Source organism: Lynx canadensis, chromosome A2 (genome assembly GCF_007474595.2).
Source record: "Lynx canadensis isolate LIC74 chromosome A2, mLynCan4.pri.v2, whole genome shotgun sequence".
In the NCBI taxonomy this organism is placed as follows: domain Eukaryota; kingdom Metazoa; phylum Chordata; class Mammalia; order Carnivora; family Felidae; genus Lynx; species Lynx canadensis.
In genome coordinates, this window is record NC_044304.2 from 99,526,990 (window position 1) to 99,671,168 (window position 144,179).

Consider the following 144,179-nt stretch of genomic DNA (forward strand, 5'->3'; position numbering starts at 1 on the left):
CCCTTTTCATAAACTGTTTCACATTATTAAAAACATTCTAGTCTGTTCTTGGCATATTCAAATATTCATGTTCACATCAGTGTCTGTTTACCCTGTGCTAGAGTCTCATCCACCTAATCTATACACACTTTTTAAAAAAGGAATAAAATTTTGTATCTCTTTGGTTCTCTTACAATAGCTAAAGTAGAACACTGTGTATATTGTTGCTCAATAATTGTAGGTCAGTCATTTGATTCTGTGTTGTTCCTGCTAACATAATCATGACAGAACTTTTCTGAGGAAAATGCCTGAATCCAATGTTTCTCAACCTGTTTTTCATGATTATACCCTACTCTCTCCAGGAGCCTTTACAGACATGTTTTCCTAATCTCCTTCCCCCTGATATTTTAACACCAGAGATAAACAGTATGTCCCTTTATGAAATATCTGTGTATCCATACATAAAGAATAAGATAGTTTTCTCCTTCTTGGGGGTGATATCCTACCACTGAGAATGTATGCCTTAGCCCAAGAGGACATGGACTCTTAATGTTCTGCAGCAAGGCAGTGTGGGTGGCTAAGCAAGTATTTCAGATTCTTCAAAGCAGAGCATCATGGAGAAGTTCTCCTCCTCCAGTCCCAGAGTTCCTAAACAGCTCAGCTCTTTTTTGCCTATGTGATTATTACCTTGGTGTTTGTTTCCTGCATTTACAGGTGAGGACAGAGACTGAAAATACTTCTTCAAAATGTGCTGATTTCTCTAAATCTCATTGTTGTTCACTTATTAACTTATTAACGCGTTTTCAAGGGAAATGAGCCCTTGACACAAAGAAATATACAAGGTTGCCTCTTCTCTTAAAATGTGTGAGGCCAGTTAGGAAGTTGACAGCCCTGCAGTGCCTTGTGTGAATTAAAGCCTGGGGACCTTCCTTCAGGTCCTGTAGCCCTGGCCAGTGCTCAGCCTTTTCTCAGCTGAGCACCCTTGTCTTTCTGGAGGGAGCTAACCGCACACCCTGAAGCAGCAACACCTGAAAGGATAAATGGATGTAAATGCAGAAATTAAAATATATAAATATATTTTAAATGCTCTGAAACAGTTTATGAAATGCCTTGTGTAGCCACAAACTCCTCCTTCTCTCTTACTGACTGTGCAGGGTTTGGGATTGGGAAAGCCAAGCCAAACTCTTGATTTCACATCCCTTCTCTTTGCTTGGATGTGGTGTGCAACTGGCACAGGTCCAGCCCTGGAGTGTGGGAGCATCCGGAGTGAAAGCATTTCCAAAGAGAGCTCCAGACAAGTCACCATGTAGAACACATCTCTCCTGGGACACTTTGCCCAGAGTTTTAATTACATTCCGCCGCTCCCCCCGCCCCTCTGTTCTGGGCTTTCCATCTAAACTATTAAATTTTAATTCAGATTAAAACATTCCATCAATGTCACTACTGATAACAGATTGTTAATTTGCAAAGACATTTTAACATAACCAAACACAAACTTATTTTTCAAGTTACCAGTGATGAAAAAGTTTTTCTGTTTCTTTAAGCTTAAACCTACTATTTCTGCCAAATGTCTGATTTTCTATTGTTACCACAGTTGACCTCAAATGGAAATAACCAACTATGTTGCAAATGTTATTGCATCATATAAATTAGGAAAAATTTTCATGGCTTCTGGTGGAATAGAGGAATACCAGTAGTTTCCCTTCCGTTGCTTCAAGTGGCCTACAAATGAATTAACATACTCCCCAAAGTATTATTACCATGATTCCTAATGGAAAATATGTAAACTTATTTTTTGGGTAAATATTTTACCTTATAAAATATAGATTCCACAATATACGTTTTTTTTTTCCAGATTGATTAAGATTTCTGGATTATTGCTACAGAAAATTTAATGAAGGTAACTGAGCTTAATTTGAGGTTTACAAATCTCTGATTTATATATACTTCATGATAAACAGAACAATCCTATTTTTCCTTCAGTATCAAAAGATTTTTTTAAAAAAGTTATCCATATTGTTTCAATGCTTCATTTTATTTGAAATGTTTCTTTTATTTTATATCTCAATTTTTGCCTGCAAAAAGAATATGTGTTAACCAATGTGTGAAAATCTGAATATAGCAACACAAGAACTCATCACAGTTTATAGTGTTTTAAAGAAGTATGTTTCTAGGGCGCTTGGGTGGTTCAGTCGGTTAAGCGTCCAAGTACAGCTCAGGTCATGATCTCGTGGTTTGTGGGTTCGAGCCCTGCATTGGGCTCCATGTTGACAGCTTGGAGCCTGCTTCCAGTTCTGTGTCTCCCTCTCTCTCCGCCCCTCTCCCTCTTGCGCTCTGTCTCTCTCTCTCTCAAAGATGAATAAACATTAAAAAAAAAGTATGTTTCTGTGGGGCATTTAACATAGGGATTGATGTACTTTTTCACATTTTCTTGGTACATAAAGAGAGGTAGTTTTCTTGTTATTCAATTCCGCATTGCATAGATGCTGCCCAAGGAATTTGTCAGCCCAAATCTGTCTTTTGTGGTGAGTTAGATTAAGTGGAAAGAGAAGAAAGTTTTCTTTGGAAGGGGTGGGGGAGGAGAAAGAACATCTTCCTTTGTAAATGCAGCACCCTGGGAAAGCTGGCTGCTTGCACACTGCTGGACCAGCACATCCCACATCGTGGGATGTGCTGGGACCTTGAAGGGCTTTGCTACCAGAACGTTCAGAATTCTCTACATTGCCCTGAATCTGGAATGTCTGGTGGGCTGAAATCATCGTGCGAGATGAAGTAGAATGCATTGTAAGATGAGTCTCTTTGATTTTGTTCTCCTGGGGGTCCAGCTGTGGAAGTGACCAAGCAGTTCTCCAGAGATGGAGAGGCCTGGGAGAGAGGGGGCAGATAAAAGGTAATTTTTTCCTACAAGTCATAGAGATCCGACTGCCTATGCCTCCAAAAATTCCTGAAAAAGATTCAGGTTTGGAAGCATCAAAAATGTAAAAAAACACAAAACTTTCCAATTAAAAAAAAAATCTATATTCACTCTCATGAATTTGAAGAACAATTATGCATTTTTGTTTTTAATAACCTTAATCCAACAAAATGACATTTTGTGATAACCCTATCTTCAACCCTTTTATGGAGTAATTATCAGAGATAGAAACAGGAGCTAGAATCACATGCTTTTGTTATGCCCAAGAAAATGAGGTGGGAAAAAAGTCCAGATGCTTAACGTGTCAGGCGTATGAAATCTTTGCTTCCACTTTAGTGCATGTCTGGCTTCCCATCACCTTAATTTAAATAGTATTCTGGGGGAGCAAGAAAAAAAACCCAAGAATTTGAGTTAAATACAAGTCAGTTACCATAGGAAATGGTCATTAAATATTTCAGAAGTCATTTTATGTAGTACCTATTTACAAAAAGTACAAACATAGCTACTTAAAAGCCTTTGTTGGGAACACAAAGGATATTGTTATAGGATGCTCTGTTCAGAACATAAGCTATAGCTAAACATCTTGAATAATTAGAATATCTAAAATATCTTCATTGGCTCAGTAATGAGGACTGTGTTTACACATGAGACAGTGTACTTTGAGCTTCCAAATTGTCACTGTATTAAAAACTCCATTATGACACAAGGAACTCTGGAGTTCTGCTGTAGCAATAGACCTCTGACCCATGTGAGTAAGTTGAACACTCCAAGTCAGATATTGGGTGAATAAAATGTTTTAAAATCACTTGAAAAAGAACTAAACCACTAAGTCAATCTGGCCGGTACACTGCTTAAGAAGTAACGGCCGGCCCTACATGCAGCACTCCTGAATGCCCAGTGCTAAAGAAGGGAGCTGTATTAAAAATAAGAATGCAAGAATTGGAGCCAGTTTATTTTAGAAATTATAATCCGCTCTCAGACAGGTAGTCAGAATTTGCCTCTTGGGAAGAGATTGGATGTGAGGGAGAGCTAAGTTAGGAAACATTTTGGCTGTAAATATTATGGATTTAAAATTTTTTCTCTTGCCTTGAAAACTTAGTTTATTTTAAGCCCACTGAATACTGTACTTCTAACCTTGAGGTAGGCTGGCAACAGTGACATCTAGTGGTCATATTGATTCCTCTTCTCTCTCCCTCTCTGTCTCTTCTCTTTATCTCTGTCTCCATCTCATGCGCCCCCACCCCCCAAAAGAAAGTGTTCAGCACTTCAAGTTGAATTCTCTATTAATATCCACACTTAAATGGTCTTTCTGGGTCTCTAAGGTGCTTCAAATACATGTGTTGATGGATTAAGACTGAAATGTTTCACTTTGACTGTTTCTTTGACTTGTATGAAAGTCACCTAGCAGTATAGCAAAGGGAGAATAATTGGGCTCAAATATTTAAAAGGACAAGTTTGACAGCCCAAAGCGCTTAATGATGGATAGAACGCTCACAGGTGCTGCATTTGCTTTAGCACTGTCCCGCCCACTTCGTCCCATCCACACAGAAGGCTGCCACCAGACTAATCTTCCCAAATAGTAACTTTCATCAATCCTCAGTTGCCCACCACATTGAATTCATACGTGCCTGCTTGACTTTCAAACGGCCCGTAAGAACAGTCCACTTTAATAGTTTCTCACTGTTCCTCTGCTCATTCCTCCATCCCAGTCAAGTGAGTTTCTTCTCTGTCCTCTGAACCCATCATGGTAATTTCTCCTTTCCTGCCTTTGCTTCTCCTCTCTCCCTTTCTTCTCTGCTGCCTATTTTTCAAGGCTCATTGTAAGCCCATCTCTTCCCTGAAGCCATTCCATTCTTTATTCTTTAAATCTATGCTGATCTCTCCATCCTCCAAATTATCATTTTACTTATACTCAGTACCACACAGTGAAGCATTAAACTGCTTTTTGAGTGTTTCATGCTTCTTTGTCTTGTCTCATCTTTTAGAGTTTAAACCACACAAAAGCAAGGTTTGCCATTTACTCACTGTTTTCTTGTATGTGTTTTTTATATTTTCCTTAGGGTCTTTGTGGGTAGGGAGGAGGGTAGCAAATTATTTGAATGACAGTACAGATGAAAGAACTTAAGCTGATGTTTTGGTACAATCTTAGTTCTTTAATGCTATAAAACATGCAAAGCACATCTTCTTCTTTTTTTAATGTTTATTTATGTATTTTTGAAAAAGAGGAGAGAGAGCATGAGTGGGGGAGGGGCAGAGAGAGAGAGGGAGACAGAGGATCTGAAGCAGGCTTGGTGCCCTCAGTGCAGAGCCCAATGTAGGGCTTGAACTCACAAACTGTAAGACCATGACCTGAACCTAAGTTGGACACTTAACCAACTGAGACACCCAGGTGCCCCAAAGCGCATCTTCTTCTAAACCATTCCTTATTTTTTTTCTCACATTTCAGTGGAAGAACTCTGTTTCCTTTTGTCCAATAAGCTCATGGATTATAGTTTTTGGTAACTACTAGTATAACATTAAGCTGTGATGCAAATCAATAAAATAAGCCTTAGATCAACTTGAATTGTTGTGAAAGTTTATTCCTAGGAGATTCTCAAGGCAACATAAACATAGAATAAATTCTTTTGCAAGTATCAGATCCTATACAACAGAGAAAAAAAACTTAGAATATTGTGGAAATCTTTCTCACTGTTTAAAAGCTCTATTTTCCTTTAGGAAGCTCATCTACTCTAAAAATGTTATCTTGTATCTCCAACTCAAGCTCTGTTCACTATTGTTTGACGTCTTGCTACTTTTCAAATACCTGTGATATACTATCATGTGGACTATTAAAGAACTTTGAATGTCAAATGAAGATCCCTAGTTTCTATTATTTTTTAAATAAAAGAACATTCCATACCAGAATCTGGATAAATAATATTTAAGATTCTATTACACATCTACTAAGCATTGGCCAGGTTAATACCATATTGGTTAAGATTCAACTGAAGGATTGAATTCTCTCCTGGGCACCACGTTTTGAAAGAGACAGACAAATTGGAGAGAGTTCAGAGGGGAAGAACAAAAATGATCAAAGGTTTGGAAAATCAGCCCTGTGAGGAAAGGTTAAGAGAATCAGGCCTGTTCTGCCTAGAGAAGAGAGGGCTGAAAAGGGCCATAATAACTCTCCAAAATACATAAAAGGATGTTTTCAGGAGGAAAGGGACCAATTATCCTCATTAGTCAACAAGAACAGGACCAGGAGTAATGGGACTTAAGCTACAGCAAAAGAAGAAAAAAAGATTAAATATTATGAAAACCTTCATTTCAAGGCTGGGCCTAATGCTTTTTCTGAGTTAGGGATAAAGAAATCAGTCCTGCTGTGACAGTAGGGAAATATCAGAAAATTACCAGAGAAAACCTTGACAACTCAATTCTAAGAGAAAAAAAAAAAAGAGGGAATTTTGATATTACATTTCAGATTTACATTAATGTCCACCGCACCAGCCCAATGAAGGAATGGTTTTCACCAAAAGTCTTACAAAGATGCACAGAAACATAAATACAAAGGAGGAAAGATAATTACCCATTTCTATACCATCTTGGCTCATTCTTTCACAGCATTCTTTCACAGCAAAAATAAGTTTTCTTTTAAAATAATAAAACTAAAACTGTCAATGCCCTTTTTTCCTGGGTTAAATATGATAATTGTATTAAGTGACAACAGGACTGATAGACCTTTAGGTACAGATAAGTCCAGCGTGAATGCAATGATGACAGATTGGAAGAAAATATAATATATATGAAAATAATCAAAATTGGTATGTGATTTATTTTTATTGCTTGCTATTTACTCACTATTTTCTTAACCTCCTGCTTCACTTAGAAGGTCAGAGTTATCAAACTTGAGTGCTTTCTGTGCATTTTATTCTATGCCATTTGCGTCTAGATCCATTTCCTTTCTGCACAATTCTAGTTCTAAACCTCCATTTCTCCATTCCTTCCTTTTCTCAACATGTATGTATTGTTACCCACTGTTTGACCAGGAACTAGGTTAGTGCTTTTAGCCAGTTTCACTCAATCACTCTCTCAATTGTTTATTTAACAAATATTTGTTAAATGCCTTCCATATCCTGGGCACTATGATAAACACTCTGGCTACAGCTGAAGACAGGACATAGTTTGTTCCTGCCTTCACGGAGCACACAGTGTTGACACAGACACACACACTGAATGTGTGATGTGTGTTGAGAAGGGAAGTAGAGAGTACTGTGGGGCAAATAGCTGGGGAATCTAAGCTAGTGTAGGGAAAACTGCCTTCCAAAGGAAGTGACATCTGAAATACAAATAAAAGTTAGCAGGTACATGTGGGGGGAGGAGATGAGGCAGATATTCCAGGTAGAGGGAATAACGTGTGCCAAATTTCAGAGAGGAGAATGAGAGAGCAGTTGTGTTTATGAATTTACATGTTTTAGGAAACTACCTTAACAGGCCTTTTTTTAAAAAGCAGGATTTGGGGCACCTGGGTGATTCATTCAGTTAAGTGTCCAACTATTGATTTCAGCTCAGGTCATGATCTCATGGTTTGTAAGTTCAAGCCCCTCATCAGGCTCTGTGCTGACTGTGGATCCTGCTTGGTATTCTCTCCCTCTCCCCCTCTCCCCCTCTCTGTGACCCTCCCCTGCTTGTGTGCTCACTTTCACACACGTGCTCTCTCTCTCTCAAAAATAAACACTGAAAAAAATTTTTGAAGTGGGATTGGACAGGGGTGCCTGGGGGCTCAGTTGGTTAAGTGTGTTTGATCTTGATTTCTGCTCAAGTCACGATCTTATGGTTCGGGAGATCAAGCCCTGCCTTGGGCTCTGAGTTGACCATGTGGATCCTGTTTAGGATTCTCTGTCTCCCTCTCTCTCTCTGCCCCTCCCCTTTCCCCAGCCACCCCATGTGTTCTCCCTCTCTCTCAAAATAAATAAATAAACTTAAAAACATAAAATGAAAATAAAAAATGGGATTGGACAGTGTTTCCACACAGCCCCTTACCATTTGTAACACTTGCCCCACAGACACAGACTTCCACAGGAGAGAGATCTACATCTACAGAAAAAAACCTATTCATAGCTACATGCACCCCATAAGTGTTATCTACTTGTTTTTTTTACAAGCTTTTTATTATTATATTACATCGATACATGTAGAAAGATTGCTGTTATGAATTCATCACCTAGTTTCAGTGAGTATCAACATGTCTAATCTGTTTTATCTATGCACCCCAGTCCCCCTAGCCCCCACCATGTCATAATTATTTGGAAGTAAATAAGTGGCTTTGTTTTTTTTAATTTGAAATAGTATTTTGTGAGCCTGTTCTGGAGTAGATGTTAAGAGATTATTCTGCATAATATATATTAGAAATATTGAGTTTAGGTTACAGATAAGAACTTGGGAGAGAGGATCTGCCCTCTTAGGCCTGAAAGAGGAAGAAATTGGAAAAAGATGTATGCATCAAAGAGAAATACTCCAAAATATGGTGGAGTGTGGAGCCCAGGAAGAAAAAACTAACTTTGGGAAATTCCCTGAGTCCGGGTTGGGGAAGAATATTTAAATTTTATAAAATTCCATTGAATGTTATTTATTATTTGGTGCTGATCTGTAATTTGTTTCCATTTTCCTCAAATTCTAGTAAAAATGTGAAGGTTCATAGAGTAAGTATGCAAGTAGCAAACAAAAACCTACTCTGGATAATTTAAACAGAAAAGGAAATTAGTAAAAGGATGTTGATGCCAGAACTAAAAAGCCATGGCCTCCAAAAGGATGGGAGTTGGAATATATGTAGCAAGGATCAGTGGACAGTTCTCAAGGTCTCTGCCATAGGGTGAATAACTTGAATTTATTTTTGTCTTTGTGATTTGCTCAGGATTCAGATTCCAGCAAGAGAGTTTCAGATTGGGCTAGCTTGGATCACATGCTCATTGTTTTGATGTAAGTCCTGTCAAGACATATCCAATGGATGAGGCTTGGTATCCCAAAGAAGAACAGCTAGTGGCTGCTGAGCTGGCAAAAACCACAGATGTGTGCTTCTCAAAAGCATTTTCTTTTACAAAAATATAAAATGCCACATAAGTAGCATTTCCGTTGTACCGTACACAGTGATTCTTGAGCTTGAAATTTTGATTAAGATTCATGAACGTGAAGCTATGATCTTTGTGGCTTTCCTTTTTAATGCATCAGAACCTAGTTCTAGATTCTAATTAATATGGCCTAGAATGCAGACACCAAAGACAAAGGCACTTCTATATCAAACAATAGTCTTATATACATGCAAGTCATATGCCTACCTTGAAAACCAAAATAAGTCAACAGTTTCTAGAGTCACATGCTAAAATCTTTTTTAAAAGATAAATCCCAGTTGTAGTCAAGTTACATATAGGGCTAAAAGAGGAAACAATCATCTTTTTGGAACTTGGGGTCAGCCTTCAGAAGAAAGGAGGGGAGGGCGGAGGCAGTCTTGATATGAGATCATGTCTTTTTAGATTACGGTAACGATGATGGAAATGAAGACAAATATGTCGACTCAAGAGATACTTTGGAAGTCGATTTGTATGATTCTACATCGTAAGTACTTTTAGAAGTGAGAGTCTGAAATGACTGTAATACTACTGCTGTTTGCTTTTCAAGTCCTCTTCCCTGGTAACCACAAAACGTCCCTCGGAAAGTGACATTATTATCATTCCAACTCTACAAATACAAAAAGAAGACCTGCACATGTTTAGTGATTTATCCAAGATGAAAAACGAATCCTGTCACTTTGTTGATTCCCAACTTGTTTTATATCACATTATGGCATATGTGGCATCTCATTTTTCTTAACTCTAGGTTTTCAAGGCACTTCCAGGTACCTCGATATCTTCCAAATCAAGATATCTTCTATCTGTCTAAAAGGCCCCATTTTTTAATGTTGTTCATTTTGGAATGGATGACAACTGTGTGTGTGTTTTGAATAAGGAAACGGACAACATATCACAGAAATCAGGACCTTTTCAAAAACCTACTTGGAAATTCTACTCCTTTTATATCTATTTTGTCATATTTTGTTCACTCTGACAGTAGTTAAGATGATGACAATTTCCATGAAGAATGTTTGTTAGGGAAGAAACCAATCATGATTTCTTTTTACCACATCTACTATGTGGAGACTGTACAATTGCAAAAAGACAGATGGCAAAAACCATGTCTGCTCCACTGAAAACATGAGGTTTCTTAGCATTTGTTTAATTAAATACGGCTGCTTCCACAGCTTCTGAACTGATGTTTTGAAGAAATAAACTCTCTAAGAAGAAAAACTTATTCATTTCATTTTATTTGCGCAGTTCATGCCAAGTTTTCCAACCAACTCACTTTGCAGAGCTATAATAATATCCAGGAGAGCTCAGGAGAATATGTGAAAAACGGATTGACTCCAGAGTGTTTAGAGTAGGGATTTGGGGTCAGCTCTGGGTGCTCACTAGTTCATATTTAGCACTTACTGGCTGCATTTACAGTTTGCTTGGTTTCTAGCCATTGGAATGTACACCCAGAAAAATCCAGTTGCTGAGGTTATGATGCTTGTTGGAAGGATTTAGGGATTAGACTGGAGGAAACAGGATTCTGGTTTCTGGCTCTGCTCGTGATTGTCTCTGTGTGACTTCAGACCAGCTCCTCAGCTTCTTTGTGCATCCTGCCTCCCGTGCCCTGCACCTTCCACTCCCCACCCCCCCAGCAATGAAAGGAGCAGTGAAACATAGAGGTGAAGACACTTCAGGGCCAACATAAGTAAATCTGAACTCATGCTTTATGATACTTGGTCTCTTTGTGATCAAAATGTGAGTGGAAAAGAGTATGATTAAGAAGATCTAGGGCACCTGGTTGGCCCAGTCGGTTAAGTATTTGATTCTTGATATCAGCTCAAGTCATGATCTCACGGTTGGTGAGATCGAGCCCCACATCAGACTCCGCACTGACAGCGTGGAGCTTGCTTGGGAGTCTCTCTCCTCTCTCTCTGCCCCTCCCCCTGCTCTCTCGTGCTCTCTTTCTCTCTCAAAATAAATAAATAAACTTAAAAAAAAGACCAAATAAGTAAGAAGTAATCGTATGTAATAGGGTTCTTTTGTTTACACTTTCAGAGAATCTGTTTTGTTTTTATTTTGACACACAATATTAAAGGTTCAGGTGTACAACATAGTGACTTGACATTATATACCTTGGGAAAAATGGTCACCACAATAAGTCTCGTTACCATCTGTTTCCATACAAAGTTGATACAATGCTAGTGACTACATCCCCATGACTTATTTCTTTTATAACTTAAAGTTTGTACTTCTTGATCCCTTCACCATTTTGCTCCCTCCCTCAACCCCCCCTCCACTCTGGCAACCACCAATCTGTTCTCTGTGTCTATGAGTCTGGATTTTGTTTTGTACTGTTCTTCTAGATTCCACATATAAGTGAAATCATTCACTTTCTATGTCTTTCTCTGTCAGACTTATTTCATTTAGCATAATACCCCCAAGGTCCATCTATGTTGGTGCAAAAGGCAAGATTTTTTATGGCTGAGTAGTATTCCTTTGTCTATAGTGTGTGTGTGTGTGTGTGTGTGTGTGTGTGTGTGTGTGTGTATCACATCTTCTTTATACATTCATCCACGGATGGACACTGTGGTTGTTTCTATCTCTTGGGTATTGTAAATAATGCTGTAATGAAAATAGGGGTGCGTATATCTTTTCACATTAGTATTTTTGTTTTCTTCAGATAGATACTCAAAAGTGGAGTTACTGGATCCTCTGATAGCTCTGTTATTAATTTTTTGAGGAACTTCCATGCTCTTTCCCAGAGTGGCTGCACCAAAGTACATTCCCACCAACAGTGCAGTAGGGTTCTCTTTTCTCCATATCCTTACCAACATTTGTTATTTCTTGCCGTTTTGATAATTGCCATTCTGACAGGTTTAAGGTGATATCTCACTGTAGTTTTGATTTGCATTTTCCTGTTGATGAGTGATGTTGAGCATCCTTTCATATGCCTGTTGGCCACCTGTATGTCTTCTTTGGGAAAATGTCTATTCAAAACCACTGCCCATTTTTTAAATTGGATTGTTTGTTTCCTGGTTGTTTAATTGTATGAGTTCTTGAATATTTTTTATATTCCTCTTATAGGATATATGATTTGCCCTCTGTCATTCAGTAGATTGCCTTTTCCTTTTGTTGATGGTTTCACTCATTTTTCAGAAACTTTTAATTTTGGTGTAGTCCCAATAGTTTATTTTTGCTTTTGTTTCCCTTGCCTTTGGAGTCAGATCCAAAAAAATATCACTAAGACTAATAAGGAGCTTATCGCCTATGTTTTCTTCTAGGATTTTTATAGTTTCAGGTCTCACATTTAGGTCTTTAATCAATTTTGAGTTGATTTTTGTGTACAGTGTAAGAAACTGGTTTAGTTTTATTTTTTAAAGTTTATTTATTTATTTATTTTAATTATTATTAATAATTTTTACACCCAACTTGGGTGGGGCTTGACCTCACTAGCCTGAGATCAAGAGTCACGTGATGACTGAGCCAGCCAGGTGCTCTGGTCCAGTTCCATTCTTTTGCATGTAGCTGTTCAGTGTTCCCAGCACATTTATTGAAGAGACAGTCCTTTCTCTATTGTATATCCTTGCATCCTTTGTTGTAAATTAATGGACCATATACACTTGGGTTTATTTCTGGTCTCTCTATTCTGTCCCATTGATTTATGTGTCTCTTTTTATACCAATACCATACTGTTTTGATTACTATATATTTGTAGATAGTGTGAAACCAGGGAGTATGATACCATAGCTTTGTTCTGTCTTTCTCAGAATTATTTTTGCTATTTGGAATCTTTTGTGGTTCCATATAAATTTTAGAATTATTTGTTCTAATTTTATGAAAAATGCCATTGGAATTTTGATAGGGATTGCATTAAATCTGTAGATTACTTTGGGTAGTATGGACATTTTAACAATATTAATTCTTCCAATCCATGAATATCTTTTTTTTTTAACTTGGGTCTTCTTCAGTTTTTTTCACCAATGTCTTACAGTTTTCAGAGTACAGGTCTTTAACCTTCTTGGTTAGTTAACTTTATTCCTAGGTATTTTGTATTCAAAGAAGTCTTTCATTGTATACTTCCCTGCATCGTTGAAATTCTAGATTTCAAAATCATTTCAATCAGCTTCTCATGTTTTGTATCTATCTGAACCTGACAAGCTGAAAATGTATCTCTAAAAAGATATACTTTTCCATTATTATTTTTTACAAAGGTTTTTATTGTTCTATTTCACTCTAGACAGATTTCACTCAGAGGAAAAGATAATAATGACTGATGTGTCAAGGGAAGGTTTGTTTAGATGTGCATTAAGGATACAACTTGATGTTTTCATAATATACTGTGTACAGTAGATCTAGCCCAATTCTTGCTTTTAGCAGATGCCTAGTTCTAAAAGGGAGCATTAGTTTTGTCTGTGGGAAGTTAAGTACTTGATAATTGATTACCTGCAAGTACATTCTGCCTTTTACAAATGATCACTTTGTGATTATTTATTCTTCAATTCACTTTAGCCCAGGAGAATTTACACCCAGTTGAAGCATAGCGATACACTAACACCATATGCCGTGATATGTCTAAAGTTAGGGACTGTGTAGTTTTCCTTGGTCTGACTCGGGGGCTTGTGCTGGGCAGTGGTATCTGTTGCTCCCAGCTCAACTGGGCTGGCTCCATCCCCTGGCGTCGTGGTTGGCACATGACCTGGGCCTCACAAATGAAAGTCCTACTCTATCCCTTGCCTACAGTGACAGGTTCAGGATCATATGTCTTATCCTGTCCAGGCCAGTGATAATTTGGGAAAGAGAAGTTATTTTGGCACTGCTATGCTGGTAGGATGTAAACCCAGAGCTATCTGGCCATCGTTGCCATCATAGCTTCTTCATTCTCATAGGAAGACTTTTTATAAAGACAATTTGCTAAAAAGGTAGTAAAGGTGAGTAATATTGGTCTTATTAGTAATCAAAGCAATGGAAATTAAAACAACGATTAGGCATGATTTACTTTTTGAATTGGAGGGTGATTCATTGACTAATTAGATGATAAATCAAAGTGTAAGAAGGGATGCTGTGAATGCTAAAGGTTGTAGGGGTAGAAATTTCTGTGATGTTTTTTAGAAGCAATTTGAATGTGTATCAATATGAAGCCACTTAATATCTAAAGGTAGGAAAATGGTAAGTAAATTATAGCAGATATACTTGGGGTATTTTAAGGTCAAGTGAATCAAACAGAGTACAAAATTGTAGGTTCATAGTCTTTTAACACCATCTATAATATAATTATAATTGATTTGTTATATATAATATGTTTTGTCTCTATGATATTTCCCTTTAAAATATGTATATTAACCAATCATTATTGAGCACTTTTTTTTTTAATTTTTTTTTTTCCAACGTTTATTTATTTTTGGGACAGAGAGAGACAGAGCATGAACGGGGGAGGGGCCGAGAGAGAGGGAGACACAGAATCGGAAACAGGCTCCAGGCTCTGAGCCATCAGCCCAGAGCCTGACGCGGGGCTCGAACTCCCGGACCGCGAGATCGTGACCTGGCTGAAGTCGGACGCTTAACCGACTGTGCCACCCAGGCGCCCCTATTGAGCACTTTTAATATCTTTCCCCCTCTGCTCCAAGTACTATTGTATTCTCTCAGCTGGTAAGACCTAGTGAAGTCTCTTAGGCCAAATGCCACTAACCTCACCTCTTCCACACTGAGTGTATCATGCTGTGGGTGCTATTTATTCTTCTAGGGTTTCTCTTCATATACTTTGTACTTCGTGAATAGTTTTGCCTCAAAACGGTTGACACAATGCATGCAAGTAGTAGTGGAATAACCATTTCCCAGCATCAGATATTAAAACTCAACATTACTGGAAGTTTGAGGAGTCTTCAAGGAAATGGCAGAGGAAATAAAACAAATAAATAAAGTAAAATGAAATAAAGTAAATAAAGAGGATCAGGAGATTAGCGATTGGTGGAAATCCTTCAACTTTCTGAAAACGTATGAACATCACTGCCAATCAGCAAACTTTTTCAGGACAGAATTCCTCTTTTTCTTTGTGGGAAAACAATTCTTTCTTACTACAAAATTTACAACACATGAGAAAAACATAATAAAAACTCTACATAATACATACATAATACTCAACATAATAAAAACTCTTTCTGCCTATGTAATTTGTAAGTCTCAGTGCAAAATAAAAATGTGGAGCCTTTGCCTAAAAGGCAGGGGAAAAATGAATAAAAAACAAGGGGAAAAGTGCTATTAAAGGTACACATAAAGCTTTTCCCTTTTTGCTGGGGTCTCTGTCTCGGCCTGATTATCAATGTTTTTTTCTTTGTTATTTAATGTCATTCTAAGTAAAGAAAATTTTGAAATTTCCCATTTATTTTTATATGATGCAATGCCAATTTTTTTTTTAATTTTTTTTTTCAACGTTTATTTATTTTTGGGACAGAGAGAGACAGAGCATGAACGGGGGAGGGGCAGAGAGAGAGGGAGACACAGAATCAGAAACAGGCTCCAGGCTCCGAGCCATCAGCCCAGAGCCAGACGCGGGGCTCGAACTCACGGACCGCGAGATCGTGACCTGGCTGAAGTCGGACGCTTAACCGACTGCGCCACCCAGGCGCCCCTGCAATGCCAATTTTAAATGAAAATATCAGAACACAATATAGAAATGAAAGGGAAATGTTCTGCCTCCAGGGATCCAGTAGAGAAATATAAGCCCTAATCAGGCAGGGTGGAAGAAGTAAGAGAGGATCCCCCCACCCCAGGCAGGAGCAGGACATGCTTTTGGGGTGAGTGCAGACCCTCACAACTGTCCAAGGGCATGGGTGCTCATGTGCATGGGCCTGATGGTTACCAACTTCTGCTCCTGCCAATACTGAACCCAGGCAAGGAACCTCAGCATTGGGGCACCGGGGGAGATCTAGGTAAGTCCACAGTAGATGGCTGATCCCCAAGGTTCTTTAAACCTCAGGGCCAGATATGCTGACAATCTGGATGGGAAAAGGGAAGAGGCATGCCTCTGCCCAGACGCAGCCTCTTGGCTGGCTGCCCAGCAGATGTGTGTTGGTGCTTTCAGCCCAGGCTGGGTGCTGACCACCACTCATCCCTTCCCTCTGCTTACACCCATGCTTCCGCCAGCAGTGGAAGATGGAAGCTGTCATGGGGCAAAGGAGAGGGAGAATGGCTTGTGTGCTGTGCCTAGGAGTAGAGAAGCAAGCCACTGAGAGCCCATGCATCCTGTGGGGAGATGGGAGGAGGCGGGATCTCACCAAGCTGAGGCTCCAAGATCCTGGTGCATGCTCCATTGTCCCATTGGACTTCACTCACAAAATTGAAATCCAAACATAATATTATTAAGAACTTCAGGACAGTGACCACAGAGCACAAAACCCCAGTATGGGGCCCTTCTGAGCACCTGGCCCCACGTGACTGCCCTGGTTTCACCTCACAGCCCTATATGAAGGACACACCTAGACTTGCTGTCGTCTCCCAGTTTCAGGATATGTGACTCCAGTCTAGGTCACATTTCTTTCTCTGTGTGTGCTTATTGAGCTTAAGATTATGTAACTGAATTCAGTGCTTATTTAAAAAAAATTACCCAAATAAAACCACTGGACACTAATTAATCCCTTAGTGTGACAAGACTGATGTGAACCTTACTTACTTTCTTACATGAGGGTTCTGTCTCCCCAGATGATTTGTGAAAACCCTAGAGGGCAGAGACCCTGTTTGTACCTCTTGAATCCCTTTGCCCACCATCATCACCCCCTCATTGCCTAACATGCAACTTGAGTCTTCTATTTATGATGGTGATAACTTGGCGTGTTAAGTTTGCTCTTTCCAAATGAAGTAATTACCTTGTTTAGAACAATAAACACGTGCCTAGTCCTAGGTACTGTGCTATAAGTGTTTGCAAATTCGTTAAGAAAGCATATTGAATCATCTGATCTTAAAGCTGGAAGGAAGAAGGCGTTCACCAGTGGGCTTGCACTCCTGGTCTAAAGTCACACAGCTCATTACTGACATACCTGGGACTAGAAACCACGTCACCAAATTTTCAGTTCAAATGCTTTTTGTAATACATGGTACTCCTGCTAAAATTTTAATTAGCAACATACATTTTTTAAATGTTTGTTTTATTTTTGAGACAGAGAGAGCACAAGTGATCACAAACCATGAAATCATGACTTAAGCCGAAGTCAGAGGCTCAACCAATGGAGCCACCCAGGCGCCCCGTAAGCAACATATTTGAATACTGATGGGGTGCCTGGGTGGCTCCATTGGTTAAGCCTCTGATCTTAACCAATGACCGGTTCAGGTCATGATCTCACGGTCGTGAGTTTGAGCCCCACGTCGGACTCTGTGCTGACAGCTCGGAGCCTGGAGCCTGCTTTGGAATCTGGGTCTCCCTCTGTTTCCCTTCCCCTCCCTCACTCATTCTCTCTCTCTCTCTGAAAAATAAATAAACATTAAAAAAATTTGAATACTGGGAGCCCATTGCATTACACACAATGGAGAGATGGCTTGTATCTGACAATAAGAACAAATTGTGAGAATTGTGAGAATAATTCTCATTCTCAACTTGAGAAGAATGATGAGAAAAAAGGAATGGCTTATTCACATGATTTAAAAAATTCTACTGTTTGTATTTTCCTGTTAGGTCTCTATTGCCTCCACGTAGTTTATTTATTCTCTACCACCATCTTTGTGGTGGAGAAATGGAAAATACAAACTCCAGACCAGCTCCCCAATCATTCTGCACTTGGCTCACAGCCTTTCTTCACTGTACACAGCACCAATATTAACCTTAATCTGCTGTTCCTCAAAAGACACATCAGTTGATTTCCTGCAGTTATTCAGTGCATTTAACTCAACACATTTTTGCTGAAAGTCTATGCTGTGTTAGAGAACTGCAGAGGTTATAAAGGTAATTAAATAAACAATAAAACAAACCGATCCTATTTTCAAGGAGCTCAGAAACAAGGAAAGGAGACACCAGTTTTCTTTGCTATTTTGTTTAATCCAAGTCACTGCTACCTGTTATTATGACTAATCAAAAGTTGAGGTGTATTAGAAAAAACAAACACCAGATGGGGAAGCTGGAGGCCTTGAATCTAGTTCTTACTCAGCTTTTAATTAGCTGTGTGACTTTGGGCAGGTCACTTAATCACACTGGATCTCCATTTTTGTTTTTTCATCTCTAAAATGAGAGGTTTAGATGGGAAATAATTTCAAAGCTCCCTTCGAAGTCTAAAATCCCAATTTATGATTACAATATATTTATGTGAACTAGCAATCACCTAATTTATTCCAGATTATGCCAAAATTAACTTATAATTAACTGATGTTACCCTCACTTTAATTCAGAGTACTGAATAAAACTGAAGTTACAAATTGAAATCAAAATGAAACAAAGCTTTTTAGTGTTGGTGATGTTGGCAAGGAAGGCAGTAGTGAATTTTTAAATGTCTATATTCTTTTTGTTTAGCTTTTGCCTAATTCAGAGTTGCTGGTGGGAAAGCCCTACTGTGTCTTGTCTTTTTATTTTAAGGTTCAAAGCGTGCGTGTGCGCACACACACACACATACACACACACATCTTATTGAAGTGCAAAGGAAGGTGAAAGAAGGTATTTTGGCTCAGGGCTTACAATTCACCTATTCTTTGCGCCAAAGGGGGGTTTCCTCTTTCAGCTGTGGTTAGTCTTGATTTCTGTGTGAAGCATTGGGCAGACTGGTACATACGCATATACAACTTTGCCACAGATCATGCCCAGAAGTCCTGACATTTAAAAACTGTACATTGGTGGTCCTGACCCCTAAGACCCTAGTTTGACAGGGTGCAGTATAGAACTCACATTCTTGTAAGTGTCCTCAAGGTTGGCTTTTTTTTTTCTTAACATTTCAGCATATCTTTGCTTTCCTTTGATTCTTCTGAGGTTTAAGGGTGGTCACTGGCAGAATTACACAAATAGAGTGTTCACAGCTCAGCAGCCCTTGGATCCACATTTGGAGTTCTACGTGGGTGGCATAGGAATAAATGCCAATAAGAATCCAGGACAGATCTTTTAACAGAAATTAAATCACTCAGGACACAGCTCTGAAAGCTTCCACTAAAAGGCCTGCAACACTTAAAAATTATAACAGTAGAAAAAAAGCCAAATTAAAAATTGCTAATAGTGTGAATTTACTGACCTTTTACAAATATCTCTTTTCATATGTCTACCAATTAGTAGTTTTAATAGTTTTAAAATTAAGAGGCCAGGTAGCCTTTAGAATTGAGTTTAGCTTCACATTAGATTCTTAAAAATTGAAGCTAGCAACAAAATTTCTTTGTGTTTCTACTCTGGCAAAAAATAGGGTTGTGGAAACAGATTGGAAGATGAGGAAAATATCACCTAAAGTATAGCCTATTTTTCTACATTTATATCTCCTATAGGATGTCATCAGTTATTCTGATGCAATCAAAATCAATTTCACTGAATTCAACATTAACTAATTATACTTCCAAAATTCTAATAACTGTAATATCAATGATATGTGCTCATCTTTCTTTTTTAAGATTAATGATCTTATTACTATTAATGACTAGCATGCTCAAGATTTTCGCTCAAAAATTACTATGATTGAGCAATTCATATTGCATATATGTAAAAGTATAGACGTATTTTTTTTTCCAGAAAACAATCTCAATTTTAGCTTTTAGGGTAGCAGCTATTTCAGGTTCTGGTTTTGTTTGTTTAGAGGCGGGACCAATATCTGAATACACAGTGAAATAATTAACTTTCATTATTTTCCTTTAACTATTGAACATTAGAAGTAACCTAGGTTAAGAACTGTCCCTGTAATTCCTTCCTGCCTGGTTGTTGGGCCACCCATGCTGAGCAGCCGCGGAGCCTGATTTTTGCATCAGAGCAATATTTTCCTCCAGTAGTCACTATACTGTGCTAGGACTGGCATTAAATAATGGCCTCAGACAAGGCTTTCCTGGGACACAGTTATATGTTCTTCCCTGCCTCATTGCCAGGGTGGTTATTCTCAGGGAAAAGGTATTTCCAAAGAAGATTATGAAAGACTGCTGGCTGCCAAGCGAGGAATTTTGAAAAGAGCTGTGGGGTTGGAAGAAATGATTGTGATTGCATATGTTCCCTGGGATCTCACAGAGAGCAAAAGCTTGTAAAAGGAGAAGACTACTGCTTCTACCAACCTGAAAAGCAAAGGGGCCTGCCCCTGTGGAGTTGTAAAATACAGATATAGGATTGGAAGCAGCATTCCCCTCTACCGTTACGGAAGGGCTAGTGCCTTTATTCTGTAATATAACAAGCCAGAAGGTAACTGACATTTAATTGGAGCCAGTTGACACTATTGAGTCTGTTAGAGTTGCAGAGGAGGAAAGTCTATCCACCAAATTGTTGCCAATTTCATCCAGCTTTGGCTTCTTATAAGACTTTCATGAAGATGAATGGGCAGGAGGAAATCAAACCCCAGGTAACATTTCTTGAATGCTTTCCTTGGGAGGATTGTTCCTATGGTCTCCTGTTGACCCTTATACTCTTCCTAAGAGCCACATAGGCTCTTGGTAGATGTGGAATCTGAAAAACTCAAGCGAATTACTTAGTTATTGTTTATAAGCAAGTGGGAGCAAAGAATAAAGACCAAGACTCTTGAATCCAAACTCTGTGGTCTCTATGCGAAAAATCTCAGGCTGCAAGGGTTCTGGTCAGCAATACTGTTTTTTCCTCACAGCTGCAGAAAAATTGGGTCGTGAGTTCTATACTTTTGGTGACTATTGTAGTTACTGTGTAACAAACTATCCCAAAATTAGTGGCTTAAAACACCGACATATTTTATAATAGTCATGTTTTTTATGGGATAGCAATTTAAGAAGGGCTCAGCTGGGTAGTTCTGGCTCAGAATTGCTCATCTGATTGTTGTCAGACAGTAGTTGGAGCTGGAATAGCAGATGGCCAGAACATCTGAAAGCTAGCCAGTCATCTCTCTCTTAATATCGTATCTGAGATCGTATCGTATCTCTCCCCATGGACTCTCTGTGTAGCTTTAGTTTGGGCTTCCTCACAGCATGGCAGCCTCAGAGTAGGACTTCTTAACATGGGATCTCAGGGCTCTAGCACAAGTGCTTCAGCAAACTGGGTGGAATTATATCTGCGATTGAGAGTGAAGAGATAAGCAGCTATGCATATGCAGATATGCTGGTTTCTGTGATTGGAACTCTCCTTCTTGGACCCAGATTTTTTTTCATTTTTTAAAATTTTTATTTAATTCATTTTTTAAATTTACATCCAAGTTAGTTAGCATATAGTACAACAATGATTTCAGGAGTAGATTCTCTAATGCCCCTTACCCATTTAGCCCATCCCCCCTTCCACAAACCCTCCAGTAACCCTTTATTTGTTCTCCATATTTGAGTCTCTTATGTTTTTGTCCCCCTCCATGCTGTTATATTATTTTTGCTTTCCTTCCCTTATGTTCATCTGTTTTGTATCGTAAAGTCCTCACATGAGTGAAGTCATATGATATTTGTCTTTCTTTGGCTGACTAATTTTGCTTAGCATAATACCCTGTAGTTCTATCCAGGTAGTTGCAGATGGCAAGATTTCATTCTTCTTGATTGCCGAGTAATACTCCGTTGTGTGTGTGTGTGTATATATATATATATATATATATATATATATATATACCACATCTTCTTTATCCATTCATCCATCGATGGACATTTGGGCTCTTTCCATAATTTGGCTATTGTTGATAGTGCTGCTACAAATTGGACCCCAGTTTTTAAGACATTATGTGTTACTAGAGAATATGCTATATGGTAGAGTTCTTCCTTGAACTACTAGGGCATTAGTGAAAAAATCAAATGTGTGCATTCATGTAGCAAAAAGCGATACTTAAGTCCGTGTTTGGCAAAAGAAAGACAAAATGAGAAAAGGCCAAAATTTGGTGGACTCATCCTATAGAAACCACACTCTGTAACTCAAATAAAGCAATAGCTGGTGAAGGTGATGCGTCATGTCTATATTATTATGACATCCTTAAATGGCTTTGTATATTGAAATAAATCCAGACAGAAGCATGGAGCCTGTGCATAAGCTTCTGGAAAGTAAAGTATATGGCATAATCAAGGGACAGAGGTTGATCTTAACAAGCCTAATTTATCTGGAAAATATCCATATTAATTAGGGTAAAGGCTAAGTGATTCTCATAAAGAGATTTGAAAATGCCATGGTTCAAATGAGATAGAATGTTCTATTTCCTTTATATATCAGTCCAGAATTAATTGGCAACTTAGGGTATGTAGGTGGTTCTGTTTCATGAAGCAATTCAGGGACTCAGGGTTCCTTCTCTCTTATTGTTATGCCATCCTTTAGGTGTTGTTATCTTCAAACTTGGCTCATTAGCTTTATGCTGTGCACTTGAGCCTGGACAAGGGGAAGGAGTGATAAATTAGATAGAAAAGAATTCACACATTACTTTTGTTCACACCCCGCCAGGTGGCATTTAGTCCTATGCCTTTGCCTAGACACAAGGAAGACTGGACAATATGATGTCAGCTTGGCAGCCATGTGTTCAGTTAAAATGTGAGCTTTCTGTCTTGAGAAGGGAGTAGTAAGGATAGTAACAGGGGGCAGTGAACAGTCTTTGCCACAAAATTCTCATGGAATTACAGAGCCTGCATGGAAATGCTGGTAGAAAAGATAATTATGCTGAAGACATTATTCTCTCTTTATTCTCACTTTACTCATCTGAGCCACTGCAACCATATCTAGTTTGAGTACTGCTGGAGAATACTCAGTCTGTAAGAGGGATCTGGCTGAGGGTCCAAAAGGAATGGAGCCAGAGAACTGATCAGCTCCAGATTACAAAGCAAGTTTTTTACTTGTGGCACCTCTATGGAGCCACTTTGTCACTGATAGTGTGGAATAAGAAATCAAGAAACAGATATCTGTGGAGCACCTACTATGTGCAAACTGTTGTTTTGGGAGCTCTGTTAGATAAAAGGAGTATGAGATGATCCTTGCCTCTACAGAGCACAACGTCTACTTGGGTAGACACAGTCTTGAAAAGTTGAAGAGCAATGAGATCATAAAATAATGGTTTAATATTTATTTGATTACTCATTGTGTGTTCTATAACCCAAAAGGACCATATGGCCCATTGAAGATCCACCTAGCTTCTCTATTAGGTAGGCTGTCTTATGAAGGCAGGAGACAAGCAAAGCAAAAACAACAACAGTACTGAATTGTAAGGAGCTATAGAGAGAAGATACTCTAAGAGTGTGTGGACTGGGGACTGACAGTCCCACTCAGTCCAAACCACCTAGCCCCTTATGTCCACTCATGGCCTAGTGAGTTCTATAGAGAGAAGCACAATGGAGTCCAAGGATAAAGGGCATTCTGGGGGTTAAAGTCCTCTTAGGGAATTTCCTGAAGAAGTAAATGTCATCTTTCATTGGGAATGGATAAAATGGAGAAAAGAAAGGGAGGTTTGGGGATAAAGAGACAAAAATTAAAAAGTGTGAGGCATGTTCTGGAACTATCTAGTTGTGCCAATTCCACTCTAGTGGAAGGTACAGAAACAGATTGGGGAGGAACCGGAGCTGGGATCAGTTTATGAAGGACTTTAAATGCCTAGGCAAGAAATCTTTTTAATGTGCTGTCTTTTGTGGAAAGCAACAGGGTGGGCTTGGCAGCAGATGTTTTTAAATAACACGCTACACCTAGACAGTGAAGGAACATGACTTAGCTACATTAGAATTTAAATGTTAGCTGGAAGTTGCTAATCACAGTGGTTTCTTCTGGAACCTGGGGCAAACACAAAAGTTCCATTTTGGAGATCTATATTTAACTAGCTAAGCATCTTTTACAGACTTTGGTCTTCGGGTGTTTAATCAGTTTTTGTTTATTGTGTTTAATGAGCCTGGTCTCAGACAGCCTCCTTTGGGGCTTCCTAAATATGAGTGTCTTCAGGAGGGAGAGGAGCAGGGGTTCACTGAGGCCTCTCCAGGTTTGCCTGTCCCTCAGAGGAGTATGAAGTCTTCAGTATCATTACTGGTTCTTGGCACACAGCCATGAAAAGATGGACGTGAGACTATATATTTGTGCTTTCATGGCTGAAGGCAGGTACTCCTGTAACATCAGGTGACATCACTGTAAAGATCAAAACAAAGTGATAAAAAAGCTTGCTTGGAGTAATTCTATTCTCACTGACAATAAGGAAATGAAAATAAAGAGAAATTTAGTAGAGGAGCCTGCATTTCTAGCACCCTTCCATAGGACAATGGAGAGCATTTGGTTAGATATTTGTTTGATGAAAACACGTACTGTACGTATATTAGCACATTCCCCATGCCAAGCACAGTGCCTGGTACCTAGGAGATTTTTAATCAGTTATGTTGAATGATGGAATTAAGTAATCATGTAAAATAGTTGTGGAACAAGTACCAACAAGAAAAATTGTTAATTATGCATCTGCTTGTAGGATAGCCTTTTCGTTTGTTTTGTTTTAAAAGGTTCAGAAATTATGGGGGAAGGAGAAGTAAAGCACAAAGAAAATAATGAAAAATCACTTCTTGTTTCACTTTACCAAGATAATCACTTTAACATTTAGGTGTATTTCTTACAATCTTCTTTCTTTGTATGTCTTTGTTCATATATAAAATTTAGTTTATTTAAACCAAGTACATAACCTGGAAAACAGAAGCATAGATTAAAGAATACTGTGTGTACTTAGGTTTTTTTCTCTGCTGTTGTAAGACATGAAAAAGATATGCAGATATATACCTATATCTTATATGAGTCATCATTAGTTTTTTTGTGAAACAAATCTTACTTAACATATCAGAAAATCACTTAAACATTAATTAATATTAAAACAATGATTGAGATCCTTATACCCTTTTTAATTTTATTGTGTTAAATCTTGGCTATCTGATGTGTACAGCTGACCCCTGAACAACATGGGTTTGAACTGTGTGGATCCACTTAAACACAGATTCTTTTTGATGAACACAGTCCAGTACTGTAAACATGTTTTCTCTTCCTTATGATTTTCTTTAGAACATTTTCTTTTCTCTAGCTTTACTTTACTGTAAGAATACAGATACAATACATATAACATGCAGAATAGGTGTTAACCAACTGTTTATTTTATTGGGATGGTCAACAGTAGGCTACAACTTTGTGGGGGGCAAAATTATACATGAATTTTTGACTGTGCAGGGGTATGCTCCTTTTTGCTCTAGATTTTTAGCAGCATTCAACTGAGGTCTAATTAATATTAAACTAAAAGAAAACAAAATTTAAAAAATAGACCAAAATTTGAAAGGTTTTGAAGCCATTCAGCTGTGTGTGTCCATTACTCAGAACTTACCTTCTTCGCTGAGGCTTTAACAAAAGGAAAAGAGAAGTTAGAGGCATATTTATGATTGCCCCCATATTGGTTATTTTGCCAAGACATGATTGCAGCCTCTAAAACTGGCTTCTAGAGGAGCCTCCAGTCAAGAGATCTATGGTGAAGATAGCACTTAGGCCAGGGAAATATTTTAATATATTGGTATTATATAATTGGATACTATCCTTGTTTTCCATAAGCCCTGAAAGTCTATCCACATACTTGAAGTTTAATGTTTTGAGTATCCTCTACTGTATCAGTATGCCAGGAAAATAATGGGCTTTTCTTAAGTAGAGTAGAAGGGGGCTTCTATGGAAGGCATTTATTGTGCAGTTGGGATGTTTTCCCCTCCTTTTTTCTTCTGCTTTCGTATTTAGCTGCACAGGAGGTATGATTAGGCGCCTGGGAGGGGCAAGGAGAAGCTGGTATGTGCTCTCCCAAACCTTTACCACAAACCCGGCTGCCTAAGCTGAAGCAGCCACACAGAGAGCTAAGGAAACTTTAAAAAGTTAATTAAGGGAAAAAAAGCAAACAAAATAATACTATAGTGGATTTACTGAGTGCTGTAGCCTTGCCAGGGAAACCGCAGAGCCTGCATTTATATGTTTCTTATATAAGACATATCTAATTAAAACAGGAGACGAGACAACAAGCTTTCTTCTAAGTTCATTTAAATACATGTTTATGTTTGTGTTTAAATTCCCTGTGGGTTAATGTAACACTGATCCAAAGGCATAAAAGCAATTTGATTAGGCAACTGTAGGCCTTCGTGAATACTTTTAGCCTTGAGTACTTAAGACTTAATCCCTCCCATACCCCATACAAAAGCTATCTACTGAGGCTGGGCAAGCCCCAAACCTGAAGATACTACTTCCCCGTTTGGACTGATTCACCTTCACCTTCATAGTATCCTTTCTCTCCTGCCATGGCCTTATTAATTCAAAGATTATTATACTTGAGCCTTATTTTTGCTCTTCTCTGTTCTTGATTATTTATGCTATCCTTTCAGATGATATTTGACTCTTTTTGCATATCATACCACTTATTTTTTTAAGCAATGAAAATACTTTAGATTGGACTTCAATTTGGAAAAATTGTAGACAGTTGCAAGTTATCCAAAATATCCACATATACATATCTGAGTAAGAAGATGCAGTTTGGGGAAGTAAAATGTCATTCTCTATTAGCTGATGATACAGATTATGTGTTAGCACCTCATTTCTTCAAGTGTGGCTCATGGTCCAGCAACATCAACATCACCTGGGAGCTTGTTAGAGCTACAGAATCTCAGGGCCCTCACCAGACCAACTGGATCAGAATCTGCTTCTCAGCAAGATACCCAGATGATTAGGGGCGCCTGGGTGGCGCAGTCAGTTAAACGTCCGACTTCAGCCAGGTCACGATCTCGTGGTCCGTGAGTTCGAGCCCCGTGTCAGGCTCTGGGCTGATGGCTCGGAGCCTGGAGCCTGTTTCCGATTCTGTGTCTCCCTCTCTCTCTGCCCTTCCCCCGTCCATGCTCTGTCTCTCTCTGTCCCAAAAATAAATAAAAAAACGTTGAAAAAAAATTTTTTTTTAAATAAAAAAAAAAAATAAAAAAGATACCCAGATGATTAGTGAGAAGCGCCAGTGTAGGATAAATGTTCTTTCTGGACAATTCATTCTTCCCTCAGGCTCATCTTCTTGAGACATTAGTTTTCTCCAGTAGGAGGACTTTGGAAAACGTTGTGTGTGCTCAGGTCAGAGTCATCCTTAGGCCATCTTGAATGGCCTTTTATGGACCCATGAGGAGTCTGTTAAGTAGAGTAAAAATGAAAAATTACTGCATAAGATTTCAAGCCTCCCCTTTAATTATGTGTGAATTTAACTTTTAATGGTGCTGGACTATAATTATTTTAAAAACTGATTTGTTTTACATTTGTGAACACATTTAAATTGGGTACTTTTGAGCAAAAATTTTTCTTTATTTTTAAATTTTTCTTTATTTTTTTAAATTTCTTTTCAAAGATTGTAGTTTTAAGTAATCTCTACACCCAGTGTGGGACTTGAACGTACAGTCCCGAGATCAAGAGTTCTATACTCTACTGACTGAATCAGCCAGGCGCCCTCCCCAAATTTTCTTTAATATCATGCACCTATACATGGCAAAATAAGTTCTCTGTAAAATGTTTCTTCTCTGCTTGAGAAAGTCTGTAATTCCATCATATATCCATAAAGGAAGATTGGACTTATGTTCTTTTAAAAAATTTTGTTAATAATGACCCTATTTGATCTAACTTTGAAATGTGTGTTTCATAACCGGTCGCATATGTTGTGACATTCTTGAGAAAGGCTATAATTCCATGATATATCTATCTTAAAATAATCTCCTCTGCTTAAGAATATTATTGTACTATCCAAAAGGCCAGTTGAGGCCCAATTAAATAAAGCAATAAAACAAATTATGATTTGTTCTACAGTTGAGCCTAATTCTTAGACATCTGTGATATTTGCTATTATATTTTTAAAGAAATCCTGTAAACATTCACTGCCAAAGTCTTATTTTATGAAGGAAGAACAAATGTTACTTTGCTTAAGCACTCTTAATGAAACCTTGAAAAGAATTTCTAAGAAGTTACTGGTTCAGAATAATGTAGTGTCCAGAATTATCCAGCCCCTACTCTTCATCCGTAGATAAATGATCCTACATCATCATCATGACTATAGAATGGTAGGTAGAGACTAACCACTAATTTTCACCTAATTTGTCATTCTCAGCCAGCATGATTAGTAGCAATTCAAGTGAATTCACAACACAAGTCCAAGACTAAAACGTTCTGTTCCTATCATTGATGCTGAGAGTCTGTCAGATATTGCAGTATTTATCTTGAATCAGTAAACTCAGTGCAGATTTATAAGAGATTATCTCTTCAAGAGCAACCATCCTTGTTTCTCAATGGAAGGTCATTGGGAAATAACCTTGCGTATGGTAGGCGCTCACGTGTAAACTCTGGTTTAAGAATTTAGGTCGTCACCTACATTGCATTATCTTATTTCAGTTAATTTAAGTTTCATACATCTAAGATGTTATGTCTAAAGTGGGAAAAGTTAAAAAAGACTTCTTAAAATAAGAAGTGCAGCTTCTATTGGCTATCAATTTACATCACCATCATCATTGCTAACACTAATCAGCGCTTCCTATGTGCTGAGATCCTTTTTACATATTAAATCATTAAAACATGCAAGAGGCTTTGAGGTACAAAATATCACTATCATCTTTAGAGGAGAAAACTGAGACCCAGAGAGCTTCAACGTTAGTCCAGGATCATGTAATCAACAAATGGCAGAGCAGGAATCTAAGCTAAATATAAACATGATTTAGTCACCTTGAATTTGTGAGGATGAAGAACACATATTGTGAACTTACTCTAACGTGGTGGTTGAGGGAAAAGAAATGACTTCCCTTTTCAGACAATTATTTTTTGCATTTGTTTATGTACTTAATTACTTTTGCTTTCTGTAGGTTAAAAGCATAATGGCATTATGAAATGGAAATATTTGAATTTATCATTTAGAATTTTCCCCTTCTGGGGCGCCTGGGTGGCGCAGTCGGTTGAGCGTCCGACTTCAGCCAGGTCACGATCTCGCGGTCCGGGAGTTCGAGCCCCGCGTCAGGCTCTGGGCTGATGGCTCAGAGCCTGGAGCCTGTTTCCGATTCTGTGTCTCCCTCTCTCTCTGCCCCTCCCCCGTTCATGCTCTGTCTCTCTCTGTCCCAAAAATAAATAAATGTTGAAAAAAAAATTTGTTTTTAGAATTTTCCCCTTCAATTTTAAGAAAATTGTACAATATATAATTGTACATTATAATGTTTAATATAATAAAAATATATTTTATATTATCATAAAAATACTTTTATACATATATAATGAGAAAGTAGATTAATAATAGCTCAGCTGCAAGTTTGCCTTTGGTTTCAGTGTGATTTAAAATTTTTTTTAATGTTTATTTATTTTTGAGAGAGTGAGAGAGACAGAGTGCAAGCAGGGAAGGGGCAGAGAGAGAGGGAGACACAGAATCCAAAGTAGGCTCCAGGTTTTGAGCTGTCAGCACAGAGCCCGACTTAGGGCTTGAACTCACAAACCGTGAGATCATGACCGGAGCTGAAGTAGGACCCTTAAATGACTGAGCCACCCAGGTGCCCCTCAGTGTGATTTTTTTAATCTACTTTTATATTCTGCAGGCACAGACTTTTACCTTGAAGACAATGGGAAAGGTTTGAAGGCTTTGAAGGAAGGAAATCCAGTTAGATCCAATTGTGTAATCATTTAAATGAGGGTAAGAGTCTAGGCAGGTGGGTCAATAATGTAGGGGAAAAGTGACTGATTTACAAAAGAAGTCTCAACAAAAATTCCTCAATTACAAGATAGATGAGGAGAGTGAAAGACGTTACGGGTGTCTCTTGAGTCTAGGTAAACTGAAGAATGGTAGAGAAAGAGGTCTTTGGAGAAAAATGTTGAGTTTAGTTTGGGACACAGACTCTAAGGAGATGAAGGGACATCTAATTTGAACTTAACCCATGGTTAGATAGGAGGGCGGAAGCTGTAGAGAGGTCACAGGTGTGTGTGATTTGATAAGGTATCCTGGCACTTTTCCAGGTAAGGGTACAGAGAGAGCTTCCAGAGTGGTTACAATGGGCTTGGCCAGGTGGGGGCAGCAGAGCATCACCAATTGCTGGAGACAGCTGGACATAACAAGGGCACTCAAGTAAAGGTGATGTTTGACTGAGCCTTTGGATGTGTTCACATTTGGGGATGGGAAGAACTGCAGGTAGTTAAGGACGCACAGGAAATAGGGCCCTAGAGGTGGGATCACCTGGACGGTACAAATGTATGGCAGTCAAAAGATTTGATTTTGAGAAAGATTTCTAGAAGGTCAAGAGAGAGTAGGTATAAAAACTGAAGGCAAATGACTAGTGACTTTGAAGAAAGTGATCTTAGAAGAGCAATGGAGCCAGGAATAGATTAAAAGGGATTAAGTGGGGGATAGGAATGGAGACAGAGAAATATGTAATTTTTTTCAAGTTTGCCAATGAAGGAAGCAGAGTGATAGGATGGTAGTTTGAGGGTGAGGTAGAATAGATGGAGAGGTTTATTTTCTTCTTCTTCTTCTTTTTTTTTTTAATGTGAAGTATTCTTGTAAATGTTTATGAGCTGAATGGGACAATCTCATGAAGAGAATAATTGAAGATGTCAGTGAGAGAAAGAATGAGTGGATAATTATGAAGCCACATCTCAGAAGGATTAGGATATAATCAAGAATACCGGTGGAAGTCTTGGGTTGGAGGAGAGTAGGAAGGAAGAAGATACAGTCAATGGAGATTTTGTGGATCTTTATTAACAGTGCCAACTTTGTATAAGTAAGCTGTGTTCTTTTTCTTTCTTTTTTTAAGTTTATTTATTTATTTGTTTATTTACTTATAGCACACCTGCACATGTGGGAACAGGAGAAGCCAGAGAAAGGGAGAGACAGAATCCCAAGCAGACTCTAGGCTGCCAGCATAGAGCCTGACTCTGGGCTTGAACTCACAAACTCTGAGATCATGACCTGAGCCGACATCAAGAGTCAGACGTTTAACTGACTGAGCCATGGTGCCCCAAGTAAGTTGTGTTCTGAATGTTCACTAGTTACTTGGAAAGCTTACACCATGTCCTGAGAGAAACACTCTGGTATCGTGGATGTGGCAAATGGGAAGTGGGACATTCTGGAGTGAGCTCTTTGGGCAGCCCTGAGGTTATAAATCACCTCCTGCTGTATAATTGTGGATGCAACCTAGAGTTATATCACTCTCCTTTCACTCTTACATCCTCTTCCTCAAAGACAATTTTTGCTTTCATGGTTTAGAATATTGTTAGCTATATAAAGTCTCTATTCCCATGATTGCAGAAACTCCTTAGTATTGAAGTACAGGATATTTAGTGACCAGTTTTTAACAGTGTCTTAATATCTTAGGCACTTTTCCCAGAACCTAAGTGTCTCCAAGTTGGAAATTTAGACCATTGGTTCTTAAGCCTGCCTGCACATTAGAATCAATGGAGGAGTTTTTAAGCAATGTCAATGCCTCATCCCACTCTCAGAGATTCTGATTCAGGTGGTTTGGAGTGGGCTTGATTATTAGTATCTTTTTTATACTGGTTTCCCAAGTAATTGTAATATACAGCCAAAGCTGAGAACCATTGACACAGACCAGTAGTAAATTCTACTGATACTATTAGCATCTTTTCAGTGCATCCTGTAGCATAGGCTGTCCCTTCAAACTCAACGTGACTAAAGTACAGTGTATTTCCAAAAGTAGTTTTCCCTCCTGACTTTTCTGTCTTTATCAGTTGTATTACCGAAGGGAAACCAGGGATACTCTTTCATTCAGGCAATTGTCCCATTTCCCCCATCTGGTTTGCCCCTAAATTAAGTGTCATTCAGAGTCCCATGACTACTCCTACTCCTACCTCAGGCCATCAACTCCTGGCAATCTCAAGCACAGACTCATGTGTAGACAGTTGAGTTCATCATATTCTTCTGTAAGTGGCACATTGTAGTCATGGGTTCAATACAAGGCCTTTTTTTTTTTTTTCATCTGAATGAAACTATCCTTCCTTCTTTCCTTCCTTCCTTCCTTTTTCTTTCTTTCTTTCTTTCTTTCTTTCTTTCTTTCTTTCTTTCTTTCTTTCTTTCTTTCTTTCTTTCTTTTTTTCTTTCTAGGCATTTGCTTATTTTGAGAGAAAGAGAGCAAGCATGCATGAGCAGAGGAAGAACAGAGAGAGAGAGTCCCAAGAAGGCTCCCTGCTATCAGCACAGACCCTGACGCAGGGCTCCATCCCATGAACTGTGAGATCATGACCTGGGCTGAAATGAAGAGTCAGACGCTTAACCGACTGAGCCACCTGGGCACCCCTCATTTATTCTTTTAGCAGACTATTTTGCACATGGCTGCCAGCTTTTCCTTTTTTAAGCACTGCTCTCACCATATCCTCCTGGCTCAAAATTTCTAGTAACTTTTTATTTCTTACCCTCTAAATGGTGAACTGTGGGGGCAACTGGCTGGCTCAGTTGGTAGAGCACTTGACTCTTGATCTCAGGTTTGGGGTTCAAGCCCCACTTTGGACACTGAGCTTACTTTTAAAAAATGGTGCATGTGTTGTATGCCTTTTAAGGCTATCCATATTCTAATCATTTTATTTTTTTTAACTTTACTTATTTTTGAAGGAGAGAGAGACAGAGCATGAGTGGGGGAGGGGCAGAGAGAGAGGGAGACACAGAATCCGAGGCAGGCTCCAGGCTCTGAGCTGTCAGCACAGAGCCCGATGTGGGGCTCCAGGTCACAGCCATGAGATCATGACCTAAGCTGAAGTTGGATGCTCAATCAATGAGCCAGGTGTCCCTCTCTATATTCTAAATCTATTCAATTCCAAAGTCCCTTCTTTGGTCCCAGTTTCACCAATTGTTTAAAATGAGACATTAAGAAATACATATGTATAACTATATATATAATTATAATTATGTATAAAATATATGTATAAAATACAGGTATTATAGGTATATATTAAAACATATGGATATTCTTTAAGCTCCACATGTTTTTGTTTTTTTTTTAATTTTTTTTTTAATGTGTATTTATTTTTGAGACAGAGAGAGACAGCATGAACGGGGGAGGGTCAGAGAGAGAGAGGGAGACACAGAATCTGAAACAGGCTCCAGGCTCTGAGCCATCAGCACAGAGCCTGACGCGGGGCTTGAACTCACGAACTGTGAGATCATGACCTGAGCCGAAGTCGGACGCTTAACCGACTGAGCCACCCAGGCGCCCCTACATGTTTTATTTTTTAAGACAATTTTCTTCTACCATCCAGATAATTCACAATTCTAATCAGCTTGGTTTCTTCACTGTTTTTATGACACAAGTTCAGTGCTGCTTCTCATGTTGTTTTTCTCTTTCAAAGAGCACTCCATCTTTCCTTAACCCTTCCATATTGTATCTGTCATTCCAGGCCCAGCTTAAATTCCTGTCATCTATAATTTCTTCTTAGAAGAGCAACTGAGTATATGCATCATGAAAATGATACATGCAAAATGAAATGCATGTTGTTTCATGTCCTTCCCAGTCCTTCAGTGCCTCTTCTTGATATTTTTTAAATACTCTGTTATGTTCCTTTTCTTTGCTCTAACATTTACATGAGAGAATATTTTTAAACTTACAAATGGTTGTATTTTTCTCATGTAAACTTTTGTTATGATTTTCTAATTTCATGTGTGGTGTGGTCAGAGAATAAGGTCTGTGAATTTCCTGCTGTTTAAAAAATTCTTTGGAGATTTTCTTTATGATATGATCTAGTTTTTGATCAGTTTTTGTAGAGATTTCATGCAGACTTGAAAATAATATAAACTCTCTTTTCAACTGCTTTTATTATTTATTATTATTTTTTAAAGTTTAGCAGAGTGAGAGAGTGAGTGCACTCACGGGGGAGGGGGCAGAGAGGCAGAAAGGGAGAAACAGAATCCCAAGCAGAGTCTGCACTGTCAGTGTAGAGCCTGATGTGGGGCTCTATTCCACAACCACGAGATCAAACCACCTGAGCCAAAATCAAGAGTCAGACGTTCAACTGACCAAGCCACTCAGGTGCCTCTCAACAGCTTTTAAAACAGTAATGTAAAATGTATTTTTTATATAAAAGAGATAGAGCTTGTTCAAAATTGGAAAGTACGTCAATAATCCTACCAGAAACAACAGCACTGTTAATATTTTAAATATTAATTTCTAGGTTTCCTTTTAGTTAAAAAAAATTACTATCTTATCTATGTATCTACCCATCAATCTAATCTCCTGCTTTTGATGCCTAACAACAATTAAGATGTACTTTCTCACACTAAATATCAACATGGGCACTGTTTTTAAAAGCATATTAAACATTCCGTTGTGTAAATATATCGTAATTTACTTAATCAGTTTCCTGATGTCGGACATTTAGATTTGATTCCGTTTTTTTACAATTATAAGCAATGCTTTGTACTTCAAATGTTAAGATAAAGACCAGAAAAACAGTATAGTCATTTGTTCCTGTTAATCCTTAGAAATGTGATAAAAGATATATTTTAAAAAGCTTCGAGGGGAGGGTGGGTGATGGGCATTGAGGAGGGCACCTGTTGGAATGAGCACTGGGTGTTGTATGGAAACCAATTTGACAATAAATTTCATATTTTTTTAAAAAAGCTGCAACTGGATTAGAAAAATAAAGGGATGCATGATGTTCTAGAAACTGTGAGGAATCCCTGAGAAAAGGAGAGTAGCTGGAATCTCCTTTAAAAAGAAAATTCAGCCCAAAAGGTATGCAGAAGAGTAGTGCCAGCAACAGATGAGAGTGATTCCAAGAACGGCCACTCCTGGGGAGATACAAGGCATGCAGGGAGGGTCCCGGCAGCTAAGAGGGTGATTAGTTAGGGTGCTACAGCAGGAACAGCCAGGTGTCTATCTGCAGGTGAGGGCAGTGAGTATGAGAGCTTGGATCACAGAGAGAGGTGAGTGCCCTTCTGTGGCTTGACAAGGACCCAAGGAGAAAGGAATTTCTACAAGTTGAAGACTGCCCACTGAGATACACAAACTGGCATGACAGCCTAGTGGCACATCCTTTCCACGCGCCTACTCCTACCGAAAATAGGTGGGCATTCAGTACTTAGTAGATTATCTGGCTTTTCCCTTGAATAAAGCAGAAGGAATAGAAACACTAATAAGGCATCTGAATATGAAAGTAAATCCCCAGTCAGAATCAGCCACATTTGAGGAGAACCAACATCAGGAAAGATAATGAACTTTAACTGAAGGACCTACACCTCAGGAAACAGTTAACAGACAAGCAGAACAGAGCTTTAGAATAAGTAGACTTTTGGATAGGAGTATTCAAGAAGAGAAGAGAGGATAGTGCATCATTAACCAAGAATAGTGAATGGGACAAAAAACTTAATGAATGAGCTGAAGGAAGATGAACACATCTGGAAAGTCAAGAAATTCTTCTAGAACAGAGAACCAGGGGCTATAAATATGGAAAGTAGAGATAAGTAACATTTTGGCATCCATCCAGTATAAATTCCAGAAGGCAATAGTGGAGATAAGAGAGGGGAGGTAAATTTTAAAGAAAAACAATAGTGTAGACTGTCCCAGAGTTTAAAAAAGTCATGTGCCCTCATTTTGAAATGAATCAAAATTAAACCAAAGCAAATCAAATAAACCCAAACTACCAAAAGCTTATTCCCAGATCCTGAAAGGAACTGAGGAAGAAGAAATGAAGTACAAAAGTGGTGGTGAGGCAAGAAACTAATAAAAATTAATGTTAAATTTAAATATGTATTGATTGTTAAGAACAAGTACTTTTAAGAGTACTTTTAATTGAACCCACAATTCCAGCTGATAACAACAGAGGACTTTGCAGAAGGTAGGCAGGGAGAGAAATAGAATCATGCCAATGTTCTGATCTTATTTAGAGGAGGACATAGCTACTGATTAACTTTACATGTTGTTGGAACAATGTAACATTATGGGTATGGGTTAAAAATGCAAGAGTCATAACCAGAAACACAGATATAGAATAAATCTTTCCAGTTAGTAGTTCAATAAAAGGAAACACAGTAGAAATAATCTGGAAATTGTGGTAAGTAGAAAAAAAATATGACAGCAGGGACTAGTTCAAAAAGGATCATTAAACACAATCAATATGAATAGGCTAAACTCATCTACTGAGAGTGGATTATAAACGTAAAATCTAGCTACAAATAATGAAGAGGGGACAAAAGAAAATGACAGATGATGGTTGACAATAAAAAGGTACCTGAAGCAAATGGTAACAAAAGGAAAGCAATTGTAACTATACATTAATATCAGACAAAATAGAATTAAGACAAAAATATTTAAAGGGTCCAGAGGAACTCATTTCTAAAAGGTACAAGAAGATATAACAATCATAAATCTTAGTATGTCAGACATAACTGACTTTAAAACTAACTTTTTTTTTAAAATTTTTTTTTTCAACGTTTTTTATTTATTTTTGGGACAGAGAGAGACAGAGCATGAACGGGGGAGGGGCAGAGAGAGAGGGAGACACAGAATCGGAAACAGGCTCCAGGCTCTGAGCCATCAGCCCAGAGCCTGACGCGGGGCTTGAACTCCCGGACCGCGAGATCGTGACCTGGCTGAAGTCGGACGCTTAACCGACTGCGCCACCCAGGCGCCCCAAAAACTAACTTTTTTTAAAAGTTTATTTGTTTATTTTGAGAGAGAGCAAGGGCAGGGGAGTGGCAGAGAGAGAGAGGGAGAGAGTGAATCCCAAGCAGGCTCTGTGCTGCCAGTGCAGAGTCCAACACGGGGCACGATCCCATGAACCCTGAGATGGTGACCTGAGCCGAAATCAAGAGGTGGACAGTTAATCAACTGAGCCACCCAGGTGCCCCTCAAACTAACTGTTATATGTAATCTATCATTTAAAATATAGAAAGCAAAAACAGATATAACCAGATAGACAAACCAACAAATCCACAATCATACTGGGCAACTCCGATGCTCTGCTTTTTGAAACTGAAAGATAAAGTAGGCAAAAACTTAAAAAATAGAGAATTCAAATAATGTAATTAAGCTTGTTCTGAAATATATTTCACATATACATTTTGTACCTACAAAATAGAAACAACATATTCTTTTTTCAATTTACTTTTTTTTTTTTTTTAAGTTTTTAATTTTACTTCCAGTATAGTTAACATACAGTGTTATATCAGGTTCAGGAGTACAATATAGTGATTCAGCGATTCTGTATATTTCTCAGTGCTCATCATGATAAGTGTACTCTTTAGATCTCTTCACCTATTTCACTCATCCCGCACTCCCCTCCCACTTCTGGTAACCACCCGTTTATTCTCTTTAGTTAAGAGTCTGTCTCTTGGTTTGTTTCTCTCTTCTTTTCCTTTGCTCATTTTTTTTTCTTAAATTCCACATATGAGTGAAATCATATGGTATTTGTCTTTCTCTGATTGTCTTATTTTGCTTAGAATTTTACTCTCCAGGTTCATCTGTGTTGTTGCAAAGTTTCATTCTTTTTTTTTTTAAGTTAATTTATTTATTTTGAGAGTGAAAGAGAGAGAATCCACTGTCAGTGCAGAACCTGATGCCAGGCTTGAACTCACGAACTGTGAGATCATGACTTGAACAAAACCAAGAGCTGGACATTCAATTGACTGAGCCATCCGGGTGCCCCAAGATTTCATTCTTTTTTAATGGCTAGGTAATATTCCATTGTGTGTGTGTGTGTGTGTGTGTGTGTGTACCACATCTTCTTTATTAATCTATTGATAGACACTGGGGCTGCTTTCATAATTTGGCTCTTGTTAAACAAGACTGCAATAAACAGGGCTGTGCATATCCCTTTGAATTAGTGTTTTTGTATTCTTTGGGTAGATACCCAGTTGTGGGACTACTGAATTATAGGGTAGATCGATTTTTAACTTTTTGAGGAACCTCCATACTGTTTTCCACAGTGGCTGCATCAGTTTGCATTCCCACCAACAGTGCATGAGAGTTCTTTATCTCCACATCCTCCCCAACACTTATTATTTCTTGTGAAAACAACATATTGTTTTAAGCATACTCAGAACCTCAAAAAATTGTGTGGAAGGCCCCCAGGAAATTTGAAGAAATTCCTTTTCTCTATAAGTTGATAAATTACAACTGATTCATTGACTATAATGCAGTAAAATTAGACAACAGTTATGAAAGAGAGGCAAAAATCAATTTTTACATCAACTAAATAGCTTTTGGGAAAGGAAGAAATATGTGTAAGTGATGAACTATTGCATATGAAACTCACAGTGTATGGCCAAAGCAGCAATCATTCTTAATGTTTGCTTTCTATATTAGTATTAGCTTTTAAAAAATTTCATGTGGGGCACCTGGGTGGCTTAGTCGGTTAAGCGTCCAACTTCGGCTGAGGTCATGGTCTCACAGTTTGTGGGTTCAAGCCCTGCATCAGGCTCTGTGCTGGCAGCTCAGAGCCTGGGGCCTGCTTTGGATTCTGTGTTTCCCTCTCTCTCTGCCCCTTCCTTGCTCATGCTCTGTGTCTCTCTCAAAAGTAAATAAACTCAAAAGTTTACTCAAAAGTAAATAAACATTAAAAAAAATAAAATAAAAAGTTTATTATTATTTTTTTTCTGTGTAAGATATTTTCACTGCTCAAAACGATAGCAAAGTATCAACTTAGGAACATGTCACTTCCATTCCTATCTCTCTGCCTGATCCTCACCCAAACTCATCCCTGTAGGTAACTTAAAAAAAAAAAAATCAGTCTTTGGTTTATCTTTTTGCACAATGAGGGAAATATTATATATGTTCTTTTTCCATTCTCTTTTATGCAAGAATCTTGCCTACTGTATCAGATGTTTTCCTATTAGCTAAGGTATTGGATTTTGTGTTCAGAAATCCATTGATTTTTTTTTTATTATTATTTTAAAATCAGAAATGGGTGTTGAATTTGTCAAATATTTTCCAGCTTTTTCCAGCTTCTATGGCAATGGTCAGTTTTTTTCTCCTTAGAAAAAATTAGTATCGTTAGTACCTTAAATTATTATACATGACAATTTATCTCAACTTTGGTTGATTTTCCATCCTTATTTATCAATAATTGTAAACATTTAAAACATTCCTTATAGTTAGATCTTTCTCTCCAGGTATAAACACATTTAGTTCCTCTTTGATATTTCTTGTGTAACATGTTTCAGAAACTTAGAAATATACCAAATGAAGACTAATATGTTTTCCAAAGTGACTTTCAAAGAATAGACTTTCCATGAATTTATTTGCTTCTCTCATTCCTGAACTGTTATGTTTAAGTTTGAAAGTTTGGCTTTCAAGATGATCTGCTTTGTTACCATTGCATTTCAGTAGTTAGAGATACTCAGCTACCAAGTAAAAATGTTTAAAGAAGTCTTTCCTCTTACATTTTCTCCTCCACGTAGTGATGTTCCTATTAGGGACTCGAAGGTAAAGCAGAAAATGAGAGAACATTTCTGATGTTGTTTGGGGGACTACAGGTAATTACCACTGTTAAATCTAGCTTGTTCATCTCTCCAGGCCTCTAAGCATATGAAAGTTGTTTGGACCAAAGATATATCTTGTTCCAGGCATTTAACTTTTCATTATTTTTGAAGATTGAAAATTTGGCATTTAGTAGCCATAAATTAAAAACTGAGCCACATGTGCAACCAAATCCAAGCCTGAGGTCATGTTTCCGCAACTAATGGCACAAAGCAGTTTCCAAATCTTTTCTCACTAGCCTCTCCGATTCACCAACCCTTTCTCATTCTGCTGTAGAGGAAAAGGGTTTAACATTATTTGCAAGTAAGAATTATTTTCAACATGTCAAGGTAAAGACTGGGGCACACTACAAAGTAATAATGCAGTATGCTCCTCACAGGTGTTTTCTTTCTCCTTCTTTCAGTTAATTTTTTCTTATTCATTGATTTTTCCCTACCTCCTTTGTCCTCACAGTTGTCTGTTTGTCAAAAAACTTCTCTAGCAGCTTCTTCTATCTTTTTTTGTGTGGGAGTTCTGTACAAATTCCACACTGCATACTTCAATTGCTGGGTATACTGTGGTTGTTATAGTTTGTGTACCCTGGAAGGCTTAGGGGATGTGTTCCACATAGAGTTTTGAGGAGTTTCCCCTTTCTCTTAAAAGTCTTTTCAAAGCAATTATTCCAGAATGGATTATGTGTCTGCTTCTACCTGCACAAAAAAATTTTGAAGGGAATCCGGGAGAAATCATGATTAGGTCATAGATTTGGAAAGTACTGAAAATTGCCTAACCCAGCATTTGACATGTAAGAAAATCCAGGCACAGAGTGGTTGTGTGACTTGCTTAAAAACACACAGGAAATGGGGCGCCTGGGTGGCTCAGTCAGTTGAGCGGCCGACTTCGGCTCAGGTCACAATCTCGCGGTCCGTGAGTTCGAGCCCCGTGTCGGGCTCTGTGCTGACAGTCTGGAGCCTGTTTCGGATTCTGTGTCTCCCTCTCTCTGACCCTCCCCCGTTCATGCTCTGTCTCTCTCTGTCTCAAAAATAAATAAACGTTAAAAAAAAATAAACAAAAAACACACAGGAAAAAGGAACACATGGAGAAAGGATAAAGGAAAGGCCTGCATGTGTTCTGATCTGGATTAGTGACCAGGAATACAACTCAGATCTTACTTTCAATTCATGGCTGTTTTGACCACAAGAGGAAAACTGGTCAGCCTAAATTGGAAGGTCAAGGAAACAGAGAAAGTTTTGTCCTCAAAACATACCTCACTGTCCAGCTCTTTGTAGAAAAATAATAATAATAAAAAAAAGGTCCTCTATCATTATAGATGTTATTGCTTGATTCCGCTTCCCAAGGCCTAACCACTATGTCTTGGCTTCTTTTTCACCCATCATTTGCCATTTCTGAGTATTGATTGCCCAATGTTCTGTGGACCTTTTCCACTCCCTTTAGGCTGAATTAAATCTTTTATTGTTATTTTTTATTAATTCATTGGCAGAATGCTTTTTCCACACTCTAATAAGAGCTTTGGCTCTGAAAGAAGTATTTATTATACATGTAATTTAGCCCCAAAGGAAACCAGAAAAAAAGCAAACTGGAACAAGAAATTAATTTTCAATTTATAGGGATATTAACAGATGAAGTATGGTTAAAAAAAATTCCTGAAGTAAAATAACCACACTGCCATTCAATCCTTGCCATTAATGTGGTTTGTCATAATACCAAATTAAATCCATTTTTTAAAAATGTTCTGTGCTCTTTTAAACAAATATTTTTTTCTAAATTTTAAGCAGAAGGAAAACGTCCATTCAAGGTAATCAATATTAGAGTACTTACTATTCGTCAGGCACTGTGGTCGGCCCTGAAAAGGATTCTAAAATGAATAAGTCCTTGCCCTTGTTAGCCTGTGCATGTCTTCTTTGTCTTTCAAAACGTCTTTGCACAGAAAAAAGTCTGTGAGGGAATCACACAAATTCCTACACTGCCCCTTCATCACTAGGTCATATGAGTCCCTTGACACCCTCAAAATCAGAAAATGCCTGCCCTCATGGAATTTGTATTCTGGGGTATGTGTAGGGGGGAAAAGACAATAAGCAAATAAGCAAAATTTGTGTTTTAGAGAAAAACAGAGAGGGGCTCAGGGAGTTCTTGGCATGGTAATGTTGCAATTTCAAATACAGACGCCAGGGAGGGTCTTAGAAGGGGACCTGAAGTAATGAGCTGAGTGAAATGAAGATGTTAGACAAGAAGACATCTACAGGGGAGAGCATTTTTGGCACAGGAAACACCAAGTGCCAAGGCCCTCAGTTAGGCGTGTGCCTGGCCTGTTCAAAGATGAACTAGGAGGTAAATGACCAGTATGGCTGGAACTGGCCAACTAGGGAGAGAGCAGTAGGAGAAAATTTAGAGAGCTAAGAAGTGGAGAGACTTTGGGTTTTTCTGGAGTATTTTGTTGAGCAGAGGAGTAACATGATCTAATTTACAGTTTAGGTGGATCATGACCAAAGTTGATAATGGCCAGAAGCAGGAATACAAGAAGCTACCACAATATTAGGAGGTATTGACTGGAGAGAGAGACGGTTGTAATGGAGAGTATTGTGAGAAATGGTCGAATTTGGCACACATTTTGTTGGTGGAGTTACCAGGATTTGCTGAAGAATCAAAGGTGTGATGGGTCTGAATGAGGCCAAGTTGCTGCCAGCTTTGGAAACCAGTCACATTCTCAGTATCATCTTTGCAAAAGGTGGAGATTTTTAAACGTCCTGATTTTACGTTTTCATCTCAGACTATCTATTCAGCATCTCCAGGATCGTGGCCCTGGAAATAATACACTTAAATGTTTTTCTGTGATTTTTCAGCCAATTTGACTGGAGCTAATGAAACCTGGTGGTTTAGGGCTCACTTGAAAGAGGCTACATTCAGGGCACAAATTGCGAGCACATTGCTGTGCAAAGTATGTGGGTAGGTGGTCTCGTGAATGTACATATTAATCCTAGTCCCTCTCTGATCCCTCTCGGAGAAGAGAAACACTGAAGACACCTGAAGTGGGTCGATCCAACCACGGAAGGCTTCCTGGAGGGGCCCGACTTTGAAAAAAGCTTTCCCAGGCCTGTATCCGAGGGTAAGAAGAATAGAAAGGAGAGTGTGGCGTGACTGAGGGGTAACAAAAGGCCCACGCCAGAACTCCGTTTGGCTGCCATTCTCCCGGGAACAAATTGGGCTTCAGTAACCGCGCCAAAGGTGTATCTCCACTAAGGCCACGCCTCCTCCAGGCAAGGACCCGCCCATTTCCCCGTCCGCCACTGCGGCTCAGGTTTCCGGAAGGTCCTGATTTTAGAGCGGACCAAACCGGATGAAGGTCGCGCGCCCTCTTCCGCTTGTGTGCCGGTTCACAAAGACCCCTCTTCTAAGTGGGGTGGGTACGCGTCGTCCTTTTGCGCAGGCGCGCGGTGTGAGGTCCACGCTCACCTCTATGCCGGCAGGGCACGTCTTGCGGGTCCGCGCCTTGTATCGGCGCATCTTGCTGCTGCACCGGGGTCTGCCCCCAGACCTTAAAGCCCTTGGTGACCAGTACGTGAAGGACGAGTTTAGGAGGCATAAGACCGTTGGTTCTGACGAGGCCCAGCGTTTCTTGCAGGAATGGGAGGCAAGTGAATGCCACCTTTTCTTTGCCCCAGACCCTCAAAGGTGTCCCGGTTTGTCCCCGTGAGAGACCTCCTGTCCCTGCTGGTTTCCCGCGGGCTCCACGCAGGATCGAACAGCGGCAGCCTGTTGCGTTTGAATTAAACAGCGCAAAGCTGTTCAAACAGTACTTCCCAAAGTTACATCACCTGCGGGTCTATTTCTGCCACCGGTTCCTGGCAGGAGCAGATCCCGTTATATCAGCGTCTCCAAAACAATTCGTCTTGAGCTCATTCCCATGCCAGGCTCTGGAGGAATGAGGATGGGAGGTTACAAAATTGAATAAATCACCGTCAAGCAGCTTGTTGCCTCTCCAGTACCTTGCACGTAGCAAGCGCCTATTAATAAATTAATGGTTTTCTCGTAACGTAGTTTTCAGACTTAGAGGCTTGTTTCCATACTGTTTTCTAAATGTCCGTGCCCTTTCTCGGGTCTTAATAATGTTCTCAGTTGACTGTAACATACCGGATACAACTGCAAGCAGTGGAGGAGAAAAATGCTCAGAGTTAGGTGAAAGTTGATTTCTCGGGAATTTCAAGTTTCGTTACTTTGTTGCATGCTGTACTGTACCATTGCATTAAATCTCAGACACGTGCATTGGGGATTAGCCCTTTGACTTCCCATCCCTTTTTTAGAGTAAGGCTATTTAGAATATTTCGTGGGGTTAGGGGCCTAGCATAATTGCCTTAGTTATGATTTGCAAATATCAATAAATGAATGGATTGGGAGTTAGAATGTCATCTCAGGTATTTGAAAGCATGAAACAGTGTTAGTAAAAGAACAGAGGTAAATGATTCTTTGAAAGCTTAAAAAGTTGATGGCCAAATTGATGTCGGGGTTTTTTTTTTTAATTATAAAGATTATGGTTTGAGTGAACACAGAACGTTTTCACTGAATCTCAGAATTCTTGATTGTAGTTTGCAAGATGGTTATTTAGACAATGGTGAAATTTAGAACTTTTATAAAAATCATGTGTGTTGGAGGTAATTAGACTGCATGGAGCCAGGGAAGTTGAATCTTAAATGCAAATTGCTTTCTTTTAATATGGTAACTTGGTCTTGGAGCCAGAACTGGATTCAGATTCAGGTTCTGGAATTTATTAAATTTCACATCGCTTAATTTTTCCTAGTCTTATTTTCTTATCTGTAAAATAATAACAGTGTTATGCACCTCTAAATTAATGTCTGTAAATTTATTTATAAGCACTTTTTAAATTGCTAATTGCAGTGAATCTGTAAGAAATTAGGGTGTTTAAGTGACATTTTTAAAGCTAAGTCAGTTTGTGACAGGACAGAAAGGAGAATCTAGCACTGTGCTGAGAATATATAAGGGCACTTTGAGAGGTCCTACAGTGTAAGAACTTGGAAGTTTTTTAGCAAGAGTAAAAATCAGAATAAATTGATAATAGGCTGGAGGAGAGAGGCATAAAAAATAGAAACACCAGGTAAATAAAAAATGTGTTGATCAACCTAGGAGGCTTGGTATCAGGAATTCAGCCTTTTTAAAAAAAAAAAAACCTGTCGAAATAATCTTAGGCTTACAGAAGAGTTTCAGAGACAGTACTGAGTTCCCATATATTCTATATCCAGCTTCCCCTTACATTAAATTAACATTGTACATAACCATGGTGCAGTTATCAAAATAAGAATGTAACATTAAAAAAATAAGGAAATTAACATTGCCACAGTGATGTTAACTACAGGCCTTATTCACATTTTGCCAGTATATCTCCTAATGCTCTTGTTCTGTTGCAGGATCCAATCCAGGATCCCACATTGCATTTAGTCATCCTGTCTCCTTAATTTTCTCTCGTCTGTGACAGTTCTTCAATCTTTTATCTTTCATGTGTTTGACACTTTTTTGAAAAATGTTGGTAAGTTGTTTTGTAGAATATCTCTCAGTCTGGGTTTGCCTGATTTTTTTCCCCTCATGATTAGATTGATGTTGTGCGTTAGTGGGAGGGTGATACCGTAACAGTGATGAGTTTTCCTCAACACATCATATCAGAGGGCACGTCATATCAACATGACTTATTGTTTGTGATGTTAACTGTGGTCGCTTGGTTAAAGTGATTATCTGCCAAGTTTCTCCACTGTAAAGTTATTATTTTCCCTTTTGAAATTACTGTATCTATTGGGGGATACTCTGAAGATATACAAATATTTTGTTTCTCCTTAAAGTTTGCCAGTTACTTTAGCATTCATCGATGGATCTTGCCATTGAGTTCTCATTGTGATTTTTCTATTGCCCTCATTCCCTCTGAATTTATTTCTTGGAATGTTTCTGTGGGTAAGCCTTGTCCCTTCTTCCCCATTATTGATCTAGCATTTTCATTTATTTTTTTGGAATGAAGAAAAGTGTATTTTAATGTGGCTAGGGCCCTGTAATTAATGAGTTCGCAGCTGGGTAAAGATTAGTTTAAACCTAGTGATCTAACTATTTGGGTAAAGTAATAATTCTCACAGTTTCAAGGCAGCTCAGTCTTTCTCAAGTCTGGGAGTTAGAAGGGGGGTAGGGTGGATTCTGCCAAGAGAGGTAGTTTTTCTTTTCCAAGGATGAAGACTAGAGAAGATTCTAATGACTTGGAGGGGAATAGAACTTGGCTAGCACAGTGATACCAACAAGTGATATCCTTCAGCCTTCTGGGCTTTTTTTCTCTCCTATGTGTTCTTCAAAATATCTGATTTATGATTATGTTATATATGATGCTACTATTTATGGCATGGGTTTCTGTTGTTTTGGTTAATGATGATTACATATTTGGCACGCATAAGTATTACTAGCTTGATGCTTATGTTTATGCCAAGCTAATTAAGAGTAACACAGTTGTAGACTTACTGTTCTTTGTGGACTTTGGATTTTGATATTCTCTCATATATTTCTAAAATTACTTAAGAACTTGAATGTATTCTGAATTTGCTTTACTTTAAAGGGTAAACTTGGGTATGGGTACCACTGGGGAAAAGAGAAAGGAAGGATCAGGCATATTAGAGGTCCCAGCATTAGGAGGAAAGTTCTCTGTTCCTTTCGTTTGTAATCATGGAAAACTGGCAAATGATAGAGCGAATTCAGCTGGGGAACTTTCTGTTCAAGGACCACTTAGGGGAAGGTAGGAGGAAAGTATTTCATGTTTTCTAAGGATAAAAATGTATATGCTTACATACAGAGAAAATAGTGAATTTATATAATATCTTACCATAAGAGAAAAAAAAATGTAGGTTCAGGAAGAGTTGTTGGGAATCTGTTAGGGAGAATGTGTGTTGTAATCTTACCTCAGATCTTTTAGGAGGCAACTCTTAGCAGTGGAATTGGGGCTGGGTAGATGAGGGGTCTTACTTATTATTGCATTTTTAAAGTTCTAACTGCTCAGTTTTGAAGATTAACTGATTTAGGTAATACTTTCCTTTTTTTCCCCCTCTCTGTCTGCCCTGTTGTTGTGGCGAGAAGGACTATTCACCACTTATTTTCTGGGAAATCAGAATAAACGTTGAAGATTAAATAGCAAGTAAAACATGGTTGTTATAGAATGTGAGATGAAGAGTGATAAACTGCTGTCAGGACTCACTCTGAACAGACTCTGTGTGTTTAATTTTTCCTTTTCTGCCCCATTTGTTTATGTACATTGTTTTCTTGTCAGGTTTCTTTGTTTTTCCTAAGTAGCTGTTTTGCTCTGAGTCTGTTGGAATATGTTTATAGTAGAGGTTATTTCTGGAAAGAAGTTGTTTCTTTTTGCTTACACATTCTATAAGTAGTTATCGATCACATTATCGATCACAATATCGATCTTATTATTGCCAGGCAAAGTGCTAGGCATTGTGGCACACAAAAATGAATAATAATTGTATTTTATTTTCATGGTGTCCAAAATTTAGTAGCGTATATTAGACAATTGTAATACAGTAGAGAGGCGCCTCAGTGGCTCAGTCGGTTGAGCATCTGACTTTAGCTCAGGTCACGATCTCATGGTTTGGTTCATGGGTTCGAGCCCTGCATCAGGCTCACTGCTGTAAGCACAGAGTGCGCTTCAGATCCTCTGTCTCCCCCTTCTCTGCCCCTCCCCTGCTCACTCTGTCTCTCAAAAATAAATAAACATTAAAAAAATTCTAATACAGTATGAAAGTGTCTGTTAAATGCGATGGGAGCAAGTAGGGAGTGGAGACGGTTGAGGGCCACATATAATGTCTAGTTGAGTCTTGAGCAAGTCAAAGTTACCATGTCAAGAAAAAGACTTTCTCAAAAGTGGGAATAACATATACAGAGGTATTGAGGTCAGAAACAGTATGACTTTTTCTAGGATTTGCAGCGATGTATTTAGAATTTAGTGTCATATATGAGAGATTAGGAAGAGATAAAGTTAGAGAGGTAGCAAGAGCCAGGATATTCTCCTAAGGATTTTAGGAGTCCCTGAATTTTAGGATTATTTGGAATTCCTGAAAGATTTTAAGCAGTGGTGAAATGATTGGAATTATATTCTAGAAAGATCACTTTAGCAGCAATATAAAGGAATGATGAAGGATGAGTCAGATTGAAGGTAGGGAGTATTATTAGGAGAGATGTTGTAATCCCAAATATATATGTGCCCGAACAAAGACAGGTGTTGAGAATGGGGAGTATGGATTTAAGTGTTATCCTTTATAATGTAGAATGGGACTTGACTTGGTGACTGATGGAAGATTAATGAAAGAAGAGGAAATAGAATGGATAACTCTCAGGTTTTCGAACATGATACCAGTAACCAGAGTAGGTCTGTAGAAAGGGCAGATGAAGAATGAGTACAGTATGGTACGTTTTGTGTTAAGCATTTTGGTGGGACAGTCAGGTGGAAATGTTCTGAGGTATAAGTCTCATACTTAGGAGACAGGTTGTGGCTGGAGATAGAGAATTGGAATTCATTATCTGTAGTTAGCTGGTCGTTCAAAGGTATGGTTGAAAGTGCCCAGGTTGGGTAAAACCTGGGCGAAGGTAGGCAGAAATAGACCACTAACATTTAGGAGTTAAGAGAAAGAAGGTAGTAGTATAGTGCTGGAACTGTTTAGTTCTTTTCTTCTGCAGTTGGTTGGTTCTGGCCTCTTCTGCACAGGAATGTACTTTTGTCCTTATGTTTAATTGTGTAGATTTGTATGATGGTCTAGATATTATCTAACATTTGCTTTTTTGTTTTATTTTGTTGTATTTGAGAAGAGGATGTGCTTCAGAGTTCATGTAACCATCCATTTGTAACTCACAATATCCTTGTCTTAAAACTTTGAAGTAGATCATCAGATAAAAAATGTATGATTAAGTTGCATGTCACCTATATTTAGAGTTTCCCTAACTTAGGATAATTAGGCTTGAATGGTATTTTGCAGTTTTTATAATTGTATGCCTTTCTTACCTGATTTGGGGACCTCATTTTGTCGCTTATTAACATCCCGATTTGTGGTTTGTGTTTGAGCTTGCAGAAGAAAAGGAATCCTCTGTTCCATAGATGGATCGTAGATGTTGGGGGATACATCTACGAAGTAAGAGAGAGTCATTTGTGAACTTCTCAGTTGTGCTGTTCATTCAGCAAGTTCCTCAATATAGTGTTTTTGTGATGGTTTATTGGATGGTGATGGTTTATTGAACGGTGATGTATGTTTTCTTCATTAAGCTTTACCTTTTAAAAATTTTTAGCCATATTGCGATCCTTATCTAATGTGGAACAGGGGATAAAGGAGAGGATATGAAACTGTCTATCTTTGGAACATAAAATTTTTTCCCCTTTCTGAGGTATTTGGCTTTGTAGTGATGCTTTTAAGATGTTGTTTTTATTTAGGAATATTTAACTTTTATTGATGTCACGAGATGTGTTATAACAATGCTTGTGTTATAAATAGCTAAAGGTATTTTAAAAATCCCAATTTGATCAATATTGCATGTATTGACATTACTGAAACATAGAGGTGTATTTCTTTTATTTAAATGATTTAAAATTTATTTGATTTTTCAGGCTTAAAATAATGGTAGTATAATAATATTAATATGCTAGTGGTTATGGTTCTAAAATACATCTCTACACCCAATGTGGAGCTTGAGCTCACGACCCCAAGATCAAGAGTCAGGTGTTTTACTGTGTGAGCCAGTCAGGCACCCTAAAAAAATAAAGAAAAGAAAATAGATCTGTATGTGTGTGTGTATACATAACACACAGTCTTAAAAATTTAAAATAAATGTTTGCACAGAATTTAAGAAGATAAAGGATTGTATATGCATAGGTTTACTGGTTTAACATACTATTTTTTTTTGAAATATATTTTACAGTTGCTTAAGAAGAATAAATGTCTGAAATTTTACATAGAGAGTATTAGAATTGACTGAAAGGGAGCTTCGGATTGCTAAAATAAATTCATTTTTTATTTTCAGTTAATGCACTTAAAAAAAGTCAAGGTAATGTACGCACATAGTTAAAAATTAGTATAGTACGGTTATAATAAAAAGCAATATTTTTTATTACTTATTTATCTCTGTAATTGAACGTTTTTCATTTTATTTCATTATTATGTCTCAAATACCTTGTGAATTTTGGTCATCTGTCCTTATTTACAAATAAAGCAGTAAGAAACAGAATTCTGCATACAGATAGGCTTGTTGATTGGAAACTTACTTTCAGGGTTAGACTTTCAATTAATCTCCCTTAGATTTGCTTCTCACTCCTAGTTTCTTTACCTACCTGTATTTGTGTTCAGTTGGTTCTGGTGGTTTGGCTTCATCTTCAGCTATATTCTCTGTTCTGTATTCTAAGCTTTGGCTCCCTGTATCTGCACTGTTTTATGAGCTATACTCTGCTACCTGCTTTCTGTCATGAGAAATGTATTGAATTCTCTTGGCTGGTAATGGCTCCATTGTTCTTTAGTCATTATGGATTACTCCTTCTAGAAATTCTTTACTATCAGGTTAAGGAGGTTTTGAAGGGGAGGAAATAAGAAATACGCTGCTGCTGCTGCTGCTGCTAGGATTTCTCCAGTCTGCCATCTTAAACTGGAACCTCCATTCTTTCATTTTTAAAGATAAAGTAACTAAGGCTTACATAAGTAAAATAACCTATTTGGTATCACACAGCTAGATAGGACAAAAATCTTGTGCTCTTACCTCATGAAATTAATGTTTCGAAAAAATATTAAACTTTTGCAACATAAAATGTTTATTGGTGTTTTTCCTTTGAATTTTGCTTGTTTGCTTGCAACAGTTTATTTGTATATTTGATTCTTCCTCCAGTTTTTGTATTTTTCCTAAGGGAAAGAGAAGCTTCTTAATCATATTTTTATCTTCTACACCTCTAGCATAATAAATAAAAGTTTAATTATTGTTACATAATGATTTATTTTTAAGTTTATTAGCCCAAGATGCTAGTTGCCACACATTTCTTTCTCAAAATTTTTTTCAGTAATGAAATGAGAATGGAAGTTGCTACGATACATCTGTTAAACTGTTGTTAAAGTTGGGCACATACATTTTTCTGTAATTTTTGGAAGGTTTATTTAGGCCTCAGTGGTCTCAGTAAGAATAGTATTTTATCCTTGAAGATAGGGATGGACCAATACATTTTTTTACCTCTAAGATATGCTTATATTAGATGAGTTAAAACTGTATCAAATTGGCTTAACTTATTTACACTTTTATGGTAACACTGATTTTCTGTCTAATCTTTTCTGTTGGTTTTAGGGTAATATGTTTTTATAGTAATAGAATGGGTAAGAAAAAAACAAAACAAAAACATTGTATTTGTTTTTTTTAAGATTTAATGTTTTTAATTTTTTTAAATTATTTTTTAATTTACATCCAAGTTAGTTAACATATAGTGCAACAGTGATTTCAGGAGTAGATTCCTTAATGCTCCTTACCCATTTAGCCCATCCCCACTCCTCCAACCCCTCCAGCAATCTTCTGTTTGTTCCCTATATTTAAGAGTCTCTTATGTTTTGTCCTCCTCCCTGTTTTTATATTATTTTTGCTTCCCTTCCCTTATGTTCATCTGTTTTGTATCTTAAATTCCTCAGATGAGTGAAGTCATATGATACTTGTCTTTCTCTGACTAATTTTGTTTAGCATAATACCCTCTAGTTCCATCCATGTAGTTGCAAATGGTACATTTTGTTTTTGTAATACAGTTAAAATTAATATAAAATTAAGAACTTCTTAATTTTAGAAAGTTAAAAAGGCAAATGGAATATATTTGGAATTAATGTGATATATGATTAACAGCATTAATATAAAACACTTATTAGCTTGGATAGTGAAAACACTAACAGCTTTAATAAAATAATGGGTAAAAGGGACTCTAATATGAGATCATTCTATGATTTATATACAAGGATGTTTTTTTTTTTGTTTTTTTTTTTTTGTTTTTATTTTTGGGACAGAGAGAGACAGAGCATGAACGGGCGAGGGGCAGAGAGAGAGGGAGACACAGAATCGGAAACAGGCTCCAGGCTCTGAGCCATCAGCCCAGAGCCCGACGCGGGGCTCGAACTCACAGACCGCGAGATCGTGACCTGGCTGAAGTCGGACGCTTAACCGACTGCGCCACCCAGGCGCCCCTATACAAGGATGTTAATTGTGCTGCATGTATATGGTAATAATGAAAAATCTAAAGCAGTGTAGATATTCAATGATGGAGGAAGAATGAAATGATAGCATAGCCATATGATGGATGGGTTAGTATGCAGCTAGCAATAGCATTTCAGAAGCATTAACGGCATGGAAATCTGTTCATGATATAATTAAACAGAAACAGTGTTTATCTTTTGGTGTCATGGTTAAGGATGATTATACTTTTCTTCCTTGAACCTCATATTTTCCAGATTCCAGATCCAGTTTTGTAAATGCAATGAAAAAAACTATTCAACATTGTAAATGGCCAATGAAATAAGATAGAAGAAATAAAAGGTATCTGGATTGGAAAAAAGGAAGAAAACTGTATTCACAGACAATATGATTATGTAGAAAGTCTGATGGAATCTACAAAAAAATCTGGAATTAGTAAGTCAGTTTAACAAGGTTGTATGATAACATGATCAATACACAAAAATTAACTGTATTTTTATATACTAGCAATGCAAACTTGGAAATTAAGATTTAAAAATACTGCTTACCATAAAAAATATTAAATACTCAGAGATAATTCAGACAAAGGATATACAAACCTGTACACTGAAAACTATCAAGTATTGTAAAAAAAAAAAAATATGTAGGCTCAAAATTAAACCTTATCTAGTTACTAACCACTAGAAGACCTATTTTAGAATTGTTAGTGCTCTAAACTGAAATCAGAAAAGAATCATCAGGGCCATTTTCTGGCATAAAGTTTTTTTTTTTTTTTTAAACAACATGAAGAATCTTCTCCTGCTTAATTTCCTAGAGATCATACTTAACTATTCATTGATTCTCCAGTAACTTAATTTGATCAAAATTCAGTTGCTACTTAATAACTGTTAAAAATCTATTGTATTTTAATTTTTCACATTTTCTTTTTTCCAAGTATTGTAGAAGTTGTACCAGGCTGACAGGACTGAGAGGAGAGATTGGTTAACTGTTGGTTTGTCTGCTAGTAGGTCAGTCAGAGAGGATGAAGACTGGTGAGTGGGCTAACTTGGTGGCTTGGAAGCCAGTAGGTTTAGGACAGAGATTCCAGGTAGGAATGTGCTCCCCAAGATTGTGATTATAATTCCTGGTGATTGATCTTGTAGGTCTGGAATTGGACTTTGTGTACCAACATACCAATATACCCAGAGACGATCAGAGATGTTGGCATCAGACTCATACTAACTAAATTTATAAATATTGAAGTATGAATCAGAATGATGATTGAAGTATAAACCAGAATATTCATTTCTGTGGGTGGGGGAATGGGGACTGGTGAAGGGGGCTCTTCTTTTCCAGGAGTCAGAATATTTATATTTAGACCCAGGGATCTCTCTCTTTTTTTTTTTTTTTAATTTTTTTTAACGTTTATTTATTTTTGAGACAGAGAGAGACAGAGCATGAACGGGGGAGGGTCAGAGAGAGAGGGAGACACAGAATCTGAAACAGGCTCCAGGCTCTGAGCTGTCACCACAAGCACAGAGCCTGATGCGGGGCTGGAACCCACGGACAGCGAGATCACGACCTGAGCCGAAGTCGGCCCCTTAACCGACTGAGCCACCCAGGTGCCCCGACCCAGGGATCTCTTTTACAGAGATCTCAGAATTCAGAATTTTTTAGATTTTTTAGAAAGGTAATAAGGAGTATGACTGAATTTTATGAAATACTCCAGTGGAATCTGGGATCGTACCTGTAATCAAATATGTTAATATTTCTATAGTAAAATATTTGACAGTTAATATTAAATAGAATAAATAAAGGGCTCATGTCCATTTAGGTTAAGATTTGTTGCCTGATAAGTTCTGAAAAAGCTTTTGTTTTTTTGAAACTTTTTTGACATCAGAATTGTAAGTGCAGGATTGTGGACCTCTATTAAGCTTTCTGGGAAACTGAATTAGTATTTAGAAGGTTGCCTGGTAAACATGGAATTAAAATAATGGGAAGTGGGTAGGCATGAGAAATTTTTCATCAGGCCTCACTGTATCTGCAGCAGAAAACATCGTGGGTTCTATTGCTTCACTGCTTTTTTTTTCCTGGGTAGTGCTGAACGCATATCAGCAAGTTTGCCCCCTCTGAATAGTTTATTATTTTATTATTTTCATTGTAAGCACTTTATTTCTGTCAAAGCTTTATTATTATTATTGCTATTAATGTGCTAATAGATTCAGCTACCTAATTTGTCATCTGGGCCTGAGAGAATTCAGATATTTCCCATTGTGTGTTGATTTAATTAGCTTGATTCCCAAGGGAGGATCATATTTATCTTATTTACAAGTTTTTGCTCTTCTCAACTTGTAAATCACTAGAGCTTGGAAGCATTTCCAAAATAAACTGCATTCTGACTTCTGTGCTCTCAAAAAATAAGTATTTATGCTTTATTTGAATAGAACTTAAATACACACATAAATGTTTTATTTTCCTTCAAAAAGATTTCATTATTATAAACAAATAAAAATAGAATATTATATACTGTATGTTTAAGTAACAAAGGTTTCTGGACTTTGATGCAGTGACTCTTCATTTTGCTGAAGGTGAGGAGACCTACAGCTTGTTTAAAAACTATCCCACTGAATAAAAAATACATGCACTTCTCATAGAGACTTTCCCCCTTCCAAACTAAGACTGGCAGTAGATGGCATGGCAAATACATATATACATTTACCCCAAAACAACCACAACAACGTCAGCATGTAGCATCAGTGGGCCTAGTTTCATAGCACACATTCTAAACCATGACTCCTCCAAAAGGCATCTTGTTCGCTGCCTCACACTTCCCAGCATGGGCCGTGATAGTTTGTGTATGTTACTTAGCCATTTCATAAGCAATGGGTACACACATTGATAGCTCAGGATTCCTAGCCAATGACCCCAGTTAATACTGCTTATAAAAAATACCATGAACATCTTTAAATGCCTTTACAAAGCTAAGAGCAAGATGTGCAGAGTGAGAAAAACTTATTTAAAAAAAATTGGAAACATGTATAACTTTGATAATAGTGTCTGAGTGCTCTAAAACCCTTGGCTACTTCATTCATGTAAATCAGTTAATACTTCCAGGATGCTTTTAGAAAGTGCAGTATGATTCTGTTCTAATTTTGTAATTAAATCTAATGAGGGTAGAGACAGAGAGGTCTATACCATGTTTTCTTCACTCTGGAATTCATGTGGAGATACTCAGTTTTCTCTATCCTCCGCTCATCCTCGTTTTCTCTATCCTCCGCTCATCCTCAAACCCCTCCATCTCCCCCTCCTCCTGTCATCCTCTTCACTTTCTTCCTCTTCCTCTTTTTTTCTTTTTTAGGCAACAAGCTATCTCCTTTGTACCATCAAGTTTTCCCTACTGGCTAAATTCTTTTTCTTTTTTTTAGCCTCACTACCTTATTGTGAGGCTTTTTTTTTTTTTTTTTTTCTTTTTTTTTTTTTTTTGCTGTCAGATTACTCAACATCTGTTTGGTCTTCAGTGGAGATGCTAGGGCTTTTGGCTTTGATCTTAGGGTGCACTCTGAACAGAACAGAAGAAATTAGCCAGTAATGGCCATTTGGGGGTGTTAGGATCTTTCCTGCTTCCCCAAATGGTCCAAAATGCTCCATTTTTGGATCATCAAATTTGGATTTCCTTTCCCTACATATTGTCTTCTATATCTCAGGGCACTTAGAACACTGCAAAGGAAAACAAAGCAAAAACTACGATGCTTATTGGGACCTCTGGATTTTTCTTCTTTTGTACAGATGCTGCTTTACCTGCATAAAGAAGGCAGCTGGACTGTTTGCTCTGGGCCACCTTTAGCCATATTAACTATGCCAGCCTCTGCGTATAGTTTTAAAGAAGAATTTGGTAGTTTAATGATTATTATTAGGATAGTTACAAAAGTATATAATTAAGAACTATTTAAAAATATATATTTCTATGCCATTTTCAGCTATTGTATTTAATCTATCAGTTTCATCTTCTAGATTTGTCAAGCTTTGGGGACAAAGATTGTAGTGATAGAAGTTTCTGAAGCTTGATACTTTTGTAACTACTTTTATACTATATTTTTGAAAAGTTGTTTATAAATCGATTTTTTTTTTAATGTAACTATACTTTAAATATACTGGCAAACTTACTATTAAGTGAGGGAATTCTTTGTGAATCCTTTTGTGGTGAATAATCAGCCCATAATTTGTTTCTTTGTGTAAACCTGCATTTGCATACATCAAATTTGTTTTAAATAGGGTGTGTCTACACATGTCGATGGCGTGTGTCTAAAAAGAATAAAATTTAATTTCTGTTTGATGTGAAGAACAAATTCAGATTTGGCACTTTTGATGAGTGAGACACACCAGATTATTTTAGTTCTATTCTTTTCAACTAAATGCTATCAAAATGTGCTCTACACCCTAAATTAAGGAGGTGGCAGTGTTCATATAGTAAGATTGAACTACAGTATATTTTTAAACTATATTTTCTTAAATATTCACTGGGCTAGTGTGAAGTTATCCAAAGTTTAAAAAGTTTTTTAGTTTTTTTCTATCTTAAAAGCAAACTGTATCCCAAATCCTAATATTTTGTTTTTCTTTTTGTTTTATCTTTGTAGTCATAGTAGTAGATGTATACGTTGCTTTTTAGTTATGTTTGTTAGCTTTCTACTCTCTGTAGTTTGATTCCCAGTAGTTTATTGCTCTGCTTAATACTTGGAAGATACTAATGATAATGTGTCCTCCTTTTGTGGATTTTAAAATGGTGTTAACCAGAATTAGCCGTAAACATCTCTTTAGTCCATAATATAGCATAAACATGGTATATTTATAGTGAAAACATAAAATGTATTTGCTGTTGTGTAATATTCTAACTGCTCTGTGGTTAAATAGACTTTTTCTGCAAGGCTGTCTGGGGAGCGTAACTATTTGTTACATTGTTTCTCTGGGAAAGTTATACACAAATCAAAGCTGAGAGCATTGGGAACTTGGCTGCATCTTTTAGATCCTTTGCACAGCCTACTGGATAGTCAGTCAAAGGAAAATCCTCTCTCGATTGAACATGGGTACTGTTGGGTCCCTTGGAAAGTAAAGCCTTTCCTTGACAACTGGAGGAGTAGTCAGTGGGTTAGGGAACCTTTGGAAATGTCCTGGGATTTAGGAGAAAAGCCTTTTGTGCAAAAATAGAGCCAAACATTTGTTTTGCTATGGTCTTTACAAATTGAGTGTATTGAGGGATAGTCCAGAGGACATTATTAAGGTCAAAAACTGGAAGGGAAGTAAAGAATCAGAAATTGTTCCAAATATGGGCCTTGAATTGCGTGAGGATGTTGGTCACACGATGTCAGGGAGGACTAGATGGAAGCAGCCCATCTGAGTTTATTGGTTCACTCATTCATTCAATGCCTACTCATTTTCAGGGGATTCAGAGATTAATACATGGTCAGTATCTTTAGGGAGTTTATTAAGTTGGCTACAAGACTGTGTAAGATAGTATGAGACACATTGTACCTTAAAGAATAGCAGCTGGAAATGTTGGTCTTTGGGCAGTAGGGCAAAAACCTGTATGAGTACAGGAGGAAAACTCCTTTAGCCAATTGCATCAATGATTAGGCAGTTTTCTACTCAGTGTATCTACCTTGTCTCTTGATGTTCCTTCATAGGGATCCATTCTGTTGTATTCTAAAGATCTTTTTATCTTTGAGTTTCTTTTACCCCGGGGCACCTGGGTGGCTCAGTAGGTTAAGTGTCCGACTTTGCTCAGGTCACAATCTGGTGGTCTGTGAGTTGGAGCCCTGTGTTGGTCTCTGTGCTGACAGTTCAGAGCCTGGTGTCTGTTTTGGGTTCTGTGTCTCCCTCTCTCTGCCCTTCCCCTGCTCGCTCTGTCTCTCTCTCACAAACATTAAAAATCTCCCTGTGGGAGATTCCATTGTAAACTGTTATCAGTAACACTTTAATGATTATCTGACATGGACTAGTCCAGTCACATACCCTGTGACCTCGGATAATTTGATTAACCACTCCAAGCCTGTTTCCTCATCAGTAAAATGGGAATACCAGCAGTAGTTACCTCTGAGGTTAAGGAGTCAGTAAGATAATGTATTCACAACGGTTGCCTTGAGCCATAATTAGTTCTCAATAAATGCTAGCTACTTAACCTCTGGTGTGGGGTAGGAAGGAGGCAAGATTTGTTGACGGTGCTAAAAACAAATTTTGTGATTTCATTTTTCTTAATTCTTTCTCTCTTATCTTCTATATCCAATTAGTTGCTAAATTCTGTTGATTTTGTTTCCTATTACCATATCAGAACCCTTACCTATTTGCATTCTCATTATCTCTAGATGTTTATAGCAATATCATAAATAATCTTGCCTCATCTCTTTTAATTGTCAGCTTATAAAACACAACTTTGACCGTATCATTGCTTTTGTCAAAAATCATCATTGTTTTCCCATTGGCCTTTCTTTAACCTAGAGTTTGAAACTCTGCAAAATCTGGCTTGAATATATTTTTCCTTCCATCTCAATATTCTCTACCATGTAGCCTACGATCCAGTCACATTTGACTGAGTGCTGTTCTCTAAATGTGACTTGAAGTTGTTTTGACTTTCACTATTCATTTGGTCTAAATGTTTTCCTTTTTCCGTATGGCCAAATCCTAAAATATCTTTTACAACAGCTTCAGTACTTTCATATCTACTCTTTCTTAATTAATTCTTCAGTATATAGCAAAACTCTATCTTCTAATTTCCTAAAACATTCTTTTTTTGGCATTTTTGTTTTGATAATGTTTCAACATTGTAGTATAGTTATTTATGCACGTTCTTTTGGCACTAGTAGATGGTAAATCCCTTGAGGACAAAAATTCTGTTTTACCTATATCTTTGTGTACTTTTTAAAGCTCCTGGGACAGTGTTTTGCTTATAAAAAATGTTCAGTGAATCTTGTCTTTTTTTTCCCAAAAGAAAATTTGTGTGATTATATTTCAGATGAAGACCAAACATACTAATAGCCATAGTTAGATTAAAAAATTAATCAGTTGAATGTGTGTAGCCTTTATAAAGATTAAGAGTTATGCAAAGTTTTTTACCCTGATACGAGAATTCTTAAATTGTATTTCATAAATACATAAGAATTCAGTGTTAAATTTCATAGGGTACTAGGCTTAGTCCAAGCAGTTTAATTCATGTTTTTGTCTAGATATATTGATCAGTCATTAGGCATATGAATGTAGGTACAGTTTATAATTGTGTTGTTGTTGTTGCTGTGTAGCTGTTACTAAGCTTTTGGTCTTTATAAAATTTATAACCAACATATGTGGTTCTTAATTACTCAGGACAAGTTAAAGTAGTTTTATATTCCTGTTTCCTTTTCCATTGAAGATAGTTTTTAAAGTGCCTAAAGTGGGGAAGAGGTGAGGAACAAATATTTAAGGAATTTAAGATCATGAACTGCAAGAGACCTAGGATAGCCATAATTGCTAAGAATCTTGGAAACAAAAAAGAGGTTGAGTGTCGGTCATGCAGTTTCCTTAAGCCGCAGTCAACACCATCTTCTCTCAGGAAGAAGAGAGGAGCTAAGAGCAACTGTGCATAATCATTTTCACTAAATTCTTCTAAGAATATGTATCTTGTTTATAACTGGATTCTAATATTGGGAAACAAATCCTCTACCGAGAGACTGGAATTTTCCAGTATCAGAAGAGATACTGGTATTTTTTGTGAAGTGTAATTTCAGAAGTTTCCACATGATGGCAGAAGATCCTTATATCTGGAAAGGCTGTTGAATGAATTTCAGAAAAGTTTGTTTCAATTTTATCAAAAATAGGGGCGCCTGGGTGGCTCAGTCAGTTAAGCATCCGACTTCGGCTCGGGTCATGATCTCATGGCTCCTGAGTTCAAGCTCCGTGTCGGTGTGTCGGGTGGCCGTGTCGGGCCGTGTCGGGCCGTGTCGGGCCGTGTCGGGCCGTGTCGGGTTCTGTTCTGACAGCTCAGAGCTGGGAGCCTGCTTCGGATTCTGTGTCTCCCTCTCTCTCTGCCCCTGCCCTGCTCACACACTGTCTCTGTCTCTCAAAAAGTGAATAAACGTTAAAAAAATATATATTAAAAAAACTAAAAAAAATTTTTTATCTGAAATAGTGTTTTGTCTTTTCATGTTGCAGCTAGTAATTTTCCTGTTTGTATTGTCTCATATAAATATGTATATCTATATCAAATGTTCTTGCCATTTAAAGGATTTTAAATGTTTTCACTAATTTTAAAGTAGAACTTTTTTTTCTATTTTCTTGTATACAGGTTTAATCCATTTTTGAAGGTTTTATGGGTTTCCCCTCAATAGTGTTTAAAATAATTTTTTTGGTAAGTGTATTTTTTCTTGATTAGTCAGTTTAGGGGAAATTTCGCTTGGTTGTTTACTATTTATAAATGTATCAAACCCAGTATGTGGACTTTTATTTGACTTTATTTTAGAAATTAAGGAATTGATGCAACATACATTCTTTTATGTTAACTTGCTTAGAATTTTGAATGGTTGTCTCAGGCTTACTGTTTTCACTATCATTGTCAGATCTTCTGTGCAAGTGCCCTTGTCTTAATTTAAGAAATTCATTTCATTCTGTAAATATTAATGCTTGCCATGTTTCATATACCACTGTAGACACTGATAATTCATAATCATAAAAAATTTCACCAGGTATAATCTTTGTTTTCTGGAGTTGACAATCTTTCAAGGCAGATAGCTACCAAAATACATTATTGTTTTTGAGTTAATATTTGTGATTCTTACTAAAACAGTGTACTTTTAATAAAAATTTAAAGGTCATCCTTTGACCTGAAAAAGATCAAAGTAAAAATTTGGAAATTTTGTGGAAATTTTGTTTTGAACATTAGATGATTATCTAGTTTGAAAAAAGGGAATGGCATGGCATTTTTTACCTGTGGCTAGAAACATTATGGCCTTTTTCAATGTGCAAGTGTTTTTTTTGTATTGTATAATTTGTCAAAAGTGGGACACCTGGGTGTAAAGCATTAAAGTAAAATTGTACAACACACATACACATATATAAAAGGTATATTTATTGACCTACAAATTTGGCTTTTATTGATAGACCTATACAATAGTTCTTTATGAAAACTTTCCAAAAATAAATTTTCAAAATATAAAAATTATATGTATCTGTTTACTTTAAGGCACCTCCCCCCCTTTATAGTGATTATATGAACAATACAAAAAGAACATAAGTAGGATAATAACTCTTGGGATATAGTAATATCCTTTCTTTTTAGCTGTTTCTGTCTATAATACTGTGTCACTTTTTTCCTGAAGAACACAATTTTGGCAATATTGTTTTGTTATTTAAAATTTTTCCTTAAAATTGCCTGCAAGCCTTTTCAAAGTTACATTTTATCATTAACAGCTTTGAATTGTTGACTTCTTTGAGAAAAACATCTTTCTGTAGGTACTGAGATATCAAAGGAGCTAAAGGTAATTCTGCTCAATGGAGGATTTCTCAAATTAACCTTTTTTTTTTTTTTTTTGTACTTTAAGGTACCACTATTTAAGTCCAAATATTTTAACAAGTACTATCTTTTAATCTCCATTTAGAGTAACTTTCTTTGACAAATCTTTTTACAAGACAGACCTTGTCAGATAAGTTGTCTTTATGATCATTTTGAATGTTTTGCCAAATTTAGATGCTCGAAAATCATAGGCCTTTTCAATTTTTATCCATTTTAGTGTGAGTATAAATATATCCATTTATAAATAGCTCCTTTAAAAGATGGCTGTCAAAAGTTGTAATAGATATGTAATGATGGAATTTCAGAATTAAATCTTATATGCTGTTTGTGCTTTTAAAATTTAATGTTTCTTTTAGTAGCAACAAATTTCAATCTTCTTGTTCACAAACTTTGTTTTTTAAAAATGCCATTTGTTGTAAGTTAAAAGCTTAAACTTTTTGCTTCTTTGTCTCATAAAGAATTCCTACTGATTTGAACAAAATGCAACCAGAATTTAAAAACTTGTTTACAAAAATGTTCAATATTATTGTAGAACTCTTAGGTTGATGTACAAGTTAGTTTTTTTAAAGCTCCAATATTTTTTAAATTTTTAATGTTTATCTCTGAGAGAGACAGAGTGTGAGCAGGGGAGGGGCAGAGAGAGAGGGAGACAGAATCCAAAGCACACTCCAGGCTCTGAGTTGTCAGCACAGAGCCCGACGCGGGGCTCAAACTCAGGGACCCCAAGATCATGACCGAGCTGAAGTCGGACGCTTAACCGACTGTGCCACCCAGGCACGCCTTTACATCTGTAGATAATAGGCAGCACAAACAGAAAGTTGATACAACTGTGCTGAAGCATTGCATTCAGTGTCAGCCTTGTTACAGAATTTTGTGGATTACTTTTACTGTGAAACTACAGATTCGTAAGAAGTGTTAGTTTTAACAACAGGTACTGTTCTGATTAGAATATCACAGTTTGGGCACAGTTATAAATTACATACGCACCACAACTAATTACAAATACCGTACATTCCTTCTCTAAGAGTCTCTAAATTTAATAATCTCTGTTTCTTTGGCACTACACCAAAACATATTTGTATTATCACTGTAAAAATGATGTTGAGCTTTTTAACAGAATTTGAGTAGCACTGACAATAATGTCAGATATTTTACCTCCAAGAGAGTGAATTTCGGTCTACTCTGGACCAGGAAGTTATGAATCTGGAGCGTTTGTGTCTGAGTGCACTTGCTTATCAGTCAGGCCTTGCATGCTGTCTTCAAAAAGAATATGTTACTTATACTGCATCAGGAAAGGGTTAGGCAAGAGTTGTGAATTATTAATAGTCATCTTCCAGATTTAACCACTTAAACTGAGAGCTTGTCTTTGTTGCATCTCTGTCACTACTAGACTCGACTGGCTGAAGTCGGAAGTACAAAATGGAGGTATGCCAATACCACCCCAGCTGTCTTAATGCAACTGCTAATATTTTGGTAAAAAGTGACAAAATTCAGGACACATTTTAAACTGGATGAAATGTGAGAACAGTGGTAATGAACCAGGATGATCCTCTAACCAACCAGAATGTGTGGTTGTTATACTTTTATCCACTTAAAGTTTATCAGGTGATGGTTTTGGTAGAGAAGTGGTATACTGTAGTTTTATGAATAAAGTACTGAATTTAGTCAAGATTTTTTTAGTTTTGGACTCTGTCCACTGATTTGCTCTATCACCTTTGTTATGTTTCATAGTTTATTCTTTACTTTCTCCATCTTCCAAATAAAAAGAATATTTGCTTTAGACCCATTTTGCTAGAAAGTACAAATTAGACCTGGCAAGATATTTGGATCTTATAGAAATCTAAACCTAAAAGAATTATTGGCCACATAACGTGAAAAGTTAGGGCTGCCAACAGCACTCCTAAGAAATACCCATGAAAATGTTCCACTAAGCTTAAGTAAGAGCTTAGATCCAGACCTTGCTGGAGGGGGCACAGCTATAACTCACTGGATGACAGAGAAGTTGCCGTGGTGCCGTGCTGGCAGACCTTGCTAGAAATCCGTCATTTCGAACTTGCCGGAAATTAGCACCCAAGCTGTATACAGGGAGATGCCTCACTGAAGAGGGGAGCTGTTGGTTACTGGTGGTTTGGCCACCAGGCACTGTGTGAGCTGAGAGTTCTGGAGGCGCCCTGCTAGATCAAGCGCCAGGAGGCAGAGCCCTTTACCCAGGCAGTGTCTCCCCTGTGCCCTCTACTGACAAAGTGTAGCACTGCGCCAGCAGGCAGAAGGAAAGTATTTAAAGGGCCCAGGTCCATTTCACAAAGTAGGCTTTTGGTGAATTTGGAGCAGAGCGGCTATAAATTAATAATTGGCACAAAACCAAACAGCTTTCTCATTTTGCTCTGCTCTAGTAAATTACATTTTCCATTCATCATAAAATTTGTAATAGCTTCTTCCAGTTCTTCTGGCTTTTGGATCTATTCAATTCTGTATAATTCTGCATTAATATGTCTTTCTTTTAAATTTAAAGTTGTCCATACTAGAGTTTTAAGCTGAAACAAATGTAATTATATATAATTTTTAAAAGAGGTATTTTGACTTAATTACCAATCGATAGTTATACTGTAAGTCATGCTGTCTTGCATCAAGTATTCTAATGTGCATGACATTAGAGATCACTTGAACTGAATAGGTCTGTAGACACTAACTAGATTAGCTGTGTGCCTGTGTGTAGTGCTACAAGTAATGCTTGCACTTTCCTCCCCTAGTACAACACAGTAATATCTTACACAATACACTTGTTAAAGTAAAATGTTTCCTATCAAAACAAGAAGTTTGTGTTTACTGGGAAAATATTTTATGCTGGTTCAGGTTTTTTTTTTTTTTTTAACTTTATTTTGAATTCGTTATAGATTTATAAGAAGTTGCAATGATACGTACGGGGGGGGGGGGCGGTGTTAAGTTACCTTTGCCCAGTGTTAACATTTGTATAACTGTAGTACATTATCAGATCTAATTGACATTGTTTATACCCCAGATGGTTTATTTTTATTTCTGCAGTTATAAATGCACTTGTGGCTGTGTATGTTGATCTATGCAATTTTATATGGGAAGTTTGTGTAAGCACCACCACAATGATGATACAGATCTGTACTATCGTCACAAGTCTTGGGCCACCCCTTTATAGCCACACTCGCCCCATCCCTTCCCCATCCCTTCCCCATCCCTAATCCCTGGGGACTACTAATCTCTTCTCCACCTGTGTAATTTTGCTATTCAGGAATGTTGTATAAATAATCATAAAGTGTGGAACTTTTTGAGATTTGCTTTTTCACATAGCATAATTCCCTTGAGGTTCATCCAAATTGCTTTGTGTATCAATAATTTGTTCTTTTTAATTGCTGAGTAGTATTCTGTGGTACACATGGTTCCACAGATGGCTTAACCATTGTGAAACCATTGTCCATTGAAGGACATTTGCATAATTTGCATTTCTTGGCTATTATGAATAAAACTGTTGTGAACATTTGCATATAAGCTCCTGTATGAAAATGTTGTAATTTTTCTGGGAGGAATCCCCAAGAGACCAGTTGCTGGACTAGCAGTGCAAACCCATTCGAAAGCAATTGTCAAACTATATTCCAGAGTGACTGTACCATTTTATATACCTACCTGTAATGTATAATTGGCTAGTTTGTGTGTGTGTGTGTGTGTGTGTGTGTGTGTGTGTGGCCATTTTGATAGTTGTGTAGTGATCTCTCACTGTGTTTTAATTTGCATTTTTCTAGTGGCTTACGATGGTGAACATCTTTTCATGTGCTTATTTGCCACCTGTATATTGTCCTTGAAATGTCTGTGCATGCCTTTTGACCATTTTCTAATCGGATTTTTTTTGTGTTGTGTTTTGAGAATTCTTTATATGTATTGTAGATACCAGTCTTTTGTCAGATATGTGGTTTGCAAAAATTTCCTCTAGTCTATAATTTGTTGTTCATTCTTGTAACAGTCTTTTTCAGAGCAGAGATTGTTTTTTGTTTTTTAATTTTTTATAACATTTATTTTTGAGAGAGAGAGAGAGACAGTATGCGTGCGTGTGAGTTAGGGAGGGGAGGAGAGAGGGAGACAGACTATCTGAAGCAGGCCCTGGAGCTGTAAGCACAGAGCCGGATGTGGGGCTCAAACTCACAAACCTGTGAGATCATGACCTCAGCCGAAGTCAAGAGTTGGCCGCTTAACTAACTGAGCCATCCAGGTGCCCCCAGAGCAGAGGTTTTAAATTTTGAAGTCTAGTTTATCATTTTTTCCTTTTATGGACTATATTTTTCGAGTCAAGTCAAAAAGTCTTCACCTACTCCTAGGTCCTGAAGATTTGCTCCTATGTTTGTTTGTTTGTTTGTTTTCTGGAAGTTTTATAGTTATGTTTAACATTTAAGCCAGTGATCCATCTTGAATTATACATGCACTGTAAAGCTCAGGGTTCATATTTTTTTGGCCTATGGATGTGCAATTGCTTCAGCACCATTTGTTGAAAAGACTATTTCTCTTCCATTGAATTGCTTTTGCACCTTGTTAAAAAATCATTTAGGCATGTTTGGGTGAGTCTGTTCCTTGGTTCTCTAATTTGTTCCATTGATCTGTATGGCTGTCCCTCTATCACACTGTCTTGTTTGCTGTAGCGATATAGTAAGTCTTAACATCAAGAAGGGTGACTCCTCCCATTTTATTTTTCTTTTCCAAAATTGTTTTAACTATTCTAAGACCCTTTTTTCCATATATACATTTTAGGATAAGCTTGTCTATGCCTACAAAAAGCATTTCTGGGATTTTGATAGGAATTGTGTTAAACTTGGAGAATTGATCTCTTTACTATGTTGAACTGCTTCAGTCTTAAATGAAATAAAATTAAGAATTCAGGTTCTCAGTAGTCCTATTTCAAGCATTCAATACTCATGTTGGCTTATGGCTATACTCTTGGACAACATAGCTCTAGACTTCTGTACATGCTCGTCCCTCTTTCTGGGACAACTTCCTCCTATTTAGCTGACCACCTTCTTATCCCTTGAGTGTCAGCTTAGATGGCACCTTGTTCCAGGCACATTCTCTGCCTCATGTCTCATTTCTCAGCCCAAGTGCTCCCATTGAACTCTGTATTCATTTCTATTTTTGGCAGGTGTTTTCTTACTGTTTTTTATTATTACATTGTGTGCTAATTACCTTTTCACTTGTCTGTTTGATCACTAAATTATAAGCTGCTTTGAATCAAATTGTATGATTATCCTTGTATCTCTAGCACCTGATGTTTAATGTGTATCACATCTAATTAATCTACTCATAATTTTCTAGAATTGTGGTTTTTATGCTTTTGGGGCATAGATTTATATATACTTACTGTTTTATAAATTCTGAGTATGTCTTACCATTAGCTAACATTTAAATCACAATATGCATTTAGGGCAAAGTGTTCATCATTAACAGTTGTGAATGTAAATTTGTATTTCAAGTCTTGTTGCTTTTGAAAATTTTGGGCTGAGTTTTTTAGACTTGATTATATTGCCATTTTTCAAAACGTATGACATATTTGTCACAACCAATGAACCAGTATTGTTACACTGTTACTAACAAAGTTCATCCTTTATTCATATTTGCCTGATTTTTACCTAATGACCTTTTTCTGTTTCAAGATTCCACCTAGGAGACCACATTGCATTTAGTTATCATGTTTCCTTAGCCTCTTCTAGACTAGGAAAGTTTCTCCAATTTTCTCAGTTTTTGATGACCTTAACAGTTTTGAGGGGTGCAACTTGGATATTTTGTAGAATGTCTTCCAACTTGGACTTGTCTGATGTTTTCCTCATGAATAAACTGGGGTTATCAGTTTTGGGGAGGAAGGCCACAGAAGCAAATTCGATTCTCATCACATATCAAGGGTACATTTTTACCATTATTTTTACTTCATTAATCTGGTCGAGATACTAGTAGTACATGTACTATTAGCATGATGTACTGGCATGGTTACAGCAAGGCAATCCCCCAGGGTAAGGCAAGAAGATAGTCAGAATTTCTATAAGGTTCTCATTGAAAAAATAAGGGACATTTTGTTCTATTGGTATTTAAATTACAGGTTGTCACTGGCATCCTCCTAACTGTGTGACAGGATCTTGTAGGATTCACTCAGTAAATGAGGTTAGTTCTCCAGTACTTCCAGGCCACCCAAACTGACAGAGACCTCTCCCTATAACCTCTACATCTGTTTCTGGTGTATGGTGTTCGGAGTATATGTTTGGTATATGGTATAGCAGTAGGAAAAGTGTCTCTTCTCTGTTATTTTCTTTGCTGGTGCATGTGTTACTAATACTGTGTTCAACCAGAAGATTCTTTATAGGCATCTTTTAAAGCCACCTGTCCATTTTATGGATGAGTTTAATTAAACTTGATAATATAAATGGAAAACCTATTTAATTGGCTTACCAAGCCAACACATCCAAATACCAAATAAGATATTTTCCAAATAAGGAAAAGAAATTCATGATACTTTTAAATATGGCATATGGCAACATGCTCAAGGAAGTTAGTATTTTATGTGTATATGATATTTTTTGAGATGCAGTTTCTGAAATTTTTTCTGTGTATTTTTGGAGCATTTTATAAAACTATTGTTATTTTTTTGTTAAAAATATGAATTCAAGATGAATACAGGTTTGGGGCTTTGGTCATTCCAGGTAAACCGTGCACAATTGCTTGTTTTTCATTTGTTTCTTTGCCGTCCACAGCTTCAAGTGATTCTCTTATTATTCACAGCTATTCTTTGTCATATATTTCTCATCTGAAGCATTATTATTCAGAAGAATAATTGCATTGATTTGAATACAATTTGAATAGATTTGTATTGACTCTATTACTTTTCATTTTTAGCTTGAAAGTAGTTCGTAGTTGTTATTTTCAGTTCTTGGTCCCAGGTGTTAATGCTAAAATTCTCTGAATGTGGTGAAACTCACCTTATAAGATAGATGTATTCTAGCAAAGTTAAATTTGAGTGTATGTAATTCCATTTACATAACAATATGTTTTATGTAATTTAAGATATGGTGGGGGGTAGCTGCCATGTGCTTATAGAAGAATACGCCTATATACACATAGGAAAGCAGCCTATTTTTACGTTTTTCTTGTTAATGTTTTTGTTAGTAATTCAGCAATATAAAGAAAATATATTTGTTGATAGCCAAAGTGAACAGAACGTAGTATAAAAAGTCACTTTTCTTTAAGCAAATTCTTCACTTTACAGCAAAATAACACACGTCTTCTAGGTTCCTTAGATTCTAGGTCTGTATTATTCATATAATTAATGCCAATTTCTGTAACAAATAATCCCAAAGTCTCAGTGGCTTACGATAAAAATTTATGTCTTGCTCTTGAAAAGTGTGTGTGGATGTACCTGTTCAGGCAGCCCTCCCCAAGGGCTCTCCTCTAAGCAGTGGCACAGAGTCTAAACTTCTTCAACATTTTAGATATATGGCCCTGCATGTGACCTTTTAAATTCCCAGAAATATGTGGGTGCTTTTTAAAACCTTTACTTTGCAAAGCATCTCATTCATTAGCCTTTATTCCAAGTTTTTTGGTTAGTCTGTTGTTTGTCTTAACTGTTATCTCTTGCCCCAGGCATCAATAACCTGCCTTACAGGTTTTTGACAAATGTCCCTGGGTGGTCCCCTAGCACTGGGGGCGTTCTGAGAGGAGGAATTGAAGCAAGGCCTTTGAGCTGCTCCTGTAAGGAGTCACCAAACAGATCTCAACAACAACAAAAAAAATCCCAATTGTTACAGAATAAGGTCTGTTCTGTTCCCTCTGATACTGGATACCTGTATTGGGAACATGAACTTTTGTCCTCAACCACTGCCCAGTTGGAGAACATGGGACGGGACCAGAATGAGTTAAAATACCACAGAGCTCTCTGACCAAGATTTGACTGTTTTTCTTGGCTAACCATTTACTTGATTGCTACAAGCTTTCCATTAATTTCCAGAGTTCTGAAAAAGTTGGTTTTGACCATTTTTGCTAGGAAATTTATTGCTTTTGTGGGGGGATGAACTGTTGGAGTTTCCTACTCTGCCATGTTTGGTGACATTTCTTTGTATGATTTTTTTTTTTTAAATTTTTTTTTTTCAACGTTTATTTATTTTGGGACAGAGAGAGACAGAGCATGAACGGGGGAGGGGCAGAGAGAGAGGGAGACACAGAATCGGAAACAGGCTCCAGGCTCTGAGCCATCAGCCCAGAGCCCGACGCGGGGCTCGAACTCACAGACCGCGAGATCGTGACCTGGCTGAAGTCGGACGCTTAACCGACTGCGCCACCCAGGCGCCCCTCTTTGTATGATTTATAATGTTTGTGAATGGTTCGATTCTGAGGACGTTGGGAAAGACAAGGACATGTTACCCACTGAATGCTGATGGAAAAGTATCAAATGGAGATGAGCTCTAGGCAGTTGTAAATACAGGATTATAGTGAAAGGCAGAGGTGTCAAGGTTTGATATTAGATTTTGGATTTGGTAATGTTGAACCTCTGGAATTTAGATGTGAATTTGTAAAAAAAATAGCCAAGGGCTGCTGAGGCTTTTGTTTTGGAGAACTGTACACAGTCTTTGTGTAAAAGAAAACCTGTGTAACTGGTATAGTAGAACTTTTTTTTGAATGGGAAAATTATTTTTGGAATTTGGTATAAACTAACACCGTTTGTCATCTTTATTATTTATTTTTGAAATTTATTTATTTATTGAAATATCATTTATTCATTATCCTATTAGTTTCAGTTTTAACATCCCAATGATTCAATATTTTTTATACATTATGAAATCCCCACAATAAGTATAGTTACCATCTGTCACCATACATAGTTATTACAATATCATTGACTGTATTTCCTATGCTTTACATTACATCCCCATGACTTATTTATTTTATAACTGGAAGTTTATCTCTTTAACCCCCTTCAACTGATTTCACCCTCCCAACCTCTCCCTGCTCTGGTAACCAATAGTTTGTCTCCTGGATCTTCGAGTATGTTTCTATTTTGTTTGGTTGGTTTTTTTTAGATTCCACATCGAAGTGAAATCACATAACGTGTTTTTGTCTGACTTATTTCACTTAGCACGGTACTCTCTAGGTGGATTCATGTTGTCATAAATGGCAGGATTTCATTATTTTTTAATGGCTGAGTAATATTTCATTATCATCCTCCCTCCCCCCACTTCTTTATCCATTCGTCTGTCATTGGACACTTAAGCTGCTTCTACCTCTTGGCTACTGTAAACAATGCTGCAGTGAATGTAGGGCCTTTGTCATCTCTTAAAAGAATAACTAGAGTGTGGTCTCCAGTTAATAATTAGCTGCTGTTGGTTGGGATTGGAAGAAGAAATGATTACAATAGCAGTGTTTCTCTGCTTAGTTTTTAATCAGAAGATCACTAATTTGTACTAAATAAGAAAGACCTAAATAGTGCCTTTATTTTTGTTACCTTTTTTTCACTTTGCCAAATTCCTTCTTCCTTCCAAAATTCAGGTAGCTTATTTCTAGTTACTATTGATACAAGGGCTTTTAAATCTCTGCTGAATCTACTTTGAACAACCAATTTAACAAATACTTTCTACCATCCTGTCTTTCAAGTAATCAAACTGATCTTATCCTGTTTTATTCTTCTCCCTCCCCTTTTCTCATATTTAACACTGTTACAAGCCTGCAGGCATTTAAGAAAAGGCAATGAGACGAAATCTGTCAAAAATTCCAATATACTTTGCCAATTTCCAGGGTGGAATAAATACCAGAGGTTTTAATTATTTGGAGCTGCCAAAAAAAACCCATTAAATTTCAAAAGTGTAGTTCATAAATATAATATTGACTGAATCATAGCCTCTTGGGAATTTCAAAATAATTTCTCTCTAGTGACTTGTAGGTTATTTGTCTTTTAAAAATCAATCCATAATTAGACTGGAAAGGGAAGAATCTATCATGAAAGTTTTAATTGCTCCCTTAGTGTATTTTACCAAAGTAGTAACATTTTTTTTTTTTTTTTTATTGGGAAAGGAGGACAGTATACTATAGACTGTGTTATTGAAAGTAGAAGCATCGGGGCGCTTGGGTGGCTCAGTCGGTTAAGCGGCCAACTTGAGCTCAGGTCATGATCTCGCAGTCTGTGAGTTCGAGCCCCGTGTTGGGCTCTGTGCTGACAGCTCAGAGCCTGGAGCCTGCTTCAGATTCTGTGTCTTCCTCTCTCTGACCCTCCCCTGTTCATGCTCTGTCTCTCTCTGTCTCAAAAGTAAACGTTAAAAAAAAAAAATTAAAAAAAAAAAGAAAGTAGAAACATCAAAAGCATTTTCCCTGGCATAATGGTTTAGATAACAATTTGTGTATCTACCATTGAAATGTAGAGATTTTAAGGAGATTCTGTTTAGGGTTGAATATTCAATTTTGTGAAAATATATTCTTTAAAATGTTCTTGTTCTATCATTGTATGAATTTAGCATAAAAACTTATTTTTGTACATTGGAGATTATGTACACGCTTTGGAAGCTGGTCTCATTGTAAGGCCAGGGCCTAGCTCTGTGAAATGAGGAAACTTGTTAAGAGAGATAGGAGCATAAATCCCACGGAGTGCAGCATCTCCATTTCTTTGCATTTTCTGACTGTTTGAATATGACCTTACCAGACTGGGAATCGAGAAAGGTGAGAAGTAGAGCATGCTGGCCGAGTTCCCCTTTACTCAGTAGGCAGTGTGGGAGAAGGGTCCAATGTACTCAGTCACTGTCTCATTCCTGGAAACCTGCAGTGATTAAGGTTCTTAGTAACTGCAGTGTCTGATACCCGCTTGTTTAAAACTATAGTCAGGCAGGTCACAGTGTTTTTGGAAAAATTGTCTAAAGTCCAGTTCAGCTGAGTGGAGTATACATCAAATTTAACCATGCATGACTTGTATTATCTTCATTATTTTATCTCTTCACTCTTATGACTGTTAAGACTATTTGTTATGGAAATTAATAATTTTTTTCATTTTATTGATTTTGTGGTTGTATTTAAGAGCCTTTTAAAAATTGACTCCTATTTCTGTTTGAGGAGTTATTTTATTTAAAAGAGTGGGTAAGATTGTATTTGAAATGATAATTTTGTTTTGTAAAAGAGAATTATTTTTCTTAAGGTGATTCTACTATGGTGTAACATTGAGAAATAAACCAGAGTTTACAGTTGGACTTACTACAATAGGTATAATATATAAGAGAAATATGCCAGAGCTTAGAGTTGGACATACTATGTAGCCAGATGCATTATAAGTGACCAGAAATTATATCTTCATAGTTTGCATTTTGAGTCATTTTAGGGATTGGCCATCATAGAAATGTGTCTAAGTTTTCTTTATTTTGATTAAAGTCTAGAATTCTTACTTAAGGTGAAATTATTTGCCATATGTAACACAATATGGATCTCTTGTCTCTGGTAAATACAGGATTAACATGTTTAGGTAGATGAAATTTCCCAGAAACTTTACTTTGCTAACTATGTGATATGTATAAAACTTTTTTTTTTTTTTTTGCATAATATTTTTCTTAAGTTAATCAGTTGTAGGTCTGTTATTTTCATCCTGAGATCAAATTGAATACAGTAAATTTCCATTTTAATATAATGAATAAAGGTTTTATTGAGGAAAGTAACCCTCCTCCAGGCTCATACAACCTGAATATATTATTTGTGTTTATTTAAAAGTGCTTGAAGTTTAAGATATACCAAAGTAGAATAAAATAACAAAAAATCTTGCTAAGACTCTGACCTTTATAGTCACTTTAATTTTAATACTGATTAATTTTTACAGAAACTAAAACTAGCTACAAATTATGATTGCTTCCATTGAAATTTACTTTGGTACTAAGCTAAGCTCCATTTAGCCATATTACTTTCTTCTCTAACAGACATTCAGTTGATTTCAGTTTTGTTCTAGGGTCCATGTTAGCTTTTCATCATTAGAATCACAATAACAATTGCAATTTATATATTGCTATGAAGAATTGAACACACTATATAACATTAAAAAATACTAGTACTTTTATTTGAATCCTTTATTAAATCTTAAGCTGTCTTCCTGGCTACTAAAAATTGTTTAAAATTTAATTTAAAAATAGTCCTTAGAAGCTTTGTTTGGTTTATTAGCATTTATGGACATGTGCTATAGAACACATTCTGTGGTTTTGATTAAGAATTAAGAGAGGACGGGGCACCTGGGTGGCGCAGTCGGTTAAGCGTCCGACTTCAGCTCAGGTCACGATCTTGCGGTCTGTGAGTTCGAGCCCCGCGTCAGGCTCTGGGCTGATGGCTCAGAGCCTGGAGCCTGCTTCCGATTCTGTGTCTCCTTCTCTCTCTGCCCCTCCCCCCTTCATGCTCTGTCTCTCTCTGTCTCAAAAATAAATAAACGTTAAAAAAAAAAAAAGAGAGGATGAGTCAAAGTGGTAAAAAGTGTGATATTGTAAAGTACTTTTTTTTTTAAAGTTACTTATTTTGAGAGGGAGGAAGGGAGAGAGAGAGGGAGAGCATGAGTGGGGAAGGGGTAGAGATGGAGAGAGAGAATCCCAAGCCGGCTCCATGCTGTCAGTGCAGAGCCCCACTGGGGCTTGATGTTATCAACTGTGAGATCATGACCTGAGCTGAAGTCAAGAGTCAGATGTTCAGCTGACTGAGCCACCCAGTACATCTTTCTCTTTTTAATGTTATAGTATTTATTTTGTTGTAATTTATAGTTAAGAAAGAGACTTTTATTTGGTGAAAAGGTCTTCAGGGCATCTCTTCCATACTATTTCCTTTCATTAACACTTAAAACATTTCAAATTTGTTATATTAAACATCTATCATATCAGCTTCTGGATATTAGAGGGCTGAATAAAAAGCAGTGTTTATGATAATTGTCCCCTATTCCCCGGATGTTTATGTTAAGTAGAACCAATTTTTTGCATGGGCTGTGTGTGTGTGTGTGTGTGTGTATACATATACATATACATATACATATACATATACATATACATATATATATGTATACACACATATATATGTATATATATTTGTATGGAAATTGTTAGGATGCAGCCTTTGTTAAGGAAGGAGTCAGGAAAAGAGAATGTTAAACCATTAATAGTAGTGGTTCTCAAACTTCAGGGTACATAAGAATCATCTGGAGGGCTTCTTAAAACACAGATTGTTGGATCCTACTTGAAGTTTCTGATTCTGTAGATCTAGGATGAGACTAGAAATTTACATATTTAACAAGTTTCAGATGATGCTAATGCTGACTCTTTCTGTCTTAGAGATTTAAGACAAATGAGGCTGACCGAAAAATCAGAAGAAAGACTTCGCTTTAGGAAATGAAGGCAGGTTGGAAATCTAAGAAGCAATTAGGGTATAGGGTCATGGAAAAACTGGATCTAGTTAAGCAACACCTACATCACCTGCCAAAAGAACATAATCATCATTCTTTTTATTTTTTCAAAGCTGTAAGTTTACACAGTTTCAAAATCCAAGTGGCACCAAAACATTTATAATAAAAACATTACTGCCCTATCCCATTTCTCCCCATTCTTGCTTTTTTTTTTTTTTTTTTTTTGCTTCCTACAGGTAATCGCTTTTTTTTTTTTTGGAGGGGGAGGGTAGGGGCAGAGAAAGAGGGAGAGAGAATCCCAAGCAGGCTCCATGCTGTCAGCGTGGAGCCCAGAGCTGATGTGGGGCTTGATCTCACTATCCTGAGATCGTGATCTGAGCCAAAATCAAGAGTTGGATGCTTAATGGACTGAGCCACCCAGGTGCCCCAGGGCAATCACTTATTCTTAAGTCACGTGATTTGATGTGCACCTGATCTCACACAAACATGCCTTTTTAGTGTATGCATTTTACCTATACAAAACAAATTTATATGCATCTACTTGAAGTACAGGAAAGGGAAAACATAAACATTTCTAATGTGCAAATAAGTAGAATTGAGTAAATTATATTGATATGTAAAATATCATTGATACTGACTTTACTCAGTCTGTTGTAATTTTTTTTATGCAAATCTTAAGCTATAAAGAGCTTCTATAGCTATAGTTTCAATGTTGGTTTTAGACTGATAAATGAGAAAAGGGAGGGCATTTCAAATGGTAAGAATAGCTGGAGTAGAAGTTTAGAAGCAGGAAAAAGTGGACTTAGAAATGGATCTAATGAGAAAGGTGATTTGATATTTATTTTCTTAATTCATCTCTCATTGTCTATTATAGAATAAAACATCTTCGTTCCAAATAGCTTTAGATCTAGTGGCTGTGATAGATATATAAATAAGAAATTTAAAAAACTGGTACATGCCGGTGTAGAGTTGGAGATACATATATGTGTGTATAGATAGATAGGCACATATACATACACAGTAGGATATATCTACTAGGAGTAGGGAATACCTATTTAAGTTGAAAATAATTTGGTTGGTTGATAGAATTTAAATTTGATCCAGTGAGAAATAGGACACCGATGTGGTTTCTAATGTAAGAGAATGACTGTATTTAATGTCATTGTTTCTGAATGTATAGTGGCAAGGTGATAATTATCCCCAAACTAAACTTAAGGTGTGCTGATTCATGGTTCTTTTATATAGCTGTGACAGTTATGCTGGTAGTCCTTTTGATGAATTGTTTGAATTAATTAAGAGTGAAGTTTTGGAGTAAAACCAGTCTACCAATTTGGGGATGGAGGGAGGACAGACTAACATAATTTCTCATAATTTTCTGCACACTGAAGCCATATACTATTGTCATATAAAGCAATTGTGTAGTGAACTTAAACTACGATAAGAGTGGCAAAATAAATATATTAGGAACATAGTTGAAATGTTACCATGGCTATGAGGAAACTCTAATGGAAAACAGTAGCTTGGAGTTCTTTGATCAGTGAAGGAGTAACTCACTTTTTAAAAGATTAAGCTGTAGCTGGTTGAAAAGCAAAGAGATGGTATCTCAATGAGAATCATCCTCTGAAAACTGTTTTTTGTTAAGCAGGTTTAAAATCTATCATCATTTGAGAAAGTTTATACATATATAATGGCTACATTTTAGCCTTTAAATAAAAATTAAAAGCTAAAGGAAACTGATGTGAGTATTTACTGAGACTATTATGTTTAGTGATGCAGGTTTTACATAGAGAGAGGAGGGAAGAGAGGAAGGCATGGACATCCTTGGAACTGCTTTGAAGTTTAGTTTTAAGAAACCAGGGTATAGTTGTATTTATATACTGGTAAAATAAATTTCTTGACTTAAGATTAGCATATCTGAAATAAATTTTCCTGTTTCTGTTTTGTTGCTTTTCTTCATTTTTGTTACTATTTAGTATTTCTTTATATGGTTTTTAAAGTATTTTGTTTATTTAAAAATTAACATTTGACTCAAATATAGGATTAAAGAGACTTTCCTGCCTTTTACTATTTTTTTTAATTAAAAAAACTACAAAAAAATCTTAGAGGAGATTTTGTGAAACACAATAAAGGAGAAATGAAAACCACCCCCAGATAATCACATTTTTATTAATACAGAGTATCTTCATTTCATTGGGACAAATCAAGATCTGAATTCTGGTACTTAGATTTGCAAGTTCATCCATTCAAATTTGTCAAGTTGTGTGTTTTGTGAAATGTAAGAGGTAATATACAGACTGTAATGCTAAATTAGTGATTTCCCTTGTGAGACAAAATTTGTCAGGTGAATTGAGAACGTGGGTTTTAGTTGGCCAGCACATTTTATTCCTTTTCCCTGCTTGTTTTCTTTTCTTTTTTTTTTTTAATGTTTATTTATTTTTGAGACAGAGAGAGACAGAGTTAAAGTGGGGGAGGGGCAGAGAGAGAGGGAGACACAGAATCTGAAACAGGCTCCAGGCTCTGAGGGGTCAGCACAGAGCCCGACGTGGGGCTTGAACCCACGGACTGTGAGATCATGACCTGAGCCGAAGTCGGACGCTCAACTGACTGAGCCACCCAGGCGCCCCTCCCTGCTTGTTTTCTTTAATAAACATATATTAAAACTTTGTAATGCTGGACTCTGGAGGCGTGAGTGTCTAGGCCTGCTCCTTTGCCTCCAGGTCTTTGCCTTCGAAGTCTTACATGAAGAACATAACATAAATAACCTGCTGTAAGATGTGTGCTCTAAAGAATGTATGCAGAGTGTCAGGGGAGCACCAGAGGCAAATGGGGTATGGGTACGGATGTAATGGAGAAGAAAGTGACACATGAGCTGAATCTTGAAGTCTTATGCCAAATGAGTAAGGACATTCCAAATAGAGGCAATATATGCCTGCTGTTGATGCAGGAATGAGAATGGGATGTATTTGGGAACTGTAGGGAGTTTGTAATGAGGCTGGTGACATAAGCAGGGGCCAGATGATGAAGGATCTTGTAGAATAGTAGAAATAATAGTCACCATCCTTGGAATTTGAAGAAATGGCAAGTCCAAAAATAATTACACATACTGAGTGACGTATATGGGCTTTTATAACTAAGTTTTTGTAATGGTAGTACTTTCTCCACCATAACGTCACACTTAGGGGATCAAAATACTCATTTGATCCAGTTACTCTGTCACTTGAAAATGCTTGATAACATTTTATAAAATGTAGTGCTGTTTTTCATGCCAAGGCATTTAAAGAGGAGTGTTAAGGATGGTTATACACTTCAGCTTTGTGTTTTCCTCATGCCTTTTAGTTTTTTATTGTGTTGTTTTATAAACAAATTTTTGTTTTCTCTTCCTGTTATTTCTTTTTGAACCTACCAGTAAATATCCTAAGTTCATTATTTTTTTATTTTTTTTTTTAACGTTTATTTAGTTTTGAGACAGAGAGAGACAGAGCATGAACGGGGGAGGGTCAGAGAAAGAGAGGGAGACACAGAATCTGAAACAGGCTCCAGGCTCTGAGCTGTCAGCACAGAGCCCGATGCGGGGCTTGAACTCACGAACCACGAGATCATGACCTGAGCCAAAGTCGGATGCTCAACCGACTGAGCCACCCAGGCGCCCCCTAAGTTCATTTTTTATACGCTTAATCATACAGTCTCTTTTAGTGATTATTTGTTTTTTTTTTTGGTTATAGATAAGTGGTTTCTGGGTAGTTCATATAATATCATTGTGACAATGATAATGCTACACTTTCTTACTTGGTTCATTAGAATAATGTTTAGGGGTGCTTGGGTGGTTCGGTTGAGTATCTGACTTCAGCTCAGGTCATGATCTCATGGTTCATGAGTTTGAGCCCCACATCGGACTCTGTGCTGACAGCTCAGAGCCTGGAACCTGCTTCAGATTCTGTGTATCCCTCTCTCTCTGCCCCTCTCCTGCTCACCCTCTGTCCCTCTCTCTTTCAAAAATAAATAAACATTAGAAAAAATTAAAAAAATAAAAGTGCAGCTAATGGTTCAGAACTAGTGATGGGTAAAATTAATGGCACTTGGGCACAAATTGAGGCCAAGGCACAGGTAAAATTGTATTCCTTACTGCTTTGCACTTGCAGTTTTCTTTTCCTCACTTAAAAAAAAAAAATTATTCTGAGAGAGAGAGCAAGCAAGCAAGCAAGCAGGGGAGGGACAGAGAGGGAGGGAAAGAGAGAGAGAATCCCAAACAGTCTCTGCACTGTCAAAGAAGAGCCTGACACAGGGCTTGAGCTCAAGAACCAAACAATGAGATCATGACCTGAGCTGAAATCAAGAGTGGGACACTTAACCCACTAAGCCACCCAGGCGCCCCTGCAGGGTTTTTTTTTTTAATTTTTAAAAAATGTTTATTTATTTTTCAGAGAGAGAGAGAGCATAGTGAGGGAGGAGCAGAGAGAGAGGGAGACACAAAGCAGCGTCCAGGCTCTGAGCTGTCAGCACAGATCCTGATGCAGGGCTCGAACCCATGAACCGTGACATCATGACCTTAGCCAAGGTCGGACGCTTAACCGACTGAGCCACACAGGGTCCCCTGCAGTTTTCTTTTTTTATTGAAGTATATAGTTAATAATGTCATATTGGTTTCCGGTGTACAGCACTGATTTGACAGTTCTATACATTACTTAGTGCTTACCACAATAGTGTAGTCACCATCTGTCACCAGGCAACATTATTACAATATTATTGACTATATTCCCTATGCTGTACTTTTAATCTCCATGACTTACTTATTTCATAACTAAGTTTGTACCTCTTAATCCCCTTGATCAGTTCACCCATTTCTATCCCTCCCCACCCTACCCCCATCTCCCATTTGGCAACTATAAGTTCTTTGTATTTAAGAAGTTTCTTTTTTTCCTTTGTTCGTTTTGTTCTCTAGATTCCAAATAAAAGTGAAATCATATGGGATTTGTCTTTCCCTATATGACTTATTTCACTTAGCGTAATACCCCCTCTGTCCATTCATGTAGTTGAAAATGGCAAGATCTCATTCTTTTTCGTGGCCCAGAAATATTACATTGTGTGTGTGTATATGTGTGTGTGTGTTTGCATTTGCGTGTGTGTATGTGTATCCTGTCTCCATTCTTTCATCTATCAGTGGACACTTGAGTTGCCTTTGTATCTTGGCTGTTGTAAATATGGGGTTATGTATGTTTTTGAATTAGAGTTTTTGTTTTCTTTGCATAAATACCCAGTAGTGGAATTACTGTATCACATGGTATTTCTATTTTTAATTTTTTTAGGAACCTCCATACTGTTTTCCACACTGGTTGCACCAGTTTACATTCCCACCAACAGTGCATAAGTATTCCCTTTCTCCACGTCTTTACCAACACTTTTTTTTTTTTTTTGATACTAGCCATTCTGACTGATGTGAGGTGATATTTCACTGTGATTTTGGTTTGCATTTCCCTGATGATTAGTGATGTTGAGCAGTTTTTCATGTGCCTGATGGCCATCTGTATGTCTTCTTTGGAGAAATGTCTGTTCAGGTCCTCTGCCCATTTTTGAATTGGATTGTTTGTTTATTTGTTTGGTGTTGAGTTGTAGGGGTTTTTTAATATATTTTGGATATTAGACCCTAATCAGGTATATCATTTGCAAATATGACTTCTTCCATTCACTGGATTGCTTTTTTGCTTTGTTGATGGTTTCCTTTCCTGTGCAAAAGCATTTTATTGTGGTGTAGTTCCAGTGGCTTATTTTTTGCTTTGTTTCCCTTGCCCAAGGAGACCTCTCCATAAATACATTGTTAGGGGTAATGTCCAAGAGATTACTGCCTATGTTTTCTTTAGGAGTTTTAGGATTTCAGGTTGCACATTTAGGTTTTTAATCAATTTTGAGTTTATTTTTGTATATGGTATAAGAAAGGGGTTTGGTTTCATTTTTTTTCCCATAGAGCTGTCCTGTTTTCCCACCACCATTTATTGAAAATACTATTGGGGCGCATGGGTGGTTCAGTCAGTTAAGCGTCCGACTTCGGCTCGGGTCATGATCTCACAGTCCATAGGTTTGAGCCCCGTGTCAGTCTCTGTACTGTCAGTTCAAAGCCTGGAGCCTGCTTCAGATTCTGTGTCTCCCTCTCTCTCTGCCCCTCCCCCGCTTGTGCTCTCTCCCTCTCTCTCAAAAAATGAATAAATGTTAAAAAAAATATATCTTTTTTCCACTGTATAGTCTTGACTCTTTTGTCATAGATTAATTGATGATATAGCCATGGATTTATTTCTGGGCTCTCTCTACTGCTCTGTTGACCTATATGTCTTTTTTTTTTTTGTCAGTAACATACTGTTTTGATTACTGTAGTTTGTAGTATATCATGAAATCTAGCGTTGTTATATCCCCAGTTTTGTTTTTCTCTTTCAAAATTACTGTGGCTATTCAGGGTCTTCTGTGGTTCCACACAAGTTTTAGTATTATTTGATCCAGTTCTGTGAAGAACATTGGTATTTTGAAAACACTGGTATTTTTATAGGGATTACATTGAATGTGTAGATTGCTTTGGGTAGTTTGGACATTTTAACAATATTCCTCCAGTCTATGAACATGGTATACATTTCCTTTTGTCATCTTCAATTTCTTTTATAAATGTCTTGCAAATTTCAGAGTGTAGGTCTTTAACCTCCTCAGTTAAATTTATTTCTAGTTATGTTCTTTTTGGTGCAGTTGTAATTAGGATTGTTTTTTTTTTTTTTTATCTTCTCTTTCTGCTACTTCATTATTACTTTATAGAAATGCAACTGGTTTCTGTAAGTTAATTTTGTATCTTGCAACTTTACTGAATTCATTCATTCTAATAACGATATAGTATGTCATCTGCAAATAGCGACAGTTTTGCTTCTTCCTAACCAATTTGGATGCCTTTTATTTCTTTTTCTTATTTGCTGATTGCTATAGCCAGGACTTCCAGTACTATGTTAAATAGAAGTGGTGAGAATGGACATCCTTGCCTTGTTTCTGATCTTAGAGGGAAAGCTTTCTGTTTTTCACCATTGAGTATGATGTTAGCTGTGAGTTATTCATATATGACTTTTATTATGTTGAGGTATGTTCCCTTTAAATCCACTTTGCTCGGGGCGCCTGGGTGGCGCAGTCGGTTAAGCGGCCGACTTCAGCCAGGTCACGATCTCGCGGTCCGGGAGTTCGAGCCCCGCGTCAGACTCTGGGCTGATGGCTCAGAGCCTGGAGCCTGTTTCCGATTCTGTGTCTCCCTCTCTCTCTGCCCCTCCCTCATTCATGCTCTGTCTCTCTCTGTCCCAAAAATAAATAAACGTTGAAAAAAAAATTTTAAAAAAAATCCACTTTGCTCAGGGCTTTTATCATGAATGGATGGTTGTGCTTTTTCTGTTGTCACATGCGTTTTCTGCATCTATTGAGATGATCGTATGGTTTTATACTTGTGATTTTGGTGTATCACACTGATTGTGAATATTAAACCACCCTTGCCTCCCTGGAATAAATCCTACTTGATCATAGTGAATGGTATTTTAAATGTATTTTTGAATTTGGTTTGTTTAGTTGAGGATTTCTGCATCTACACACACCACGGGTATTGGCCTACGGTTTTCTTTTTTTATAGTGTCTTTGTTGGGTTTTGGTACAGGGTAATGCTGGTCTTGTAGAAGTTTTCCTTTCCCTTTTTCTTTTTTTATTTTTCTATTTAAAAAATTTTTAATGTTTTTATTTATTTTTGAGAGAGAGAGAGAGAGAGATTGTAAGCAGGAGGGGGAAGAGAGAGAGGGAACACAGTATCTGAAGTGGGCTCCAGGCTCTGAGCTGTCAGTGCAGAGCCTGTCGCAGGGCTCAAACTCACGAACTGTGAGATCATGACCTGAACCAAAGTTGGACACTTAACTGACTGAGCTACCCAGGTGCCCCTTTTTATTTTTTGGAATAGTTTGAGAAGAGTAGGTATTAACTCTTCTTTAAATATTTGGTAGAATTCATCTGTGAAGTCATCTGGTCCTGGACTTTTGTTTGGAGTTTCGTGATTTGTGATTCAGTTTTGTTACTAGCAATTGATTTGTTCAGATTTTATTTTTTTCCTCATTTAGTTTTTGAAGGATGTATATTTCTAGGAATTTACCCATTTCTCCTAAATTGGCATATTAGTTGGCATATTCATTTTCATAATATTTTCTTATAGTTCTTTGTATTTCTATGGTGTCAATTATTATTTCTCTTTCTTCATTTCTGATTTTGAGTCCTTTTTCTTGATGAGTCTGGCTAAAGGTTTATCAATTTTATCTTTTCAGAGAACCAGCTCTTGGTTTCATTAATCTTTTCATGTGTGTGTGTGTGTGTGTTGTATTAGTCTCTTTCATTTATTTATGCTTTAATCTCTATTATAATTTCCTTTCTTCTACTAGTTTAGGCTTTGTTTTATTCTTTAAGATTTTTTATTTTGTTGAGGTGGTCTGTATTGCTATGAACTGTTTTTGCTGTGTCCCAAAAATTTTGGATTGTGTGTTTTCATTTTTACTTGTCTCCATGTATTTTTTTATTTCTTCCTTGCTTTCTTGGTTAACCCATTCATTATTTAGTAGCATGTTGCTTACCCTCTATGCATTTGTGTCCTTTCTAGATTTTTTTAAACTTCTAATTTTATATCATTGTGGTTGGAAAAGATGCATGACATTTCAATCTTCTTAACTCTACTTTCCCCTCTACGTTTTATGTATATGACTTCGTATTTTATATCTTTTTGTGTCTCTTGAGTAATTTATTGAGAATTATTTTGTGGCCTAACATATGATCTATCCTGGAGAATAGTCCATTTGCACTTGAAAATAATGTATATTCTGCTGTTTTGGGATGGAATGTTCTATATATCTGGTTCATCTAGTCTGTTGTGTTGTTCAGAGCCATTGTTTCCTTTTGACTTTCTGTCTGATCTATTTATTGATGTAAGTGGATGTTAAAATTCCCTACTATTGTTATATTGTTGCCAATTTCTCCCTCTATGTTAATGGTTGCTTTATCTATCTACATGTTGCAATGTTGGGTGCTTAGATTTTGACACTTGTTATGTCTTTTTGTTTGATAGTTCCCTCTATTGCATAGTACACTTTCTTGACTTTTTATACTCTTTGTTTTAAAATCTGTTTTGTCTGGGGTGCCTGGGTGGCTCAGTTGGTTAAGCGTCTGACTTCAGCTCAGGTCATGATCTCGTGGTTCATGAGTTTGAGCCCCACGTTGGGCTCTGTGCTGACAGCTCGGAGCCTGGAGCCTGCTTCAGATTCTGTGTCTCCCTCTTTGCCCCTTCCCCACTTGAGCTCTCTCTCTCTCTCAAAAATAAAAAAACACTAAAAAAAATAATAAAATAAAATGTATTTTGTCTGATATAATTATTGCTACCAAGTTTGTTTTTTTTTTTCTTCATTTGCATGATCTATGTTTTCCATTCTTTTCCCCCTTTTAACCTGTATGTATCTTCAGGTCTGAAGCAAGTCTCTTATAGACAGCATATAGATGGAGCTTTTTTTTTTTTTTTTAAATCTATTCAGTCGCATATGTCTTATTAGTGGAGCATTTAGTCCATTTACACTTAAAGTAATTTTTGATAGGTATGTACTTATTGCCATTTTGTTAGCTGTTTTCTGGTTGTTTTTATAGTTCTTTTGGTTCCTCTTTTTTTGCTCTCTTTGCCTTGTGTTTGATGGCTTTGTTTGTGTGTATAATAGGTTTTTTATTTGTTGTTACACTGGAGTGATATACATGTGTATATCTGTCTATATTAAGTTGATGGTCACTTAAGTTCAAATACATTCTAAAAGTGCTCCATTTTTACCTCCCCTCCATATTTTGTGTATATGATTGCATATTTTACATCTTTTTATTTAGTGTCTCTTGACTAATTTTATCAACATAATTCATTTTACTACTTTTGTATTTTAATCTCCATACCAGCTTTATAAGTGATTAATCTACTACATTTCCTTTACTATATATTTGCTTTTATAATTTCCTTTTGGTTATAGACTTTTCACTTTAAGCCCCTCTAACATTTCTTAGGCTGGTTTAGTGGTGATGAACTCCTTTAACTCTTGTTTGTCTGGGAAACTCTTTATTTTTCATTCTATTCTTAGTGATAACTTTGCTGAGTAGAGTATTCTTTGTTGCAGGTTTTTTTCCTCTTAGGAATTTGAATATACCAGCGAAGTTTCTGCTGATAAATCAGCTGACAGTCTTATGATAATCTTATGAAGTTTCTTTGTAACTCTTCTATATACCTCTTTTATTTTCTCTTGCTGCTTTTAGAATTTTTTATCATTATTTTTTGCCATCTCAATTATTATATGTCTTGGTGTGGACCTCCTGGGGTTAATCTTGGTTTAGGGGATTTCTGTGCTTCCTGAATCTGGTTGTCTGTTTTCTTCCCCAAATTGGGGAAGTTTTCAGCTATTATTTCTTCAAACACATTTCTGTCCCCTTCTCTCTCACTTCTCTTTTAGGAATCCCTATAATACAAATATTATTACACTTGATAGTGGCACTGAATTCCCTTAACCTATTCTTATTTTTTATTACTATTTTTTTCTTTTTGCTGTTCATCTTAGTTGCTTTCCATTATCCTATCTTCCAAATTGCTGATCCATTCTTCTGCATCCTCCAATCTGTGGATTCCCTCTAGTGTATTTTTTTCATTTCTTGAATTCTTCAGCTCTATGGATTTTTTATATTCTCTGAGTTCTCAGTTCTTAACACTCCTTTCTCAAGTCCAGTGGGTATCTATGATTATTACTTTGCATTATTTATCAGACATTTTGCTTGTCTCCATTTTATTTCATCCATTTTTTTTTTTTTTTTTGTCATTTTGTCCTCTTTTTTCATTTAGGACATATTCCTCTGTCTCCTGATTTTGTCTAACTCTTGTGTTTGTTCCTATGTATTAGAGAAGTCGGTTCCATCTCCTGGTCTTGACAGTAGAGGCTTTGTGTACAGAAGATCCTGTGGTGCCCTGGAGCCCAGTCCCCTTTGGTCATCAGAACCAGGTGCTCCAGGGTATCTTCTGTGTGGACTGCATGCATCCTACTGTTGTGACTGTGTTTGGTTTCAGCCCAGCCAGCTGCAATGACCTGCTTAGCTTGCTGTGGGTGTACCTGGCAAGGTTTGGTCCCTGTGCTATTGAGAGGCTTCTCTGGGCCACCACAAGCCTGCAGGTGGGTGGGGCCAGCAGTCAGACTAAGTACCTGCAGTTAACCCCTCAGCCACACTTGAAGGTGCATTGAAAGGCAGGGCTTTCTCCCTGTGCAACCAGACCAGCTGAGAGGCCCAGCTACAGAAGAACTGTGGGCATGCTGGTGTGTATGGTTACCTACCCCTCTCCTCAGAGCAGTAGTCACTTTGGAGTGATGGTCCCTGCTGAGGCTGCTTGCAGGGTGTGGTGGGGCTGAGCTGCTTTGGACAGAAGTCAGCCAAGGCAGGCAGGCTGGATGGGCGGGTCCTCAGGGAAATGTAGGGGCCACGCATATGGTACTAGCAAGGTAGATACAGTTAGTGCTGGCTTCCACAAATGTCTGGCTATCTAGGTTGGGACCTGCTACCACTTTGTTTTTGGAGAAACTTCCTGAAGATCCCTGCCCTTTCAGCACAGGTTCTGAGATTAGTAAATAAACTTCATTCACATATTTCCTAGGCACTTTTCAAAGTGCTGTTTCTGTGCTGTGTCTCCAGCCCAGTTTATTATCATGCTGAGTCTTTAAGGTCAGGGACTCAGTTCCCTATCAGTGTTGACTTTCCGTGGTATTAAGCCCAATGAATTCTAAAGTGCTTGGAATTAAGTCCCACTTATTTGAAAAGCTCCTGAAGTTAAGACTCACTTGTTTTCAAAGCCAGGTGTTATGGGGACTGATCTTCTCAATGTGGGTCACCATTGCCAGTGTGTGTCTGATTTTCTGACTTTTCTGTGCTTGGGTGTCCTCCCATTTATATTTAGTCTTGCTGGAGTCTCCACCCCTCCTATCTTTTCAGTGTGGGCTCCTATCTCTGATTACTTGCAGAAGGTCTCTTCTGCTAGTCTTCAGGTCATTTTCAGAGCTAGCTGTATACATGTAGCTGTTATCTTGTTGTGTCTGGGATGAAGGGAGCTCAGGATCCTCTTCTGGATCTTCCCTGAAATCCTTTGCATTTTTTTAAAAGCGAATTTTGTTTAAGAATGTGCCTAACGAAACAGTAAATGTTACTTTATTAAACCTTTACCTTTGAGTACATGTCCTTTAATATTCTGTGTGAAGAAACAGGAAGTACTCATGAAACAGTTTGGCTTCATGCCAAAGTATAATGATTGTCTTGAGTCAAAGCACTGATAAAGATATTTGAGTTGCAAGTTAAATTACTCATTTTTTAAATTGTATACAATTTTTACCTAAAAGAACTGGCAGGTAATCATTATTTGGACTTGGGTATTTGCAGACATTTTTTCAAAAGTGAGTGGAGTGAGCCTATTACTTCATGGAAAATTACTGATATTGATTGCCAAAGATAAAATTTGACCTTTTAGGTAAAAAATTAGGATTTTGGAAAACTTGTATCTACCACTGTAAGCTTGACAGTTCCCAAGACAAAGATTTTTCTCATTTTATCAGTGGTGACATTAATAAATGTAATTTAAAAATATTGTGTGGTAAAATGTCAGCATTTGGGAGATTGGCATAACTTAGCACTATTTTACAAATGACCAGTGCATGGTATTACAGAATCACGTTGGGATAAAAACTTCATTCAAAGGGTGAAATGGAATGATGAATTTCAATGTAATAGAGTAGGAAAAATTCATTGATATATGGTATATTACAACCTTTCAGAAACTACCATTTGTTTAGTTTTGGGGTAGTCTCAATATTATCCACAATTATCAGAAAAAGTACTAAAAATGGATCCCTTTTCCAACTCTTAATCAATGTGAGGTTAGATTTTCTTCAAATACTTCAATCCAAATTACATAGTACAACAGAAAAGAGTCTGTAGCTGCCTTTTGAGTAAACCAGTCATCAGATTTGCAGAAGTATAAAACAGCATCACTCTTCTAAGAGGTTTTGTTTTTGAAAAGTTATTTTTCATAAAAATGTGCTGTTACATTGAGTTTATTGATAATACATTTTAATGAATAATTTAAAAATGTTTTAATTTCTAATATGGTTAATATTGGTAGATATAATCTACATAAGCAAAAACTTTTACCTTGTATTTAAGAGTATAAAGTTCTGAGACCAAAATGTTTAACAACCGTTGAGCAAAGATAACCTTTGAAAATGTCATCATTGAGAAATAAGATATTGGGGTGTGTATGGATGTTTCCATACACTGAAGATATCAAATCTTAAGTTATGAATCTTTAAAAAAAACTAGCTAAAGTAGGTGTATTTGAAGACTAGGCATTAACTTTGTATCTCTAATACCCTGAAAGAGCAGTTTCTGGTAGATATTTGGACAACATTCATTATTTATCATTAATATGGTAATGACTGAGCACTTTCTTTGATATAGGCACCGTGTTAGATGAAGGGAATATAGTGAAAAAGATAAGTGTGTCCCTATTTTCATGGACTTCTCATTCTAGTGGGGGAAATGAAAAGATCAGATTCGGATCAGTACTGAGCAGGAAATGTAGGGTACCGAGGAAAAGAGTGCCAGGGTTATATAGGAAGGGGTAAGGAAGGCCTTTCTGAGGAAGAGACATTTATGATGTGACTTGAGGGTAAGAAGCTGGCTGTGAGAACATTCTAGGCAAGAGTGTTCACAAAGACACATAACCAACAAAGAGAATTCTGCAGTATTTTATACACTGAATACAAATGTCTTTTAAAAATACTAACTGTTAATCATTTAATTCTCACAATAATCCTGTACTATACATATTTGGTACTTCTGATTAATAAAGATGTCCAGTTTATTAGCTTGATAATAGTTTTTATCATTTTAAAATTTCCTGTGTTAATGGATCATAGTATTATACATTTAATTCTATATCTAGAACATAATAAAGTATTATAAAACTTACCAAAGCAAATCATGGTATGAAAGAATAAAGTTCCTAAATAAAGCATAAAAGGTACAAACAATACATTTACCTTCATATTTTTCCTTAAATTTTCTTTTAACATGGAGCTTGATCTCACAAACCGTGAGATCATAACCTGAGCTTGAGTCCAGAGTTAGATGCTCAATCAACTGAGCCCCTTACCTTCATAGTTTTAAAAAATGATGAGGGTAATGTATTTTTTGAAATATTATTTATATGTTTTTAGGCGGTAAAGAGTTGCCTTTTAAGTAAGGTACCTTGTGTAAAAATATTCATCTTAAGTACGATGCTAGTATTAAGCTTCCAGGAACTTTTGAATGAAACATAAACAGAAATGTATTTAGTTTTTACTGACTTCTCATTTCTGCTATTGTGAAATACTTGATTTGTATGTGTCTAATGTCAAAGACATACAGAATTCATCGTAAACAAGTATAAAGAACATTTGTGAACCAGACCTTCTCTAAGTTTCCTTACTACATCCTTAGCCAGGAAGGAACCTTCCATGTTAATGTGTTTAGTGTCTCTCTCTCTCTCTCTCTCTCTCTCTCTCTCTCTCTCTCGCTTTTTGCTGTGCTGTGAGTAGCAGCTACCACCTTTTTTTTTTTTTTTTTGCTAATCCCTGGAGTGACAAGTGAATCCTGAGTTTATTTCCCTTCACTGGGCAGAGGAACCTGGGGAACTTGATTCCAGAGGGGCCCGGCTTCATGGCCACCTGAGAAATAGTTATTCATGACACTGATGCTACTTTCTTTTCTTGTTGTTTGTATTCCGTGAATCAGTGTGATGATTATAACTATTTGGGTGTTAGGAAATAACACAGGTGGTATTTGATATGTTTTGTGACATAAAAATGATCTGTCATCACTGACATGAAAATAATAAAATCTGTCAGAGAACCAAAAAATCAAATTTATTACTGACAACATAGATTCCTTTTTTCTGTAATATTAAATAGTCTGTATTAAATGACTTGGGCAGCTGTGCTTCAAATCTCTAAGGTGTCTTTGAATTATTGTAATTCAGGTAACTTTCAGGTTTCTTATGGGGAGGGGGTGTTTTTGTTGTTTTTGTTCCTTCAGGAGGCATGGCATTTTTAATCAGTTCTCCGGGGAAAGCTTGACTAAATGTTCTAAACTTTTTTGGTTTGATGTTGCTGAATAAAGCTTTACAGTAATTAAATAATTTTTGGGAGGGATCTAGTAGGTGTCTTTCTCTTTTGGAGTTTACATTGAAGGAGTACAAATAATTTAATTTAGCAAAACTCTGAAAAATTACTTATTTTAGTTTTCCAGGAAATTGTGGGCATGGCAACACTATATATGCCTACCTTATAAGGGGAATTAAAAATACATATAATATGTAGTTCAAAAGAAAGATAGGCTTCTTAAACCACTTGTTATCACTTTTAGAAGGGGCCTATGAAAAATGCTTTTCTAAATTTAGCTTTTCTAAAACTGTTCTGTGAAACAGTTATTTTTTTTTAATTTAGAGTTTGACAATGTGGATTATCATATTATGATTTCTTACAGAATTAAAACATTTCTGACTGTCTTTTGGGTTGTTCAGTTGCAATTTTGTTTTAAACAACAAGGGCCAAATAGTAAATCTGTGATTAAACAAAATGTGAGAATTTGAGTTTTCGTTAATGTTTATGGCAAATTGATTTGGTTTCTGCTGTTAGGGCAAATCGTGAAAAACCAGAGCTGTAACTTCCTCCACTCCAGAATGTCTCCTATAAAGCTTCTCTTTGTTTTGTTTTCCTTCCATTTAATTGTTTTATAATATATATTAAATAATAATATTTAAAGATCAAAACATTACAAAGGTGAAATGTTCAGAACAAAATATGAAAGACCACCCCTCAAACTTTTGTGGGCATCCTTTCAGTTTCATTTTCATGTATAAATATATAAATATTCTATTACATATATATATTTGTACATATTTAAAAACATACACAAATGACATATAATATTCTGCAAGTTGCTTTTTTCACATGTCTTGGGGAGCTTTTTTGTTGAGTTAGAGAGAGAGAGAGAGAGAGAGCGCGTGTGCAGGGGAGGAACAGAGAGGAGAGAGAGAATCCCAAGTGGGCTCCATGCTGTCAGCATAGAGCCCAGCGTGGGGCTCAGTCCCAGGAACAGTGAGATCATGATCTTAACTGATACCAAGAGTCAGACTCCTAACCAGCTGAGCCACCCAGGTGCTCCTTGGGGGGCTTTTTTTAAACTGTTGCATGCTATAGTACAGGTGTAGCATATTTAATTTGACCAACCCTTATATCTCTTTCTATATACATATAAGACTTTTTAAAGATATGAATGGGTCTAATAGCTCTTCTGTCCTGGTATTCCTATCACTCACAATAGTCTCTGCTGTCAACAGTCCATAGATTTTTGTACTTGATTCCTGGCTTTCTGTGACTCTATCACTGTCCTGTGTTCAAATGTTACTCTCTAACAGTGTTTGTTATTGGCATCTTAAAAAATTGTGGCCCAGATTTGTTCATAAGAACCAACCAGTCATAATTTTTTTATGCCAGGTGTAAAAGGAATCGTATTCCACTTTGATGCTAGTTTGTGGGGCAGGTGGTGCAAATCCAGTGATTCACATTATGAATACAAGTCGTAATTTAATGGTACACTAAGTGAATTTAATCAGGGTTCACAAGCATATGCTAAAGTATCAGGTTGAAATCCTATTCTTTTGGTAAGGAAACTGTGAAACCTATTTAAAAATTATTTTGGTATGTTATGCTTAGATTTAAAAAAATATGTATGGCTTAGAAATTATTGTAATGGTAAGGTATTTAAGAAATATTTCCAGAAACAGAAGAAAAACTGATAAATGTAGGCTTTTTTTTTTTTTTCCATTAAAGAACCTTAGTGTGTTCTCTAATGAACACTTACTAGTGAGGAAGGAGAAACTTAAAGAAATGGTTAATTGGCAGTAGGAGAGAGTGAAGATAAAACAACATGAATTAACAATAGGAACTAAAAGGGAGAAAACTTTGTTACCTAGGCAATCATCATGACCTCATTAGAAATAAAGATCTCAGGATTAAGAAAGGACAGTGTCAAAGCAAACTAGTTTTCTTCTTTGAACGCTGATGACTCTTATGAGAAAAAAAAAAAAGTTTATTTTAGAAGTTGACATGGCAAAGAACAGATAATATTGAAATTAATTTAAATTTGGCATTAAAGACACCATGTCCCTCATTCATTGAAAGAAAAAGAATTGTGAGCTATGGTTTTTGGTTAGAGAAGTTAAAGCAATATGAGAGGAGACTCTAGAGTCACAGGCTTGTGCTTAGATTAGGCTGAAGGTAGCTTTCCAGTGCTTGGGAAGCTTTGTAGCCAAGTTGAACTTCAAATGCATAATTGAAATTTAGGAGTGATTGAAATAGTTTTAGTTGAATGGTATTTATACATGGCTAATTCTGTTTATTTAAATTTGCCTCTGATTTTATTCTTTTAAGTTACATGTATATATGTATGTATATATACACACATTTTTTTAGTTAATGGAAAAAATTTCAAACATACACATGTAGAGAGGATATAACAAACTACCATGTGTCTTTCAGCATTTATCAACTATGGCCAATCTTGTTTAATTTGTACCTTCATCGACTTTCTTCCCTCACCCTCAGATTATTTTAAAGCAAATCACAAGCATATAATTTTATTCACAAGTATTTTAACATTTATCTCTAAAAGAAACTCTAAAATTGTGATAATACCATTATTATACCTCCAAAATTAGCAGTAATTCTTAGTATCCTCAAACATCCAATCAGGTGTTAAAATTTCCTAGTCATCTCTGTTAGTGTTTTTATTTGAATAAGAATCCAAATAAATTGATACATTGTAATTGATATATCTGTTAAATCTCCCTTTTTTTGAAATTAAAAAAAAAACTTAACTTTTGGAGTTAACTTGGGAGACTTGGGAGTGGCAAAAATAGTACAGCTTCCCTACATGTTAACATCTGGCATAATTATAGTGTAATTATAAGAACTAAGAAATTAATATTGGTACAATATCATTAACTACTTCTGCTTCACCAGTTTTTATACTAATGTTTTTTTTCTATTCCTGGGCCTAATCCAGTACTCCACAGTGCATTTGGCTATCATGTTGCCATGGTTTCCTCTGGTCTATGACAGTTCTTTAGTCTTTGCCTTCATGACATTAAAACGTTTGAAAACTACCGGTATTTTGTGACGAGTCCTTTAATTGTGCTTTGTCTGATGCTTTCTTACGGTTATATTGAGGTTGTACGTTAATAGGAGAAATACTACAGAGGTGGTATACCCTTCTCATGGCAGTATTATCAGGTGGTACCAAGCTGTCAATATCACACGTTACTGGTGATGTTAACCTTGATCATTTGATTAAGGTGGTGTCTTCTTGGTTTCTCTCTTTAAAATTAATTTTCCTTTATTAGCTCTTAGATTGGGGTGCGTTTTGTAGTTTTTTGTTGTTTGGATTTTGCTGATTGAATTTCCATAGTGATGTTTAACACATTATTCTGTAAGTTGGGTTAGATGTATAGGCTTATTAGGTATAGGTTGATTTTTGGTATAGGTGATAAGTATTTTCATTAAGGGGTACATCTTGTGGTTTCTCTTCTTAGGTTATCCTTTTAGTTTTATTAATTTCCAAAGCTGATAAAAAATCTCATACATTTCACTTTTATTCTTTAAAACAAAAAACCCTGTGCAATAGAAGTCAGTTTACTAATACTTTAGAGGTAATTTTATTAAACTGACAATGTATTTTTATCTTTTATGTACATTAAAGTCATAATCTAACAGATTCTCTTCACTTTGTTGCCAGTATTTAGTGGTATAAGCTGGATTCATGTTTAATACACAGAGAAGTAGAAAGTATAGTGAAAGCAGAACTAGTCTCAGAAAATTTTGTTTTATCACTGATAAACTGGTACTGTAGGTCCTTTGCTTTTTCAGAAACTCTAGTGAGAAATGGAATTAGCAAACTGCACCGAATTTTCCTTTTGGTTATACCCTAAGCTGTTATCATAGCATGAAGGGTAGTTTTTTTCGTAGAAGACTTTTCCCAACGTGTTTCAGTAGTTTACTGCTGTATTAGTTTCCTGGGGCTGCTGTAACAGCACAACATGATGGTTTAACACCCTGAGGAAACACAGTGCCTTTCTTTTCTTTCCTTTTTCTTTTCTTTTCATTCCTTTTCCTCTTTCTTTTCCTTTTCCTCTTTTCTTTCATCGACAGACCATAAGTCTTCTAATTTAAGGAAAATTCTGGGATAGCTTTATTTTTAGAGGCTAGTATGACCAAACTTGAAACCAAGGAATGCTGTAGCTCATGTGGTGTATTTTTCTATTGAGTTTCTTCCCTCCCTGGAGGTAGATTTCCTTGGCAGGGGACCTAGTTAGAAAATTCTTATTTTATTGCTGCTTCTTCCTGTATCTGGATACCCCATATTATGGTCCCAAAGTTGATATGTCTATATCTGTATATTTTTTACTTTCTTCTTGTATCCTGCCAGTAAAGGAATGTTGAAAATACATGGGGCAGACTAGTAAGCAATGCTGGGAGAAGGGGTGTTCTTTTTTCTGTTTGTGATAGTCTTTCCACCCAAAATGTGTATTGATCATTCCTCAGGTTTTTTTTTTTTTTTTTCATTTCACTAAACAAACATGACTTTGAGTCATCAGATTTTTTTAAAAAGGAGATATTGACATATAATATTGTGTTAGTTTCATATGTACAACAGATTTGAATACGTAGTACTTTTTCTTTATCCATTGACAAATAGGTTATTTCCATGTCTTGACTACTGTAAATAGTGTTTCTTTTTTTTTCTTTTTTTTTTAATATATGAAATTTATTGTCAAATTGGTTTCCATACAACACCCAGTGCTCATCCCAAAAGGTGCCCTCCTCAATACCCATCACCCACCCTCCTTCCCTCCCACCCCCCATCAACCCTCAGTTTGTTCTCAGTTTTTAACAGTCTCTTATGCTTTGGCTCTCTCCCACTCTAACCTCTTTTTTTTTTTTTTCCTTCCCCTCCCCTATGGGTTCCTGTTAAGTTTCTCAGGATCCACATAAGAGTGAAACCATATGGTATCTGTCTTTCTCTGTATGGCTTATTTCACTTAGCATGACACTCTCCAGTTCCATCCATGTTGCTACAAAAGGCCATATTTCATTTTTTCTCATTGCCACGTAGTATTCCATTCTGTATATAAACCACAATTTCTTTATCCATTCATCAGTTGATGGACATTTAGGCTCTTTCCATAATTTAGCTATTGTTGAGAGTGCTGCTATGAACATTGGGGTACAAGTGCCCCTATGCATCAGTACTACTGTATCCCTTGGATAAATTCCTAGCAGTGCTATTGCTGGGTCATAGGGTAGGTCTATTTTTAATTTTCTGAGGAACCTCCACACTGCTTTCCAGAGCGGCTGCACCAATTTGCATTCCCACCAACAGTGCAAGAGGGTTCCCGTTTCTCCACATCCTCTCCAGCATCTATAGTCTCCTGATTTGTTCATTTTGGCCACTCTGACTGGCGTGAGGTGATACCTGAGTGTGGTTTTGATTTGTATTTCCCTGATAAGGAGCGACGCTGAACATCTTTTCATGTGCCTGTTGGCCATCTGGATGTCTTCTTTAGAGAAGTGTCTATTCATGTTTTCTGCCCATTTCTTCACTGGGTTATTTGTTTTTCGGGTGTGGAGTTTGGTGAGCTCTTTATAGATTTTGGATACTAATCCTTTGTCCGATATGTCATTTGCAAATATCTTTTCCCATTCCGTTGGTTGCCTTTTAGTTTTGTTGGTTGTTTCCTTTGCTGTGCAGAAGCTTTTTATCTTCATAAGGTCCCAGTAGTTCACTTTTGCTTTTAATTCCCTTGCCTTTGGGGATGTGTCGAGTAAGAGATTGCTACGGCTGAGGTCAGAGAGGTCTTTTCCTGCTTTCTCCTCTAAGGTTTTGATGGTTTCCTGCCTCACATTCAGGTCCTTTATCCATTTTGAGTTTATTTTTGTGAATGGTGTGAGAAAGTGGTCTAGTTTCAACCTTCTGCATGTTGCTGTCCAGTTCTCCCAGCACCATTTGTTAAAGAGACTGTCTTTTTTCCATTGGATGTTCTTTCCTGCTTTGTCAAAGATGAGTTGGCCATATGTTTGTGGGTCTAGTTCTGGGGTTTCTATTCTATTCCATTGGTCTGTGTGTCTGTTTTTGTGCCAATACCATGCTGTCTTGATGATTACAGCTTTGTAGTAGAGGCTAAAGTCTGGGATTGTGATGCCTCCTGCTTTGGTCTTCTTCAAAATTCCTTTGGCTATTCGGGGCCTTTTGTGGTTCCATATGAATTTTAGGATTGCTTGTTCTAGTTTCGAGAAGAATGCTGGTGCAATTTTGATTGGGATTGCATTGAATGTGTATTTAGCTTTGGGTAGTATTGACATTTTGACAATATTTATTCTTCCAATCCATGAGCAGGGAATGTCTTTCCATTTCTTTAAATCTTCTTCAATTACCTTCATAAGCTTTCTATAGTTTTCAGCATACAGATCCTTTACATCTTTGGTTAGATTTATTCCTGGGTATTTTATGCTTCTTGGTGCAATTGTGAATGGGATCAGTTTCTTTATTTGTCTTTCTGTTGCTTCATTGTTAGTGTATAAGAATGCAACTGATTTCTGTACATTGATTTTGTATCCTGCAACTTTGCTGAATTCATGTATCAGTTCTAGCAGACTTTTGGTGGAGTCTATCGTATTTTCCATGTATAATATCGTGTCATCTGCAAAAAGTGAAAGCTTGACTTCATCTTTGCCAATTTTGATGCCTTTGATTTCCTTTTGTTGTCTGATTGCTGATGCTAGAACTTCCAGCACTATGTTAAACAACAGTGGTGAGAGTGGGCATCCCTGTCGTGTTCCTGATCTCAGGGAAAAAGCTCTCAGTTTTTCCCTGTTGAGGATGATGTTAGCTGTAGGCTTTTCATAAATGGCTTTTATGATCTTTAAGTATGTTCCTTCTATCCCGACTTTCTCAAGGGTTTTTATTAAGAAAGGTGCTGGATTTTGTCAAAGGCCTTTTCTGCATCGATTGACAGGATCATATGGTTCTTCTCTTTTTTTTTGTTAATGTGATGTATCACGTTGATTGATTTGCGAATGTTGAACCAGCCCTGCATCCCAGGAATGAATCCCACTTGATCATGGTGAATAATTCTTTTTATATGCCGTTGAATTCGATTTGCTAGTATCTATTGAGAATTTTTGCATCCATATTCATCAGGGATATTGGCCTGTAGTTCTCTTTTTTTACTGGGTCTCTGTCTGGTTTAGGAATCAAAGTAATACTGGCTTCATAGAATGAGTCTGGAAGTTTTCCTTCCCTTTCTATTTCTTGGAGTAGCTTGAGAAGGATAGGTATTATCTCTGCTTTAAACGTCTGGTAGAACTCCCCTGGGAAGCCATCTGGTCCTGGACTCTTATTTGTTGGGAGATTTTTGATAACCGATTCAATTTCTTCGCTGGTTATGGGTCTGTTCAAGCTTTCTATTTCCTCCTGATTGAGTTTTGGAAGAGTGTGGGTGTTCAGGAATTTGTCCATTTCTTCCAGGTTGTCCAATTTGTTGGCATATAATTTTTCATAGTATTCCCTGATAATTGTTTGTATCTCTGAGGGATTGGTTGTAATCATTCCATTTTCATTCATGATTTTATCTATTTGGGTCATCTCCCTTTTCTTTTTGAGAAGCCTGGCTAGAGGTTTGTCAATTTTGTTTATTTTTTCAAAAAACCAACTCTTGGTTTTGTTGATCTGCTCTACAGTTTTTTTAGATTCTATATTGTTTATTTCTGCTCTGATCTTTATTATTTCTCTTCTTCTGCTGGGTTTAGGCTGCCTTTGCTGTTCTGCTTCTATTTCCTTTAGGTGTGCTGTTAGATTTTGTATTTGGGATTTTTCTTGTTTCTTGAGATAGGCCTGGATTGCAATGTATTTTCCTCTCAGGACTGCCTTCGCTGCGTCCCAAAGCATTTGGATTGTTGTATTTTCATTTTCGTTTGTTTCCATATATTTTTTAATTTCTTCTCTAAATGCCTGGTTGACCCACTCATTCGTTAGTAGGGTGTTCTTTAACCTCCATGCTTTTGGAGGTTTTCCAGACTTTTTCCTGTGGTTGATTTCAAGCTTCATAGCATTGTGGTCTGAAAGTATGCATGGTATAATTTCAATTCTTGTAAACTTATGAAGGGCTGTTTTGTGACCCAGTATATGATCTGTCTTGGAGAATGTTCCATGTGCACTCGAGAAGACAGTATATTCTGTTGCTTTGGGATGCAGAGTTCTAAATATATCTGTCAAGTCCATCTGATCCAATGTATCATTCAGGGCCCTTGTTTTTTATTGATTCTCTGTCTAGATGATCTATCCATTTCTGTAAGTGGAGTGTTAAAGTCCCCTGCAATTACCACATTCTTATCAATAAGGTTGCTTATGTTTGTGAGTAATTGTTTTATGTATTTGGGGGCTCCTGTATTCGGCACATAGACATTTATAATTGTTAGCTCTTCCTGATGGATAGACCCTGTGATTATTATACAATGCCCTTCTTCATCTCTTGTTACAGCCTTTAATTTAAAGTCTAGTTTGTCTGATACAAGTATGGCTACTCCAGCTTTCTTTTGACTTCCAGTGGCATGATAAATAGTTCTCCATCCTCTCACTCTCAATCTGAAGGTGTCCTCAGGTCTAAAATGAGTCTCTTGTAGACAGCAAATAGATGGGTCTTGTTTCTTTATCCATTCTGATACCCTATGTCTTTTGGTTGGCGCATTTAGTCCATTTACATTCAGTGTTATTATAGAAAGATATGGGTTTAGAGTCATTGTGATGTCCGTAGGTTTCATGCTTGTAGCAATGTCTCTGGTACTTTGTCTCACAGGATCCCCCTTAGGATCTCTTGTAGGGCTGGTTTAGTGGTGACGAATTCCTTCAGTTTTTGTTTGTTTGGGAAGACCTTTATCTCTCCTTCTATTCTAAATGACAGACTTGCTGGATAAAGGATTCTCGGCTGCATATTTTTTCTGTCTAGCACTCTGAAAATCTTGTGCCAATTCTTTCTGGCCTGCCAAGTTTCAAAAGAGAGATCAGTCATGAGTCTTATAGGTCTCCCTTTATATGTGAGGGCACGTTTACCCCTTGCTGCTTTCAGAATTTTCTCTTTATCCTTGTATTTTGCCAGTTTCACTATGCTATGTGGTGCAGAAGATCGATTCAAGTTACGTCTGAAGGGAGTTCTCTGTGCCTCTTGGATTTCAATGCCTTTTTCCTTCCCCAGTTCAGGGAAGTTCTCAGCTATTATTTCTTCAAGTACCCCTTCAGCACCTTTCCCTCTCTCTTCCTCCTCTGGGATACCAATTATGCATATATTATTTCTTTTTAGTGTATCACTTAGTTCTCTAATTTTCCCCTCATACTCCTGGATTTTTTTATCTCTCTTTTTCTCAGCTTCCTCTTTTTCCATAACTTTATCTTCTAGTTCACCTATTCTCTCCTCTGCCTCTTCTATCCGAGCCGTGGTGGTTTCCATTTTGTTTTGCATTTCGTTTAAAGCGTTTTTCAGCTCCTCGTGACTGTTCCTTAGTCCCTTGATCTCTGTAGCAAGAGATTCTCTGCTGTCCTGTATACTGTTTTCAAGCCCAGCGATTAATATTATGACTATTATTCTAAATTCACTTTCTGTTATATTATTTAAATCCTTTTTGATCAGCTCATTAGCTGTTGTTATTTCCTGGAGATTCTTCTGAGGGGAATTCTTCCGCTTGGTCATTTTGGATAGTTCCTGGCGTGGTGAGGACCTGCAGGGCACTTCCCCTGTGCTGTGGTGTATAACTGGAGTTGGTGGGCGGGGCCGCAGTCCGACCTGATGTCTGCCCCCAGCCCACCGCTGGGGCCACAGTCAGACTGGTGTGTGCCTTCTCTTCCCCTCACCTAGGGGCGGGATTCACTGTGGGGTGGCGTGGCCCGTCTGGGCTACTTGCACACTGCCAGGCTTGTGATGCTGGGGATCTGGCATATTAGCTGGGGTGGTAGGCAAGGTGCACAGGGGCAGGAGGGGCAGGCTTAGCTCGCTTCTCCTTAGGTGATCCACTTCGGGAGGGGCCCTGTGGCAGTGGGAGGGAGTCAGATCCGCTGCCGGAGGTTTGGCTCCGCAGAAGCACAGAGTTGGGTGTTTGCGCTGAGGGAGCAAGTTCCCTGGCAGGAACTGGTTCTCTTTGGGATTTTGGCTGGGGGATGGGCAGGGGAGATGGCGCTGGCGAGCGCCTTTGTTCCCCACCAAACTGAGCTCTGTCGTCTGGGGGCTCAGCAGCTCTCCCTCCCTTTGACCTCCAGCCTTCCCGCTTTCCGAGCAGAGCTGTTAACTTATGACCTCCCAGACGCTAAGTCGCGCTTGCTGTTGGAACACAGTCCGTCAGGCCCCTCGGCTTTTGCCAGCCAGACTTGGGGGCTCTGCTTGGCCGCTGAGCCGCCCCTCCGCCCCGGCTCCCTCCCGCCAGTCCGTGGAGCGCGCACCGCCTCGCCGCCCTTCCTACCCTCTTCCGTGGGCCTCTCGTCTGCGCTTGGCTCCGGTGACTCTGTTCTGCTATTCCTCTGGCGGTTTTCTGGGTTATTTAGGCAGGTGTAGGTGGAATCTAAGTGATCAGCAGGACGTGCGGTGAGCCCAGCGTCCTCCTACGCCGCCATCTTCCCTCCCTACCTCTGTAAATAGTGTTTCAATGCACTTGGGAGTACAGATATCTTTTCAGGTTAATGTTTTCTTGACCTTTGAATAAACATCTAGTAGTGAAATTGCTGGATCATATGGTAGTTCTATTTTTAATTTTTTGAAGAAACTTGATACTGTTTTCCACAGTGGCCGCACCACTTTACATTCCCACCAACAGTGCAGTAGAGTTCCCTTTTCTGTCTACATCCTCCCTGACACTGATCTTTTCATTGTCAGCTGTTCTATCAGGTATGAGGTGAATATCTCACTGTAGTTTTGTTTTGCATTTCCCTGATGATTAGTGATGCTGAGTACCTTTTCATGAACCAGTTGATCACTTGTATGTCTTATTTGGAACAATGTCTGTTTAGGCCCTCTGCCCATTTTTAATCAGATTTTTTTTTTTTTATTGAGTTGTATTCCTTTATATTGGATAAAGGATTTTGGATATTAACCCCTGAGCAGATATGATTTGTAAATATTTTCTTTTTCCATAGGTGGCCTTTTCGTTTGGTTGATGGTTCCCTTTACTATGCAGAAGATTCTTGTTTTGCTACAGTCCCACTTGTGTATTTTTGCTTTTGTTGCCTTTGCTTTTGGTATCAAATTCAAAAAATCATTGCCATGACTGATGTCAAGGAGTTATCCCCTGTTTTCTTCTAGGAGTTTTATGGTTTCTGATCTTACATTCAAGTCTTTAATCCATTTTGAGTTGATTTTTATGTGTATGGAGTAAGGTAGGGGTACGGTTTTTTCAGCGCCACTTATTGAAGAGACTGTCCTTGCTCCATTGTATGGTCTTGGCTCCCTTGTTGTAAGTTGACCATAAAGGCATGGTTTTATTTCTGGGCTCTCTATTTTGTTCTTTTGATCTATGTGTCTTTTTTTTTTTTTTTAAACACTGTACTGTTTTGATTACTGTAGCTCTGCAGTATAGTTTGAAATCAGGAAGTGTAATGCCTCCTGCTTTGTTTTTTCTCAAGTTTATTTGAGCTATTTGGGATACTTTGTGGTTCTATACACATCTTCTCTGAAAGTACCACAGAAATTTTGATAGGGATTGCATTGAAAATGTAGATTTCTTTGGGTAGTATGAACATATTAGCAATATTAATTCTTGTCCATGAGCATGGAATACCTTTCCATTTATTTGTGTCTTTGGTTTCTATCATCAGGGTCTTATTGTCAGTATACAGGTCTTTCACATCTTTGGTTAAATTTATTCCTGAGAATTTTATTCCTTTTGATGCATTTGTAAATAGGATTGTCTTCTTACTTTCTCTGATAGTTCATTATTAGTGTATAGAAATACAACTAATTTTTGTATATTGATTTTGTATCCTGCAATTTTACTGTATTAGTACTAACAGTTTCTGCTGGAGTCTTCATTATATTTATTATAATGTTATGTTACCTGCCAGAAGAGACAGTTTTACTTCTTTTTTTCCTATTTAGATGCCTTTTTTTTTTCCTGCCTGATTGCTCTGTCTAGGACTGTCAGTAGTGTTGAATAAGTGGTGAGAATGGGCATCCTTGTTTTGTTTCTTGTTCTTAGTGGAAAAGATTTCAGGTTTTTATCAATGAGTCTGATGTTAGCTGTGGCTTTGTTCTTTATGGGCTTTATTAGGGTGAGGTACATTCCTTCTATGCTCAGTTTGAGAGTTTTTATCATAAATGGATATTGAATTTTGTCACATGCTTTTTCTGTATCTACTGAGATGATATGATTTTTATCCCTTGTTAATGTGATTTATCACACTGATTTGTGGATATTGAACCATACTATGTCCCAGGGATAAATCCCACTTGATTATGGTGTATGATCCTTTTAATGTATTGTTGAATTGAGCTTTGTAATATTTTGTTGAGGATTTTTGCAGCTGTGTTCATCATCGATATTGACCTCTAATTTTCTGGTGGTTCAGTGTCTTTGTCTGGTTTTGGTATCAGGGTAATGCTGTTTTGTAAAATAAGTAAAACAGGAAATATTCTCTCTTCTATTTTTTAGAAGAGTTTGAATTAGATTGGTGTTTTTAAATGTTTGGTTGAATTTACCAGTGAGGCCATTGGGTCCTGGACTTTACTGATTCTGTTTCTTACTAGTAATTGGTCTGTTCACATTTTCTATTCATGATTCAGTCTTCATAAGTTGTATGTTTCTAAAAAATTATCCATATCTTGTAGGTTGTCCCAATTTGTTGGCATATAAGTGTTCATAGCAGTCTCTTTTATCTTTTGTATTTTCTGTGGTATTGGTTGTAATGTATTTTTTTTTCTTGGCAAATCTAGCTAAATGTTTTGTTTTGTTTATCTTTAAAAAAATGCAGCTCTTAGTTATGTTGAACTTTTCTATTGTCTTTTTTTGGTCTCTAGTTCATTCATTTCTGCTCTGATCTTTATTTCCCTCTTTCTATGAACTTTGGGCCTAGTATTTTCTTTGGTTCCTTCAGGTGTAAAGTTAGGTTTATTTTTTTTTTTTATTTGAGGTGTTTCTTAATATAGTTGCTTATCACTGTGAACTTCCCTCTTAAAACTGGCCTTTCTGCATCCCGTAAGTTTTGGTGTGTTGTATTTCCTTTCTCTCAAGAGATTTTTTGAATTTATATTTTGATTTTTTTTAATGTTTTTTTTATTTTTGAGAGAGAAAATGCAAGCAGGGAAGGGACAGAGAGAGAAGGAGATAACAGAATCTGAAGCAGGCTCTGAGCTGTCAGCACAGAGCCTTTTGTGGGGCTCGAACCCACGGACTGTGAGATAGAGACCTGAGCCGAAGTCAGATGCTCAACCAACTGAGCCACCCAGGCGTGCCTAAATATGTAAAGTTTTGACATTATCCCACATAACATTGATCTTAAATTTATTTAATGTTTTTTTTTTCTTTCAGATTGGATAACTTCTGATGTTTTTACGTTCATTGAATCTTTCTTCTTTCAACTCCAATATGGAAAACCTTATGCTATTAAGCCCATTCAGTGAGGTTTTTGACATTTCAAATACTGCATTTTTGAGTTCTAGAGCTTTCATTTGGTTCTACTCATTCCTCTTTTTGTTTTGAGATTTCTCATCTATGCATTTGTTATGACAAAATTTTTACTTACTTGCACATAGTCATAATAGCTGCTTTAAAATCCTTTTCCACTGGGTGTACCTGGCTGGCTCAGTCAGGAGAGCATGCAACTCTTGATGTTAGTGTTGTGAGTTGGAGCCCCACATTGGGTGTGGAGAAAAAAAAATCCTTTTCCAATAATGTCTGAATCATTTCAGACATTGTCTTTTCTCTCAATTATGGATCACATTTTTCTGTTTCTTCATGGTTCTAGTAATCTTGGATTTTTTTTTTTTTTTGGACACTGAATGACAGATACATTGTAGAGACATTATTCCACTATTTTTTTAAAAAGCGTATTGATTTTATTAAGCAGTTACCTGGCAGAACTCAGATTCTAAGTTCTGTGTCTTCTTTGACAAGAAGCTGCTGAAATTTCTATTCCTTTCTTTTTATGCCTTAACTGGGCTGTTTGAGTCTTGTCTTGAGCATTCATAGTTAAGGGATTAGCCAGAGATTTTGGCAGTTTATTTACAGGGTTCCCTTTTAGTAGCTCTTTTTTCCTGAGATTTCCCCTTATAATTTTCCAATTGCTGTGCTTATCCCACAGTGTCCTCTGATTGTTCAGTTACCTCTCAGTACCAACTGGGATCTTAGACAAAAAAGTCATAAAAATGGGAGCCTAATCCAGTATTCTCTGTCATTTTCTGGAGTCAACTCTTTCTTATTTTCTGTGTGGCTTTGGTTGTTCTCCAGTGTCTTGGGTTTGTTGTTTGATTATATCTGTCCAGAGTTTACGAGTTTATCTTGTGGAGTTGTTCTGATAGACGCTACCTTGCCATTTATTGAAGCAGAACTTCTTGCATAACCTTTTTTTTAAATGTGATAAAAATATAGAACATAAAATTTCCCATTTCAACCTTTTTTGCACATATAATTCATGAACATTAATTGCATTTACAGTGTTGTGCATCGTTTACCACTATCTGTACCCAAAACCTTTTTTACCCAAGCAGAAACACTATCATGTTAAGCAATAAATCCCATTTTCCCAACCCATGGTAACCTCTATTCTGTTTTCTGTCTCTCTATTTGCTTATACTACATATTTCGTGTAAGTGGAATCCTATAATATTCTTTTGTGTCTTGCTTATTTCACTTACTGTAATGTTTTCAAGGTTTGTCCATGTTATAGAATTACCACAACTTCATTCCTTTTTAAGGATAAATATTATTTCATTGTATATCTAGACCAGGTTTTGTTTATCCATTCATCTCATAATGGACACTTGGGTTGTTTCCACATATTACCTATTGTGAATAATGCTACTATCAACAGAGGTGTAGAAGTATCTGAATTCATGCTTTTATTTATTTTGAGTATATATGTATGAGTTGAATTGCTGGATCATGTGGTAATTCTTTAACCTTCTGAGGATCTGTCATATTGTTTTCCACAGTGGCTATACCATTTTGTGTTCCCATTAGCAATGTCCAAGGGTTCCATTTTCTTTAGGTTCTTGCCAACACAACAGGGCTTTGATTTGCATTTCCCTAATGATGTTTAGTATCTTTGTGCTTGTTGACATTTATATATCATCATTGGAGAAATGTCTGCTTAAGTCTTTGCCCACTTTTTAAATTGGGTTGTTGTCTTTTTGTTGTTGAGTTGTATGAATTTTTTATATAGTCTTGACATTTTTATCAACTATATAGTTTGTGAATATTTTTTCCTATTCTGTAGTTTTTCACTTTCTTAATATTTTCTGGTGCACAGAAGCTTTTAATTTTGTAGAAGCCCAGTTTATTTTTTCTTTTGTTGCTTATGTTTAGGGGTCATATTTAAAAGTCCATTTCCAGGGCACCTGGGTGGCTCAGTTGGTTAAGCTTCCAACTTCGGCTCAGGTCATGATCCCACTTTGTGGGTTCGGGCCCCACGTCGGGCTCTGTGCTGACAGCTCAGAGCCTAGAGCCTGCTTCAGATTCTGTGTGTCTCTCTCTGTCCTCGCCTGCTCATGGTCTATCTCAAAAATAAAAATAAAAAAATTTTATTTTTAGGTCTGAAATTTCATGGATTTTGTGTTAATTTTTGTATATGATTGAAGGGTACAAATCTAGTTTTCCCAGAAGTATCTTTTTTTTTTTTAATGTTTTATTTCTTTTTGAGACAGAGAGAGACAGCGCAAACAGGGTAGGGTCAGAGAGAGAGTGAGATACAGAATCCAAAGCAGGGTCCAGGCTCTGAGCTGTCAGCACAGAGCCTGACGTAGGGCTCGAACTCATGGACTGTGAAATCATTACCTGAACTGAAGTTAGACACTTAACTGAGCCACCCAGGTGCCCCCAGAAGTATCTCTTAAAAAGACTATTGTTTCCCCCCATTGAACTTGACACCCTTGTTGAAAATCAGTTGGCCATATGTGTAAGGCTTATTCCTGCATTCTCACTTCTCTTCTTTTGGTTTATATGTTTATCCTAAACCCAGTACCACATTGTTTTGATTATTTAATGTAGCTTTGTCAGTTTTGAAGCTGAATGCTGTGAATGCTCCAAATTTATTTTTTTTTATGATTGTTTTGGCTGTTCATGGCCTCTGACATTTCCATGTGAATTTGAGTGTCAGTTTTCCTATTTCTACAAATGAATAACTTTCTAAAATCCACTTTTAAGATTCTGTTGTGGACATCCATTCATGCTGATACATACACATTTAGTTCATTTACTGTTAATGGGTTATAAAGTAGTATCTGAAATTCCAGTCCAAGATGGTGAGACACTAAGACCTTGCTTCCAACATAGACATACCAAATCTACAACTATTTATAGACCAATTCCTCCTGGAAAAAAAAAAAAAAGAAAGAGGGATGACTGAACAGTTTCTGTACAATTTCCATCTCTCTTGCTCTTCTCTATGTGGTAGCAAAGGGAACCCCTGCCTCCAGCCACTGCAAACTATACTGGGGAGGTATAGTACTGAGGGACAGTAAGCAGATATGCTTTCTCTAGGCCCCAGAAAAAAAAAGTTGTGGTTTAAAAGGGAAACTAGAGGGGTGGTTCAGTCAGTTGAGCGTCTGGCTTCTACTCAGTTCATGATCTTGCAGTTCACGAGTTCGAGCCCCTCATTGGGTTCTGTGCTGACAGCTCAGAGCCTGGAGTCTGCTTCAGATTCTGTCTCCCTCTCTCTCAGAAATAAACATTAAGATGATTAAAAATAAATAAAAGGGCAACTAGAATGTAAAGGAATGAGCTCTAGAACTCTGCCAAATGGCAGCAGAGTTGTTGGTGAGCACCAGACTTTATGCTTCCTCTACATTTTGAAAGTACAGATCAGAGGCTGGGTACCCTGACAGGACTGCTGCCTCAAGGGGCTGCAAGCCATCTAGCATACACCAGTGCCAGCTGCCCTGAGGCACAGTAAAAAAGGCTGCCATTTAAAAGAGCAACTAGAAGAAAACCAAAACTGGAGATATTACAATTCCAGACTTCAAATTATATTATAAAGTGGGAGTAATTAAAACAATATGGTATGGACATAAAAATAGAAACATAGATCAATGGAACAGGAAACCCAGAAATGAACTCATGATTATATGGTTAATTGTTGACACAGGAGGAATGAGTATGCGATAGGAAAATTTCTTCAACACATGGCGTCAGGAAAACTGGATAGCCACATGGAAAAGAATGGAACTTGGACCACTTTCTTTCACCATACACAAAAATGAACTGAAGATGTATTAAAGACCTAAATATAGGATCTGAAACCATAAAACTCCTTGAAGATAACACAGACAGTAATTTCTCTAACAGTGGCGGTAGCAACATTTTTCTAGATACGTCCCTGAGGCAAAGGAAATAAAAGCAAAAATAAACTATTGGGACTATAGCAAAATAAAAAGCTTTTACAAAGTAAAGGAAACAATCCACAAAACAAAAAAGCAAGCTACTGAATACAAGAAGATATTGCAAATAATATACCCGATAAAAGACTTGTATCCAAAATATATAAAAAACTGATAAAGCTCAACTCCCAAATAATCAAAAAATGGGCAGAACACATGAATAGACATTCCTCCAAGGAGGACATCCAGATGGCCAATAGACACATGAACAGATGCTCAACATCACTCATCATCAGGGAAATGCATATCAAAACTACAATGAGATATCAAGTCACGCCTGTCAGAATAGCTAAAATAAAAAACACAAGAAATAACAAGTGTTGGCAAGTATCTGAAGAAAAAGGAACACTCTTGCACTGTTGGTAGGAATGCTAACTGGTGTAGCTATTGTGCAAAACAGTATGGAGTTTTCTCAAAAAGTTAAAAATAGAACTACCCTGTAGTCCCACTATTGGGTATTTGCCCCAGAAATACAAAAACACTAATTCAAAGGAATATATGCACCCCTATATTTATTGAAACATTATTTATAATAGCCAAACTATGGAAGCAACCCAAGGGTCCTTTGATATATGAATGGATAGAGTATGGTATGTATATACAATGGAATATTACTCAGCCAAAAAAGGGAAAATCTCTCCTTTTGCAACAATGTGGATAGAACTAGAGAAGATAATGCTGTGTGAAATAAGTTAGAGAAAGACAAATACCATATTATTTCACTCATGTTTGGAATTTAAGAAACAAAACAAATGAGCAAATGGAGGGAACACAGACAAACCAGGAAATAGACTCAACTATAGAGAACTGATGGTTACCAGAAGGGAGGTAGGTAGGAGAATGGTGAAATAGATGAAGAAGATTAAAGAGTACACTTATCATGATGGAAAAACTATAATATAAAGGATCCAAACAAGAAGGGAACTGCTGGGAGGGGCTGGCAAGAGCTATGGTTATGTTTTTCTTCTACCTTGATACCATGGACAGGAGAAAGATCTGGGTGCCCTAGCTGACCTATCACCCTAGTGAGCCCCAGGACCCTAGCCTACACCAGCCCTCGCCATCCCATCAATGCAGCCTCAGAGCGACATAACCCAGGATGCTCATGGTCAGTACTTACTGCAGTTACAGACATTGCGCCAAGGTGACACAGGTGGAAAGCACCCTGGAACACTCTAGGCCTATACCACTTTGGTTCCAGAGGGCTTGCTAGGGCACCTATAGCTGAGAGTGCTTCTGGAACTCCCAGGTCCTACCTGCACTGAGCACCCTGGGACCCTCCCAGTGTGTGCCCCACCTTGGCTCCAGCCACCCATTACATGGCCATCCCCTACCCCACCAGGGCACCCTCTGCATTTAGTACCCCAGGACACCCCAGTTTTCCCTCACTTTACCTTTAGCTGTCCTGCCAGGGTGCCCTGTGCACCGACAGCTTTGGGACTCCCAGCCCACGACAGCTGTAGCTCCAGCCAGCCAAAGTCACCAGGCATACATAGCTTCCAGTTGGGATGACCATACACCAGACCTTTCCTTCAAGTTTAGGAGAATTCTAATTCATATAAGCAAACAACAAATGTTAAGCAAAATGAGACAGAAGAATATGCTCCAAATGGAGATAAGCCATATGTCTGATAAAGTAATGATCATAAAGATGGACTGGAGGAAAGAGTGGAATAACTCAGTAAGAACTTGAACAAAGAGAAAATACCAAAAAGAACCAATCAGAGTTGAATACAATAACTGAAATGAAAAATACACTAGAGGGAATCAACAGATTAATTGATGCAGAAGATAAGGTAATGGAAAGCACCCAAGCTGAACAGCAAAAAGAACTTTAAAAAATGAGGATAGATCAAAGGATGTCTTGGACAATATCAAGTGGACATTCACATTATAGAGATCCCAGAAGGGAAGGAGAGAGGGGAAGAAAATAGACATCCAGATTGAGCAATCACAGAGAATTCCAAACAAGATGAACCCAGAGAGGTCCACATACTTGACACATAATAACTGAAATGTCTAGGGTTAAAGATAGAGAATTATAAAGCAGCAATAGAGAAGCAAAAAGTATATACAAGTGAAACCCCATAAAGCCTCTTATTTTTCAGCAGAAACTTTGAATGTATAATGTCATGCCCTTTGGGCCTGCAAAGAGCTGAAAGGAAAAAATCCTACAAGCAAGAATATTCTATCTGGCAAGGAGAGAGAGAGTTTCCCAAAGAAAAGTTAAACTAAACCAACCTTAAATGTTAAAGGGGCTACTTTAAGTGGAAAAAAAAAGGCCCTAATTGCAAGTAGGGAAATTTTATGAATAAAAAGATGTAAAATATAACAACATTTACATGACCTGGGGAGGTGAGAGTAAAAAAATTCTTTTAGAATTTTTTTGAACCTAAGTGGCCACCATTTTAATATAGATTGCTTTATAATTGGGATGTTATATGTAAACCTCATGGGAACCACAAACTAAAAATTTATAAGAGATATACACAGAAAATAAAAAGAAAAGAAGCCAAGCATAACACAACAGAAAGTCACCAATCGCAAGGGAAAAGAGCAAGAGAGGAAATGAACAGAGAACTACAAAAGCAACCAGAAAACAGTTTAACAAAATGACAATAAGTACATACCTATCAATCATTACTTCAAATGTGAATGGTCTAAATGCTCCAATTAAAAGACATTAGATGACTGAATGGATAAAAAAATAAGACCCATTTATATGCTGTCTACAAGAGACTCACTTCAGAGCTGAAGACACACATAGGATGAATGTGAAAGAATGGAAAAAGACATTCCATGTAAAAGGGACAAAAAACAAAACAAACTGGGGTAGCAATACTCATATCAGATAAAATAGATTTTAAAACAAAGACTATAACAAGAGACAAAGAAGGGCCCATGTAATGATAGAAGGATCATCCAATGAAAGTATAGCAATTATAAATACACACTCAACATTGGAGACCTAAATACAATAAAGCAAATAATAACAGATATAAAGAGAGAAATTGAGAGTAATACAATAATAGTAGGGGACTTTAGCACCCCACTTATATCAATGGATGGATCATTCAGGCAAAAAATTAATAAGGAAACAGTAGCTTTGCATTCAAGACCAGAGGGACTTTTATATTCAACATTCTATCCAGAAGAATGTATATTCTTTTCAAGTGGACATGGAATATTCTCCAGGATAGTTTACATGTTAGGCCATAAAACACGTGTCAAAAAATTTCAGAAGATTGAAATCATGCATCTTTTCTGACCATAAGGGCATAAAACTATAAATCACAAGAAGAAACTGGAAGAAACACAAACACAGAGACAGAACAACATGCTACTAAACAACCAGTGAGTCAAAGAAATCAAGAGGAATTTTAAAAAAATACATGGAGACAAATGAAAATGAGAGCACAACAGTCCAAAATCTTTGAGATGCAGTAAAAGCAATTTAAGAGGGAAATTTATAGTCATACAGGCCTACCTCAAGAAACCAGAAAAATCTAAAGGAACCTAACCTTACGCCTATAGAAGCAAGAAAAAGAACAAAGCCCAAATCTAGTAGAAGGAAGGAAATAAATCAGAGCAGAAATAGATCAAATAGAGGCTTAAAAAAATGATGGAAAAGATCAATGAAACCAAGAGCTGGTTCTTGAAAAGATAAGTATCTTGAACAAACCTTAGTGTATTTGTCTTTTCTCTTACTGAAAAGTACAATGAGATTGTTTCCAATTTTTGCTTTAACAAGTAATACCACACTTCTTGTGCTACTCATTCACATGTTTGAAAGTTTCTTTAGGACCATAGTTCTCAACCTGGGTCAGTTTTGCCTTCCAGGGAACATTTGGTAATGTTTGGAGACATTTTTGATTATAAAGACTGAGAGGAGGTATGCTACTGGAAACTAGTGGGTAGAGACTAGAGATACTGCTAAAACATCCTACCTACAATGCAAGAACAGACTTCCATTCACCCCACTACAAAGTATTGTCCAAATTATCCAATTTGTTAATACTGTGAGGGTTGAGAAACACTGTTCTGGGGCATATACTTAAAGGTGGGATTGATAAAGCTTGGGGTATGTGCAAGTTTTTTTTCAGTTACATAAAATAGAGTTGTGTAAAACATGAAGAAAATATTTTCAATACAGGTTAAGTTTTGGAGTGTATTGAATTGAAGTTTCTGTGGTGATGATGGCAATCCAGCAATTATAATCAATTTAATTATCTTAAACCAGATAGAGTTAGTGGCATTATATAGAGTTAACTAATTTATCTACTAACCCAGAAGGTGCATATAATCTTTTAACTTCATGAACTAAAATACATTGTTACTTACTGTCTGATTAAAAGATTACAGAGTGAGAGTCTGCTTTAAAAAAGTATCATTTGTGCAAGACAATAGTAGCTGGACTATTTAGGCTGAAGATGCTAATTGAATGAGAGAAAAATTAGAGCATGAAAAATGTAGAATTTTTTCCTGACAAAGATTATTATTAAATACAGAGAAGTTAAAGGTTTGAAAGCTTTCTCTCTAGTTTGATTTAAATTCTTTTTTAATGTTTATTTTTGAGAGAGGGAGAGAGACAGAGTGTGAGCGGGGGGGGGGGGGGGGGGGGCGGGCGTTGCAGAGAGGAAGACAGAATCGGAAGCAGCCTCCAGGCTCCTAGCTGTCAGCACAGAGCCCAATGCAGGGCTCGAACTCACCAACCGTGAGATCATGACCCAAGCAGAAGATGGACACTCAGCCGGCTGAGCCACCCAGGTACCCCTACCTCTAGTGTGATTTAAATTAATATTTTGGGACGCCTGGGTAGTTCAGCAGGTTCAGCATCTGACTATTGATTTTGTCTCAGGTCATAATCTCATGGTTCGTGAGTTTGAGCCTTGCACCAGGCTCCACATTGATGGTGCTGGAGACTGCATGGGATTCTCTCTCCCTCTTCCTCTCTGTCACTACCCCCTCTCAAAAATAAATAAACATTTTTAAATTTAAGTCTATAAGACCCACCTTTGAAAATCTGATAGTCCCAGATTTGAAAGCTATAACTCTGAAAAACTATAGCCCAAGAACTATCTGCAATGCTTGTGTGCATACAATTTAGTATCTGACTTTTGGGTGGTTTATGCATGTTCTTGAAGTCTATCTGCGGGCCACTCCCAGTCCCCAGATTTCCAGGTTAAGAACTTTGCTAAAAATCTATGAAAACTCTTAAAGTGCTAAAAATAAGATACATTTGAAATTATCACTGAGTAGTAAAGACACATCTATATTGTTTGCATCTTCAGTGATGGAGAAAAATAGGTGACTTGGAATTAGAATTTTTCAAGTCCTCTAACATTGAAGGAGTGAATATGTATCTTAACTTTATAACCTTCATTTTTCTTTGTCTTCTGTTAGGTGTATGCAGCAGTGCTATGGCAACAAACTAATGAAAACAGACAAAATTCAACAGAAAGAGTGTGTTTTGGAGTTGCCCTACCAGAAGAAAAACTTAATGACTTTCGTGATGAACAGATTGGACAGTTGCAGGAGCTGATGCAAGAAGCTACTAAACCTAACAGACAATTTAGTATTCCTGAATCTAGGAAACCAGAATTTTAGTCTATACAATAAAGCTTACACATTTTAAGTTCAGAACCCCTTACTGGGTTTCTAAAAATGTATTTCTTCAGCTTTTAGGTTTTGTGAATGCCTGGTGTTCATGAAATATTCTTTAATTTGGGGTTGTTATTAATGTTGTCTACAATATGTAGATCAATATGGCTAGTAAACAAAGCTTTATATGATTGAAGTAACAGTACTTGCTGGATGGGATTTGATTTTTTAAGTACATAAGAAGGAATGACTTTAAAATGGACAAAGTTGTGGAATTTTGCCAAAAGGTTTTTTTGTATGTAAATTTAATGCTGTTCTTGTTCAAGCATTAGCCTCATGGCTTTAGCTTCAACAGACAAGTATGTTAATGACAGATGTGGAGTTCCAACAAGGTTATTATTTACATACATGGATTGTCATCCTGAAAGTTTCTTCCTTTCTCTTTTAATAATACATGTATGATTATTCATGTAAATATGCCTTCTCCCTGAGTCACTATTTATATACAATGAAAGATTAAAAAGAAGCTTAAAGAGTCAGTATTATACACTGTATAATCTATCATGCAAATGATAGTATAATGTTTGTACAGTGTTTGGTAGTAACAAATGACCCCTTAAATTATGTAATTTATAGTTACCTTGAGAATCTCATTTATTGCCTCATCATTGGGGAGATAAAAACACTTTCATAAATTTGTCGTAAGTTATAAACTGAAATAATCAAGTGGTAACCCCATTCATGTGTTTAAAATGTTTAATTTTTTAAAAATTACACACTTATGGGGCACCTGGGTGGGTCAGTCAGTTAAGTTCCAACTTCGGCTCAGGTTATGATCTCACGGTTCATGGGTTTGGGCCCTGTGTCACACTCTGTGCTGACAGCTCGGAGCCTGGATTGTGTCTCCCTCTTTCTCTGTCCCCCCACCCCTTGCTCACACTCTATCTCTGTCTCTCATAAATAAGTGTTTAAAAAAGTAAATAAAAATTACACACTTATAACTTTAGTTTTGTATGTCTACTTTGAGATTCTGAAATGATCATTTTTCAGATGCTATTGCATTTATTCAACTACTTAAAAATTGACTCATACTTACTCTCTTTTGCTGGATTGGGCTTTTTCTTTGTGTATGGCTGCCAGACTCCTCAGTCCTTTTTAATATTCCTCATTGAATCAGTCTGGAGGTTGATACTTGTCTTTTTTCATTGAAAGATAGGTGGTCAATCAGTAATGAATCTAGGTTCTACATTGTAGGCTCTAGGAATACAAGAAATGAATAAGATAAAAGCTCTTGCCCTCCAGGAGTTTAAAATCTAGCTGTGCATTTAGGAACCATTTCATCATGAACAAATATATCACATCCTCAAACTCAATCTTTTTTGTCTTCCTAGCTTATAGAATCTAGCACCCATAAGGACACTGCTTCTCTGTGTTTTGTGAAGTGGGGGTTATGGGTCATTTTACATTCACTGTAATGTATAATCCCCTCCTAATGTCTCTTTCAACCCATCACTGGGTTACCCTCACATAAGAATTCTTTTTCATTTGTAGTGTTTTCTTTCTGGTTATACTTCCCTAGTCATTTTCTTTGGCAACTGGCTCATACTTTTCCATCTCAAGTTTTGTTATCATTTTGGTGACCTTAACACTATAATCCATATGGCTGACATATCTAGTACCTAATTGGTCTCTGATGGTTCATTATTCACCACCCATAAAAAATTTTTGGGAAATCACAGCCATATTTATTGGCCATCACACAAATTACTACCTTGAGGTATTTCACAGTTTTACTACTATATTGCAACATTCTTTTGGGTGACATATATTTGAGAAGCTGTGCTTTTAGTGATTGCTGTGGTAAAAGTATCACAAACTAGTAAAGTGCTCAATATGATTACAAAGTTTGAAAAGCTGTGTTGTGTCTAGTAGGTGCTAAATTTTTAGGGCATAAAACCTAAGTTGTTTGGACTATGTAATAAATGAAACTGCAGTGTTTTTTGTTTGCTTCTGTTAGTTTTTGCTGTATGTATGCTGTGTAAATACTAAAACACTAAGAGTGTGTAAATTGAGAAAGTCTGGGAAGTGGTGCAAAAAGCAGTGTTAACTGTGAACTCATTAGTGTTTTGACCATTCAATTTGTTCAATGTTCTTTTACTTCCTTCATTTCTATCTCAGTCTGACCTCGTTTCTGTGATCGTTCACTTCCTTCAACCATTTATCAGTACCCTCAATGTCCTTGTCTCCTTTTTCTTTAACCTCATCTGCTCTCACCAATGTAACCACTCACTTGCTAAAATCAATAGGATACTAATCAGTACAAGATGGATGTGTTATCCTGAGTCTTGATAGTGTTAACTATTCCCTACTGCTTTTAAATCACTCCTGCTTGGATGACATGATGATACTGTATATAGAAAACACTAAAGACTCCACCAAAAAACTATTAGAGCTGATAAGTAAATTCAGTAAAGTTGCAGAGTATAAAATCAATGTACAGAAATCTGTTGCATTTCTATATTCTAATAATGAAGCAGTAGAAAGAGAAATTAAGAAATCCCTATCAAAATAACACCAGCATTTTTCACAGAGCTAGAACAAACAATCCTAAAATTTGGAGCCAGAAAAGACCCTGAACAGCCAAAGCAATCTTGAAAAAGAAATCCAAAGCTGGAGGCATCACAATCCCAAACTTCAAGCTGTGTTGCGAAGCTGTAATCATCAAGAAAGCATGGTACTGGCACAAAAATAGACACTCAGATCAATGGAACAGAATAGAGAACCCAGAAATGGAACCACAAAGGTATAGCCAACTCATCTTTGACAAAGCAGGAAAGAATATCCGGTGGAATAAAGACAGTCTCTTCAGCAAATGGTGCTGGGAAAACTGGACAGTGACATGCAGAAAAATGAACCTGGACTACTTTCTTACACCATATGCAGAAATAAACTTAAAACGGATGAAAGACCTAATCATAAGACAAGAAACCACCAAACTCCTAGAGGAGAAAGCAGGCAAAAGCCTCTTTGACCTCAGCCACAGCAACTTCTTAATACGTCTCCAGAGGCAAGGGAAACAAAAGCAAAAATGAACTATTAGAACCTCATCAAAATAAAAATCTGCTGCACAGCAAAGGAAACAATCAGCAAAACTAAAAGGCAACCGACAGAATGGCAGAAGATATGTGCAAATGACATATCAGGTAAAGGGTTAGTATTCAAAATCTATAAAGAACTTACCAAATTCAACATCCAAAAAACAAATAATCCAGTGAACAAATAGGCAAAAGACATGAATAGATACTTCTCCAAAGAAGACATCCAGATGGCCAACCAACACATGAAAAAATGCTCAAGATCACTCACTCATTATCAGGTAAATACAAATCAAAACCACACTGAGATACTACCTCACACCTGTCAGAATGGCTAACATGAACAACTCAGGCAACAACAGATGTTGGCAAGGATGCAGAGAAAGAGGATCTCTTTTGCACTGCTGGTGGTAATGCAAACTGGTGCAGCCACTCTGGAAAAAAGGATGGAGGTTCCTCAAAAAATTAAAAATAAAACTATCTTACGACCCAGCAATTGCACTACTAGGTATTTATCCAAGGGATACAGGTGTGCTATTTTGAAGGGGCATATTCACCCCAATGTTTATAGCTGCACTATTGATAATAGCCAAAGTATGGAAAGGGCACAAATGTCCATCAACAGATGAATGGATAAAGAATATGTGTTGTGTGTGTGGGTGTGTGTGTGTGTGTGTGTACACAAGTATTACTTGGCAACCAAAAAGGATGAAATCTTGGCATTTGCAAGTGGATGGCACTTTGTGGATGGAACTAGAGGGTATTCTAAGCGAAATTAAAGACAAGTATCATATGACTTCACTCATGAGGAATTTAAGCTACAAAACAGATGAACATAAGGAAAGAGAAGCAAAAATAATCTAAAAACAGGGAGGCGGACAAAACATAAGAGAATCTTAAGTATAGAGAACAGAGGGTTGCTGGAAGGGTTGTGGGAGGGGGGATGGGCTGAATGGGTAAGGGGCATTAAGGAATCTACTCCTGAAATTATTGTTGCACTATATGCTAACTTGGATGTAAATTTAAAAAATAAATTATTTCATCAGTTGATGGAGTACTATGTGGCAATGAGAAAAAATGAAATATGGCCCTTTGTAGCAACGTGGATGGAACTGGAGAGTGTAATGCTAAGTGAAATAAGCCATACAGAGAAAGACAGATACCATATGGTTTCACTCTTATGTGGATCCTGAGAAACTTAACAGGAACCCATGGGGGAGGGGAAGGAAAAAAAAAAAAAAGAGGTTAGAGTGGGAGAGAGCCAAAGCATAAGAGACTGTTAAAAACTGAGAACAAACTGAGGGTTGATGGGGGGTGGGAGGGAGGGGAGGGTGGGTGATGGGTATTGAGGAGGGCACCTTTTGGGATGAGCACTGGGTGTTGTATGGAAACCAATTTGTCAATAAATTTCATAAAAAAAAAATAAATAAATTATTAAAAAAATAAAGCAATCCCACTTACAGCTACACCAAAAATGATAAAATACTTAGGAATAAACCTAAACAAAGAGGTGACAGACGTGTACTCTGAAAACTATAAGAAACTGATAAAAGAAATTGAAGATGACACAAAGACATGCAAAGACACTCCATGCTTGGAGGAATATTGTTAAAATGTTCATACTACTCAAAGCAAGCTATAGATTGAATGCAATCTCTGTCAAAATATGAACAGTGTTTTTTGTAGAACTAAAAATATCCTAAAATTGGTATGGTAACATAGAAGACCCTGAATAGTCAAAGCAATCTTGAAAAACAAAACTATAGGTATCACAATTCTAGAATTCAAGTTGTATTATGTAATTATACAATCAAAACAGTATGATACTGGCACAAAAATAGACACAGATCAATGGAACAGAAAACCCAGAAAAAAACCCATGATCATATGGTCAATTAATATATAACAAAGGAGTAAAGAATATGCAGCGGAAAAAAGATAATCTCTTCAACAAATGGTGGGGAGAAACTACAGCTACATGCAAAAGACAGACAGGTATGTGAAACTGGACCACTTTCTTACTCCATACACAACAATAAACAAAGTGGATTGAAGACCTAAATGTAAGACCTGAAACCATAAAAATGCTTAAGGAGAGCACAGGCAGTAATTTCTCTGGCATTGGCTATAGCAACATTTTCCTAGATGTGACTCTTGAGGTAAGGGAAGCAAAGGCAAAAATAAACAATTGAGACTACCTTTAAAAAAAAAAAAAAGCTTCTGCACAGTGAAGGAAATAACAAAACTAAAAAGCAACCTACTGAATGGGAGAAGATATTTGCAAATGACATCTGATAAAGAGCTAGTATCTAAAATCTATAAAGAACTGATAAAACTCAACACCCCCAAAATGAATAATCCAATTATAAAATGGACAGAAGACATGAACAGACATTCCTTCAAAGATGACATCCAGGTGGCCAACAGACACATGAAAAGATGCTTAACATCACTCGTCATCAGGAAAATCAGAACTACAATGAGATATGATCCTCACACCTGCCAGAATGACTAAAATAAAAAATGCAAAAACCAACAAGTATTGGCAAGGATGTGGAGTAAAAGGAATGTTCTTGCACTGTTGGTGGGAATGCAAAGTAGTCCAGCCACTGTGGAAAACAGTATGGAGTTTCCTCAAAAAGTTAAAAATAGAACTATCCCACGATACAGTAATCCCACTACTGAGTATCCCCCCACCCCAATACAAAAACACTAATTCAAAGGGATACATGTACCCCTATGTTTATTGCAGCACTGTTTACAACAGCCAAAGTGGAAGCAGCCAAAGTGCCTATTGATAGATGAATGGATAAAGAAGATGTGGTTGTTAATACACACACAGGAATATTACTCAGCCATAAAAAGGAATGAAATCTTGCCTCTTGCAACAACATAGATGGAGCTAGAGAGTGATGAGGGAGCATAAGACAAGCTGGCAGGTTACAGCTCCCCCCACCCCCCACCAGGTGAGATATATGTGATATTCCTCAGACACTCCTGACTGCCCAAGAACAAAGAAAAGGGGAAAAACAAATGGTTAACTGATAGAGATCATAGTCCTGCAGGACCTATCATCCCTCCATAGTGATGTGGGAAACAAAGGCAGAAGGAAATGGCAGAACTAAATTTCCTTCTAACTTGCCGCCTATTGACAAACATTTGAGGCTGGCAGAGTAAAACGTTTCTCCAGGAACTCCCTAATGTCTTAATACTAATGCTTTGCTAGAGGAAAAAACAATGCTAGCTTGACAATAGCTAGGCCTCCAGTATCCTGTGAGTCTTTAGTATATGAAAGTCTCACTGGAAACTTCCCCTGGACTTTACCTCCCCCCAACACCACAGTATAAAACCAGTCTTTCCTCATGGTCTCCAGGCACCTCTTCCTACCCACGGGTCCTGTCCCCGTGCTTCAATAAAATCACCTTTTCGCACCAAAGACGTCTTCAAGAATTCTTTGTTGGTCATTGACTCTGGACCTCACAAACCCCACTGTCACCCCCCCCCCCAAAAGAAAACCTCATCAGAGAGTACAGTGCTACGCAAAATAAGTCAAGGAAGACAAATACCCATATGATTTCACTCATTTGTGGAATTTAAGAAGGAAAACGAAAGAACAAAGACAAACCAGACTCTTAACTATGGAGAACAAACTGTTACTAGAGGAGAGGTGGGTGTGGGGATGGATAAAATAAATGATGGGGATTAAAGAGTACACTTATGATGAGCACAGAGTAATGTATAGAGTTGTTGAATCACTATATTGTACACCTGACACTAATAACATTACATGTTAACTATACTGAAATGTAAAAACTTAATAAGCCACTCCTGCTTGGTTTGTATACTGCCTAACTCTCCTTTATGGTTGTAATTTTTCTTTCATTTTTTCTTTTCTAATAATGATGTTCTCTGAGATTTCATCTTTAGGACTCTTCACACATCCATTGCTACAAATACTAGCTGTACTCTTAAACCTATAACACCAACCTAAATCTCATTTTTGAACTTCAGATCTGTATTTGAAATTCTATTTGGCATTTCCAACTCATTTAAAGACGAACTTACTTTCAGGGAGTCTGGGTGGCTCAGTAGGTTTAGTGTCCAGCTCTTGGTTTCAGCTCGGGTCATGATCTCATGCTTCATGAGATCAAGCCCCACATTGGACTCTGCACTGACAGTGCAGAGCCTGCTTGGGATTTCTGCCCATCCCCTCCCAATCTGCCCCCGTCCTTTCCCTGCTTACATGCTCTCTCAAAAATAAATAAAAATTTAAAAGAAAACAAACTTTCTTCCCTTATCAGTAAATGAATATTAATAAATAAAAAGTTTACCACTTCAAAATTCTGTAATTCAGACTAGATTTCACCATTTCTCTAGTGACCTCCTTCTCATTATACAGCAATTCTGACGGCTTCATATAGTGGATTGCAAAATGGCCATAGTTCTCTACTGCCTGGTACCCATGCCCTTTGCAATGTGACTTTGCAGTTCCTCCCATTAAGATTTCCATCTACTTTCCAATGCTTCAAACCTGGACTGGCCTTATTTCTTGATTTGCTCAGAAGAGTGTGGATAGTGACATCTTACAGTCTGGGACTCAGAGCCCTGTACACTCTACCTGCATTATTGGTAATCTACCCATCTACCATGTGAACAAGCTCGGATTGGCTTGCTAGAGATTGAGAGATCAAGTGGAGGAGGTGAACCACTCTAACTGAAGCAATCCTATATCAGCCAGCTCTTAGCCAACTGCAGATACATGAATAAGTCTAGCCAAAAACCAGAAAAAACTGCCCAGCAAATTCCAGCCCAAATTGTCAGTGATTATCTAAACAAATGGTAGTTCTTTAAAATCATTATGTTTTTTGGTGGCTTGTTGTATAATTAAAGGTGATACACTCTACCCCAAACCATTCCCTTTTCTCCACTTATTAGTCTGATATTTTACACTTAGAATTTTTTTTTTGCCCCTGTAGTAACCTATGTGCAGTTTCCTTCCTATATGTGTCATGTCTTTGGCATGTATTAAGAACTTTAAAAATTATACCTTTTGGACCCATTATCTCTATTTCTAGGATTCTATCATAAAAAAAATTTCAGAAATGTGGGCAAAATTTTTGATATAAACATGTTATTAGAATTGGTTTTTAAGAGTGAAAACTTAAGAACAGAAAAATTCCATAAACATCAGAAAGATTAAAGTGATTTGTGATAATATGTATAACTCAGAAATTTAAATTTAGGTTTACAAAGAATTTTTAATGACATGAGAAATGTCCTAATATTGATAACTGAGAAAACAATGCTACACAATATACCAACACTTTTACAAAGATGTTAGATTGCCTTTTCTGTAATGTGGCATAGTATATTAATCTGAGCAATTCTCTCACTGAAAACAAAAACTTAGAATACAAAACAAAAAATTTTTGAGAAGCATCTAGAAATTGGCAATGTCTTATGAGATTAAATAATTCCAAGGTTAATAACTAAGTGAAATTGCTGAAGACTGTTTGGCCTGTGGGTGAATTTCAGCTCTGGTTTTAATGGTCCTTTTGAACCCAGTGTGCAGCAAACAAAGCAGAGAGCCCACCTGAGGTGAAGAGCGAGCCAGAAACAAACCTGCCCCAATATTTGTGCAAAGTTGCAGGCTACCCCAAATTCAAGCCATCTCAGTGGTAAAACACATAAGTGAATACAAGTGAATTTAGTAGCTCCAGAATGAATGCCTGGTTGATGTAAAATCTTTGGGGAATGCTACAGTCACAAATTTTTTTCCTTGAACATCTCAAGCTTAAATAAACAAACTCCACCAGTAAGACTAACACTGTGAATGAAAGTCAACAAAGACCATCAGAAAACAACTTTGGAATTAGTACATGTATAATATCAGACATCTATGTTTATATTAGTTTCTTAAAATTAAAAGTTTGAAGATATCTACAGAAAACACGGCAACATAAAAAAACTCACTAGGGTATTTGAAAAAGAAGTTCTAGAAATGGAGAATAGGATGACTAAAATTAAAAATCAGTGGGAGGCTTAACAGAAGACAGGATGGGCCTGAAAAGAGAATGACTACAAAATAGGACAGAATAACAATTCAGAATGTAGCATAGAAAAGGAGCTTGAAAATATGAAAGAGTGGAGGATCAACCAGAAGGATCTAATGTATAGCTAATAATAGTTTCAAATAGATAACAGAGCAGAAGCAATATTTGAAGTGAAATTTGCTGAGATTTTTTTCAAATCAATGAAAAATCCCAGTCTACAGATTTATCCCTAGCAGGATAATATAAAATCCTTATTTGGATAAACCATCGTGAAGCCATGGACTACTAAAGACAGAAATGTATCAAAGCAGCCAAAACAAAAGTCACAGTTAACCTAGACTTTTCTTTAGCTGATTTCTCAACATTAATAACGGAAGTCAGAAACCTGTTGAATGACTATCACTGATGTGTGAGAGAAAATAACTTCCAATTTAAAATTCTATACTCAGCAAATATGTTTCAAAAATCATGGTGGAATAAAGATAGTTTCAGAATGTGAGCAAGGTTGCCACCTGCAGGTTTTTACCAAAGGAAATTCTAAGGGTGTGCTTTATATAGTAGGAAAGTGATAAAAGAGAGTATAAGAAAAACCAAGATGGCTGTAAATATGAATTCACATCACAATAGTGATCTTTCATACGGTTAAAAAAAATGAGAGATTTAAAATACCCAAGAATAAGTTGGTAGGTTAGTGATTGCTGTATGTGCTCTAAGTGTGGGTGGTCTGATGGAGAGAGGGGAAGATGGCAGAGAGGAGGATCCTGAGCTCACATCTTCCCACAGGCACACTGAGGCAACTACATGTAATTCAACTCCTTGAAAATGACCTGACACTAGCAGAACAGATCTTCCACAGCTAAAGGCATAAAGAGAGAGGTACATCAGGAAGAGCAGGCAGGGAAAACACAAGGTATGGAACCAAACTTCTGGTGCAGCGGTGACCCATGAAAGAGAGGAATATCGTAGGTGTAGATGAGTGAAGGGGTCAAGCTTTAAATTGGACACCCCTGGCCCTGGGGACCTGCACCAAGAAGACGAGCCCCCATAATGTCTGACTTTGAAACGCAGTGGGGCTTAACTCTGGGAGAATCAGAGGGCCACAGGAGTATATCACTTGGCCTGAAACCTAGCATTAAAGCAGCGATTTGAAAAGCACCTGGGGTATACATGAAGATTTATTGACTAATTTTAGGACATGTGCTGGAGAGGTAGAGGACCTGTAAGAACTTTCTCCAGGAATGAAGGTGTTGGCTGGCACCATTTTCCTTGCCCTCCTTTGGCTAGCTAGCCACATGTTTGCGGAACCCAATTCTAACACTGTCTATCTACCTTGTTAGCACCACTTGCCCCACACCAGCAATTCACTGAGGGTCCACCACACCCAACCCACCAGGCCTGGCAGTTACCTCTCCTGCCACACACAGTGGGCCGCCTGCAGTGTTCTCCCAGAGCAACTGCCATGCTGCCACACCTGGCAGGCAGCCCCATTTGGGATAAGCACTGCTCTAAAGCGACTCCTGCTCCAGGGAGGGGAGAGCTAGCCCCACAATCTGCATATGCAGTAGGTACAACTGGACCTCTCACTGAGCTGTGCCAGGAGTGAGCCTAACCCCCACCAGCAAGCCTGAAGTTGCTGCAGTTGAGCCTTTCGGGCAGCCATGCCGGGGCAAGACCTGCCCACAAGTATACCAGCAGTAGTCATAGCTTGTTACTAACAGCTGGGCTGAAGGCCAGCCTTGCCCACTGGCCACCTGCAGCAGCGTAGGCCCAGCCACAACAGGAAGGCACATATAGCCTATGCAGAGGACACCCCCGGAATGCTTGGTTCTAGTGAACGGGGTGAGACTGCAATCCTGGACACCACAGGATGGTTTCTACATAAGATTACTGCTTTCAAGACCAGGAGATGAGGCTGACCTACCTAAAACGTAGTGACAAACACAGAGGGTCAGACACAATTAGCATAAAGAGGAATGTAACCCAAACAAAATAGCAAGACAAAACTCTAGAAAGAGAGCTAATGAAATGGAAATAAGTCTACCTAATTAAGAGTTCAAAGGAATGGTCATAAAGATACTCATTGAACTTAAGAGTAGATGAACTCTATGAGAACTTCAACAGAGAGAACATATTAAAATGACCAAGTCAGAGTTTAAATATACAATAACTGGGGTGCCTGGTGGCTCAGTTGGTTAAGCGTCTGACTTCAGCTCAGGCCATGATCTCACAGCTTGGGAGTTTGAGCCTTGTGTTGGGCTCTGTGCTGACAGCTCAGAGCCTGGAGACTCCTTTGGATTCTGTGTCTCCCTCTCTCTCTGCCCCTCCCCCACTTGCTCATGCTCTCTCTCTCTCTCTCTCTCTCTCAAAAGTAAATAAACATTAAAAAAATTAAAAATAAAATAAAAAAATACAATAACTGAAATAAAGAAGATGCTAGAGGGAATCAACAGCAAATTAGAGGATGAAGCATGGATCACTAATCTGTAAAACAGGATAGTGCAAAGCAACCAAACTGAGCAGCAAAATAACAAATAAGTAAATAAGTAACTAAATGACACTTACATACATACATACACACACACATACATAAATACAAATGAGGGTAGGTTAAGGAACCTCTACAATAGCATCAATTGTAATAACATTTGCATTACAGGCACTGCAGAAGGAGAAGAGAGAGAGAAAGGGACAGAAAACGTATTTGAAGAAATAATAGTCAAAAAAGCTTCCCTAACCTGAGAAAGGAAATAGATAATTTACGTGCAGGGAGCAAAGAGAGTCGCAAGCTAGATGAGCCCATGGTGGTCCACACCAAGACACATAACAATTAAAATGGCAAAATTAAAGATAAAGAGAGAATCTTAAAAGCAGCAAGAAAAAAAGCAAACAGTTAAATACAAGGGGAACCCCATTTTTCAGTAGAAACTTTACAGACCAGAAGGGCTGAAAGAAAAAAGCCTGTAATAAAGAATACTCCACCCAGTAAGATTAGCATTAAGAATTGAAGAAGAGAGAGAGTTTCCCAGACAAGCAAAAGTTTAAGAAGTTCATCACCACTAAACTGGCTTTACAAGAAATGTTAAAGCATCCTCTTTAAGGGGAAAATAAAAGGCCGTAACGAGAAGAAAATTAAAAAAAGGAAAAAGTTTTTACTGTATAATTAAACTTACAGTAAATGTAGTAGATCAATCACTTATAAAGCTTGTCTGAAAGTTAAAACACAAAAATAGAAAACCCATTTCATCTATAAAAATCAGTCAAGGAATATACAAAATAAAAAGATGTAATACATGCATCATATGCATAAAAAGTAGAGAGGGGAGTAAAAATGTAGTGCTTTCAGAATGTGTTCCAACTTAAGCACCATCAACTTAATATAGACTGCTATATACGTGGGAGGTTTTACATGAACTTCCTGGTAACAGACTAAAAATCTGTAATTGATACACAAAAAATAAAGAGAAAGGAAAACAAGCATAACACTAAATAAAATCATCTAATCACAAGGGAAGAGAGCAAAAGAAGAAGAGAGAAAAACTACAAAAACAACCAGAAAACTGTTAACAAAATGGCAAACACCTGTTAGAAATTAAAATGTAAATGGTCTAAATGCACCAAAAGACATAGGATGATTGAATGGTTAAAAAAACAAGACCTGTCTGTATGCTGCCTAAAAAAGACTCACTTCAGAGCTGAAGACACATAAGGACTGAAAGTGAAAGGATAAAAAAAGATATCCCACACAAAAGCAAACAAAAACAAAAGTCTGGGGTAGCAATAATTATATTAGATGAAATAGACTTTAAAGCTGAGGCTGTAACAAGAGACAAGGCCACCACATAATTATACAACAATCATCCAACAACAGGATCTAACCATCATAAATATGCACACAAAATAAGAGCACCTAAATACATAAAGCAAATATTGAAAGACATCAAGGGACAAATTGAGAATAATACAATTATAGTAGAGGACTTTAACACTGTACTTACATCAACGAATAGGTCATCCAGACAGAAGTCAGTAAGAAAACAATGGCTTTGAATGACACATTACACTAGATGGACTAAACCAATATACACAGAACATTCCACCCCCAAGCCAGCAGAATACAGTTTTTCAAGGGCCCATGGAACATTCTGCAGGATGGATCATATGTTAGGCCACAAAACAAGTCTCAACAAATTTTAGAAGACTAAAATCATATGCATTTTTTTCCAATCACCCTGATATATAACTAAAAATAAATTTCAAGAAGGAAACTGGAAAAACCACAAATACATGGAGGCTAAACAGCATGCTATAAAACAACCAATGGTCAATGAAGAAAACAAGGAGAATATAAAAAATAACTGTAGACAAACGGAAATGGAAACACAATAGTCTAAAATGTTTTGGACACAACAAAAGTGTTTTTAGAGGGAAGTTTATAGTAATGGGCCTACCTCAAGAAAGAAAAATCTCAAATAAACAATGTAACCTTACATCTAAAGGAACTAGAAAAAGAAAATCAAAGCCCAAAGTTAGAAGTTAGGAAATTATAAAGATTGTAGTGGTTATCAATATGAGACTAAAAAAAATCAACAGAAAGGATCAACAAAATGAAGAGCTGATTTTTTGAAAAGATCAACAAAATTGATAAACCTTTCACTAGACTCATTAGGAGAAAAGGGGAGACTCAAAGAAGATCAAAATGAAATGGAGGTTACAACAGAAACCACAAAAATACAAATGAGTATAAGAGACTACTACTACAAAACAAACAAACGAAAACAATATACCAACAAATTGAACAATTTAGAAGAAATGGGTAAATTTCTAAAAACATACGGTCTTCCAAAAATGAATCAGGAAAAAATAACAAACCCTAATAGATCAATTACTGCTAACAAAATGGAATCAATCAACTCCCAACAAACAAAAGTCCAGGACCTAAAAGCATTACTGCTGAATGTTACCTTAAAGAAGAGTTAATACATATCCTCAACTTATTCCGAAAATAGAAGTGATAGGAATGCTTCCAAATTCATTCTAAGAGGTTAGGATTACCCTGACACCAAAGCCAGATAAAAATACTACCAAAAAAAAAAAAAAATTACAGACTAATATCCCAGATGAACACAGCTGCAATAATCTTCAACAAAATGTTAGCAAACCAAATTTAAAAATATATTAAGAGGATCATTCACCATGATGAAGTGAGATTTATTTCAGGAATACAGGATGGTTGAATCAATCAACATAATATATCACTTGGACAAAAGGAAGGATAAAAATCATATGATCATTTCAATAGATGCAGAAAAAGCATGTGACAAAATCCAATGTTTATTCATGATAAAATTCTCAACTAAGTGGGTTTAGAGGGAACCTACCTCAACATAATAAAGGCCATGTATAAAAAAACCCATAGCTAATATCATATGCAATGGTCAAAAAAAAAAAAAAGCTGAAAGTTGTTTTTTCTGAGAGCAGGATCAAAATAAGGATGTTTATTCTCACCACTTTTATTTAACACAGAACTAAAAGTCCCAGACAGGGGACTTTTCAGGCAAGAAAAAAATAATAAAAGGCATCCAAAGTGATAATGAGGAAGCAAAACCATCTTTATTTGCAGATGACTTAATTTTATATATACAAAACCCTAAAGAGGCCAACAAAAACTATTAGAACCAATAAATGAATTCAGTAAAGTTGCAGTATACAAAATTTATAGACAGAAATCGCTTGCATTTTTATAAACTAAAATTGAGCTGGCAGAAAGTGAAATTAAGAAACCGATCCCATTTACAATCACGTGAGAAAAAACAAAATACCTAGAAATAAATTTAACCAAGGACATCAAAGACCTGTACTCTGAAAACTATAAGACATTGACTAAATAAACTAAAGACAACACAAATAAATGAAATAAATGAAAAGATACATACTACCCAAAGTAATCTACAGATTCAATGTAATCCCTATCAACATATCAATAGTATTTTTCACAGAACTAGAACAAATAATATAAATATATATAATGGAATATTACTCAGCCATAAAAAGAATGAAATTTTGCCATTTGCAATGAAGTGGATGGAGCTAGAATATATTATGTTAAGTGAAATAAGTCAACCAGAGAAAGACGAATACCATGATTTCACTCATACGTGAAATTTGAGAAACAAAACAGTTCAACATATAGGAAGGGGGGAAAACAGAGAAAAGAGGGAAACAAAGCATAAGAGTCTCCTAACAATAGAGAACCAACTGAAGGTTTACAGAGGGATGCTGGTGGGGGATGAGCTAGATGGGTGATGGGCATTAACGAGGGCACTTGTTATGATGAGCACTGGGTTTGAATGGAAGTGATGACTCCCTGAAGTCTACTCCTGAAACCAATATTGCACCACATGTTAACTAACTACAATTTAAATAAATAAATAAATTAATTAATTAATTAAAAAATAAATAAAAGAAATTCTAATGGATCTTAAAATATATGTGGAACTGAACACTAGTGAAATACTTGATAAAACTATAGTCTGTAGTAGAAACAGTAGCTGGAGGAAAGTGATAGCTTTAAATGTGTCTAGCAGAAAGAAAGACTGAATATTAATGCGAAGCATCTAGCATCTATTTTAGTAAGTTAGAAAAACAGCACAAAATAATCTCAAAGGATCTAAAGATTAGAGTGGAAAGTAATAAAAAAAATCAAGTTTATTCTTTGAGAAAAACTTTCTTCAGTGACAAGTCTCTGGAAAAGTGGATTGAGAAAGAAAGAGGAGTGATACCAGGTGTGAATAAGAGGACATAACCATTTCTTTTGTGACATTAAATAGATGTGGCATTCTGAACAACCCAAAGCAAATAAATTAGTAACATAGAAGAAATGGGTTAATTTTTAGAAATATATAGTTACCAAAATAGACAAAAAAAGAAAAGTGGTTCTATAGCTCTTAAATTAATTGTATCAATATTCATTGAAAGAAAATTCCAGGCCAGAACACCTTCTTTGGTGAGTATAGACAAATATTTCAGAAATAAATAATTCTTTGGTGAGTACTGCCAAATATTCAAGGACCTAAACAAGCTTTTCCAGAGAAGAGAAAGAGAGGGATAGCTTGTAACTCATGAGACCAGCAAGTATCTGACACCAGATGATGGCATGAGAAAGGGAATTACAGGCCATTTTCATTTATGATACAGATGCACAATTTTATTTTATTTTTTATTTTTTAATTTTTTTTTCAACGTTTATTTATTTTCAGGACAGAGAGAGACAGAGCATGAACAGGGGAGGGGCAGAGAGAGAGGGAGACACAGAATCGGAAACAGGCTCCAGGCTCCGAGCCATCAGCCCAGAGCCCGACGCGGGGCTCGAACTCACGGACCGCGAGATCGTGACCTGGCTGAAGTCGGACGCTTAACCGACTGCGCCACCCAGGCGCCCCCAGATGCACAATTTTAAACTAAGTATTAGTAAAACAAATACAGCAAAGGATGACGCAGCATGATCTGGCCAGATTTATCTTAGAAATACAAAGTTGTTTTTACATTTAAAAAATCAATTACTATGATCCACCACATAATTAAATTTAAGGAGATTTTATTGTGATCATCTCATTAGATGTATAAAAGAAATTTGCAGGGTGCCTGGATGGCTCCATCAGTTAAGCGTCCAATTCTTGATTTTGGCTCAGGTCATTTTTTTGCAGTCTGGAAGTTCATGCCCTGCATCAGTCTCTAGGCTGAAGTGCAGAGTCTGTCTGGGATTCTTTCCCCCTCTCGGCCCTTTCTCTGTTCCCTCCCTCTCTCTCTCTCTCTCTCTCAAAATAAATAAATAAAAAAAAACCCCATCATTTGCCAAGCATTCAACATCTATTCATGATAAAGATGCTCTTAACAAACTAGATATGAAGGGCACTTTATCAATCTAATTAAAGGGTTTCTACCAAACATCTGCAGCAAACATAAATGATGAATCCTTGAAAGCTTTCTCTTTGAGATTAGGAAAAAGACAAGAATGTCTGTCATCACTGCTTTTCAAGTCAAAACTTAGTCTGAGATAATATTAATGTATATGTTGAACATCCAAAAGAAACTACAAATAATTAAAATGAGTAAGAGTTTTACAAGTTTGTTGGATGCCAAAATTGCTATTCAAAAATCAATTGCATTTCTATATAGCGGCAACAGAATGTGAAAAAATTATGAAAATATTATCAAAATAATACCAACAAATATTAAACATTTACAAAGCCATTTCACAGAAGATGTTCAAAACTCTCTAGAGAAAATTCTGAAATTTAACTTAAACACACTGAAGATGTGGACCTCTCTTGTGGTATTCTCTTGTTCACTTGTTTACATTTGTATAAAGTTCCGATTGCCAGGTTCTCAGGTAACAAGTGACAAGGCAGAATTCTTTAAAACATTGAAGTTCCTTTTCCTAAGGCTAAATCTTGAATACATTATTGAATTCATTAATAAATATCCTGATGGGTAGCATATCAACATCTTCACATTGGCATACTTCATTACTTCTTTTAAAATTTCTCATTGCAGATTTATTTAGAAATATACAGTAAATTTTGTAAACTTGTATCACGTTTATGAATAAAGAACTATTAAAAAAGTGGCACTCCATGCTCAAAGATTGGCAGATTTTTGAATTGTATCATAATTATTCCCAAATGCTTTATAGTTTCAATGCAATCTTCATCCAAATTCCAAATGGTTTTTTTTTGAGGTTTACTTATTTTCAAAGAGAGAGAGAAAGTGAGCGAGAATGGGGGAGGGACAGAGAGAGAAGGAGAGAAAGAATCCTAAGCAGGGTCCACATTGGCAGAACAAAGCCCCACGTGGGTCACGATCCCACCAACCATGAGATCGTGACCTGAGCCAAAACCAAGAGTCGGATGCTTAACTGACTAAGCCACCCAGATACCCCGAAATGGTTTTTTAATTGAAAAGCATATTTTAAAATTTATATGGAAGTGCAAACAATAGCCAATGCACTAAGAAGAATGTAATAGAACTCACCCTGCCTGCCAAATATTGAAATACATTATAACTACAGTTATGAAGATAATGCAGCATTTTATTACATGGCTTATATACATTAGCTTATGGCAATGGTGGTACCATCCTACAGGGCAGAAAGGACTGCTTTTCAACAAATGGCTCTGGGACATTTAGCGGGAAAAGAATCTTGGGTACCTAGAATTGGTTGTATGTTTCTTCAAGATCAAAATGTTGAAGACAAAATTATAGGACTATAAGAACACAATATAAAGAATATCTTCTAAATATTGGAGATGATTTTTTAAAGACACAACCAGCTCTGGCTATAAAGGAAAACTGTGAATATATCTAAATACATTAACAAGTTACTTTTTCCATCAAAAGCAATAAAGAGTGCAAATGCAAACCTCAGAGTATGAAGAGACAGTTCCATCACGGACAATGCTCAAAAAAATAATATACAGAACATCTAAAGAACTCCATATAGCAATAAGAAAGATGTAAAATACAATAGAAAATGGGGGAAAACCTGAACGAGAAATTCACAAATAAGGAAATTCACATGGTCAGTAAACAAAACTAAAAAATCCTTTGCTTCATTTGTAAGAGAGAAATGCAAGTATAAATCACAGTGAGGTTGCATCACACAAGTTTCAGATTGACTAACATAAGGAAGCTGACAATAACAGGCGTTGCAAAAGATAGGAAGTAACGGAAACTCTCTCATTCTGCTAATGAGAGTGTTACTTAGTATAACTTCTTTGGAAAACAGTTTGACCTTCTCTAACAACTTTGAAGATGTTTCTACTGTATAAATACTATTGCATTATGACGTAGTGCTGCCAAGTACATGGATCGGAATCCCATCTTTTTATTTCTATGACCTGGAGTATACGACTTCACAAATAAAAAGAGTAAGATTTTTTTCTGTCTTACCCTTAACTCCTGCCCCAAGAGCTAAATTTTGCCCTCATGGGATTTATTTTGTGAGGATTACATGAGTTAATCTATCTGAAATGCTCAGAACAGTATCTGGAATGTAATAAATAATATAAAGTGTTTTTTATCATTGTTATTGCTATTACTGTTAGTAATATTATTTTACAACCCACACAACGCTCCAATGTATGTACACTAGATAATCTTGTGCATTTGTAGATTGGGTTTCTATACAAGACTGCTCATATAAGAATTATTTTAGCAGCCCCAAACCAGAAACAATCCCAATGTCCCTCAAACTGTAGAATGTATAAAAAGGTATCGTATAATCATACAGCAAAGAAACTGAGTGAACTATAGTTCTTCATAACTGTAATACCAATGGAAAGAAATAAGTCAAATCCAAACATGGGCAGTATGAATCCATTGGCACCAAGTTCAAAACCAGGCAAAGTGAAACAATATTATAAGGAATGCTGATATTAGTGGTAAAACTATAAAGAAAATCAAGAAAATAATAGTCACAAAAATTAGGAGGATGGTTATGTCTAGGGGAGTAGAAAAGTTAGGATTGGGAATGGATACGTGAGGTCTTCAGGGATCCTGGGTGGCAAGATTGTATATTTTGATTGGGTAAGGTTTATATGAATGTATACCATCATTCTTGACCTCTCCGCCCCCAACATATGGTTTATTGGGCCTTGTTTAAAAAAAAAAAAAGGTCATTTCACTTTTAAGTATGATGTTGGATTTTACAAAATACAACAGGTGCCCACTCTAAATATTCAATAAAGTAAGAAAATAATAATTTTATTTTATTAAGGATCAACCACAGGTTTTCTTTCATTTAATGTAAGTAGCTCCCCCCTTTCAGTGTAATCCAACTCTCTGCAGTTTTGATTTATTCATAACATTTCTATGAATGTGTTCAATATGTAACAGAGGAACACACTGGTTTGAGACAGAAAATAAAGAGAAGGGCTACGTTTGTATTTGCACTTGTTGCTTTTATTTTTTATAAAGCTCTTTACATTCTAGACCTTGGCACTATTTTATGTTGATGTGTTTCAAGTAAACTTTGTTTTGCAGTGAACACTTGAGGACTGTTTGCATTTTCTCTTTGGTCTTTAATTTACTCTTTAGCAAGACACCTAATAGAGAAAAGGCTATAGGACCTTTGTAACGTCAATTAGATTCATACAAAACTACTGAATTTGAAGACGTTGATAAGTTTAGCTAGTCTAACCCTAGTTAGACTAGTCTAGTTTTACCCTTTCATTTTTAGAATTTCTTTGATCAAGAAATTCATTCTAACTCTCAAGATTAGTGAATTTGAAGCACAAATTTACTTATTCCAACTAGTTTTGTGCTTTGGATATCTCTAATTCTCATAGAAACATGTAGAAATGCTGGTTCAATTAGCAATTATTATTAGCTCTAATAAACGTATAATTTCTATACAAACTTTAAGACTGTGCTATTTTAGCAAAGAAGTAATGGAGTTGAATGCTAAATACCTGAAATAGTACACCCGTTTCAGGGTTTCAAAACATCTCAGTGCAAAAGCTGATAGGAGCTGAATGTTAAATAATTGTTGCTAGGCAACTTTAAAATAATAACTATGAGCAGAGTAACAGCATATCTACTGAATGCTGCCCCTCACACTAGAGGACTAAAAAGAGAAGCGAGCACTAGGAAAAAAAATGGTAAAATTGTAAGTTTAAAATGTATGTTACAATGAACTTGTGAGACAAGCTCACTCAAAATAATGTGATTTTTAAATGGTTAAAAAAAGATCACGGTAAAAACACTTGAATGAACTGGATTTGTACTAGTTGGTATTTTACACCAACTTTTCTAAAGTAGGAAGGAGATGTGAATTTGATCTCCAAGCTTCATGAAACATGTGAGGGTTATCTTCTGCCTTCTAGAGACAAGGAGACGTCTCACATCATTTAACTGTTGCTCCAATCTGTCTTCCTATAAAGAATGCAAATTCCTTAAGTGCAGGAATTTCATCTTATGTATTGCTGTTTCATCGGGACTTATTATCTATTATTAATTTTTTTAATGTTTATTTAATTTTGAGAGAGAGAGAAAGACAGAATGGAAGCAGGGAGGGGGGCAGAGAGGGAGACACAGAATCCGAAGCAGGCTTCACGCTCGGAGCTGGCAGCACAGAACCCAACGTGAGTCTTGAATCCACCAACCATGAGATCATGACGTGAGCTGAAGTTGGATGCTCAACTGACTGAGCCAACCAGGCGCTCCATGTTTCATCAGTATTTAGAACAGCGCCAAGCATGCAGCAAGAATTCAATATATATGTGTTCAATAAAATAATGACATCTAAAAATTGTGCATCAATCAAGATCTATTCTGGAAACCAAAATCACCATTACTTTGAATGTAGAAGGTTTAATGTAAAAAAGTATTAAATACAATCGAGAAGCAACTAAAAAGATCTAAGGAAAACTCTAAAGGAAACACTAGGGCTGATGGAGAATATCCAAGGAAGGACACAGTTGGAATGGGGGGCCCTCCCCAAGGCTGGGATTCAGAACTCACTGGAGAAAGTATGGTTGTAGCTGATGGGACAGCAGAGATATTTGTTGTTTTTCCCAGGCTAGAAGTAGTCTATATTTGCCGGGCAAGCAGGAAGCTACCCTCTGGTGGGTGTGCTGGGGCTGGGAGGTGGGCTTGCAGAGAAAGTGGGGTATCTGCATACTGTTCATTGGCAGGGCAGTGTGCGGCCTGGGGTATGCACTGTTCATATCCGGAGGAGCTGGGGAAACAACATAGGGAGTGCAGGAGGGCCGAGGCTGGCAGCAGGCACACAGAGTGAGTCAGGGCATCAAAAGCCTATTTGTGGGCAAGGTGCCATGAGGCCTGGGATGCCCAGGGTCTATGTCAGGAGGGCCATGTGAAGTGTTCACCAGCCCAGGCCAGGCTGCAAGCTTGATAAGAGGCTATATATCCTGGGTGTGCAGCTGGGGCAAAGTATCTCTGGATATCTCAAACTCTGTCTCGCTGACATCTATACAGCAGGAGCAAGAAGCAAAAATGGCACACTGCAATCAGGGAGAGAAGTCCCTCCTCTTGCAGCAACCCTCCATCGACAAAGCTTAATACTATGCTCACTGCAAAGAAGAACTATTTAAATCTCCATTAGCACAGAGCTGGTATTGAGGATGACTTTGGAAAGGAGAGGCAATAAACTGATTTCTAGCACATACAGCTAACACAAAATGTTTATTTTATGCCGGGCACTGAGCTTTACGTGGATTCTCTCATTTAAATGCCAACTCTTCTGTAATTTGGGTTGCTATTATTTTCTATATTTTATAGATGAATCATCTGAAATTCAAGAAATGAAATAACTCGCTTGAGGTCAGATAGCTGCTAAGCGCAAGGACTGGGATCATATGTTCTAGTTTGCTAGCACCTGTGACTTTAACCACCATACTGTTACACTTCCTCCCAAAGGGAAATGTAATTGAGTTGGTAAAGGTGATAGACGGGTCCCCTGTTGGGTCAGCACTTATTGATCATGTCCTCATCCAGTGACACTTTACTCACTTGCTTTTCAGTGGTCTTACTCTCTCAGAGGGTCTTATTTTGCTCACAAAGTTCTCAGCATGCTTTGAGGCACCTTTGCATCAATTCCTCCTGGATGAGCGCCCCACGCTGGCCAACTAGTAGTTATGCCAACAAATAGGGCTGTCCTCACTAGAGTCCCCGATGCCAGGAGACACTGATGGCGTGGCAGTAAACACTAGATGATAGCAGCTATCTCAAAAGGAGGAGACTGTGTGGCAAATTTCTGGGGTCCAGGGGTCACACAAATGGGCCCTAAATCTGAACAGAGTTGTTAGTATCTTTCAAATTCAGGAATGGAGAGAAATACACCTGTTTACTCTGAGAACCACACGAAACATCTTCATATTCGTTAAGATTTTAGCCTTAGATGTATTTTCACTCCATTTTCTCTCTGGGTGCTCCATCAACTCCTTTGGCTCTCTGTACTGTGTATTTTGCTAATTCCCAAATCTCTCTGTTTCTCTTGATCTCCAGATCTGTGAATCTAACTACTAGATGTCCGAAGGCCCAAAGACCACAATTCAAAACTAAATTCATTTGATTGCGTTAAACCTGATTAACCCTCAGTGTTTGAGCTTCTTTTCTATGAATAAAATTACCCAGCTGTCATTACCAGAGACTATCAACCTTGCTGACTTCCTCATTGTCACTTCTTTTCATTATTATTGTTTTTTAAATTTGCATTCAAGTTAGTTAGCATATAATGCAACAATGATTTCAGGAGTAGATTCCTTGATGCCCCTTACCCATTTAGCCCATGCCCTCTCCCACAGTCCTTCCAGTAACCCTCTGTTTGTTCTCCATATTTAAGAGTCTCTTATGTTTCATCCCTCTCCCTGTTTTTATATTATTGTTGCTTCCCTTACCTTATATTCATCTCTTTTGTCTCTTAAAGTCCTCATATGAGTGAAGTCATATATTTGTCTTTCTCTAATTTTGCTTAGCATAATACCCTGTAGTTCCATCCACATAATTGTGAATGGCAAGATTTCATTCCTTTTGATTGCTGAGTAATAATCCATTGTATGTATGTATGTGTGTATATATATATATATATATATATATGTGTGTGTGTGTGTGTGTATATATATGTATATATATATGTATGTATATGTATATATCTCATCCTCTTTATCCATTCATCCATCGATGGACATTTTGGCTCTATCCACACTCTGGCTATTGTTGATAGTGCTGCTATTAACATTGGGGTGCATGTGCCCTTTCAAAACAGCACACCTATATCCTTTGGATAAATACCTAGTAGTGCAATTACTGGGTCATAGGGTAGTTCTTTTTTAAATTTTTTGAGAAACCTCCATCCTTTTTTCCGGAGTGGCTGCACTAGTTTGCATTCCCACCAGCAGTGCAAAAGAGATCCTCTTTTTCTGCATCCTCGACAACATCTCTTGTTGCCTGAGTTGTTCATGTTAGCCATTGTGACAGGTGTGAGGTGGTATCTCATTGTGGTTTTGATTTGTATTTCCCTGATGATGAGTGATGTGGAGCATTGTTTCATGTGTCGGTTGCCCATCGGGATGTCTGCTTTGGAGAAATGTCTATTCATGTCTTTTGCCCATTTCTTCACTGGATTATTTGTTGTCCTGGTGTTGAGTTTGATACGTTCTTGAGAGATTTTGGATACTAACCCTTTATCTGACATGTCGTTTGCAAATATCTCCTCCCATTCCGTCATTGCTTTTTAGTTTTGCTGATTGTTTCCTTCTCTGTGCAGAAGCTTTTTATTTTCACCTCTGTCATTTCCAAATGAAATAAACTTCTTGCCCTCCTTCCCTACCTTTATCCAATCCAACACCAAGTTCTGTTGGTCCTAACTATTTAATAGCTACTACTCCATTTTTTTAAAGAATTTTTATTTATTTTATTATTTATTATTTTTTTAATATGAAAATTATTTTCAAATTGGTTTCTGTACGACACCCAGTGTTCATCCCTAAAGGTGCCCTTCTCAATGCCCATCGCCCACTTTCCCCTCCCCCCATCCCCTATCAACTCTCAGTTTATTCTCAGTATTTAAGAGTCTCTTATGGTTTGCCTCCTTCCCTCTCTGTAACCTTCCCCCCTTCTCCTCCCCCCTGGTCTTCTGTTGAGTTTCTCAGGATCCACATATGAGTGAAAACATATGGTATCTGTCTTTCTCTGCTTGACTTATTTCACTTAGAATAACGTTCTACAGTTCCATCCACATTGCTACAAAAGGCCAGATTTCATTCTTTCTCATTGCCACGTAGTATTCCATTGTATATATAAACCACAACTTCCTATCCATTCATCAGTTGATGGACATTTGGGCTCTTTCCATAATTTGGCTATTGTTGAAAGTGCTGCTATAAACACTGGGGTACGAGTGCCTCTATGCATCAGCACTCCTGTATCCCTTGGGTAAGTTCCTAGCAGTGCTATTGCTGGGTCATAGGGTAGATTTATTTTTAATTTTTTGAGGAACCTTCACACTGTTATTCAGAGCAGCCACACCAGTTTGCATGCCCACCAACAGTGCAAGAGGGTTCCTGTTTCTCCACATCCTCGCCAGCATCTATAGTCTCCTGATTTGTTCATTTTAGCCACTCTGACCAGTGTGAGGTGATATCTCAGTGTGGTTTTGATTTGTATCTCCCTGATGAGGAGTGACATTGAACGTCGTTTCATGTGCCTGTTGGCCATCTGGATGTCTTCTTTAAAGAAGTGTCTATTCATGTTTTCTGCCCATTTCATCACTGTATTATTTGTTTTTTGGGTGTGGAGTTTGGTGAGTTCTTTACAGATTTTGGATACTAGCCCTGTGTCTGATATGCCATTTGCAAATATCTTTTCCCATTCCTTGGGTTGCCTTTTACTTTGGTGATTGTTTCCTTTGCAGTGCAGAAGCTTTTTATTGTCATGAGTTCCCAATCATTCATTTTTGCTTTTAATTCCCTTGCCTTTGGAGATGTGTCAAGTAAGAAATTGCTGTGGCTGAGGTCAGAGAGCTTTTTTTCCTGCTTTCTATTCTAGGGTTTTGATGGTTTCCTGTCTCACACTCAGGTCCTTCATCCATTTTGAGTTTATCTTTGTGAATGGTGTAAGAAAGTGGTCTAGTTTCAACCTTCTGCATGTTGCTGTCCAGTTCTCCCAGCACCATTTGTTAAAGAGGCTGTCTTTTTTCCATTGGATGTTCTTTCCTGCCTTGTCAAAGATGAGTTGGCCATAACGTTTGTGGGTCTAGTTCTGGGGTTTCTATTCTATTCCATTGGTCTATGTGTCTGTTTTTGTGCCAATACCATGCTGTCTTGATGATGACAGCTTTGTAGTAGAGGCTAAAGTCTGGGATTGTGATGCCTCCTGCTTTGGTCTTCTTCTTCAAAATTCCTTTGGCTATTCGGGGCCTTTTGTGGTTCCATATGAATTTTAGGATTGCTTGTTCTAGCTTCGAGAAGAATGCTGGTGCAATTTTGCTTGGGATTGCATTGAATGTGAAGATAGCTTTGGGTAGTATTGACATTTTAACAATATTTATTCTTCCAATCCATGAGCATGGAATGTTTTTCCATTTCTTTATATCTTCTTCAATTTCCTTCATAAGCTTTGCATAGCTTTCAGCATACAGATCTTGTACATCTTTGGTAGATTTATTCCTAGGTATTTTATGCTTCTTGGTGCAATTGTGAATGGGATCAGTTTCTTTATTTGTCTTTCTGTTGCTTCATTATTAGTATATAAGAATGCAACTGATTTCTGTACATTGATTTTGTATCCTGCAACTTTGTTGAATTCATGTATCAGTTCTAGCAGACTTTTGGTGGAGTCTATCAGGTTTTCCATGTATAATATCATGTCATCTGCAAAAACTGAAAGCTTGACTTCATCTTTGCCAATTTTGATACTTTTAATTTCCTTTTGCTGTGATTGCTGATGCTAGAACTTCCAACATTATGTTAAACAACAGTGGTGAGAGTGGACATCCCTGTCGTGTTCCTGATCTCCGTGGGAAAGCTCTCAGTTTTTCCCCATTGAGGATGATATCAGCTGTGGGCTTTTCATAAATGGCTTTTATGATCTTTAAGTATGTTCCTTCTATCCTGACTTTCTTGAGAAAGGATGCTGAATTTTGTCAAATGTTTTTTCTGCATCAATTGACAGGATCATATGGTTCTTATCTTTTATTAATTTGATGTATCACATTGATTGATTTGTGAATGTTGAACCAGCCCTGCATCCCAGGAATGAATCCCACTTGATCATCCATTCTTTTTATATGCTGTTGAATTTGATTTGCTAGTATCTTGTTGAGAATTTTTGCATCCATAGTCATCGGGGATATTGGCCTGTAGTTCTCTTTTTTTGCTGGGTCTCTGCTTTGGGAATCAAAGTAATGCTGGCTTCATAGAATGAGTCTGGAAGTTTTCCTTCCCTTTCTATTTCTTGGAATAGCTTGAGAAGGATAGGTATTATCTCTGCTTTAAATGTCTGGTAGAACTCCCCTGGGAAGCCATCTGGTCCTGGACTCTTATTTGTTGGGAGATTTTTGATAACTGATACAATTTCTGAAGCAATGCTGCATTGCTTCTCGGTAGTAGCTGTCTGCAGGGTCTGTGCTGCTCTGGTGGAAATGCAGTTACCCAGTGCAAAGGGGCGTGGTTTGGTGAAATCTGAACCCACCTCCACTATGGGCCCTGGGAGTGATCCCTGAAGCCCTGCCTTGGTGGTGGTGGTGCGGGGGAATGGTGATCCTCCAGTCTCTTCCCCACGGAGCCTGACCAGTGGACTCAGTTTGAATCATCCTCACTGTGCCGCGGGTGCAGACGGGGCGGTCCTTCTCTCTCAACAACTCCCCTGACCCTGCGCTTGGCTAGGATTCAAAGTCCAGCTCCATGCGCTCTGGCCCTGAGGAAGCACCTCTCAGTGCCACGATATGTGGTCCTGGCTGGCTGGCTTTGTCTGTGCTGCAGCACTTCAGGGAGGACCGCCTTTTCCTACAGAGGACTGGGCCTCGACCCTCCACGAAAGCCTCCCCGGGGTGGTGGATGCAGGCAGCCTTTGTCTTTTCCCACAGCATTCCAGGGAAATGGTGGCCTTATCCTCTGCAGACTGAGCCTTGGCCCAACCACTGGGCCCTGGGGTGGCGGACGCAGGCAGGTTCTGTACTATCGTGCAGCCCCCTCCAGGGAGGGAACCACTTTCTTCAGCTGCAGACTGAGCCTCTGACCTAACACCGCACCCAAGCCTGGCTCCCCTCCTCCCCAGGTGCGCGAACAGGTAGCTGGCCCCAGTCCAAAGAAAGCCCTGCAGTTACAGATCGGATCCCTCTCAGTCTCAGTCTGCGGACTTTCTCCCATCCAGATAAGGTCCTGCACTTCCCTAGCCACTCTTTCTCTTCCCTTTGTCTCTCTGCAGAAGGGGGTCCCTCCCCTCCGTGCCCATGTGGTCTTTTTTATCTCTCCCAGTTCGCGGTTACCCACCTATCTTTTCCCCAGCTTTCCCATTTTCTTCCTAGTAGATTCCATCTCTTTTCCTCCCAGGCTCTGGTGTTCAAAGTCATTGGGCTTCTACACTTCTTTGTTTGAGAGACGCAGGACGTATGGATTCCACCTACTTCTCTGCCATGTTGGCCGCCAGAGGAGTATGTGATTTTTTAAAAACAAATAACTAAGAAAGATTACAAAGATGTTTCACTTTAAAAAATAACTAAGAAAGATCACAAAGATGCTTCACTTTACCACAAACTGATTCTGAAACTCTCTTTAATATTGATTTTGCAATCAGAGTAGAGGCAGCTCAGAGCCAGTGCACCTCCCTGTGACAGGAGTCTCCGAAGGAGAAGAATGAGATCCCCTACTTCATTTTTAAAATCAGTTTCACTTCTTCACTTCAAGCCACCATCTCATCTGGATTTCTGTGATCCCTTCCTAAATGCCTCTAGGATTGACCCCTCCAGTGTATTCTCCAGAGTGCAGCCAGGGCACTTTTTCTCAAGTCCAAATCTGATTGCTACTTTCTTGGTTTAAAAATTCTTCAATGCCATTTTACTGAGAATAAGTCCAAACTTCTTAATGGGTATCGTAAGATGCTTTGTAATCCAGCCTGTGTATGTGTGTGTGTGTGTGTGTGTGTATTTATGCATGCATGTATGTATGTATGTATGTATGTATGTATGTATATATGTATTAGTCAGTGGCCATTCAGGAGACTGAAACTGCACCAGTCTTTGTTACTAAGAGAACTGAATATAAAGAATTGTTAACTAGTTATTGAAGAGCTGTCAAAGCAAAAAGAGAACGCTAAGATAGCGTAGAGCAAAGAATGAAAGAAGTGGTTATTAATCCTAGGGATGGAGGAATAAGGGAAGAAGTTGAATTGATAAAAGTTTAGAAGTTTAGAGGTGGTATCCTGAGTGGCTGAAGCTTAGACCTCTGCAGACACTGGTGCTGGTGTCTCTGAGATGGAGTAGGAGGACGCTAATCTGCAATTGTTGGACATTGGGCTGCCACTTCTTGAGGGAAGAGGTGAGGCTGGGGTATCACTGACAGAAACAGAGCAAGTAAGAAGCAAACAGTAAGTAACAGGAAGGACCAGCCTCTTCTCCCTCCTATGTAGTTTTCTTGGCATTCCTATTGGCAGGATCTAACAAAGCCTTTTGGCAGAGCAGAAATGTGATTTGTAGAGCCCCAGCCTCAATGTCACAGACAGGGTAAAGAGGGGTGGGTTTTTTATTTTTTATTTATTTTTTAATACGAAATTTATTGTCAAATTGGTTTCCATACAACACCCAGTGCTAATCCCAACAGGTGCCTCCTCAATGCCCATTACCCACTTTCCCCTCTCTCCCATCCCCCATCAACCCTCAGTTTATTCTCAGTTTTTAAGAGTCTCTTATGGTCTGGCTCCCTCTAGAGGGGTGGGTTTGAAGATAACCAACAGTAACTTAATAACTGGCAAAACCCATCCCTTTGGCTAGTTAGCACACGCACGCACACCCTCTCTATGCCTATTTGTATCTCAAACAACAAAAATAGCTCTTATTTCAACCAACAAGGTAACCATCCTTTTTTACAAATGAAGATGTTCTCATCCTTTTCTCAAAATGAGAATCAAAATCTCAACAACAAATGCATCCAACTTCATTAGTAATCACAACTTTTATCTCTGAACTATAATACTTATTCCTCAATTTCAGTCACAATTCCACTCGAATATTTAATTGCCTAACGACTAAATTGTAAACTTTGTCTGCCAACAAAACTTGTATAAATAAAAGAAATGTGAGAGAAAAATAAATTTGTATTTACAAATACACAAACATACATCCATTCCTATAATCAGCAAAGAAGAAAAAAATGTATGGCCATTAGTCATTGTTTCTATAATGAGCCACAGGACCATTGTTTATATTCTAACTTCCTTCTTCCTCTACACATCCCACGTTTCCTGTGCTCACAGCTATAACTTCAGAAGGTCAAAGTATTTTAATTGGTGACTAAATCTTCATTCCTGATGGGTCTGCTTCTCCAAAGAACCTGCCTTTTTTGGGCAGACCAATCCCTGGATTTCACATATAGTCCTCCCTGTTTTAATGTATAGCAGCAGACCAGTTTCCTTCTAGTAATCAGGGATAATCATCTCAGCCAGTGGATTAAACCCACCTTCACCTATTGACTCAGTAGTCCGAGGAGCTCTAAATGGTCAAGTTGTAGTCTCAATTTCTAATTCAACAGAACTGTCATTGTGTCTCCTAATAGAAATATTTCCCCCTTCTAAACTGGAAAACCTCAAAGTTGTAGGGACAGAAAGCAGAAATTCTGCATGTGGATTATTAATAGTGGGGGGAAACACATGCAATTCCATATGTTGATTTCTAGACCCATGTAGTCTAACTGTGGGAGAGACTGTTTTACTTATTGGTCACTGATTCCAATTATGAACTGCATCCTGTAAAATCAATAAATCTGCCCATAAATCAATGTAGATACATACATTGGCCCATCATCTGGTGCGCAGTGAACAATCAAATAAACTTCCCACTGGGAAAATCTTCCCTTAAGCTACCCTTCATTGCCAGTGCTGAGAAGGATTGTGATGCTGCAGCCATTTACCTCTGGTTGGTGCTAGAATATTGTGCAGAAACACCTGTAAACCACGACTGAGTTTTTCTCTCTTCAACCTACTGTCATAGGAATTCCTATGGTGCTGTAAGTATGGACTAGGGGAAAATAGGTAATGCAATCAAAGTAGGTATCAAAGAAGTCTGAACCATCTACTTATGGAACGTGCTGATAGATGGCTGTTGTATACACTCAATTTATGGCTCAGTGAGTCAGCACCCAGGTTTGGCTCAGTTCACATGGTCACTTGATATCTCATGGTGAGGCATTTAATCTGTTGAATCTATTGGTACCTGTAGCAGGCCAAAAACTGTTTCTCAAAAGGGTAGTTTTCTGCAGAAGAGGATGTGAGTTTGCTTCAA

General features: G+C 37.4%; 1 protein-coding gene across 1 annotated transcript; it reads left to right on the forward strand.

The window, feature by feature from the left end:
* The first annotated feature begins 42,823 nt into the window (after positions 1 to 42,823).
* SDHAF3 (succinate dehydrogenase complex assembly factor 3) lies at positions 42,824 to 113,190 on the forward strand. Its single transcript, XM_030308000.1, has 2 exons — positions 42,824 to 43,108; positions 112,822 to 113,190. Exons 1-2 carry the CDS (start codon positions 42,935 to 42,937, stop codon positions 113,023 to 113,025), a joined length of 378 nt encoding a protein of 125 aa, XP_030163860.1. The 5' UTR covers positions 42,824 to 42,934; the 3' UTR covers positions 113,026 to 113,190.
* The last annotated feature ends 30,989 nt before the right edge of the window (positions 113,191 to 144,179 follow it).

Coding starts and splice junctions, on each gene's coding strand:
- SDHAF3 (XM_030308000.1), top strand. CDS start 42,935: ATGCCGGCAGGGCACGTCTTGCGGGTCCGCGCCTTGTATCGGCGCATC. Junction 43,109..112,821: donor GTTTCTTGCAGGAATGGGAG/GCAAGTGAATGC, acceptor GTCTTCTGTTAG/GTGTATGCAGCAGTGCTATG.